General features: G+C 43.9%; 1 protein-coding gene across 4 annotated transcripts; it reads left to right on the forward strand.

The window, feature by feature from the left end:
* The first annotated feature begins 19863 nt into the window (after positions 1–19863).
* On the forward strand, positions 19864–75761 carry LOC139406064 (DNA-binding protein SATB2-like). 4 transcript variants are annotated; one of them, XM_071148526.1, is made up of 13 exons: positions 19864–19914; positions 27834–28058; positions 34003–34218; positions 55142–55268; positions 56535–56658; positions 58160–58262; positions 59252–59302; positions 59495–60069; positions 61411–61623; positions 62654–62791; positions 64249–64401; positions 66125–66319; positions 75078–75761. In XM_071148526.1, the coding sequence occupies exons 1-13, from the start codon at positions 19896–19898 to the stop codon at positions 75750–75752; spliced, it is 2814 nt and encodes a 937-aa protein (XP_071004627.1). In that variant the 5' UTR covers positions 19864–19895; the 3' UTR covers positions 75753–75761. The 4 variants fall into 4 exon arrangements, with proteins under 4 accessions (XP_071004627.1, XP_071004628.1, XP_071004629.1 ...); XM_071148527.1 differs by having other exon boundaries at positions 75099–75761; XM_071148528.1 differs by having other exon boundaries at positions 62705–62791.
* Positions 75762–102500: the final 26739 nt, after the last annotated feature.

Here is a 102500-nt window from a genome sequence, read left to right on the forward strand (position 1 = left end):
CTACCTGATTCCCATATGTGTTATTTCATAGTTTTGATGTCTTCACTATTATTCTACAATGTAGAAGATAATACAAACAAAGAAAAATCTTTGAATGAGTAGGTGTGTCCAAACTTTTGACTGGTACTGTACACCTGGTGAAATAGAAGCAATTATTGGTTCCATGATTGTGTTCTGAAAAAATATGTACATACACGATTATTGACCTTAAAGATCGCCATTTCCCATTCACTATAATGGTAGGATCATGCTTTCTTCAACTTGAAATCCTCAATGCAAGGGGGCAGTCGTTCTCCCCTGACTTACACACACGCACACATATCTCTTTTTCCCCATTACTCCATCCTTTTAGTGAGTACCGTGAGTGATGACATCACTCTCGGTGCCCCTGAAGCCAGGTGATGCTAGAAACATGTCTAGGTTCTACCTTCTACTGGAGGGAGGAGAGGAGGATAGGAGCGGAGGAGGAGATAGTTGGGAAAGCTCCACGACCATTGGAAATAAAGAAGAAGGAGAGAGGAATTAGAAGATGAATTAGAAAAACGTTGCGGATGGACCATAAAGCTTGCAGGTGGTGAATGGTTACTGTAGGGGTGAGAGATGGAGTAAAGAGGTGCTAGAGGAGAAGAAGGAACCATCTAGAGGAGGGATTGGAGTGGATGTGGTGGTTGTGAGGGGCTGAGCTCTGATGAATATATCTGGATGTGATTATTATGACAGCAGTTATAAAACCATAAGGCCTGGCCCCACTTCCTGCTCGTGTTGATTTAAACCTCCCAGGCTCATAAATAATGTCTGATTAAGTGGCTGTGCCGCGCTGCGCCAGGTCTCTTAGCCCAATCTGCGTGTGTATCCCACATGGCACCCTGTTTCCCTACTTTCGACCAGAACCCTATGGGCTTTTGTTAAAAGTAGCGCACTATGTAGGGAATAGGGTACCATTTGGGATGCAGAATGCTTCTGCCTAGCCTGGCCACTACATGGCCCTCAATGTGTTCCATATTAGCAGGACCACGTGGGCTTTTGAAGGATGGATTAATGGGTGGGGGGTGGAGGGGTACTACCAAACCATCAGACTCAAACAGCCCCCACCCTGCTCCATCCTAGAAGGAATGGATACCTCTGACGCACATACAGGTAGACTTATAGACTTATCCTCTGACTGTAATCAGCATACCTCAGCTGGGTTGACATGATATGGTGTCATACACCTGACAGCTACCGCAAGTATGTTAGGAAGCAGGATGCTACCACCGTCCCTTTAGTTTTCATTTTCATCGTTTTGTCACTAAAGCACCTTATACCACCCACCACTGCGACTTGTATGCTCTAGTCGGCTGGCCCTCGCTACATATTCGTCGCCAGACCCACTGGCTCCAGGTCATCTACAAGTCCATGCTAGGTAAAGCTCCGCCTTATCTCAGTTCACTGGTTACGATGGCAACACCCATCCGTAGCACGCGCTCCAGCAGGTGTATCTCACTGATCATCCCTAAAGCCAACACCTCATTTGGCCGCCTTTCGTTCCAGTTCTCTGCTGCCTGTGACTGGAACGAATTGCAAAAATCGCTGAAGTTGGAGACTTTTATCTCCCTCACCAACTTCAAACATCTGCTATCTGAGCAGCTAACCGATCGCTGCAGCTGTACATAGTCTATTGGTAAATAGCCCACCCATTTTCACCTACCTCATCCCCATACTGTTTTTATTTATTTATTTTTCTGCTCTTTTGCACACCAATATCTCTACCTGTACATAACCATCTGATCATTTATCACTCCAGTGTTAATCTGCATAATTGTAATTATTTGCCTACCTTCTCATGCCTTTTGCACACAATGTATATACAGACTCCCCTTTTTTCTACTGTGTTATTGACTTGTTAATTGTTTACTCCATGTGTAACTCTGTGTTGTCTGTTCACACTGCTATGCCTTATCTTGGCCAGGTCGCAGTTGCAAATGAGAACTTGTTCTCAACTAGCCTACCTGGTTAAATAAAGGTGAAATAAAAAATAAATAAAAAAATAAAATAAAAAAAATCAATGTTATTGAAGGATGTCCTCTTATTGACTGTGTGTGTCACCCCATGGCCTTATGTCCCAATGGGGCTAAAGTATACATTGGCCTAATTTCCGTCCAATATCCTCAGGGTCTCTTTTCCCTCCATATTCTAGAATAAAAGGAGCAGCGTGTGGGGAGTATTTGGGCACCTTTCCTCCCTTTAGTGGGATAGTATTCCAGCAGTTTAGATTAGCTGCCATGGGTTCCTTCAACACGTTTGTAAGTGACCCTTTCAGCCCCCTCCTCCTGTCTTCACTCTCCTCCTGTGTGCACAGTGACCGAGGGGTGCGGCGGCGGTGTGTGTGTAATGCTGTGTTAACCTGTCCAAGGGCAGCATAACAATAACAAACAGGAGGTTACAGCTCTTCTCTGACTTCTGACCCTGGCCTCTCCTCACCAAGGGATTGATCAGTATCACACTACCACACAGGGACACAGGATCAGCCACAGCACACACACACATGCTCACGCGCACACATAAACACACAATATGAAATGGTCACTTCACTCCTGTGGAACCGAGTCTTTTCTAAATGGTGGAATCGCCAACCTCCCCGTGTGGGTGCTTCGGAACCAGGTATCTGCTTTCAATGATTCACCCCTTTTTATGCAGCTTTTTGTTCTTTAGCAAATCAAAGGGATTTACCTGGGAGATTTGAAGCTTCCTCATTGGTGTCTATCAATCAATGATTGACATCTTTCACGGCAGCAAGCTCCACCAATGAGGGGATTCACAAACAGAAACTAGACTGCCCGTCACTGCCATTGTCTTACCCACAAGGCAATTCTCATGTCCGTATTTGGAAAGGCACGTCAGATGCATTTGAGACAAAAAAAACTGAGGGACGGCTGAGACAGTGACATGCTGATTGGGACTGGACCATGCAGAGCCAGAAGACCCCAGGGTCTGATCAAACTCATGGTAAGAATACACCAACATCTATTTAGATCAGGTCAACTGGACATCACAACAAAGCCATGTAGAGTGATATATATGCTGAGCCTGACATTTTCCCCCAGAATTCTCATTCATTGTTGAGAGATACTCAGGTGACCTCAGTCAAAGGCCACAATCATTGATGGGTGCGTGCGTGTGTGCATGCGTGCATGCTTGTGAGTGCATTCGTGCATCAGTGTATGTGTTTGATGTTGGACCTGTGTGTTGTTCATTAATTAGAAATGTGTTTGTGGTTCTGTCTCCTGGACTTAGTTAAAGTGGACTTTGATCCCTATTAGTTTGCCTTTGACGACTCAAATGGCTTCAGCATCAGTAGCTATAAACGCCCCCCAGCCCCTCCTCCATTGATGAACAGATAAGATCGCTCTCCCTCTTCCTTATCTCTCTGTTTCTCTCCCCTTTCTTTCTCTCTCTCTTTCCCCCCTCTCCCTCTCTTTTTCTCTCTCCCCTACCTACCTCCTTGCCCACATGAATCCTTATGCCTAGGTTGAAAAATAGGGATATAATTTTCAACGATATCTGTTTCCATGTCCTTTCAACATATACCTGAGCTTGACGTCTCCTTTCGGGCTTTGGGGTCAGAGCTGACATAGCAGGCAGCATTGGCCACAGACAGACTGACAGGGGTAAATGTGTGACAAGGAGAGGGGGTTGGAAGTTGTAATCTCTTGGTGCTTTAACTTGGTGCTTTATGTTCCCAATCCCAACCCAAACACCACATACCCTCAAGAACCAGTAAGCCTATCATTTTGCTGATGTGCCTTTGGTCTGGCAGATACTCACTCGCTCACTCATTAGTGCCTGCCCTTATTGTTAGTAGGCTTACCCATATCGACTGCTAACTCATTTCAGAAAATAAAATATCCAGAAAACACCATTCCATAATATATGCAGTAAACTACCTGTTGAGTCCTTCATTGAGCAATAATATGCCAATGGCCAGTTGAACTTTGGGAGAATTATTGTCTCCCTGGCTATCTAGCACACCGATATTCCATGATTTATCCTCTTAATTTGCAGTAAGGGCTTTTGATATATCCCGTGCAGTAGGAAGCAAGTGATATGAAGAATGTTGTGCAATTATTGACAATAACGCAACTCTGGCATGCTGTTCTTTTGCAGGACTGTTAATGTATGGACAAATGATTCCTGGCCCAAACATTGGGCGCGTGTTCCAACCCTCATTACTCGACCTCCAAGGTTTTGTTGTTAAGTGGGCCGATCAAATTCGTAAAGCTCAGGAGCCCCTCTCCTTCCCCTCCTCCTTTTTCAAACTCGAATTGATTTTCTTGTTTGGTATGTTTATGTTATCATTTGTAAATCTTACCAGAAGTGGACCGTGAGGCACAAGGGGTAACTCATACACAGTTTAATGAAGTATTTACAGATAATTCCAAATGTCAAATACTTCTGCCCAATGACATAGTGCAGAGTGCTGACTCTAACAACTCTCTTTCTCCCTCCAACTTTTCTTCCTCTGCGTCTTTGGTCAGGCGGATTTTATTTCAGGTAAAAACGTATTCGGAGAAAAGAGGCTGCCAGGTTCATTGCACTTAGCGAAAGGAAAACAATCCTCTTTGTTGCATATCATAGCTCTCAAGGACTGAACTTTGAAACAGGCATAAGAAGATTACTGTTATTCGTGATATACCCAATTTCCATGAAAAGTGAAAACTGAAGTTTGCTCAGGGTTAGTACTAGATCGTTTTCATTTTATGCATACTGTAGGGTAAAGTAAAACTGAATCCAGCAGAAGCACAAACCTACCTTTGCTGCTGACGTTTTTTATTGTATCCTATCCAAACAGGTCTGTTATAATGGGCTTTATGTAGCCTACCGTCCTAGAACCTTCTGCACAATTGCTAAACCAAAACGAAATCCACAGCAATCGAATATTCTCAAAATAATACAATATATTTTTTCTGACTTTCATAAAATTATTTTTGAATTGATGATTACATATATATAAATATAAATAAATACATAATAAATACATAAATATATAAATATATATATATAAATATATATATTCAAATATAATTATATATATATATATATAATTATATTTGAATTACAGGAGCTTGCTACTGCTTCTACATTGGTTGATCATGCTCTCTGTAACAGATAGGCCTATTAAGGGCCTAGAGACATTGTCACTGCAGGCTGACAATAAGCTCAGTATTTAAACACATAGATGCCACATGTGGCTATGTGCAGAGTAAACAGTATTTGGGATGTTAACCATATGTATTAAACCACTGTATCTTTCTAGCATACCGTCGCGTGGAGCGAATGTAAATCCTCCTGACAGCAGCGCTATAGCCCAGGAGGCGCTTACTGAGAAATGGTGCTTCCGAGCAATAATGGACTCGGAGTCATGACCTTTGTATGGAAACAATTTGGACTGCGGCTGAAGGTGCGCTCCAACTGCCACTGCGTCTATTAGAATGTTGTTTGAAATATAAATTAATCCTAACCGGCAATGAGATACATCCTTTAAAAACAAGCCATTAGACACGCCTCTAGTTCACTCCCAGAAAGTCCCAGAAAGTCGCGGATCACTTGAAGCAGATTCATTCAAGTGCACTGTAATGTCCACTCATGCGCCAAACGCAAACGTTTGCTTGCATTTGATATTGTCGAGCTGTGCCCTTTATATTTTGGTATATTTCGATAGAAAGTTATCCAAATATACTTTGGTTGAAGACTACATAGGCAACTACTACTGGTCTATAATAATTATGTTTGTGAATGGTGTTTGGTGGGCTATAATCGGTGTAGAACAAGATTGGCAATGGATTTGAAGGTCGTGTTTATGAGTTATGAATTAATTTGACAACAAATCATGTGCAATCATTGGCCCATGTGATGCAAATATTGATGCCAACAATTGAGTGACCTGCCCACTTCCAATTTGAATCGTATGACATGCCTATTCCCAACTTGAATTGTACATGGCCTAATATATCATTATGAATTAAGATAGCCTACATTGCACCATTGACGTGGGTCAAGAATCTGGTTTAAGAAATTGGGGTTCTGTTAAATATGTATTTATTTTTTAAAGATGTTGTTTAATTGTCTGTTTTGTATTGTAACGTCAGCCATTCGTTTTGCATTAGTTTCCTTCGTCACCAATTATAGATGATTTAAGCCATGGTTCATTGAGCAGTTATATTTTCGTTAAAGCGAGGATTTACCATGCTTAGACCATTTATTTACTGAATACTTAGCCTACATTTGACATGCATTAAATTAACTATTCCGATGAATTATTGTATAATTATTAATAGCTGTTGTTGTTGTTATTATTATGATTATGCCTCCTCGTTGTTGTGGTCGATTATTATTATTATTTATATGTTAGTTATATTATTATTATTATTATGAACTTATTTGTTCGAATTTAAATTGACCCCTTTGCTCTCCATATCGCCACTCAGCAGGGATAATATACTCCTTACAATATCACCATGTTAGAGGAATGTGTGGTCCCAGTTGTAGTTTATACTAAATTACCATGTTGGTGTTTGTGACCGCAGCGAGCAGTGGCCCTCCTGCCGATTTTAATTCGCCAATAAACGTTTCACAGACTTCCTTGGCCTGTGGCTTTGTGCACAGCTCGATTGGCACCCCATGGCCTACTTTGGCCAGTCTATGTCCATTCAATTATTTATCCTTCAGGTTCGAAAAAGCCCATTAAAACCATAGGTTTATCCTATTGGTTAAAATGATGGAAGTCCACCAGGCACGGGTTAAGTCAAATGTTGTCTTTGTTTATTGGTTATAACTGTAACCTGTAACCTGTACATATGCATAAACTGTAAATAGCCACATGTTAAATATAATAATTTATAAATATCACAACAGAAATAGTATTATTTTATTAGTTTATATGTTAGACAGAAAATTACTATCAGTAGGCCTATTTATTCTTCCACCTCCAGGAAATAGTCGTGTCAGGTATTGGTTTGTGAATAGACAATATCATGTCTTCAATGCAAAAATGATTTCCATGCGCCCTTTATATTTCAACAACGTGTGCAATCCATTATCTTGCTATTCCATAAACCTCCACACAGTCGTGCTATTTCTACATGAAGTGACAGGTTTAACTATATTGGTGTCTCGCTGTCACTATACACTGAGCAAATGAGATGACCAATGAAAAACATAGGAAGCGTTAGCAGGCTATTTTATAGGAGCATACATTAACTTAATTGCCATTTCGGTTCATTGCAGCGCTATTGTTAACATGTTGCACACACAACACACACATAAACTGCAGTCATAACGGCGGTACTAATTCGGCATCAGGCTGACATATTCCAGATGCATTCTTCTTTAAGTTATTCTGCTGACTTCTTGAAATGAAATGATATTTGTGCCGGAGGTCTACGTCAAATCACCGGATCATTTCTTATCAAATCCTAGCAGGGACTTCAATGGGAAATAAATAAAAGACTGTTATTCTTATTTGGAGGCTGGAGTGACGCAATGGGCTCAGAGGGGCTTAGAATCAGATGACATCCAGTGACTGCTCCGTCTCAGTCAGCTCGTCCAGGAGGCTCATTGGAGCCTGGTCCTTCTGTGCATGCAGACCTCCCAGCAAGGCCTCTCCTCTCTCATCCCAATGTGGGTCTATTTGTATTGGCACCCAAGATAAGGCTTTCATTTTACCCTGGGATGTTGTGTGCTCAATTGCCCTAACTGCTTCATATTTACTATCATATTTTACAAAAGCTTTAGGGATATTTCGTCTTGTAAATGATTGAAATGCTTCTTTCTCATAGTTTTTTTTCTATTGGGGCTATTGTCGATATCAATTTTTCATTGTTTCACGGCATTCTAAAGTTTCCCGCTAGTTTGAGCTCCCTGCTACTACTGCCTCCCTGCCTCTGAGCAGTCTTATACTTTTAGATTCCCAGTTTCCAAGAAATTCAAAATAAATAGAGTGGAGTGAGTGCAGGAGAGACGCAAAGGCAAAGGAGTCCCCAATCAGTGTTCAATTATTTAGAAGAACCAAAACAGCTATGGAATGGCTGCTTTGCACGAGGTGAAATGCACATCAGTGAGCAAAACATTTCGTTGAATAAATACACGGAAGAATATTCACACATAGATCCTATTTCTCCACTTCATCTCTCCCCACATAGGCCTAGTACTGAAATGTGTTAGAGAATTGTATTATCCACAGGTTGAATATGCTATCCATTTTATGTTTTAAATGGCTATGAAAATGAGGGATCTAATCATTAGCGACATAATAATGATGTACTCATACAGGTCACCGCTCAGTCCAATTATTCTGTATAGGCCTATTTATTTTTATTTATGTGATAAGACCTATGAGATTATTTAAATAAATATAGTTTAATTGTTAAAATGCAAAATCCTAATCCTGTTTTAACTATTCACCTGTGCCCAAATGCATGCATTATGTATTGTTTTCGTCTTTCTTGAAAAACGTCTGCGAAACAATTCAAACTGTAGGTATTCAGCAGTTATAAAATATTTAGTTATTTAATTTCATCTGACTTTAGGAAAATCCTTGTGATAAATTCCGGTAAGCACCTTTCTACAAGGAAGCAAAGTTTAATGACAAGCGCCTTTAATGGGGCGGCAGATAGCCTAGAGCGTTGGACTTGTAACCGAAAGGTTGCAAGTTCGAATTCCCGAGCTGACAAGGTAAATATCTGTCGTTCTGCACCTAAACGGGCAGTTAGCCCACTGGTCCTAGGCCGTCATTGAAAATAAGAACTTGTTCTTTTACTGACTTGCCTAGTTAAATAAAGGTAAAAATAATTTAAAAAAAATAACATAGCAATTAAACGTATTGTTTGATAGGCAGCCTAATACAGTTTTAGACATATTTAAATATGTTCTTAAGTAAATGATAAATGAACTCATATTCCGTGTCAGACAAAAATAGGAATTATATTCATAAGAATAGTAGGCTATAAATGATTTATAGGCTCTATATCAATAATAATATTTGATGATGATGAAGATAAAAGATCACATTCTATAGGCTACCAAATAAATTATTTTCGATAACACTTATTTCACTTGTAAGGACATTGCCATTTTGATTGCCTGTTTTTCTAGAGACATTTTAAATGACACGTCTCTGTCGTTTAGTGGTGCGTAAAGAATATTTCTCCTTGTGACAAGAAAATACACACAGATTGCTGCGTAAAGTGACGCTTCGTGCCAAGCCTTCGCTTTTTGTCCATTTAATTAAACGGCTCGTTTTGACATGTAAATGAAGATTACCTCTAATTTTCTATTTGAAAGGGGAACATTTTTAGGTTAAGTTAAAACCATTGGTCTAACAAATGACATATTTTCCGAGGTCACGTCGGCCACAGTGTAGCTTTAGGACTTTTAAAACTCTGCCGGTTCTTTATATAAACTGAGGTCGAGCATTTCGCGCCCCAAAATGTTCTCACTGCTGACAAAAAAGAGTTTAAAGATCACTTCAGAAAATGGAGCAGGGGTTTAGCGCACTGTGTTAAATGTTTTAATTATACCATCCCCTTACCATTTGCAACCCCCAACTCGTTAACACACACACACACACACACACACACATATATACCCACAAACACAAACATATAGGATAAGGAGAGGGAGATGGCATGTGTTCATATGCCTGCCCCCAAAGACACACGTTGATAAATCGGTCTGTAATACTTTTACAAATCAATGATAAAGTTGGCAATTGTCTGGACAAAAGTTATACATTCAAATGTTATTAGTTCCCAGGAGCGTTTTGAGGAAACTTTACGCACAGACCAGACAGTGTTCTCTCGCCCACGCACTGCTACATCATCGTCATTAACATATTTAATATTATTGACGAATGAGCTACGCGCATCGTCTGGTGTTTCACCACTATCCCTCCACGCACCCCAGCGCTCATCTCGTGTATTCTGCACGGAGAACACTGCGATCAGCAGAACGGTTCCAGAACTGCCAACTGTCGACGTTCGTGAGCTGTTAATAAACCTTCATTTGAGTGCTACAAACAAGGTAAGGTTCTGCGGACCCACTCATATCCAGTTTACTTGTAATTATATTGAATTGGACAATTTAGAGTTTTATGGATGTGACTTAGGGAGAGGGGTTGGCAAAGGATGTTAACAATGTGAGTTAGTTGGCAAAGATAACACTGTAACCACAAACGACATGATTCCAAGTTGCCATCTCTGGCACTTTAAATCATTTTTTAGCCCAGCTACCAGTCTCTACCAGTCTCTACCAGCTCTCGGCTGCTGCTGATCAGTCTTGCGTTCATTCGGAGACGATAATTGGATCAGTTTTGTCTGACCTTTACGTCATGATGTTTTGACGTCATTGGGCCGCCACTTAAAAAACGAATGTGACCCAAGCGTTTTCACAATATTTCTAATCTCCAGAGACTGTCTAATCGATTCCTTAAATCAAAACGCCAATTGTTATTTCATGCATTACGAAACACTCCAAAATGTAATAGGATGACCAAAAGTAGCGTTTGGGACTGCATTAAATATTGCTGCATGCGCCACTGTATCTCCTATTGCCCCCTATTGCCCCCCCCCCCTCTCTTTCTTTCTGAGACTGACTGGCTTGCAGGCACGCACGTGGACCCTCCGGGACCCTCTCGAGCCTGTAGACTCGGTTATCAAGTAGGCTAAGCTTTGCATCTCGAAGACATTAGTAGCATCATTGTGGCTGGTCCTCACATGTACTGGCATTCCGAGTTTTTTTGCGACGGTTGCAGCTAAATGGACATTACCCTGGCATCTAGACTCCCTTTAGCATTCACATGCAGTGTGAAATCTTTTGCAAATGTTTCGAAGTTTTGACTGTGTTAATAAAAACAAAAAAATACAGGTATTTTTTTTATTGTGCATGCATACTCCTTCAGCCTACACATTACATCATTCTTTAAAAACATTATTTATAGGCCTAATATCCAATTTAATCCGAGGGATTGGAGTCTTGCAATGACACCGAAAGTAAAGGCGCAGCTAAGTGAGCTCTTCCATATTGCCACCGTGCCAACCATAAACTGATATGCTTACGTTTTCACCTACCATCACACAATGTGGTATCGAAAGTGACCTTAGGCCACAACGAAAGTGGAAACGAGCTCATCAAATATTTAGGACTGACAGTTTTGTGTGGCCCTCTCCTTGTACTGCAGTCACGACGACCTGGGGAGAGCCGTTCATTCGTTAGACCGTTTGGCCTCGTTATTTATTAAAAGCCGGTGACATCTGTCGATAAAGAATGTAGTTTATTATGCAATGATTTCCCATGACAGCGCACTCCTGCTGTATTTACACAAGATATTAATAAAACAGACAGGCAAAGACAGACAGAGACAGGGACGGCTACAATAGTTGCACGTTTATTAGACTACTGATGTCGTTGTTGAGCATGGAATTAAATCTATAGGCCTTTCTGTTTCATCTGCATTCCTGATAGGCTAACTATTTATTGTTAAATAGGCTATTATCAGTAATAACAATTTGTATCTGGCACAACAGCATATGTCCTGATTTAAATAGTAAAATGTATTTTAAAAACTTTTCATATAAAAGTTAACCTACTGACAAAGGCACACATTGTATCCGAAATCAAATATGTGGGAATGGCGATGGCGCACAGTCTCACATCCAAATCAAATATTTGAAAGGGAAAAAAACGAGTCAGTGCAGAATATTAGAGTTTGCAGCGAGACACGAAATGCTCATGCTGAGGAATAGGCCAAATTACTTTTGACGCCCCTCCCCTCTCCCCCGCGCTTGCTTTCTTCTTTCTCCACCCCTCTCGCCTCCCTCTTTTGTGAACCCGCTGTCAGTTAGCGCGCACGTTGGCACGGGAAAGATTGAAAGTGACACGCAGATTGTTTTGCGCGAAATTGTGACTGTTCTATCGAGATTTCTTCAGTTAACACCTTCTCTTTGTCGCAGACATTTTGATTTCGGTCTGTTTTGCTTGAGCGACTTGGTTGTTTTGCCTGTTGTTCACTTGAACATTTTCCTTATGATGCGTTTTGCGTTTTCCTTGTTCCCGCCGGTGAAGAAGCCACGGGTTCAGAAGAGGACCGATTTGTGGCTCGGTCGTGTCTAACCGGGGACGACAGGACACAACGTGCGATCAAACGACTCCAACTGGCCGGTTGACAAGTTTATCTGCGCCGCGAGACGCAGCGGCTCGAGCTCCAGCAAGATCCCCGCGCACTCAGCAAGCAAACCTCGACGCACTGGTCTCGAGCGAAAGAGACACTCTCTCCCTCTCTCTCTCTCTCTCTCTCTCTCTCTCTCTCTCTCTCTCTTTTCTCTCTCTCTCTCTGAGGCGAACACCACTCTCACACAGACAATAAACCAACGCACATTGTCTACCTTTGTCTCCCATCTCTCTCATTTCTCTCGGACTCGCTCACATCCAGCGCTTGGGGCACGAAGTTGTGTCCACCAGCACAGACTCCAGCGGATCTCTGCCGGTCGTGGACCCGACGCAGCCCAGCCCTGGATTCAATAATTTTAATCAATGGACAGAGCCTCCTCAACGGCCAGCAGAGGTACAGACACCCCATAAACAGTGAGTACTAGTCAGAGGTGTTCCGTAATGACTAACCTGACCGTTTCCATCGATTTCCCATTCATTGTAATAAGCCATTAATCTTGTGTTTCTTCTGACAACACAACACATCAGCAGCAGCGGTGTTATGCAGTAATGCAGTCGATTACGAGAAAGAGAAATCACTTGTTGCACCTAGGGGTAAATAGCCTATCTGGGGTTCTAGTTGATTATTTTACCTTCAGGTATTAATTGAAAAGTACAACATAGGCCTAATAACAATTTCGTTTACAGTGACGATTGCTATAATGGCTGATAGGCTGTAGGCTATTGGTTTCAAACTTTATTAATAGACCTGTAGCATATCCTATCTCCAATTCATTGTTTTGGTCATTTAATCCCCATAACAATGTAGGCTATTTGGACACAGCTTTCATCACCAGACAAAACGATGTATTATAATGTATTATTATTAGTATTATCATTATTATGCCTATATTATTAGTCCAATGTGATAATGACAATGATGACAATTATTATTTAATTAGCCTACTGATTAATAATAATAACTAACCATAACTCATGATTATCATTCCATTTCCATAATAATGATTTCACATAGGCTACATGTGGGTTATTTAGGCCTATCATTCTAGTTCACCTGATTGATGGTACCCGTGCGTTAGAAAGGTCAAAGGGAACGTCTTGGGGAAAACATTTCTAGCTATGTATGTGGTTTCTTTTTTTCATGATTATTTGACTACTTTTTGACATTTGGGATTGCACATTTCCAGTTGATGAAACGTTAACGTCTACTTTTTACATTTGGGATTGCACATTTCCTGTTGATGAAACGGTAACGTCTACTTTTTACATTTGGGATTGCACATTTCCAGTTGATGAAACGGTAACGTCTACTTTTTACATTTGGGATTGCACATTTCCTGTTGATGAAACGGTAACGTCTACTTTTTACATTTGGGATTGCACATTTCCAGTTGATGAAACGGTAACGTCTACTTTTTACATTTGGGATTGCACATTTCCAGTTGATGAAACGGTAACGTCTACTTTTTACATTTGGGATTGCACATTTCCAGTTGATGAAACGGTAACGTCTTCATTTTTGAGTAATAAAGTGGAAACAGTTACTTTGATAACTCCATGTGTGTTGTAAAGTGTTATACTTATCGTAGGCCTATCAATCAAAAATAGGTCATGTAGACATAGATTCCATTTTCTTTCTGTGCTGCCGTTGGAATCATTTTTCTAAAGAATATATTCAGTGTTCATAAGAATGTATCAATAGAAATATCTCATTCAGAGTAGAGTTGACCCTATGTCACAACAAGGTTTATCTTTACCCTTTTTATCTATCTTTAATGCAAAAGTTTCCAAACAAATCATGAATGAACTTTCCTGCGTAGGCTGGGTTGCACATGCTATTCCAGCATATCCACTGTTCCATTGTTTGAGAGAATAACCTGTAAATTCACCGATTGTCTAAGAGACCTGCTACTCTCGCCAACGTGCGTGTTTGTCCCAATATGGAACATATTTATTTAAATCTGTCTGTCTGTCTGTCTGTCTGTCTGTCTGTCTGTCTGTCTGTCTGTCTGTCTGTGTCTGTCTGTCTGTCTGTCTGTCTCTGTGTTCATTTATGTTGTCTTTTACTTTTAACATTAGATTCATATTTAACCTAATTGAAGATTTGTATTTAACTGTTGTTATAGGAAAATCACACAATACACTGTGTCATGATTAGCATTTTTTTGCACGTCTCTATAACATTTCAAATAATGAGCGAGCCATTACTTCTTGAAGTTGGAAATTAACAGCCGAGTTTTGAATTTAGAATTACGTTAATTTCCACTCATGAAGTTAAGCCTACTGAAAATATAAATATTAACTCGTTCATTCATTCTTTAAATAATGTAATCAGTTAGCGTGAATTAATTGTATTTTCATTTGATGGATATTAGCCGATATTATTTGAAACCTATTTTAAATATAATCAAATGTATTCTAATTCATCCAATAGGTTAGGCCTACATGTAATACGAGTAATAATTCCGATCTTTGCCTTCTAAGCACCCTTATAACACCTATATGCCAAAATTCGTTGGTATAGATTATTGAATAATAAAGAAGCACTTTCGATTGATCTGCCACTATCCTCATAGGGTTTCTGAATCATTTTCACAGACCCAGTTTGCTTCTCTCACCTTGGTTAGACTGCGAGGTAGCAGCAGAAGCCTGTCGTTTCCTCTGCAGTATTAAACGATTTGGTAACATGTCTAACTAACTGTAGGTCATTGTAGAAGCTCTAAGAAGAAGGCGTGGGTAATAGGCTATTTACTATATTTAAATCGTATAATGTATGAATTGATTAGTGGCATAATAAGCACGTTATGGTATATGGGAATATATATTTCATATCTGTCTAATATTCCATAGCTACTTCGATCTCCTGTAGGTTACTAGGCATAGCTTGCTTTTCGCTAATACAACCTCCACCAATAGCCTACTAACGAGAAAAGCTTGGGCATATAGACTGATAATACTTGATCGTAATGCAGCAAAGTTATAAATGCCACTGGCAGTAGGGACAGTGTATAGGCTAGCCAATCTCATTTTTACAGAGGCGGGTCACCTGATCCTATCCTAAACAGAAGGCCTCTGACTCAAGTCTCTGCACCGTCAGGTCAAGGGCACAGACGAATTATACGAGTTTTTTTTTGTGTGAGACATAGTCAAAAGGCCACGCCACGGGCAGACAAACATGCAATTCTGACAGGAGGCGACCCTTCAACCCAAATGTTGCTTAATTAAGGTCTACATTTTCTCCTGCAATCAATACGTGCAACATGCGATCAGGGATTGAAGTAATGCGTTTTAGCCTAAATGGGAAACGGTCGCTCCCACCATTATGTCAAAAACAATAGTTGTGGCAATAGTTTTAAATGCTACTTAAAGCTATTCTTATTAAGTTCCAAACTCTCAAATAAATACGTAGATTCAAAACCCAGTGATCAGCTCCCGAGATTAAGTTACACAGAGACTGACTGTGCTCGGCCTGGAAAGGCCCACAACCAGTTTACTCAAGTAGTCTACATTTATTTAATTTTGGGGAGTAGCTCTGGCAAATGCATGTAGGCCAATTCTAGTACAGTAAAGAAAGGAATCAGGAATGTTCGTTTTATTGTTGCCAGTTGCCAACAGTAAGTGGGCTAGAAGCATTATTTTCTTACACATGTCATCATCGACTATTTTCCTGTCTATCGTATCTGTTTGAGTAAACAGAGCCCCGAAGCAGTCCAACAAAATTCTATGCCAAGCCCAAAGAAAAATTCATTCGTTTCAGCTCTTAAGATGTAGCCTTTTTGTCAGTCACACCAGATCTCGTTCTGTTTAAAATGTGCCTAGATGTTGCGATTTTGGCACAGTGCTCACATTTTATCGTCATAGGACAGGAATAGACCATATAGCGTGCGCAAATGCGTATCATAACCGAAGGAATAGATGAAATAGAATAGATGGAAAGCCGTGACTTTTCGCAGGGCGTTTTTCTCCAACCATTACTCGTATTTCGCGCTCGAGTTATGGGAATTCATAACTGTAATATGTGTCAATTCATGAAGATAATTTTAAACGGTAAACCCTGAGTTATTATAGCCTACGTGTGTCTACCCAAATGGAAACGATCTCCAGTTAGCTTATTACAAGCGCATCATCTGCAAAGCGCATCTTTGAACATTTGAAGTCAGAGAAACTTCAGAAAAATGATTTCTGCTTAACTTTCTCACTCCAGAAGTATCTGGTATCTACAGTTCTTGAAATAATTTCAAAATATCAGAAGCATATCAGAATCTACTGGATACTGAATGTGGACGTTTTGGGCATACAAGACAGGATTCACTCATTCGTGATGAAATAGGAACATAACCAAATGCGTCAAGATTGCGTCAAAAGCAGCATGCTATTAACGAGTCTTGACACCGCTGCATTTTTGCGCCATCCCTCCCCTCACTCCACCCTGCACTGATGAAGGTTAACTTATAAACAGCAGGAAGCCATTATTTTCAATTATTTTGTTTGTCACAGTTTCTTGCCCTTTTAACTTGGTCTTTGTTGTGTTCCAATCCATCCTTTCTTTTTATGACTAATTTTAAGACAGACGCTGTAAATGTGTTTCACAATGACTGCTCATCTCATCCCCCTTTTCTATGATATCCTGTTCTCTTCCCCTCTTCCCTCTCTCCCTGTTCTCTCCTCTCTCTGTCTATGTTTCCTGTGTGAACCCATGCTATCTGTGTTCACATATCAAGGGTGGGTGTGTCTATGCTATTAAACAGCAGATTAGATATCAGCAGGGATGGTCTATGGGGAAATAGAGGGCACACTAATAATGACTTCGTATTTAGTCTTTGCCACTTCTCAGGGCAAATGATTGTGAGTTCGAATCCCGCTGGGGCCACCCATATAAAAATGTATGCATTCATGACTCTATGTCACTTTGTATGAAAGTGTCTGCTAAATGGCATATATAAATAAAGTACTGGACATACAAGTGCATTTTGGTGTCATAGTTTTAACCAAAGACTTTGACTATATCAACTGTATCTGAGCCACAGCCATTCCTGGTAGTGTGAGTCTGGTGTGAGCTGCCGCTGCGGTGGGACTGAGTTGAGTTAGCTTTGGCATGTAGTGTGAGCCAGGCAGCGGTCCTGTTGATGTAGGTAGCAGGGTTGTTACTGTGTAGTTTATCTAGTGGCCATGGCGTTGGCCCGTCGCTGCAGTCCACACAGCACATGATACACAGCACCTCAGGCTACGGTGTGTGAGACTACTGTCGTCACAGTGAATGTGTGTGTGTGTGTGTGTGTTCCCAGGCTGTATTATTCAGAGGGCTGGCTTGGGGTCCCATGTGTGTGCCTGTGAGTCAGTGTGTGGTCCTTGGAAGTGTCAAAGCCAGCCTGTGTTGTGTGTGTGTGCTGGCTGCAGTTTGTGTGTTTGTGTGTTTGTGTGTAGATGCATTCGCGCATATGTGTGTGTGTCTGTTTACGTGTGTGTGGGTGCGCACAAGGGGTGGGGTTATAAAGTCCTGCTGTTAACTCTTTATCTTTTATTATCAAATGAGATGTTTATGAGAGAGCTAAACATGTTTGCCAGAAGGGCTCTCGCCCTCTCTCCCCCCTCTCTTTCCAACTCTCCCCCTCTCTCCCCCTGCCTCCAACTCCCCCCCCCCTTTTCAACTCTCAACCTTTCTCTCCAACTCTTCCCCTCTCTCCCTTTCTCTCCAACTCTTCCCCTCTCTCCTCTTCTGTCTAACTCTTCCCCTCTCTCTCCTCTTCTCTCCAACTTTTCCCCTCTCTCCCCTTTTCTCCGACTCTTCCCCTCTCTCCCCTTCTGTCTGACACTTCCCCTCTCTCCCCTTCTCTCCAACTTTTCCCCTCTCTCCCCTTCTCTCCAACTCTTCCCCTCTCTCTCCCCTTCTCTCTAACTCTTCAGTCAATTGAAATAAATTCATTAGGCCCTAATCTATGGATTTCTCATGACTGGACAGGAGTGCAGCCACGTATGGGCCTGGGAGGGCATAGGCCCACCCACTTGGAAGCCAGGCCCACCCATTGGGGAACCAGGCCCAGCCAATCAGAATTAGTTTTCCCCCCACAAAAGGGTTTTATTACAGACAGAAATACTCCTCAGTTTCATCAGCTGTCCGGGTGGCTGGCCTCAGACGATCCCGCAGGGGAAGAAGCCAGATGTGGAGGTCCTGGACTGCCATGGTTACATGTGATCTGTGGTTGTGAGGCCCGTTATACATACTGCCAAAGTCTCTAAAATGACCGAGGCGGCTTATGGTAGAGAAATTAACATTCAATTCTCTGGCAACAGCTCTGGTGGACATTCCTGTAGTCAGCATTCCAATTGCACGCTCCCTCAAAGCTTCAGACATCTGTGGCATTGTGTTGTGTGACAAAACTGCACATTTTAAAGTGGCCGCACATGTGTGATGATCATGCTGTTTAATCATCTTCTTGATATGTCACACCTGTCAGGTGGATGGATTATCTTGCCAAAGGAGAAATGTTCACTAACAGGGATGTAAACCAATTTGTGCACAAAATTAAAGAGAAATAAGCTTTTTGTGCTTATTGAACATTTCGGGGATCTTTTATTTCAGCTCAGGAAACATGGGACCAACACTTTACATGTTGTGTTTATATACAGTACCTATTTCAGTCCAAGTCAGGCACTGTATATATATATATATATATATATATATATATATATATATATATATATATATATATATATATATGTGTATATCACATTGTGTTTATTGTTGTTTTTGTGGTGGTGGTGCTACAGTGTTAGTATAGGTTCATGTCAGGCCATATTAATACACAGTCAGGGGCCAGACTCTCCAGTGCTACCATTTTGGTCAAATATTCTCCTAAATATTTTGCTGTGTTACCTGGGATGTTAATTTGGGAGCACCAGTGCCCTCAGACAACATTTAGTGTAACAGAAAGAAAGGAAAAGGGAAGAGCTTCTTCAGGAGATGAGCTTCAAAAGTAGCTAGGATTCATATAGGCCCAATGTAGGCTGCATCTCCATCTTAAAAATACATTTTTCTGGTGCTCCTTAAACCTGTATTTAGTTATTCCTGGCAATTCTTGTCATTAATACTTTGAATTTTTTTTAATGTGCTCCTAAATGTATTCATGTGCTCCTATTTCTTAAACTTAGGAGCACATGTGCTTCTTGTAAGAAAATGGCAGCGTAGAGCCCTGCCAGTGATGAGAAGCATTCTGACAATCCCTCCTCCCCAGTACACACACACACACACACAAACATACAGAAAGAGACTGATTTTAATATCCCTCTATCCATCTTTTATCTCTGTCATAGAGAGCAGCATTAGCCAACAGTTTGATAGCCCTGCTGTAACACAGGGCTTGCATCTCAAATGGCACCCTATTCCATATGTAGTGCACTACTTTTGAGTAGGGCCCATAGAGATCTCATCAAAAGTAGTGCACTATATTTGGAATATGGTGCCATTTTGGACATACCCCAGGTGCTTATTGGAGAATAGAGCTTTGCTGAGTGTACGTTCAGTAATGTGATTATCTAATCGTTCCTGGTAATATGACTAATAATGTGTCATAAGCCCTTCTCCCCTTCTGCTTTGCTTGTCTGTGGTGGAGCCTTTCATGAATACAGTCTATCACACCGTGATAGATAGGCTAGAGTGGTACAGGCGTTGTGGTTTACTGCAGGGGGCTATAGGCATGGCGGCAAAGAGCTACTGTAAGTTTGTCTCTGTGGAGTTTGAGCCTTTCTCTGCTTTTCTTCCTCTGCATCTCCATGGCTTATGTGTTGTCTGTTGTTTCATTTACTTTGTGTTTTGTCTGTTGTTTCATTTACTTTGTGTTTTATCTGTTGTTTCATTTACTTTGTGTTTTGTCTGTTATTTCATTTACTTTGTGTTTTGTCTGTTATTTCATTTACTTTGTGTTTTGTCTTTTATTTCATTTACTTTGTGTTTTATAACTGTTGTTTCATTTACTTTGTGTTTTGTCTGTTATTTCATTTACTTTGTGTTTTGTCTGTTATTTCATTTACTTTGTGTTTTGTCTGTTATTTCATTTACTTTGTGTTTTATAATTGTTGTTTCATTTACTTTGTGTTTTGTCTGTTATTTCATTTACTTTGTGTTTTATAACTGTTGTTTAATTTACTTTGTGTTTTGTCTGTTATTTCATTTACTTTGTGTTTTGTCTGTTATTTCATTTACTTTGTGTTTTATAACTGTTGTTTCATTTACTTTGTGTTTTGTCTGTTATTTCATTTACTTTGTGTTTTGTCTGTTATTTCATTTACTTTGTGTTTTGTCTGTTGTTTCATTTACTTTGTGTTTTGTCTGTTGTTTCATTTACTTTGTGTTTTGTCTGTTATATCATTTACTTTGTGTTTTGTCTGTTATTTCATTTACTTTGTGTTTTATAACTGTTGTTTCATTTACTTTGTGTTTTGTCTGTTATTTCATTTACTTTGTGTTTTGTCTGTTATTTCATTTACTTTGTGTTTTGTCTGTTGTTTCATTTACTTTGTGTTTTGTCTGTTGTTTCATTTACTTTGTGTTTTGTCTGTTATTTCATTTACTTTGTGTTTTGTCTGTTGTTTCATTTACTTAGTGTTTTATAACTGTTGTTTTGTTTTCATTTATATTTGCCTGTGTTCTTAGTTACAATGTTTCTCCTCTACTCTACTTTTTCTTTGTGTGTCTTCCTGTCTGTCCTAATTCTAGCTCTGTTACCCCTCAGGCTCGTGGCCAACCCTTTTTTTACCCTGACCCAAAGTAGAACAAAACACAACCATGTTTTTTTCACATCTCTAATGTCTCCCATTTATGAAAGGGATGATTGTGAAAAAATATTTTACTGCAAAAGTGATTCAATTGATAGATATTGTTTTCCTGTAATGTGGTTATGCTACCATGTGCTTGTGTTGTGAAACACATGAACACACATTGAAGAGCTAGTTGACTTTAGCTATTCAAACACAAGAGGCATGGCAGTGCCACTCAAAGCCCCAGTTATACCAAGAGCCACATGCAACCCTTTTAAAGACCCAGTAACACAATACTAAATGAACCACAACAATTTATATGCAGGAAAAGGTGTTTGAGTGTAATTATGTTGGCCATATTAGATTCAGAATAAAATCGATTTACATGAAAAAAGTCTTCATGGGCGTGAGTGTTGTACACAATTCTGAGAAGAAAAAAAAACACATTTACAAAATTCATATTTACATGTGATGTGACAATGTCTGAGCCCACTTGTTTTCCTTAGAGCCGATTACAATAGCCACAACGTCAAAAGACGTGCAACTGGATGTGTTTAAGTCAGGCAGGACCAGGCCTTGGAAGGTCAGCCACCAGAAAGTAAAGCTTACATTCATCATAAATATTCATAGTTGATCATTCCACCTATTGTATCTCTGTGTTTACAGGCCTACATTTCCTAGATGTGTGAAGATATCCTAATGATGTTTGTTTGTGTATATAGGGCAGACAACTGACTACTTGTATTCCACATTTTAGCAATGTCAGAGCTTGCAATATTGGGTTCAATTAGTTTGTGCCCCCCCCCCAGTCCAGCCAGGCAGTTTTCAGTACTTTTTGAGTTTAGGGGGTGTGTCACAATATCTATCAATGTTGTTACTTTTGCGCAAAACCCTTTTTCCATAACTATCTCACAACTATCTCTCTCTCTCACACACTATCTCTCTAGCATGTGCGCACCTACTCTCAATCTTTCTTTTAGTATCGATTTCTCTCTCTCTGTCTCTCTCTCTCTCGCTCTCTCTCTCTCTCTGTCTCTCTCTCACACTCCATAGAGCTTCTGTTTGTAAGTACACTTACATCAGTTGTACAACATTTACTGCCCTCAGTCTCCTGTGTGGGGCACAACGTGCTCAGAGCACAGCTCTCCTGACAGAATTTGGAGCAGAAAATATGAGAGAGAGAGAGAGAGAGAGAGAGAGAAAGAAAGACGGGGGGGGGGGAGAGAAAGACACAGGAAAAGAGAGGAGGGGGAAGAATGCAGGAGAGAGACAGAGAGGAAAAGATAGGAGGTGGAAGAGAGAAGAGAGGGAGAGACAGAGAGGAAAAGAGAGGAGGGGGAAGAGAGAAGAGAGGGAGAGACAGAGGAAAAGAGAGGAGGTGGAAGAGAGAAGAGAGGGAGAGACAGAGAGGAAAAGAGAGGAGGGGGAAGAGAGAAGAGAGGGAGAGACAGAGAGGAAAAGAGAGGAGGTGGAAGAGAGAAGAGAGGGAGAGACAGAGAGGAAAAGAGAGGAGGGGGAAGAGAGAAGAGAGGGAGAGACAGAGAGGAAAAGAGAGGAGGGGGAAGAATGCAGGAGAGAGACAGAGAGGAAAAGAGAGGAGGTGGAAGAGAGAAGAGAGGGAGAGACAGAGAGGAAAAGAGAGGAGGGGGAAGAATGCAGGAGAGAGACAGAGAGGAAAAGAGAGGAGGGGGAAGAGAGAAGAGAGGGAGAGACAGTCTCCTTTTACTCAGTTTTATACACAGTTCCACCCTGTCATTGGGACTATTATAATAGTTATTATGAGTTGGCTGATGGTAGCAGTATTACAAATGATGATGGAATCATGAAGACTCTGCTCTATGTCCAGTATGTGGCGGGTTTAGAATTACACATGTGTTTGTGTATTTCACGTATTGTTTATAGGTGTGTTTATTGCTATGTAGTATTTTCCAATCAGTACGGGTGTGTCTGTATTTTTCCTTTGCGATCTTACGTCTGCGCGTGTGTATTTGTTTTGTCTGTATGAGAATGTGGAATTTAGGAGTAGCCTATTTTGCAGATTAAACCTCAAGTGTCCAAGATAATCAAAGTAGTGAATTTCAAAGAGTGTTTGTCTAAATAGCTGCTCAGGGATTCAAAAATGCCTCCCTGCCTGCTCTCTATTACCACAAGGCATAACAGTGTGTCCTTCCCTATAGGACAGATATTTACCATCTTATCGACTCAGCATTAACTGCAGATCTCCCAGAACCACACTGTTTGATGTCGGGTGAACTGGATAAGGTCTAGTTATTTTTGAACAGTTATATCTGGTCTGCTAAATAGATCAGTTTATTGGTCATGAAATCCATTGATAAATCGACCTGTTATAAGAACAGCTATTTACTTTCCCCCCCACACACATGTACAATGTGGAAGTGCTTCTAAACTGTCACACAACTCTTTGTGTGTGTGTGTGTGTGTGTGCGTGTGTGCCTGCGTGCACGACTTTGTCTACACACTCATATTTTCCACTGTAAGGCTAGAACACACAGAATTCACCTACACACACCCACAGACCCCCCCCCCCCCCCCCCCCCCCCCCCCCCTATCCCATTGAAGGTGAAACCCCACGTTGTCCTGTGAAGGAGGAAAACAATGACACTATGAGACATGGGCGGCTGTGCTCTGTTCTCTGTACGGTCCACAGGCATTGTCTGGCACCGGGTTTAATATTTAATATACTCCACATTCTTACACCATCCATAATTCAGAAAAAGGAATGTTGCACCGGATCACTGAGTTTGAAGGAAAAGAGAAGGGTTTGTTGTAGATATTCATACTGTAAAGTGAGGCTGCTTCTGTATGTCTGTATGTTTGGTCTGTCTAGTCTTGAGACAGGTTAATGGTCAGGACATTGGAGAGGCAAAGCAACGTCTTCTGGGCTGCATCGGCCTCATCAGTACAAGTTAACGTCGCTGGGTCACATTAAAACAGGTTTCGGTGTAGATGTGTTTGAGGTTGACACCACCTCTAAGGTTGCCACCCAGTATGTGGGCACGAGAAAATGTGAAATGATTTTTTTTTTTATCTCCTCAAATATTTGTGACTATGGTGGAGGAGGTTCTGAAGGAAAGAAGGGCGCTGAGATGCCGGCAGGCGGCAGTGAGGGGGTGATTGGGATCGTCGGCTCCTGAGGGTCAGGTTGGGACTTGTTGGAGGGGAGAGGTTTGTCGCAAATGTACTGAGAGAGAGGTGAGGGGAGCTGAGTACAGGGTGAGTGAGGCATGTGGCCCTTTCAACATACAATGATTAGAGGTTATGCAGAAGATAAAACTACAGAGAATAGATTAAAGCTCCTACTGTGACTGGGGTTAGCCTATTACTCTCCTTGTAGATCCTTTTTTCCTTTCTTGTTCAAATGATATCCTCCCTGGTGGCTAGTAAATAATCATCTAGTTTACAGGAGGTTGGGAGCCAATTTCCCTCCATGCAGTTTATATTGGAGGAGAGAGTTGAATAGCTGTTCCTGAAGCTGTTTACATTAGACGGTGTATTATAGCAATATCATTTATATGTGGCTATTCTATTGTTCTTGAACAGTGCTGCCAGTTTGTTAGCATGTGAATTCTGAGAGAGAGAGAGAGAGAGAGAGAGAGAGAGAGAGAGAGAGAGAGAGAGAGAGAGAGAGAGAGAGAGAGAGAGAGAGAGAGAGAGAGAGAGAGAGAGAGAGAGAGAGAGAGAGAGAGAGACTAACTACTGTACTAGCACTGGAGCACATTTCTTTCCATTCAAAGGTCCTCCATATTTCTTCATGCCGATCTTATTAAACACCAGGGAATTCAGCCACTTGCTTTTTTTGGGCCCACGCAAAGTTTCTTCTTAATCACGCCAAGGCTAATGCGTTTAATTTATTATTCATTTAGACATTTCACCCAAGCTCGTAATTCCTCTCAGATTGGAGGTGTATGTGGGCAGTTTTCTTTGGGTTCCGTGGTCGGTGGTGTTTTTGTCCTCTGTAGTGGAGAAATGAGAGGCGTTGCCCCATGCGGGAGCCGGAGAGGGAGAAGAGAAGAGAAGAGAAGAGGGAGAGGGAGAAGAGAAGAGGGAGAGGGAGAAGATAAGAGGGAGAAGAGAGGAGGGAGAGGGAGAAGAGAAGAGGGAGAGGGAGAAGAGAAGAGGGAGAGGGATAGGGAGAAGAGAAGAGGGAGAAGAGAGGAGGGAGAGGGAGAAGAGGGAGAGGGAGAAAAGGGAGAAGGTAAGAGGGAGAGGGAGAGGGAGAAGAGAAGAGGGAGAAGAGGGAGAAGGTAAGAGGGAGAGGGAGAAGAGAAGAGGGAGAAGAGAAGAGGGAGAGGGAGAATAGAAGAGAAGAGGGAGAAGAGAAGAGGGAGAGGAAGAAGGAGAAGAGGGAGAAGGAGAAGAGGGAGAAGGAGAAGAGGGAGAAGGAGAATAGAAGAGAAGAGGGAGAAGAGAAGAGGAAGAGGGAGAAGGAGAAGAGGGAGAAGGAGAAGAGGGAGAAGGAGAAGAGGGAGAAGGAGAAGGAGAAGAGAGGGAGAGAGACCACAGTGTGAAAACGATGTCTTTGTGGGGACTCATGACAGTGTTAGCAGGGAGAGAGAGACTAGGTCTGTAAAAACGATCAGGAGGGTGGGGGCTTTGGTTGGGAAGAGGATGGAGATCATCCCTCTCTTTCAAACATGTGTTATGATCTTTCTTCACATTTATGTTTTTCTTGGCCATCCCTCTTGCTCCCAAAATAATCATATTTTTATTTTCTTCCCCTACTACTTTTCTCTTTGTTTAACATTGACGCTGTTATCCAGCAACTTGCAGGAGCTATTAGGGTTACCTTGTTCAAGGGCACATCGACCGATTTTTAATGAAGTCGGGCTCGGGGGTTGGAACTAGCAAATTTTCTGTTCCTGCCCCACCGCTAGGCTACCTGCCGCCCACATTTCTTGTAACGTAGGCTGCTAAATAAAAGGTGCTATAAAATAATATACCTTCTTACCATCTCTCTTCAGTGGGTACCCCTTTCCAATTCTCACTCTTTTCTCCTCTCTCTCCCTCTTCACTCTCTGTCCCCCTACTCTTGCTCCCTCACTCAGACATAGTTCACACACATTGTTGGCTGGCAGTGTCCAAAGACTAGTATGCAAATATGACCGGTCCATTTGGCTTGCTTGTGTGTGTGTGTTCTCTCTGCTCTTTGATAATTGGCAGGTGTCCTCTATTGCCTCGCAGCCTCTCTTATGGACAATCCCAATATGAGCGCTTTGGCAGACCAATTATACTGATCCCAGGACACTGCCCCACGCTGATGCATCCAGCGACACATACACACACACACACACACACACACACACACACACACACACACACACACACACACACACACACACACTGTATATTTATACATATCTTCTTCTGTCTCTCTCGGGGACACACCAGACAAAAACGTCACTCCTGACTGACTGCGAGTGCCGAGGCTAGAGTGGGGTCAGAGTTGGAATCCTTTACTGTTAGAGTAGACCTTCCACCACCCAATCCCCTCCACCTTCACCCACACAGCCCAGTTTACATTCCCCACACATGCTGGTGCAGAACCTCTCTCTCTCTCTGTCTTTCTCGCTCTCTCGCTATCTTGCTCTCTGTCTCTGTTGAGCCTGACTGTTTGTTGATAATGCAGATAAGCTACCAGGCTCCTTAAAAACAAGCCTGGCGTTTCAGGGATAGGATAGTAGCCACATGTTTGACTATCTGTTCTGTCTCTGAGGAAGTCTGCGTGGTGTGTGGGGGAGGGATATTCTTTACAGTATGAATGTATAAGTGAAAACTTAGTGATTGTATTTCATATATAATTTTGGTAGTTTTTTGGACTGATCTTTTTGCGTTTTGCTTAACTTTCTTCATTGTCCCTGTCTGTGCCCCTCTAGGCCCTTACCCTCTGCTGTCACTGTCTGTGCCCCTCTAGGCCCTTACCCTCTGCTGTTGCTGTCTGTGCCCCTCTAGGCCCTTACCCTCTGCTGTCGCTGTCTGTGCCCCTCTAGGCCCTTACCCTCTGCTGTCCCTGTCTGTGCCCCTCTAGGCCCTTACTCTCTGCTGTCGCTGTCTGTGCCCCTCTAGGCCCTTACCCTCTGCTGTCCCTGTCTGTGCCCCTCTAGGCCCTTACCCTCTGCTGTCGCTGTCGCTGACTTTGCCCCTCTAGGCCCTTACCCTCTGCTGTCGCTGTCTGTGCCCCTCTAGGCCCTTACCCTCTGCTGTCGCTGTCTGTGCCCCTCTAGGCCCTTACCCTCTGCTGTCCCTGTCTGTGCCCCTCTAGGCCCTTACCCTCTGCTGTCGCTGTCTGTGCCCCTCTAGGCCCTTACCCTCTGCTGTCGCTGTCTGTGCCCCTCTAGGCCCTTACTCTCTGCTGTCACTGTCTGTGCCCCTCTAGGCCCTTACCCTCTGCTGTCGCTGTCTGTGCCCCTCTAGGCCCTTACCCTCTGCTGTCGCTGTCTGTGCCCCTCTAGGCCCTTACCCTCTGCTGTCTGTGCCCCTCTAGGCCCTTACCCTCTGATGTCTGTGCCCCTCTAGGCCCTTACCCTCTGCTGTCGCTGTCTGTGCCCATCTAGGCCCTTACCCTCTGCTGTCGCTGTCTGTGCCCATCTAGGCCCTTACCCTCTGCTGTCTGTGCCCGTCTAGGCCCTTACCCTCTGATGTCTGTGCCCCTCTAGGCCCTTACCCTCTGCTGTCGCTGTCTGTGCCCATCTAGGCCCTTACCATCTGCTGTCGCTGTCTGTGCCCATCTAGGCCCTTACCCTCTGCTGTCTGTGCCCGTCTAGGCCCTTACCCTCTGATGTCTGTGCCCGTCTAGGCCCTTACCCTCTGCTGTCTGTGCCCGTCTAGGCCCTTACCCTCTGCTGTCTGTGCCCCTCTAGGCCCTTACCCTCTGGCAGTAGCCCCCCCTGGTGGTTGGAGGGGGATGGAGCGTGGTGGCGGGGAGAGCCCCCGCATGCAGGACAGTCCTGAGCGGGAGCGACGGGGGAGCAGCCCGGACTTCAGTGGACCCCCGCCAGGGAAGATGGGGCGTTTGGAGCTCAATGGGAGCCCCACTGGGCCACGCCTCCTACGCCACAACGGCCACCCACACAGACCTCTGGGAGGTAAGATGCTCCAAAACACACCCACCGTATGCACTTGTACACATTGATAGAAACTACCTTCCATCCAATGTTTTACACCAATCCAATACTTTTTAAATCTATAATGGGGAGTGAGCAAGTGTGGAGAATCGGGATACAGCCACACTCACAGCCTTGATAGTTAGTCTCTCTTTGTCTTTGCCTTACTCTCTCTCTGTGGCCCTTACCCTCTGGTAACTAGGACCAGAACAAGGGTTTTGGACACACTCCTGGCCCTAGTTACACTCCACATTGCCATGCACGCTAGAGTTCACAAGGCCCATTGCAGTATTTTATAGGACTGTATAATAAGCCTAATCCTTAGCATTGAGTTTGGATCCATTCAATCCCATACCAGGCTGTGCTGTGTAGATCTAGTGCGTTCCATAAGAGTGCCGTGGGAACTATACCGCACCGAGGTTATTGAATAAAGTATGGCTATATAAAGCTGATTTATACTCCTCTCTAGGTTATCGATCACTCTGCATACATAAGATTGTTAATGTATGTGTGAGATTATATAACACACACACACACACACACACACACACACACACACACACACACACACACACACACACACACACACACACACACACACACACACACACACACACACACACACAATAGAGAATATTAGAGGAGACAGGAAACTTGGAGATTAGCGTGATGCTGTAGAGGGGAAAATAGGGAGACGGGGAGATGGTACTTCTCTTCCTTTGCCCTGGCAGCAGCTGGACTGGATGGTTCGTCTTAATGAGGGGTTGTCTTCGAAGGTAGGAAACTCAATGTGTCTCCTCCAAACCACAGCCCAGCCATGAGGACTGGGCCACACACACTGTCACATACAGCATATAGGTTCTATGGAGCACTCTCACATTCAGGTGTGTAATATTGAACGCATTCACACAAACACACTGTAGGCCTATGAACACTCACACAGTATACACACATTCAGCTTTACAGTACATTAATAGATGTCTAGATTCATGCGCTGAACAGAAATATAAATGCAACATGTAGTGTTGGTCCCATGTTTCATGAGCTGACATAAAGGATCCCAGAACATTTCAATACAGATACAAATATTATTTCTCTAAAACATTGTGCACAAATGTGTTTTCATCCCTGTTAGTGAGCATTTCTCCACATCCCTGTTAGTGAGCATTTCTCCACATCCCTGTTAGTGAGCATTTCTCCACATCCCTGTTAGTGAGCATTTCTCCACATCCCTGTTAGTGAGCATTTCTCCACATCCCTGTTAGTGAGCATTTCTCCACATCCCTGTTAGTGAGCATTTCTCCACATCCCTGTTAGTGAGCATCTCTCCACATCCCTGTTAGTGAGCATTTCTCCACATCCCTGTTAGTGAGCATTTCTCCACATCCCTGTTAGTGAGCATTTCTCCACATCTCTCTTAGTGAGCATTTCTCCACATCCCTGTTAGTGAGCATTTCTCCACATCCCTGTTAGTGAGCATCTCTCCACATCCCTGTTAGTGAGCATTTCTCCACATCCCTGTTAGTGAGCATTTCTCCACATCTCTGTTAGTGAGCATTTCTCCACATCCCTGTTAGTGAGCATTTCTCCACATCCCTGTTAGTGAGCATTTCTCCACATCCCTGTTAGTGAGCATTTCTCCACATCCCTGTTAGTGAGCATTTCTCCACATCCCTGTTAGTGAGCATTTCTCCACATCCCTGTTAGTGAGCATTTCTCCACATCCCTGTTAGTGAGCATTTCTCCACATCCCTGTTAGTGAGCATTTCTCCACATCCCTGTTAGTGAGCATTTCTCCACATCTCTGTTAGTGAGCATTTCTCCACATCTCTCTTAGTGAGCATTTCTCCACATCCCTGTTAGTGAGCATTTCTCCACATCCCTGTTAGTGAGCATTTCTCCACATCCCTGTTAGTGAGCATTTCTCCACATCCCTGTTAGTGAGCATTTCTCCACATCCCTGTTAGTGAGCATTTCTCCACATCCCTGTTAGTGAGCATTTCTCCACATCCCTGTTAGTGAGCATTTCTCCACATCCCTGTTAGTGAGCATTTCTCCACATCCCTGTTAGTGAGCATTTCTCCACATCTCTGTTAATGAGCATTTCTCCACATCCCTGTTAGTGAGCATTTCTCCACATCTCTGTTAGTGAGCATTTCTCCACATCCCTGTTAGTGAGCATTTCTCCACATCCCTGTTAGTGAGCATTTCTCCACATCCCTGTTAGTGAGCATTTCTTCACATCCCTGTTAGTGAGCATTTCTCCTTCCAAGATAATCCATCCACCTGACAGGTGTGGTATATCAAGATGCTGATTAAACAGCATGATCATTACACAGGTGCACCTTGTGCTGGGGAACAATAAAAAGCCATTCTAAAATGTGTCGTTTTGTCACACAACACAATGCTACAGGTGTCTGACGTTTAGAGGGAGAGTGCAACTGGCATGCTGACTGCAGGAATGTCAACCAGAGCTGTTGCCAGAGAACTGAATGATCATTTCTCTACCATAAGCCGCCTCCATCATTGTTTTAGAGAATTTGGCAGTACGCCCAACCGGCTTCACTACCGCAGACCTTGTGTATGGCATTGTGTGGGTGAGCGGTTTGCTTATGTCAACATTGTGAACATAGTGCCCCACGGTGGTGGTGGGGTTATGGTGTGGTCAGGCATAAGCTACGGACAACGAACACAAGTACATTTTATCGATTAGCAACTTGAATGCACAAAAATACAGAGGCTCATTGAGGCTCATTGTGAGGCCCCTTCTTTTTAAGGTATCTGTAACCAACAGAGGCATATCTGTATTCCCAGTCATGTGAAATCTATAGATTAGGTCCTAATGAATTTATTTCAATTGACTGATTTCCTCATATGAATATTTTTGTTCAGTATAGATCACACACATGCATATATTTCAGGTATATACAATATTACACATGTCCATTCCCTCACATTCCCACCATTAACAAGATCTGGAGGAAAGGAAGAAGAGGGTGATAGATACAGACTTTAAGACAGAGGGAGAGGGGGAGGGAGGGAGAGGGGGAGGGAGGGAGAGGGGGAGGGAGGGAGAGAGAGAGAGAGAGGGGGGAGGGAGAGAGAGAGGGGGGGAGGGAGGGAGAGAGAGAGGGGGAGGGAGGGAGAGAGAGAGAGAGAGAGGGGGAGGGAGGGAGAGAGAGAGAGGGGGATGGAGGGAGGGAGAGCGAGAGGGGGAGGGAGAGCGAGAGAGAGGGGGAGGGAGGGAGGGAGAGAGGGAGGGGGAGGGAGGGAGGGAGAGAGAGAGGGGGGGGGGGAGGGAGAGAGAGGGGGAGGGAGAGAGAGAGGGAGAGAGAGGGGGGAGGGGGAGGGAGGGAGAGATGGGGAGGGGGAGGGAGTGAGGGAGAGAGAGAGAGGGAGAGAGAGGGGGAGGGAGGGAGAGAGAGAGAGGGGGAGGGAGGGAGGGAGAGAGAGGGGGAGGAGAGAGAGAGGGAGAGAGAGAGAGGGGGGAGGGGGAGGGAGGGAGAGATGGGGAGGGAGGGAGGGAGAGGGCGAGGGAGGGAGAGAGAGAGGGGGAGGGAGGGAGAGAGAGAGAGGGGGAGGGAGAAAGAAAGAGAGGGGGAGGGAGGGAGGGAGAAGAAACGGCGAGAGAGAGAGGGGGGAGGGGGAGGGAGGGAGAGATGGGGAGGGAGGGAGGGAGGGAGAGGGCGAGGGAGGGAGAGAGAGAGGGGGAGGGAGGGAGAGAGAGAGAGGGGGAGGGAGAAAGAAAGAGAGGGGGAGGGAGGGAGGGAGAAAGAGAGGGGGAGGGAGAGAGAGAGAGGGAGGGAGAGAGAGAGAGAGAGAGAGAGAGGGGGGAGGGAGGGGGAGAGAGAGAGAGAGAGAGAGAGAGAGGGGGGGAGGGAGAGAGAGAGAGAGGGAGGAGAGAGAGAGAGGGGGGAGAGAGAGGAGGAGGGAGGGAGAGAGAGAGAGTGGGTGGGAGGGAGAGAGAGAGAGAGGGGGAGGGAGGGAGAGAGAGAGTGGGCAAGGGAGGAGAGAGAGAGAGAGAGAAGGGGTGGGAGAGAGTGGGCAAGGGAGGAGAGAGAGAGAGGGAGAGAGAGAGAGCTGGTTGGAGCTGCTCTGTGTTGACAGTTATATTTCCCTGTTGGGGGAAATTCACTTACTTGAATTGGCACAAAGCTCCAGTGTGTAATTCACTCCATAAGAGCCCATCGAACTGGGAGCCGGGATGATTAATGGAGAGGAAATAGAAATATAGGAATTGACTGATTAAAACAAGGGGGAGAGAGAGAGAGAGGGAGAGGCTCTAATGGCGCTGCTGCGTCGTGTGCGTGTGGTATTGCTCTACTCTTATTATTAGTGCTGGGAGTTTGCCTAATGCTCAGACCCTCATTTCTTGTGAGAGCCTTAATTAATTGCCAGTCGACAGGTGGCCTACAATCAAAAGCCTTTCAGGAAAAAGAGGGATATTGGTGAAGGAGGAATCATGTGGTTGTTGTGATATCTGATAGTGGGGTGGGATTTTGGGAGTGGTACTAAAAATAAGAAATAAAATAATGAAAGATTAAGAATGAGATTATTTTAAATGTTGACTATTGTGTTAACTTGTAAACACTAGCAATCGTCACTGGTTATCATTCTACTGTGCGCTACATGACTATTGTAGTAGGGTGAGGGTCCATAGAAAACCACAGCAGTTGAAACAATATTGAATATGGGGCGAAAAATATCATGCCTGGATGCTGGGAGCGAAAGAGCCCTAGATGTCAGCTGATGTGGCCAGGAAAAACTCCTGACCTCTACTCACTGCAATCTTTGACAGTCTGTGTTACTGCCCAAACAACGTTGGTGACCTGTGGGCAGGTCATGGTGCCAGGTCTGATGTGAAAGAAGGCTCTGGGCAGTTGTTTATTGAAAAAATATATATTTCACATTTATTTAACCAGGTGTGCCAGTTGAGAACAAGTTCTCATTTACAACTGAGACCTGGTCAAGATAAAGCAAAGCAGTGCGACAAAAACAACAACACAGAGTTACACATGGGATAAACAAACATACAGTCAATAACACAGAAAAGTATGTGGGCATTGTGTGGACCATTATCACTCTGGGAACGGTTACCACGCTCCAGCTTAATCCATGAAATAGTTCAATTATAAATAATCTACAAGGCCTTGCGATAAATCGTCCAAAGTAGAGCCGTTGAAACTTGCATAGCAAGTCCACTGAATTCTGTGTAACTTTAAATGATGGAAGAACTGATCATGGACACAATAGCTTGTATTAGTGTTTGATCCAGAAAGCCCCAACTGTACTCTTGTGGCGGTCAATCAATGTAAATAACTTAGATAGTTAAGCAGTCTCAAGCTTATCAATTGATATTGACACTTCGAATGGTGATTCGCTAACTGCTAATTTTTTATGATGTCTTTGCATATCCATTTTTATTTCACCTTTAATCTAAAGAATATCCTTGCCGTTAGATTAGCTGCAGTCTATTACTTAACAGGATTTAAGAGACAAAAGTATACTACAAAACTGAATAAACAGCCATTCAAACGATCCATTGATTGTTTCGTGTAATTTATATCAGCACATTTCAAATGAACTTCTCCTATAATATATATAAAGTATTCCATGCAGACCTAATTAGATATAATATACAATATTTTACCTTCTTAGCATAAGATTGACTAACGTTCTCGTCAATTTCTCTTTACCTTCCCTGTCTCTCTCTCCTCTCCTCTCTCTCTCTCTCCTCTCCTCTCCTCTCTCTCTCTCTCTCTCTCTCTCTCTCCTCTCCTCTCCTATCCTCTCCCCTCTCTCGCTCTCTCCTCTCTCTCTCTCCTCTCCTCTCTCTCTCTCTCTCTCTCTCTCTCTCTCTCTCTCCTCTCCTCTCCTCTCCTCTCCTCTCCTCTCCTCTCCTCTCTCTGTCTCTCCTCTCCTCCAGGTCTGATGATCCCAGTGTTCTGTGTGGTAGAGCAGGCAGGGTCTGATGGAGGGATGCAGCGTGAACGAGAGCGTGAGGAGGTGGAGAGGAAGGAGGGACATAGAGAGGAGCATGCTGAGTTTGTCCTGGTCAGGAAAGATATCCTCTTCAACCAGCTGGTGGAGACAGCCCTGCTGGCCCTGGGGTACTCCCACAGCTCAGCAGCTCAGGCCCATGGTGAGTACTGTAGCCTACACACTGACCCACAGTCAGACTACTGTATCAACGAAGCACCAGCCACAAAGACTCTACCTAGTACTGAGTTAGAGCTATAACTGATCTAGGGCCAGTTAGCAATACAGCTGAAAATGCAAACAGTTCTCCCACATACACACACCTGGTACAGAGTTAGCTCCACTGCAATCTGGCAATGCACAACGTCAGTCCCATACTGTAGGCTTACTTTACACTTAAAGTTATCACCTTGGAACATGGTTTATTTTTAACTGATTTATGACCAGTAAACGCAACAGACCAGCTCTAAACGGATGAACTAGTACTGAGTTCCAGCTTTGGCACTGCTGTATTCCAACTGATCTAGGACCAGTTCACACACCGATCTAGGACAAGGCCAGCTACACAAAGAGTTATAGAGCACACAGCAATAATTGACTGTCAGACGATACACTGACTGTTATGGTGTTTTGTGCTCTCAGGGTAGGACTAAGTAAAGAATGTTTGAAAAACACAACTAAAGAACAGACAGTCTGAGAAACTCATTAAACACAGAACAAAGAGTTGAAAAATAATGAGTCTAGTTCCTCCAAGAGGCAAAAAGACTATGTGTGTGACTAAATGTATCTAAGTACATGCACATGCTTTATTGTGTGCGTTGTGTATGTGTGGGAATGTTTATGTGTGAGAGGTCTAGGGGAGGAACATAATAATGGTGGAATTTATTGTTGCACACATGGTTGTCATCTCCAGGAGGACAGTAATGTTTACTTGTGTTCACTAAAGTATGCAGCACATTCTAACTGCAGGGAGTTGCTTCACGTTGATATATGGTAACAATAGACACAACCAGTCAACTGAGATACATTGACTTAAACTGAAATGGTGTGTGAATAATGGTGTGTGAATAATGGTGTGTGAATAATGGTGTGTGAATAATGGTGTGTGAATAATGGCGTGTGAATAATGGTGTGTGAATAATGGCATGTGAATAATGGCGTGTGATGGTATGTGAATAATGGTGTGTGAATAATGGCATGTGAATAATGGCGTGTGATGGTATGTGAATAATGGTGTGTGAATAATGGTGTGTGAATAATGGCGTGTGAATAATGGCGTGTGATGGTGTGTGAATAATGGTGTGTGAATAATGGCGTGTGAATAATGGCGTGTGATGGTGTGTGAATAATGGCGTGTGAATAATGGCGTGTGAATAATGGCGTGTGAATAATGGCATGTGAATAATGGCGTGTGAATAATGGCGTGTGAATAATGGTGTGTGAATAATGGCGTGTGAATAATGGTGTGTGAATAATGGCGTGTGAATAATGGCGTGTGAATAATGGTGTGTGAATAATGGCGTGTGAATAATGGCGTGTATGAAGACACCCCATATTACTCTACCCTTTTGTTAATTTGATTCTTAGGGGCTATTCATGGCGGTAGGCAATAACTGAACTGCCGCCCCTGTGTGTCAGAAAAATACCAACTTTTTGTTGTGTTGCTGGTATGTAATATTTATTGCAGTATAATTGCTATCCAACAAAATAAGTCATTAAAATGATCACTGTCATGGCGCCAGCTTTTTTCACCAGACAAGTAATGTGTCATCTGGAGAGGCTCTGATTTCAAGTATCATGTCATTTATAGTTTGAACCAACAAATCTCATGTCGTGTAACGCACGTGAGAGACCTCACTTCATACAGTACACCCACACATCATAACAGATAGACTGGCACTGCACAGGTAATCCCTGTTTACTGGCTCAAGGTCAACAACCCTTATCACTGTCTGAATGAACTCCTTTCTTCTCTGCTTTCCGTCACTTTCCTCTCTGCCAAACTACCTGAAACACACTGTACTGCACTGTACTCTGTACCCACCGTACCCGTATGCTCTACATGAACTCTTCTTCTCTTATTTTCTCTTCTCTCTGCTTTATTCTGCCATACCACCTGAACCACAGACTCTGTACTCTGTACCCCTACGTCCTTACTGTCCCCTACATGACTCATCTTGGGCTGAAAATACTACATTCATTATCAGAGGCGTCATGCCCAAGGGGGGCACAGGGGCAAGTGCCCCCTCAGATTTGTCCTTTTTTAATGATAATGTTGTTGTTGTTTCTCATAATACTACTAGCCACCTAGCAATTGTATGAAGTTGGTATTTATCTAGCCCAGATAGGTTCCTAATCGCCTAACCTCATAACTAGCTACCAAAAAGCCATTTCAGGCTATCAATCAAATTAGAATAGCTAGCTACCAGATTAGCTAAATTCCCTTTTATGATCGCTTAGAGGCAAGCAACAATGAAGCATGTATGAGAGCACCAGCTGTTCCGGACGACTGTGTGATCACGCTCTCCGTAGCCGAGGTGAGCGAGACCTTTAAACAGGTCAACATTCACAAAGCCGCAGGGTCAGACGGATTACCAGGACATGTACTCAAAGCATGCGCAGGCCAACTGGCAAGTGTCTTCACTGACATTTTCAATCTCTCCCTGACCGAGTCTGTAATACCTACATGTTTCAAGCAGACCACCATAGTCCCTGTGCCCAAGGAAGCGAAGGTAACCTGCCTAAATTATTACCGCTTTTTAGCACTGATGTTGGTAGCCATGAAATGCTTTGAAAGGCTGGTCATGGCTCACATCAAAACCATCATCCCGGGAACCCTAGACCCACTCCAATTTGAATACCGCCCCAACAGATCCACAGATGACGCAATCTCAATTGCACTCCACACTGCCCTTTCCCACCTGGACAAAATGTAAGAATGCTGTTCATACAGCTCAGCGTTCAATACCATAGTGCCCACAAATCTCATCACTAAGCTAAGGATACTGGGACTAAACACCTCCCTCTGCAACTGGATCCTGGACTTCCTGACGGGCCACCCCCCAGGTGGTAAGGGTGGCAACAACACATGTGCCACGCTGATCCTCAAAACTTGGGCCCCTCAGGGGTGTGTGCTTAGTCCCCTCTTTAACTCCCTGTTCACCCACGACTGCGTGGCCAAGCACGACTCCAACACCATCATTAAGTTTGCTGACGACAAAACAGTGTTAGGCCTGATCACCGACAACGATGAGACAGCGTATAGTGAGGAACATCTCCCTCAATGTGAGCAAGACAAAGGAGCTGATCTTGGAGTACAGGAAAATGCAGGGCGGTAGAACAGGCCCCAATTAACATCGACGGGGCTGTAGTGGGGCCAAGCTTCCCGCCATCCAGGACCTATATACTAGGGGGTAACAGAGGGAGGTCCCAAAAATTGTCAAAGACTCCAGTCATCCAAGTCATAGACTGTTCTCTCTGCTACCGCATGGCAAACGGGATCAAAATGCTCCTTAACAGCTTCTAACCCCAAGCCATAAGACTGCTGAACAATTAATTAAATGGCCAACCGGACTACTTACATTAACCCCCCCATGCTGTTTATGATCTGTGCATAGTCACTTTACCCCTACCTACATGTACAGATTACTATTATTTTTTAAACTAAATGTACTGAATAAGACTCACATTCCTTTCAATCTATTACACAGATTTTAGCAGAGAAGAGTATTTAGTTTATAAAAATAACCACCCATCAGGAGGATACAGACAGGTCAAGAGGTATGCTTAGATATACTGTACATAGGTAAGGTAAGGTAAGCATAAGGATTATGGCTCTAGATTGCAGGAAAAAGCTGTTTCAGGGGTTCCAAATTCTCCAACTTCACCAACCCCCAGCCATACTCACTTATTTTGTGCACTCTCAGATTTTTGGTGCATAACGCCCCTGTTTATTATGACTCTGACAATTCTAAAGACATTGTTCAGATTGTTCAGAGGGTTCCGAGTTGTTCAGCTCTGAATAAGGCCATTTTACTAACAGTAAGCAATTACTTTTATTTTCTATTCAAACTATATTTTTACTGTATTTATTGTCTGAAGGCATTGAGGTGAACGTGAGTACCGTCTCCGCCCAAAGCCACAGTTGGTCAAAGGGAGGTATTTTCCATTTTATGATATTCTTTGAATTGTTTAGATAATAGATACTGTAGGCAAATAGACAGAATTAAACTATTTTATTGGTCTGTTGATATATTTTTGGTGTCGTAGTTTTAACAACAACAATCAATAATCAGACTATTACTGAGAATTACAGCTAAGATTTTACATATACACTGAGTGTACAAAAAGAACACCTTCCTAATATTGAGTTGCACCCTTTCAGCCCTCAGCACAGCCTCAATTTGTCAGGACATGGACTACAAGTTGTCGAAAGCATTCCACAGGGATGCTGGCCCATGTTGACTCCAATGCTTCCCACAGTGGCTGGTGGACCATTTTTGATACACATGGGAAAGTGTTGAGCAGGAAAAACCCAGCAGTGTTGCAGTACACACTCAAACCGGTGCACCTAGCACCTACTACCATACCCTGTTCAAAGGCACTTCAATCGTTTGTCTTGCCAATTCACTCTCTGAATGGCACACATACACAATCCATGTCTCCATTGTCTCATGGCGCTATACTGATTGAAGTGGATTTAACAGGTGACATCAATAAGGGATCATAGCTTTCAGTTGGATTCACCTGGTCAGTCTATGTCATGGAAAGAGCAGGTGTCCTTAATGTTTTGTACACTCAGTGTATATTGTCCCTATTAAATCTCTTAAGAAAAGGGTCTTAACTGTCCTGGGCAGTAAAGCATTTGCCATAGTATGCAGAATGTCATTACCAGCTAGTAGTTGTAGTTGTAGCCTAGCCGTGTATGCCAAGTATCAGGGGAGGTCTGTCTCATCAGTCACAGTGGTCCCCTGTCCACATCAATACAGTCCTCCCAAAAACATCCAGGCTGTTCAAAGCCATGTAGACTAAACCAGACATCACAAATCAAATCAAATTTGATTGGTCACATACACATTTTTCCGATGCTATCACAGGTGCAGCTAAATGCTTATGCGTCTAGCTCCAACAGTGCAGTAATACCTAAAAATACAAAACAATACACATAAATCCACAAAATTAAAAAGTCAGTTCTTAACTGACTTGCCTGGTTAAATAAAAAATAATAAAAAAACAAAAAATGACAGTATATGATGGTGTGTATAGACAGTATGGACAGTATATGATGGTTTGTATAGACAGTATGGACAGTATATGATGGTGTGTATAGACAGTATATGATGGTGTGTATAGACAGTATATGATGGTGTGTATAGACAGTATGGACAGTATATGATGGTGTGTATAGACAGTATGGACAGTATATGATGGTTTGTATAGACAGTATGGACAGTATATGATGGTTTGTATAGCCAGTATGGACAGTATATGATGGTGTGTATAGACAGTATATGATGGTGTGTATAGACAGTATATGATGGTGTGTATAGACAGTATATGATGGTTTGTATAGACAGTATAGACAGTATATGATGGTGTGTATAGACAGTATATGATGGTTTGTATAGACAGTATAGACAGTATATGATGGTGTGTATAGACAGTATATGATGGTTTGTATAGACAGTATAGACAGTATATGGTGGTGTGTATAGACAGTATGGACAGTATATGATGGTGTGTATAGACAGTATATGATGGTGTGTATAGACAGTATGGACAGTATATTATGGTGTGTATAGACAGTATGGACAGTATATGATGGTGTGTATAGACAGTATATGATGGTTTGTATAGACAGTATGGACAGTATATGATGGTGTGTATAGACAGTATATGATGGTTTGTATAGACAGTATGGACAGTATATGATGGTGTGTATAGACAGTATATGATGGTTTGTATAGGCAGTATAGACAGTATATGGTGGTGTGTATAGACAGTATGGACAGTATATGATGGTGTGTATAGACAGTATATGATGGTGTGTATAGACAGTATATGATGGTGTGTATAGACAGTATATGATGGTTTGTATAGACAGTATGGACAGTATATGATGGTGTGTATAGACAGTATATGATGGTTTGTATAGACAGTATAGACAGTATATGGTGGTGTGTATAGACAGTATGGACAGTATATGATGGTGTGTATAGACAGTATATGATGGTGTGTATAGACAGTATAGACAGTATATGATGGTTTGTATAGACAGTATGGACAATATATGATGGTGTGTATAGACAGTATGGACAGTATAGACAGTATTTAATGGTTTGTATAGACAGTATGGACAGTATATGATGGTGTGTATAGACAGTATATGATGGTTTGTATAGACAGTATAGACAGTATATGATGGTTTGTATAGACAGTATGGACAGTATATGATGGTGTGTATAGACAGTATGGACAGTATATGATGGTGTGTATAGACAGTATGGACAGTATAGACAGAATTTGATGGTTTGTATAGACAGTATGGACAGTATATGATGGTGTGTATAGACAGTATGGACAGTATATGATGGTGTGTATAGACAGTATGGACAGTATATGATGGTTTGTATTGACAGTATATGATGGTCTGTATAGACAGTATATGATGTATAGACAGTATGGACAGTATAGACAGTATATGATGGTTTGTATAGACAGTATGGACAGTATATGATGGTGTGTATAGACAGTATATGATGGTGTGGATAGACAGTATGGACAGTATATGATGGTGTGTATAGACAGTATGGACAGTATATGATGGTGTGTATAGACAGTATGGACAGTATAGACAGTATATGATGGTTTGTATAGACAGAATGGACAGTATATGATGGTGTGTATGGACAGTATATGATGGTTTGTATAGACAGTATATGATGGTTTGTATAGACAGTATGGACAGTATATGATGGTGTGTATAGACAGTATGGACAGTATATGATGGTGTGTATAGACAGTATGGACAGTATAGACAGTATATGATGGTTTGTATAGACAGTATGGACAGTATATGATGGTGTGTATAGACAGTATGGACAGTGTATGATGGTGTGTATAGACAGTATGGACAGTATATGATGGTTTGTATTGACAGTATATGATGGTGTGTATAGACAGTATATGATGTATAGACAGTATGGACAGTATAGACAGTATATGATGGTTTGTATAGACAGTATGGACAGTATATGATGGTGTGTATAGACAGTATATGATGGTGTGGATAGACAGTATGGACAGTATATGATGGTGTGTATAGACAGTATGGACAGTATATGATGGTGTGTATAGACAGTATAGACAGTATATGATGGTGTGTATAGACAGTATGGACAGTATATGATGGTGTGTATAGACAGTATGGACAGTATATGATGGTGTGTATAGACAGTATGGACAGTATATGATGGTGTGTATAGACAGTATATGATGGTGTGTATAGACAGTATGGACAGTATATGATGGTGTGTATAGACAGTATGGACAGTATATGATGGTGTGTATAGACAGTATGGACAGTATATGATGGTGTGTATAGACAGTATGGACAGTATATGATGGTGTGTATAGACAGTATGGACAGTATATGATGGTGTGTATAGACAGTATATGATGGTGTGTATAGACAGTATGGACAGTATATGATGGTGTGTATAGACAGTATGGACAGTATATGATGGTGTGTATAGACAGTATGGACAGTATATGATGGTGTGTATAGACAGTATGGACAGTATATGATGGTGTGTATAGACAGTATGGACAGTATATGATGGTGTGTATAGACAGTATATGATGGTGTGTATAGACAGTATGGACAGTATATGATGGTGTGTATAGACAGTATGGGCAGTATATGATGGTGTGTATAGACAGTATGGACAGTATATGATGGTGTGTATAGACAGTATGGACAGTATATGATGGTGTGTATAGACAGTATGGACAGTATATGATGGTGTGTATAGACAGTATATGATGGTGTGTATAGACAGTATGGACAGTATATGATGGTGTGTATAGACAGTATATGATGGTGTGTATAGACAGTATGGACAGTATATGATGGTGCGTATAGACAGTATGGACAGTATATGATGGTGTGTATAGACAGTATGGACAGTATATGATGGTGTGTATAGACAGTATGGACAGTATATGATTGTCACGAATCCGTCGCCGGCCTACTAGCTGCCACCGATCCCCTTTTTTGTTTCATTTAGTTTTGTCTGATTAGTGTCACCTGTTTGTTGTTTAGGGTGTGGTTTTGGTTTATTTAAACCCGGTAGGCCCGCCGGCTTTTGTGCGGGCTTGTTTTCTGTTATTTGATGTGTGTGATTTCTGTGGAAGTATTTTGTTCTCGTACCGTTTTCGTCCTGTTGTTTTGGACTGGGTCTTATTGCGCCCGTGTGTGTGGCGTTGACCAACACTGGTTTTTGGGAATAAATATTCCACATATTACTACCCTGCTCTCTGCGCCTGACTCCTCCACCCACTACTTCTAGAAGTTCGTGACAGTACCCCCCCCTGACGCGCGGCTCCCGCAGCACGCCGACCCCGGCCTCGAGGGCGACCCGGTGGGCGAGGCGCAGGGCGATCCGGGTGGAGGCGGTGGAAGTCCTTCAAGAGGGAAGGATCCAAAATGTCCCCCACCGGTACCCAGCACCTCTCCTCCGGACCGTAGCCCTCCCAGTCCACGAGGTACTGCAGGCCCCTCACCCGGCATCTCGAGTCCAGAATAGCTCGTACCATGTACGCCGGGGACCCCTCGATGTCCAGAGGGGGCGGAGGGACCTCCGGCACCTCATCTTCTTGTAGGGGACCAGCTACCACCGGCCTGAGGAGAGACGCATGAAACGAGGGGTTAATGCGATAGTAAGAGGGAAGTTGTAATCTATAACACACCTCGTTTATCCTCCTCAGGACTTTAAATGGCCCCACACACTGCGGCCCCAGCTTCCGGCAGGTCAGGCGGAGGGGCAGTTTTCGGGTCGAGATCCAGACCCTGTCCCCTGGTGCGAACACAGGGGCCTCACTGCGGTGGCGGTCAGCGCTCTTCTTCTGCCGTCCACCGGCCTGCTTGAGAGCGTCCTGGACTGCCCGCCAGGTCTCCCTAGAGCGCTGTACCCACTCCTCCACCGCAGGAGCTTCGGTCTGACTCTGATGCCACGGAGCCAGGACCGGCTGGTAGCCTAGCACACATTGGAATGGCAACATGTTCGTGGAGGAGTGGCGGAGTGAGTTCTGGACCAACTCCGCCCATGGGACGTACCTCGCCCATTCTCCTGGCCGGTCCTGGCAATACGACCGCAGAAACCTACCCACTTCCTGGTTCACTCTCTCCACCTGCCCATTACTCTCGGGGTGATAACCAGAGGTCAGCCTGACCTCTGTATAGACAGTATAGACAGTATATGATGGTGTGTATAGACAGTATGGACAGTATATGATGGTGTGTATAGACAGTATGGACAATATATGGTGGTTTGTATAGACAGTATGGACAGTATATGATGGTGTATATAGACAGTATATGATGGTTTGTATAGAAAGTATGGACAGTATAGACAGTATATGATGGTTTGTATAGACAGTATGGACAGTATATGATGATTTGTATAGACAGTATGGACAGTATATGATGGTGTGGATAGACAGTATATGATGGTTTGTATAGACAGTATGAACAGTATATGATGGTGTGTATAGACAGTATATGATGGTGTGTATAGACAGTATGGACAGCATATGATGGTGTGTATAGACAGTATGGACCGTATATGATGGTGTGTATAGACAGTATATAATGGTTTGCATAGACAGTATGGACAGTATAGACAGTATATGATGGTTTGTATAGACAGTATGGACAGTATATGATGGTTTGTATAGACAGTATAGACAGTATATGATGGTGTGTATAGACAGTATGGACAGTATATGATGGTGTGTATAGACAGTATAGACAGTACATGATGATTTGTATAGACAGTATGGGCAGTATATGATGGTTTGTATAGACAGTATGGACAGTATATGATGGTTTGTATAGACATTATGGACAGTATATGGTGGTGTGTATAGACAGTATGGACAGTATATGGTGGTGTGTATAGACAGTATGGACAGTATATGATGGTGTGTATAGACAGTATATGATGGTGTGTATAGACAGTATATGATGGTGAGTATAGACAGTTATGATGATGTGCATAGACAGTATGGACAGTATATGATGGTTTGTATAGACAGTATGGACAGTATATGATGGTGTGTATAGACAGTATATGATGGTGTGTATAGACAGTATGGACAGTATATGATGGTGTGTATAGACAGTATATGATGGTTTGTATAGACAGTATGGACAGTATAGACAGTGTATGATGGTTTGTATAGACAGTATGGACAGTATATGATGGTTTGGATAGACAGTATGGACAGTATATGATGGTGTGTATAGACAGTATATGATGGTTTGGATAGACAGTATGGACAGTATATGATGGTGTGTATAGACAGTATATGATGGTTTGTATAGACAGTATGGACAGTATATGATGGTTTGGATAGACAGTATGGACAGTATATGATGGTGTGTATAGACAGTATGGACAGTATATGACGGTTTGTTTAGACAGTATGGACAGTATAGACAATGTATGATGGTTTGTATAGACAGAATGGACAGTATATGATGATTTGTATAGACAGTATGGACAATATATGATGGTGTGTGTAGACAGTATATGATGGTTTGTATAGACAGTATGGACAGTATATGATGGTGTGTATAGACAGTATGGACAGTATATGATGGTATGTGTAGACAGTATATGATGGTTTGTATAGACAGTATGGACAGTATATGATGGTGTGTATAGACAGCATATGATGGTTTGTATAGACAATATCGACAGTATATAATGGTGTGTATAGACAGTATATGATGGTGTGTATAGACAGTATGGACAGTATATGATGGTGTGTATAGACAGTATGGGCCGTATATGATGGTGTGTATAGACAGTATATGATGGTTTGTATGGACAGTATATGATGGTTTTTATAGACAGTATGGACAGTATAGACAGTATATGATGGTTTGTATAGACAGTATGGACAGTATATGATGATGTGTATAGACAGTATATTATGGTGTGTATAGACAGTATATGATGGTGTGTATGGACAGTATATCATGGTTTGTATAGACAGTATGGACAGTATATGGTGGTGTGTATAGACAGTATGGACAGTATATGTTGGTGTGTATAGACAATATGGACAGTATATGTTGGTGTGTATAGACAGTATATGATGGTGAGTATAGACAGTTATGATGGTGTGCATAGACAGTATGGACAGTATATCATGGTGTGTATAGACAGTATGGACAGTATATGATGGTGTGTATAGACAGTATGGACAGTATATTATGGTGTGTATAGACAGTATATGATGGTGTGTATAGACAGTATGGACAGTATATTATGGTGTGTATAGACAGTATGGACAGTATATGATGGTGTGTATAGACAGTAAGGACAATATATGATGGTGTGTATAGACAGTATGGACAGTATATGTTGGTGTGTATAGCCAGTATGGACAGTATATGAATAGAAAAGGTGTGTACAGCAGTAGTTATATAGGATGAACCTTGACTAGAATACAGTATATATATATAAAGTGGGTAAAACAGTATGTTAACATTATTAAAGTGACCAGTGTCACCAGCAGCACCTTACAAACGGCTACAGCAGCAACAACAACATCATCATCAGTAACACTCCTCAGACACACAGTTCAACACATAGTCAGGCTGAATAAGTAGAGGAGGTCAACATCATCATCATCAGTAACAATCCTCAGACACACAGTTCAACACATAGTCAGGCTGAATAAGTAGAGGAGGACAACATCATCATCATCATCATCAGTAACACTCCTCAGACACACAGTTCAACACATAGTCAGGCTGAATAAGTAGAGGAGGTCAACATCATCATCAGTAACACTCCTCAGACACACAGTACAACACATAGTCACGCTGAATAAGTAGAGGAGGACAACATCATCATCATCATCAGTAACACTCCTCAGACACACAGTTCAACACATAGTCAGGCTGAATAAGTAGAGGAGGACAACATCATCATCATCATCATCATCAGTAACAATCCTCAGACACACAGTTCAACACATAGTCAGGCTGAATAAGTAGAGGAGGACAACATCATCATCATCATCATCATCAGTAACAATCCTCAGACACACAGTTCAACACATAGTCAGGCTGAATAAGTAGAGGAGGACAACATCATCATCATCATCAGTAACACTCCTCAGACACACAGTTCAACACATAGTCAGGCTGAATAAGTAGAGGAGGACAACATCATCATCATCATCATCATCAGTAACAATCCTCAGACACACAGTACAACACATAGTCAGGCTGAATAAGTAGAGGAGGACAACATCATCATCATCATCAGTAACACTCCTCAGACACACAGTTCAACACATAGTCAGGCTGAATAAGTAGAGGAGGACAACATCATCATCATCATCATCATCATCAGTAACAATCCTCAGACACACAGTTCAACACATAGTCAGGCTGAATAAGTAGAGGAGGTCAACATCATCATCATCATTTACAATCCTCGGACACACAGTTCAACACATAGTCAGGCTGAATAAGTAGAGGAGGACAACATCATCATCATCATCAGTAACACTCCTCAGACACACAGTTCAACACATAGTCAGGCTGAATAAGTAGAGGAGGACAACATCATCATCATCATCATCATCAGTAACAATCCTCAGACACACAGTACAACACATAGTCAGGCTGAATAAGTAGAGGAGGTCAACATCATCATCATCAGTAACACTCCTCAGACACACAGTTCAACACATAGTCAGGCTGAATAAGTAGAGGAGGACAACGACAACAACATCATCATCATCATCAGTAACACTCCTCGGACACACAGTTCAACACATAGTCAGGCTGAATAAGTAGAGGAGGTCAACATCATCATCATCATCAGTAACAATCCTCAGACACACAGTTCAACACATAGTCAGGCTGAATAAGTAGAGGAGGACAACATCATCATCATCATCATCATCAGTAACACTCCTCAGACACACAGTTCAACACATAGTCAGGCTGAATAAGTAGAGGAGGACAACATCATCATCATCATCAGTAACAATCCTCAGACACACAGTTCAACACATAGTCAGGCTGAATAAGTAGAGGAGGTCAACATCATCATCATCAGTAACACTCCTCAGACACACAGTTCAACACATAGTCAGGCTGAATAAGTAGAGGAGGACAACATCATCATCATCATCAGTAACAATCCTCAGACACACAGTTCAACACATAGTCAGGCTGAATAAGTAGAGGAGGTCAACATCATCATCATCAGTAACACTCCTCAGACACACAGTTCAACACATAGTCAGGCTGAATAAGTAGAGGAGGTCAACATCATCATCATCAGTAATACTCCTCGGACACACAGTTCAACACATAGTCAGGCTGAATAAGTAGAGGAGGACAACGACAACAACATCATCATCATCATCAGTAACACTCCTCGGACACACAGTTCAACACATAGTCAGGCTGAATAAGTAGAGGAGGACAACAAATAATATACCTGCTCTTCATGCCCACACACACACACACACACACACACACACACACACACACACACACACACATACACATAGATACAGTTTAATGAATACATAACCAAAAGATAGTTGCGTGCACGCATAGATGACACATACACACACCCACACAGTTGCATGCTCTGACATAAAAACGCACGCAAATTCCAACTCACACACACACACACACACACACGACCCCCCCCCCCCCCCTTCCCTACTCTTCCTCAAAAATACTTTTGTTTTTTAAAATAAGCGTTTATGTTAAATGAATAATTTCTGGCTTAAATTATACATTTTTTCCTCTGCGGTCACCAACCAAAATTACACAGTCTTGGCTATTTTCTCCCTGTTTGAATTGTGTCCTGCATACTTGTGTCCCAGCGGTGTATTTAAATTCTCTCCCAGCACCACGGCCTTTCTTTAATTAGATCCAGTTAGTAATTAACTGGTGCATATTGTTTATTTCAGTTATAAGGGTCTGAAGGCTTTTATAGAATGGAAGGGACAGACCTGTACTTTAAGGCTTCAGACAGTTAACAGTGGCCGGTTGGCCAGCCACGCTGTAGGCCTCAGAGAGGAGAGTACATTGTTGCTGTGCTGCCACGTTACAGGGTCAGAGAGATATACAGGACAAACGTTTTGAGTTTGGATTTGTTTAGTGGATGTACAGATGACTCTAGACCTATTGTGAAATATGAGTCCTGTCACTCACAATTTTGGTAGACATTGCCCCTAACCACAGATCTAGGATCAGATTACTTTGAATCATTACCTGGCTCCTAACCTCAACCATTCGACGCATAAATAAATATCTGACCTTGTATCAGTGGTTAGGGGTAACTTCTTCCTTCTCTTTCACACATCCCTGTTCCAGTCATATATACAACGTGTTGTGGTGACTTACAGAACATAACAGTATTGGCAGAATGTCTTCCTTCACCCTCACTGATTGTCCACTTTGTGTTTGGACCCCAGGAAGAGTAGCTGCTGCCTTGGCCGCAGCTAATGGGGATCCCTAATAAATACAAATACTTACCAGATAGACAGATGAATATGAGCGCTAGGTTTGGTTATGTAGAACGGCTGTGTGAGTCATGCATGTGGGGTTTCCCCTGGGGGGAGGGGGGTGGGGGTACGAGAACTGGAACCAGCTTGGAATGAGGAGCCCTTCGTGTGTAGCTAGCCTGCTGCATCGCTTAAGCCTTGTTCCATAGGTCAGTGAGTGTCTCTCTCTCTCTGTCTGTCTGTTTGACTGTCGTTGTCTGTCTGTCTGTCTGTCTGTCTGTGTGTGTGTGTGTGTGTGTGTGTGATTCTGTCGCTGTGTGTGTGTCTGTGTGTGTGTGTGATTCTGTCGCTGTGTGTGTGTCTGTGTGTGTGTAATTCTGTCGCTGTGTGTGTGTCTGTGTGTGCGTGTGTAGACACATACGTGTTTCTGTGTGTCTGTGAGAAAGAGCCAATTTATGCTTGATACCAAAATGTGGTCAGAGGCGCGTATGGATGGTGTGACGCAATTGCGAAGCGTCCGGAGGCACGCAGAGGCCAAACTGATCTCAGTACCACATCGCTGGGCGCCTTTCAAATGTTATAACAATGGGGAAGGCTCTGTATACCTCGCATTGACATGATTGGTTGACGGTTGGTGAAAGCGGGAGATCTTGTATAAATGCAAACTCACCTCTTTGACAACTTCCTTCACAACAACTCAACGCTGCTTGGCAAAGTACAAAAAGTATGAATGTCCAGACTTCTGCAGAGGCCATATCACCGTAAATGCTGCACGGCCAATGAAGACTGCGGATTGACCATGCAGCGCCTTTAAGAGAGAGAGAGAGAGAGAAAAGGAGAAGGAAAGAGGACAAGCCTGTGTGTGTTTGTGTGGATGGGCACATATTGGCACAAGCCAAGCCACCAGTTGGCCACATGAAGGGACGTCTTTGGGAGGCGGAATTTTTATGTGGAAACGGGAACAATGATTTCTATTAAAAAAAATATGGACATGAAGCAGGGGCCATATAACAAGGGGCCAAAACTGATTCATTAATAATGAATTCACCACTGCTATGCGTGTGTATGCATACTTGTGCACTTTAAAATGCATGCCAAACAAAAAAACATTGATTTCAAAGTTTAACAAACCATGCAACTCTATACACAAGGACTACTTTTAAGAATTTACACCAAACATTTGACAAAAACAGTGCAGATGCAAAGTTTGGTAACAGAATTTCGGTAAAATATCCCTGTTATTTGTGACCACATTTTCCAAAAACTGTTAAATATCCACTCCGAATTAAGATTCAAAGATGTCTGCAGAGAGAATGGGGTGCCAGCTATGACATGACACCTTGACTTAAAAAAATATATATTTTGGTTGTTGAACTACAGTAAGTGGATTTACACCCGGTAACAGAATTGGGTTAAGGTTAGGGTCATGGGTCCCTGATCTGTCCTATACATAAATGAATAATATTAATGTTATTTTCTTCATGGGGATATATCCTAAATAGGTACCTATACCCTCCACTGTCCTCTGACCCCCTAGCTAGCCGGCCTATACCCTCCACTGTCCTCAGGCCCCCTAGCTAGCTGGCCTATACCCTCCACTGTCCTCAGGCCCCCTAGCTAGCCGGCCTATACCCTCCACTGTCCTCAGGCCCCCTAGCTAGCCGGCCTATACCCTCCACTGTCCTCTGACCCCTTAGCTAGCCGGCCTATACCCTCCACTGTCCTCTGACCCCCTAGCTAGCCGGCCTATACCCTCCACTGTCCTCCGGCCCCCTAGCTAGCCGGCCAATACCCTCCACTGTCCTCAGACCCCCTAGCTAGCCGGCCTATACCCTCCACTGTCCTCCGGCCCCCTAGCTAGCCGGCCTATACCCTCCACTGTCCTCAGGCCCCCTAGCTAGCCGGCCTATACCCTCCACTGTCCTCTGACCCCTTAGCTAGCCGGCCTATACCCTCCACTGTCCTCTGACCCCCTAGCTAGCCGGCCTATACCCTCCACTGTCCTCCGGCCCCCTAGCTAGCCGGCCAATACCCTCCACTGTCCTCAGACCCCCTAGCTAGCCGGCCTATACCCTCCACTGTCCTCCGGCCCCCTAGCTAGCCGGCCTATACCCTCCACTGTCCTCTGACCCCCTAGCTAGCCGGCCTATACCCTCCACTGTCCTCAGACCCCCTAGCTAGCCGGCCTATACCCTCCACTGTCCTCCGGCCCCCTAGCTAGCCGGCCTATACCCTCCACTGTCCTCAGGCCCCCTAGCTAGCCGGCCTATACCCTCCACTGTCCTCTGACCCCTTAGCTAGCCGGCCTATACCCTCCACTGTCCTCTGACCCCCTAGCTAGCTAGCCGGCCTATACCCTCCACTGTCCTCTGACCCCCTAGCTAGCCGGCCTATACCCTCCACTGTCCTCCGGCCCCCTAGCTAGCCGGCCCATACCCTCCACTGTCCTCCGACCCCCTAGCCAGCTGGCCTATACCCTCCACTACACAATGTGACACACAATGAGGAAAGCAGATCAGCTCTCCCAAATCAAAGCTAACCGAGCTATATAAACAGAAAGCACTCAGAGAGAGAAGAGGGAAAATGATCTGAGAGGAGGGGGATGAAGGAGGGCAGTTCTACACAAATTGTCTTCATCTGTCTCCATAGCTTTTCCTCACTAATTCAGTATCTGGGCAAAATATCTATCCACAGATACACAGTTAGTAGTGGAAGAAACAGCAGAGTTCCTTGCTTTCCTCTCTGGGACTGAAGGATTGGATCACTTAACCCATCTTTAGTACAGGGCACAACTGAGACTAACACCTATTGTTGAAAGAATAGGACGTAAATGTGTTTTGCAGTGTTATGGTTGGGCAATGTCCCATTGTCTCCACCACGTCTGTGTTTTTTAAAGCAATACAGTACTGCTTCTTTGGATGCACGACACTGAAGCTGTTTGACTATTAGATTGGGTTGTGTGCACCCACACACACATTTATACAGTGCCTTGCGAAAGTATTCGGCCCCCTTGAACTTTGCGACCTTTTGCCACATTTCAGGCTTCAAACATAAAGATATAAAACTGTATTTTTTTGTGAAGAATCAACAACAAGTGGGACACAATCATGAAGTGGAATGACATTTATTGGATATTTCAAACTTTTTTAACAAATCAAAAACTGAAAAATTGGGCCTGCAAAATTATTCAGCCCCTTTACTTTCAGTGCAGCAAACTCTCCCCAGAAGTTCAGTGAGGATCTCTGAATGATGCAATGTTGACCTAAATGACTAATGATGATAAATACAATCCACCTGTGTGTAATCAAGTCTCCGTATAAATGCACCTGCACTGTGATAGTCTCAGAGGTCCGTCAAAAGCGCAGAGAGCATCATGAAGAACAAGGAACACATCAGGCAGGTCCGAGATACTGTTGTGAAGAAGTTTAAAGCCGGATTTGGATACAAAAAGATTTCCCAAGCTTTAAACATCCCAAGGAGCACTGTGCAAGCGATAATATTGAAATGGAAGGAGTATCAGACCACTGCAAATCTACCAAGACCTGGCCGTCCCTCTAAACTTTCAGCTCATACAAGGAGAAGACTGATCAGAGATGCAGCCAAGAGGCCCATGATCACTCTGGATGAACTGCAGAGATCTACAGCTGAGGTGGGAGACTCTGTCCATAGGACAACAATCAGTCGTATATTGCACAAATCTGGCCTTTATGGAAGAGTGGCAAGAAGAAAGAAATTTCTTAAAGATATCCATAAAAAGTGTTGTTTAAAGTTTGCCACAGGCCACCTGGGAGACACACCAAACATGTGGAAGAAGGTGCTCTGGTCAGATGAAACCAAAATTGAACTTTTTGGCAACAATGCAAAACGTTATGTTTGGCATAAAAGCAACACAGTTCATCACCCTGAACACACCATCCCCACTGTCAGACATGGTGGTGGCAGCATCATGGTTTGGGCCTGCTTTTCTTCAGCAGGGACAGGGAAGATGGTTAAAATTGATGGGAAGATGGATGGAGCAAAATACAGGACCATTCTGGAAGAAAACCTGATGGAGTCTGAAAAAGACCTGAGACTGGGACAGAGATTTGTCTTCCAACAAGACAATGATCCAAAACATAAAGCAAAATCTACAATGGAATAGTTCAAAAATAAACCTATCCAGGTGTTAGAATGGCCAAGTCAAAGTCCAGACCTGAATCCAATCGAGAATCTGTGGAAAGAACTGAAAACTGCTGTTCACAAATGCTCTCCATCCAACCTCACTGAGCTCGAGCTGTTTTGCAAGGAGGAATGGGAAAACATTTCAGTCTCTCGATGTGCAAAACTGATAGAGACATACCCCAAGCGACTTACAGCTGTAATCGCAGCAAAAGGTGGCGCTACAAAGTATTAACTTAAGGGGGCTGAATAATTTTGCACGCCCAATTTTTCAGTTTTTGATTTGTTAAAAAAGTTTGAAATATCCAATAAATGTCGTTCCACTTCATGATTGTGTCCCACTTGTTGTTGATTCTTCACAAAGAAATACAGTTATATATCTTTATGTTTGAAGCCTGAAATGTGGCAAAAGGTCGCAAAGTTCAAGGGGGCCGAATACTTTCGCAAGGCACTGCATATAATATATATATATATGTGTGTGTGTGTGTGTGTGTGTGTGTGTGTGTGTGTGTGTGTGTGTGTGTGTGTGTGTGTGTGAGAGAGAGAGAGAGAGAGAGATATCTATCAGGTCCCGTCTGGCTCTGATTTAGAGGATAGTAATGTGATTAGCATTGTTTAGTTTTCACAGCTCCAGTCAGCAAGTCTCAGGGAAGGCCCTGTGTGTGTTCATGTTTACAGTATTATTGTTCTGTTATTTATATCTAAGAGGTCCAGATCTTACGCAGTTATTCCCCTTTTCCTTTTTCCACACTCATTGGCTCTGTTTGTAGATCATTGGTGTGGGTTGTAGATGGACATTTATTTGTAAGGCTTTCATACAAAGCTAAAGAACACCCACAAACTACAGGGAACCGTAGTGTGATGTGTAGTGGTAAGTGAGGAGAGGAAAACGCATTAGAAATACAGACATAATGTATCTCTTTATTCTCTGCTCCAACTCTCAATATGACTAATGACAGCCATGAGCAACATCAGACACTTTGTCTCTGAGGCAATATAGTGGTGAATTATACAGCAGTTTTTAGTGTTTTAAGGCTGGGCTGTAACAAAAGCCTGCACCACTCAATTAGTGGCAGCAGGGGCTGGGGTATCTCTCCCAACCCTGACAAACCTGTTCTATAGAATAGTTTCCTCGTATTACCCTGCCCAACCCATCCCACCTCTCCCTCATACAATGAGGGCCACTTTTACAGCGTTCAATTTAGGTTGATCAAACAACCATTGACCTGTTTTATTGCAGGTATTACTGAGTGGGTTGACGTGTTGCCCCAGCCTTCTATACACTGTCTTGTCTTGTCTGTCTGCTGTGTTGACGTCTTCTGCCCGGTGTGTGTGTGTGTGGTTAATGGGGCTAGCTCATTGGGTGTCTCTTCCATAGTTGATAAGGTTCTAATAGATAAGGCTCTATCTGCTGTGCAGCCTCAAAGGAACTGGTCCGCTGGGAGAGAGAGACCTTCACACACACAAACATACACACACACTCACACATACACACACACACACACACACACACACACACACACACACACACACACACACACACACACACACACACACACACACACACACACACACACACACCTGGACAGATATCCATTGGCACGTAAACACAAACACAGACAGCAAACCCACATGTTCACACACTCAGACAGACGGACAGATAGGGAGTCATGTGCCAACTGGCACTTTGTTAGCAACCCCCGAAGTGCAAACACTTTGTTCTCCCTGCAAAGCCATATTTTCTGTAGGTGCATACTGCCCACGCACGCACACACGCACACACACGCACATATTCTCTGATCCTCTCTATTTCATGGAGGTTTTATTCTGGGCAGTGTTACCAGGGGTTAAGTACTGTGGTGATGATGTCATGGAACAATATAATGATGTTGGGGGTTAATTAAGTTTACCTCTCCCTATTACTGTGTGTGTTTTTGAGCGGGGGGAGCTGATATTATTTGTGTCTCACTAATCATCTCTCTCGCTCTCTCTCTCTCTCTCTCTCTCTCTCCCTCACTCTCTCTCGCTATCTCTCTCTCTCTCCCTCGCTCTCTCTCGCTATCTCTCTCTCTCTCTCGCTATCTCTCTCTTTCTCTCTCCCTCGCTATCTCTCTCTCTCTCTCTCTCTCGCTATCTCTCGCTCTCTCTTTCAGGCATCATCAAGGTGGGTCGTTGGAACCCTCTGCCCATTCACTTCCTATCAGATGCTCCTGAAGCCACGGTGGCTGATATGTTGCTGGATGTCTATCACATGGTCACCCTCCGCATTCAGCTACAGAGGTGTGTGTGTGTGTGTGTGTGTGTGTGTGTGTGTGTGTGTGTGTGTGTGTGTGTGTGTGTGTGTGCATGTGTTACTTGCTGTTGAGGGGTGAGGAGGAAAATGTGGTGGGCAAATATAGCTTTAGCTACACAGACTATAAACTTACAGTGACAGAATTTATTGAAAGGCTTTGTATTTCCACTGTTTAGATTGATTTTGGAGATACTACAACATTCCAACTGTTGGAATAAAGTTGGAGTATTTCAATGTTATTAAATCAGACAGAGTTCCTTTGGGTGACTGATGTCATCTTGGCATTTTCTACATTTTCACTATAGGCCTCTGTAGTTCAACAGTTTACTGTTGTGGAGTATTAGGTTTAAAATCTAAATTGGGAACGATCCAAGGAGCCAGCTAGCCCAGATCCCAACATCAGAGATTGATTTATTATCTGCATTTTTCTCCAAGAGGGCTTTCATGTCAGTAACTTGCACTTTTCCAAAGAATCAGTGAACATGGCCCTGATAGCCAGATAAACAGAGATGGATAGACTCCAGATAATTGGAATGTGGTCCTTATTGTGTTGTCGCATACCATCCAGCTTTGTTTACATCTGTCTCCATGATGATGGTATTGCCTGACATGTATAGTATTGCCATGGTGATGAGAGGAAGCCCATTGGCCGGCAGTGGGAGAAGATGGATTTTGGCCGACATTCTGCAAAAATTCTCATCAAAGAAACATTTGATCTCAATATAGTCTTCTGTTCCCCAAACCTTGCCAAAGTTTTTTTTTTAAATGGCATTGTTTAGAAGGAGTGCAAGGGCGAATTTAGTTATTGCACACTCTCACTTCACAGAGAAGATGTTCCCTAACATGCTAGAACGTGCCAATAGGATCTCGCTAGCTCGTGCTTGGATCTGCCCACTATGATTAATTTGCTCCCATTGGAAACAACAGGCTGTGGTCTATCTTGGGTTAGTTATAAAAATCTTTGGTATTGCCCTTAGCGACTGATGTGAGTTGAGGCAAATAAATAGGTGGTTTGTGGAATAGTACAATATCTGGATAGGACAGTGTAGACCAATTCCCTAGTTATTGACTAAATAGTTCTGACTTCAAGAATTCAGTCACTATGATGCAGTGATGAACTTACACAAGGCTGGTGCAACCTAACCTTGTTAAACCAGACTGAAAAGAGCATTCAGTATGGATTAGCCAGGCTACGTGCAACCAGCCCCAGGACAGGAAATAGGAAGTGACTGACTTTTTTTATGGTTCTGTAGCTTTGCCAAGCTGGAGGACCTTCCGTCAGAGCAGTGGAACCACGCCACGGTGAGGAACGCCCTTAAGGAGCTTCTCAAGGAGATGAACCAGAGCACACTGGCCAAGGAGTGCCCCCTCTCACAGGTGATACTGCACCCCTATCAAACCTCCACAACACTCCAATACTACCCTGATCTGCTCAATTCTCTCACAATCAGGGATCTAAAAATTTGACAATTTTGGTCGCATATGCTCCTAAATATACACTGAGTGCACAAAACATTAAGAACACCTTCCTAATATTGAGTTGCACCCCCTTTTGCCCCCAGAACAGCCTCAATTCATTGGGGCATGGACTCTACAAGGTGTCGAAAGCGTTCCACAGGGATGCTGGCCCATGTTGACTCCAATGCTTCCCACAGTTGTGTCAAGTTGGCTGGATGTCTTTGGGTGGTGGAGCATTCTTGATGTACATGGGAAATTGTTGAGGGTAAAAAAATCTGGCAGCGTTGCAGTTCTTGACATACTCAAACCGATACGCCTAGTACCTACTACCATATCTGTTGAAAAGCACTTAAATCTTTTGTCTTGCCCATTCATCCTTTGAATGGCACATATACACAATCCATGTCTCAATTGTCTCAAGGCTTAAAAATAGTTCTGTAACCTGTCTCCTCCCTTTCATGAAAACTGATTGAAGTGGATTTAACAAGTGACATCAATAAGGGATCATAGCCTTCACCTGGATTCACCTGGTCAGTCGATGTCATGGAAAGAGCAGGTGTTCCTAATGTTTTGTACACTCAGTGTATTGCTGTGCATAGAAAAAACTCTGCCCTATAGTAATTGTCGTAATGATTAGGCTTCGCGGTACCATTGATTCTCAGATCCCTAGAGAAAAAGTGAGCGCAGATTTGTGGCAGTGATGGTCACACCATAACTAAGAGAACCTACTGTTCAAACGTTGCGACCCATTACCTGCACTACGTTTCTTTCCTTCTAATGCCCATTGGCGCTGCAGCTTTATGCATCTCCATTGGCAGGCCTGCATTTTATATTCATAAACCATGACGCAGGCCATTAACACTTTGTTAAGTCATGTTACCTCGTTAGCTAGCTAGTTAACAACCTGGTAACTTTACCAGTATATCTGAACATTAGGGGGCACAGAAAGAATGGAAAAAACATAGCTTCTTCAGAAGATCAATCATCATAGCCATGAATGAATGACAGATTCACACGCCATCTCTCAGAAGCTCGCTGACACTCTTAAAGAGACAGTGTACAATTTTCAATGTAATTCATCTCAATAGGAGACCATGCTTATTACACAATGTAGAAACCTAAAATTCCCCAAATGACTTTATGTGTGTGTGTTATTTATGTATCTGTGCATGCTGTGTTTAAATGGAGCTCAATGCGTGGGTGTTGATCCCTGCGTCAATTGCATCCATGTGTGCTGCTATGGTGATGGGCTAGATTTCAATGGGTGGCTTCCCCTGGTGATATATGTATATCTTTTTCAATGATAGTTTGTGTATGTGTGTGTTTGTGTGTGCAAGTGAGCGAGCATTCAAATTGATCGCCAATTAAACATCTCTCTCCTTCTCTCTCTCCCCTTCTCTCTCCTTCTCTCTCTCTACAGAGTATGATTTCCTCAATAGTAAACAGCTCCTACTATGCCAATGTCTCCACTGCCAAATGCCAGGAATTTGGACGCTGGTACAAGAAGTACAAGAAAATCAAAGGTGAGAATTGTGACCTCTGGGAACTCCCAACTAGCATGGACCAATTCTCAGTGTCTTGGACCAATTCTCAGTGTCTTAGACCACTGCACCACTTGGGAGCCCGAACCGTCTCACAAGCACTTTACTAACTGTCTGCTGTCCTTCTCTAACCTATACCTTAGCCAATGATTACTATGTACTGGATTGGCCAAGCCACTTGAGTGACAGCCTATTAGCGGCCAATGGCCATTCCCAGTCCTGTCCTGACCCCTGGCTGCCATCTAAAAGAGGGAGGAAGAGAAGATGATAAAGGAAATCTATAGTCGCCTGTTAACTGGCATCTCCTTCACACGGGGAGCACTGACTCTTCTTTATTAGAACCAGCTGATCTGTCCAGTGTAACCACAACCACAGGGGGTTCTACAGTACAACACAGGCCTGCCTCACAGACAGTCACACACAGACCACTGACCCCTCCTCAGCCTGTCTGTCTGTTTGTCTCTCCATCCGCCCATCCAGTACACAACGCCTGCATGGGACAATTTCTCCCCTACTCTCCAGCCCCCTTGTCCCCCATCCCGCACACACATACATGTGTACGCACACATACACACACGCACACACACTCCCCCATAGCTCTATAATTACCCTGCCGGACAGATCAAAGCAAAGCCTAAACCACAAACACAGAGTCACAGAGAGACCAGAGGAGAATAAAGTGATGTGGAGGGAGGCAGCGGTTGTCTGACAGAGTGAGTTGATGCAGTGTTGGGTTACACAGCCACTCCACTATTAGTTCTGGTCTCTGCCTGGCAGGGAAAAACACATGCTGTACGTTCACTAGCCTCCAGATGTGGACACAGTGAGTAATGGGTGATCACCCATTGACTGGCTGTCCTGTCAGTCATAGTCGAGAAGTGCGCATAGGTGTAGAGGAGAGGAATGTGTGTACAGTAGGTGTTTGTGTTGTTAAGTGTTGCATCTCTCACTCTATTTCTCTCGTTTCCTAGGAGATTATCTGGAGAAGATGTGGCCAGGAAGAGATAATTCAGAAATCAAAGGTGAGGAATCCACTGTTTGTACTGTTTCTATGATTGAAGTTAGAATGTGGCCCACTATGTTAGACCAGCATCACACTCATCTCCCCTTCCTTCCTTCCTTCCTTCCTTCCTTCCTTCCTTCCTTCCTTCCTTCCTTCCTTTCTTTCTTTCTTTCTTTCTTTCTTTCTTCCTTCCTTCCTTTTCCTTCCCCAGTGGAGAGAGACAGCCTGGCAGACTTCTGTGTCATGGGCCATCGTCCCCCTCCCCACCTGGCCCAGCTCAGCCACCTTGGAGGGGGTGGAGGTACCCTCCTCAAGGGTGGATCTGGAGACCACCACAACCCCTCCCAACCCCCACAACAACAACCCCAACAACAACACCCCCCCTCGCCCCACGGCCAGCTCCACCACAGCCCCCCTCTGCGTGGCCAGATCCCCCCTCCCGGCCCTCCAGCCTCCCTTCAGCCTCTCCTTGGCCCAGGCGGGCTTCTCTCCCCCCAGCTTAGTCCTCAGCTTGTCCGACAGCAGCTAGCCATGGCTCACCTCATCAACCAGCAGCTCGCTGTTAACCGCCTGCTAGCCCACCAGCACCCACAGGCCCTCAACCAGCAGTTCCTCAACCACCCTCCCATCCCTCGGCCCTCCAAGGCAGGGGGCCCTGGGGACCCCGGGAACAACCCGTCTGCTGCGGAAGTCTCCACTGATATCTACCAGCACGTCAGGGACGAACTGAAGAGAGCTAGCGTCTCACAGGCTGTGTTCGCTCGCGTGGCCTTCAACAGAACACAGGTAACCAGACTAACAGAACACAGTTAACAGAATACAGGGAACCATAGAATGCTGGTGATATACTGTAACAGAACACATGTAAACATAGTACACAGGTGACATAGGTAACAGAACACAGGTAACCATAGAACACAGGTGACATGGGTAACAGAACACAGGTAACCATAGAACACAGGTGACATAGGTAACAGAACACAGGTAACCATAAAACACAGGTGACATGGGTAACAGAACACAGGTAACCATAGAACACAGGTGACATGGGTAACAGAACACAGGTAACCATAAAACACAGGTGACATACAGTAGGTAACAGAACACCGGTAACCATAGAACACAGGTGACATGGGTAACAGAACACAGGTAACCATAAAACACAGGTGACATACAGTAGGTAACAGAACACCGGTAACCATAGAACACAGGTGACATGGGTAACAGAACACCGGTAACCATAGAACACAGGTGACATAGGTAACAGAACACAGGTAACCATAAAACACAGGTGACATGGGTAACAGAAGACAGGTAACCACAGAACACATGTAAACATAGAACACAGGTGACATAGGTAACAGAACACCGGTAACCATAGAACACAGGTGACATAGGTAACAGAACACATGTAAACATAGAACACAGGTGACATAGGTAACAGAACACCGGTAACCATAGAACACAGGTGACATGGGTAACAGAACACAGGTAACCATAGAACACAGGTGACATAGGTAACAGAACACAGGTAATCATAGAACACAGGTGACATAGGTAACAGAACACAGGTAACCATACATGGATGGCCTTCAACAGAATACAGGGCAGGAAACCCACCAAGTATGTAGCCACACATAGTGCAGTGCAGGGCAGGGGTAAAGGACTGAAGACAGGATGAGAGGATAGAATAACGTAATGTCAATGCTGATGTCCCATTTACAAAACGATTTGGAATATTGGGATGACTTTGAGATAAGTCAGCAGTAATATTTCTATGATTTGATTTCTCCTCTGGGGATTCAGCCAGTTTCAATTTAATGAGAGTTATGAGTGAGGTAAGCTGATGCCACAGCTTGCTGTGTTTCCCCGCTCCAGTTCAGTCTCTTTCTCCGCCCTCCCAGCAGTACACACACCTGCTGCATTCACACACAGTCACGCCCCATTAGAGCCAATATGGAGCTCACATGAAGGGTTTAGGGCAGGTGAAGTGTGCATGTGTGTGTTGTGCGTGCATGCATGCACATGGTTGTACGAGCGAGTGCGTACAGTGCGTGTGTGTGCAACCACTCATTCTAAATGTATACGTTTGCGGCGTGTGTGCATGTGTGTGTGTGTGTGCACCAGGGCCTGCTGTCGGAGATCCTGCGGAAGGAGGAGGACCCTCGCTCTGCCTCTCAGTCCCTGCTGGTCAACCTCAAAGCCATGCAGAACTTCCTCAACCTCCCTGAGGGGGAGAGAGACCGTATTTACCAGGAGGAGCGTGAGCGCAGCATGAACCCCCCTGTCGGCCTGCCCCCTACCCCTAGCTCCAGCCCCGGGGGCCCCCGCCTCTCACAGGTACCCCGCCCACCACCCACTGCCCTCCAAAACTACCATAGACATTCTCCACCAAGCTCCTCTACAGCAGGGCCTGTGTGTGTCTGGTTGATTGTGGTGTGTCTTGTCTGTCTTTGTGCCTTGTTGATGGTTTATATTGTCTGTATATTTTAGTTTCTGTCTGGCGGTTGGTTTGGTTGGTGTCTGTGGTTCTGCATCTCAGTGGTCTAAGGTTCTGCATCTCAGTGGTCTAAGGTTCTGCATCTCAGTGGTCTAAGGTTCTGCATCTCAGTGGTCGAAGGCTCTGTATCTCAGTGGTCTAAGGTTCTGCATCTCAGTGGTCTAAGGTTCTGCATCTCAGTGGTCTAAGGTTCTGCATCTTAGTGGTCTAAGGTTCTGCATCTCAGTGGTCTAAGGCTCTGCATCTCAGTGCCAGCTGTGCCACTAGAGATTCTGGGTTCGAGTCCAGGCTCTGTCACAGCCGGCCGCAACCGGGAGACCCATGGGGCGGCGCACAATTGGCCCAGCGTCGTCCAGGTTAGGGGATGATAGTGACTAGTGACTCCTGTGGCGAGCCGGGCGCAGTGCACGGTGACACGGTCGCCAGGTGTACAGTGTTTCCTCCGACACATTGGTGCGGCTGGCTTCCGGGTTAAATGGGCATTATGTCAAGAAGCAGTGCGGCTTGGTTGGGTTGTGTTTCGGAGGACGCACGGCTCTCGACCTTCGCCTCTCCCAAGTCCGTACGGGAGTTGCAGCGATGAGACAAGACTGTAACTACCAATTGGATACCACGAAATTGGGGAGAAAAAGAGGCTACATTATTTCTTTAAGTAACATTATTAAAAAAAAAGATTAGTCTTCCACTCTAGGGGATCTACCAAGTCAGGGTTAAACAATAGACTGGGAAAGGGGATAGTACTAAAGACACCGATCTAACCATATGTAACTGTTGAGAAAAGGCACATAAATACATCTCATTGATTGTGTCTCTATGTTTTGTGCGTGTGATGTTCGATGACGAGATGGTAACAATGGAAATGTTTGACAGGACGTATTTAGACCGACCATCACTAACCATGTCCCATGCCACCTCATGCAGAAGGTGTGGGAGAGAGGTCTGGACGAACAGCTCACTCCTGACGCCTGGGCTTCTATCTGGAAGAATAAGACTAAAATCTCCAACTCGGTGAGCAGTTCACCCATCTACAATACTTTTATGTCTCAGTTCACCCATCTACAATACTTTTATGTCTCAGTTCATTCATCTACAATACTTTTATGTCTCAGTTCACCCATCTACAATACTTTTATGTCTCAGTTCACCCATCTACAATACTTTTATGTCTCAGTTCACCCATCTACAATACTTTTATGTCTCAGTTCACCCATCTACAATATTTTTATGTCTCAGTTCATTTATCTACAATACTTTTATGTCTCAGTTCACCCATCTACAATACTTTTATGTCTCAGTTCACCCATCTACAATACTTTTATGTCTCAGTTCACTCATCTACAATACTTTTATGTCTCAGTTCACCCATCTACAATATTTTTATGTCTCAGTTCATTCATCTACAATACTTTTATGTCTCAGTTCACCCATCTACAATACTTTTATGTCTCAGTTCACCCATCTACAATACTTTTATGTCTCAGTTCACCCATCTACAATACTTTTATGTCTCAGTTCATTCATCTACAATACTTTTATGTCTCAGTTCACTCATCTACAATACTTTTATGTCTCAGTTCACCCATCTACAATACTTTTATGTCTCAGTTCACCCATCTACAATACTTTTATGTCTCGCAATACAGTACTACTTGAGCCTTTGTGAGCCATGTATTCATCAACAATCCCTTTTTGGCTTGTTCACAGAATGTACCTCACACACAGAATTCCTTTTGATCAGACATGGCTGAAATGTTTGTGTACAGTATGTCAAATACTTGCTAAATACTTGATTTAGTTTGCATGGTAATGTGGAACAAATGAAATAGTCCCAAAGTCCAAGAAAATGTCTTGTTTACAATAAAGATACAGCCTGTTGTCATAGGAACAAGCTATAGCAAAGGGACAATTCATTTGGATGTGCTTCCTAACCCCACATGGCCTTTTAGGAACATCACAGATAACAATCTCTCTCTGATGCAAAGGGCAAACACTCATTCTGGGACGAATTTGTGTACTATCATTATTATGTCTGTATAAATTTATCTTGCCATCGTTTACGCTTGGGAATGCCAGATTACTAGTCTGGTCCTGCAAAGATAACCTCAAAGTCTTATAAGAAAACATACTGAGATTCAATACAGAGTCATTCAAACAGAAACTACAAAGAAGAGGAGAGAGAATGGCTTAATGACTTTTAATCTGTAAACATTCTCCATGTCGGAACATGTACGTCTATGAGTCTAATGTTTGTTTAAAAGAAGAAAAAACTTTGACTGATCGTCAACTGATTACCTGTCATTCTTACTTGAAACCTAAACTTTGGTCGTTGGCGCAGGGACAACATGTGAACTAGAGTTGGCAGTGTTACCCATTCAGGCAAACTCTGGTACAACTTCCTGGTTTAATAACTGGTTCTTTCTCTATGGACCGCCTCTCCCTGGTCCCTCCTACCTATCCTCCCTCAGCCCAAGCCGCCATGCCTCAACCCAGACCTGCCCCTGAAGCTGGAGTCTCTGGTCAACATCACGTCAGGTATCTATGATGAGATCCAGCAGGAGATGAAGAGGGCGAAGGTGTCTCAGGCGCTGTTCGCCAAGGTGGCTGCCAACAAGAGCCAGGTGAGATGCCTGTTTCACCCATGACCCATGACATTGTCCCTATCCTGCTACAGCTTTCCTAACCTATTGTGCCCAACTCCCAATCCTAACCTATTGTACCCAACTCCCAATCCTAATCTATTGTACCCAACTCCCAATCCTAACCTATTGTGCCCAACTCCCAATCCTAACCTATTGTACCCAACTCCCAATCCTAACCTATTGTGCCCAACTCCCAATCCTAATCTATTGTACCCAACTCCCAATCCTAATCTATTGTGCCCAACTCCCAATCCTAATCTATTGTGCCCAACTCCCAATCCTAATCTATTGTGCCCAACTCCCAATCCTAATCTATTGTACCCAACTCCCAATCCTAACCTATTGTGCCCAACTCCCAATCCTAATCTATTGTGCCCAACTCCCTATCCTAATCTATTGTGCCCAACTCCCAATCCTAATCTATTGTACCCAACTCCCAATCCTAACCTATTGTGCCCAACTCCCAATCCTAATCTATTGTGCCCAACTCCCAATCCTACACTATTGTGCCCAACTCCCAATCCTAACCTATTGTGCCCAACTCCCAATCCTAACCTATTGTGCCCAACTCCCAATCCTAATCTATTGTACCCAACTCCCAATCCTAACCTATTGTGCCCAACTCCCAATCCTAATCTATTGTGCCCAACTCCCAAACCTAACCTATTGTGCCCAACTCCCAAACCTAACCTATTGTACCCAACTCCCAATCCTAACCTATTGTACCCAACTCCCAATCCTAATCTATTGTACCCAACTCCCAATCCTAATCTATTGTACCCAACTCCCAATCCTAATCTATTGTACCCAACTCCCAATCCTAACCTATTGTGCCCAACTCCCAATCCTAACCTATTGTACCCAACTCCCAATCCTAACCTATTGTACCCAACTCCCAATCCTAACCTATTGTGCCCAACTCCCAATCCTAACCTTAATCATTAAGGGAATGCAAACATATGTGGCCCCTGTCAGTGCTTAGGGGCAGTTTCTCCATTCCTCGCGATGTGGGTGGCGGATGGAGCAGGGTTGATAACCCTCTTCCCCAGGCTGTTATATCAGACAGTCAGTGTGTCTCCACAGTAGTAGATAAACAATACCAGACAGATAAGCCAAATACCAACCTGGGGAAGAACTGATTCAGACATATGATACCCCCCCCACACAGACTCCTTCAACAAACACACAAACTGTTTAGAGCACATGAAGACATGGTGTTGTGGGAATGGATATCTACAGTGAGGACACTGTTTGCGTGCGTGTTTGTGAGAGAATATTACCTGTGTGCGTGTGTGTGTGTGCGCGCGCGTGTGTGTGTGTGTGTGTATTGATCAAGCTGTGTCTCCCAGGTTCAGGGGTCCGGGGGTGGCTGGGCAGAGTTGGGCTGGGGGTCATGGCTCACTGCACCCATCTGCTGCAGCTGGCCCAGAGAGGAGAGGAGAGAGGGATGCTGAGGGAGAGGGGGATGGGGGATGAGAGGGAGGATGCTGAGGGAGAGGGGGATGGGGGATGAGAGGGAGGATGAGAACTGATCAGGTTATTAACACTGCATGCTGGTGGAGGCTGGATGCACACAACAGCTGGTGTAAAAGACTGGCCTAGTCTAGCATAGATAATCAAATCTCCCCCCCACTCCCCATCTCTTTCTCCCCTCCCTTCCTCCCTCCCTTCTCCTGTCTCTGCTCCCATCTACCCCTCTTAGGGCTGGCTGTGTGAGTTGCTGCGGTGGAAGGAGAACCCTAGCCCAGAGAACCGTACTCTGTGGGAGAATCTGTGTACCATCCGGAGGTTCCTGACCCTGCTCCAGACAGACAGAGACCTGGTGTATGAAGAGGAGTCCAGGCACCACCACAGTGAGAGGCTGCATACTGTACTACACCTGCCCCAAGAACCACAGGTGAGAGAGACCAGCTGATGTAGCATCAGATTTCCCTAACCTGAGTCCTAACCTTAGTGGTATGGTCCGCGCGCATGGACATGGGCTCCGTATGCTCGAGGGTAACATGGCTCCTTAGGTGTCTGATGTTTTTGGTATCCATCATTATTTGATGTTGTCTGATATGTCTGTAATATCATTGCTGCTATAATCAAATATTATACAAATAAAAAAAACGTACTGCTATGCTGGATCGAGGGATGGTCATTGCAGACTTGAATGGATAATGGCAAGGATATCACTCTCCTTTAGTTTGATATCAACCTTCTCACATATTGAATGAGTCTTCGGGACTGGCCCCCTACAACCTTTTCACACACACACACACACACACACACACACACACACACACACACACACACACACACACACACACACACACACACACACACACACACACATGTAAGCATGTAGCATCCTACACAGATGTACAGAAGTCAAGCTCTGCTGATTAAATTGACTTTCTCCAGCCAGGGTCATTATTGCACCAAATACACTGAGGATACACATGCAATTATTCATTAAAACTGAAGTCATGCGTGCGCACACTACGGTTGAATATTTTCCCGATATTTTATAAATGTTCCATCCCCAGAATACATCACTTTTCTCCCGGGCAACCCGATATTTCCCGCCAAAACCGGAAGTGTCATTCAAAAGCCTTTCAAAGCATAGAAATAGACCTACAGTAACAGTCAAAAGTTTGGACAAACCAACTCATTCAAGGTTTTTCTCTATTTTTTTTCTTCTCTATTTTCTACATTGTAGAATAATAGTGAAGACATCAAACATATGAAATAACACATATGGAATCATATAGCAACCAAATCAAAATATATTTGAGATTTGAGATTCTTCAAAGTAGCCACCCTTGCCTTGATGATAGCTTTGCACACTCTTGGCATTCTCTCAACCAGCTTCATGAATGCATTTCATTAAACAGGTGTGCCTTTCTTTCCTTCTTAATGCATTTAAGCAAATCAGTTGTGCTGTGACAACGTAGGGGTAGTATACAGAAGATAGCCCTATTTGTTAAGACCAAGTCCATATTATGGCAAGAACAGCTCAAATAAGCAAAGAGAAATGACAGTCCGTTACTTTAAGACATGTCAGTTTAGTCAGTTATGGCGACTAAACCATCAAGCGCTATGATGAAACTGGCTCTCATGAGGACCGCCACAGGAAAGACCCAGAGTTACCTCTGCTACAGGGGATAAGTTCATTGGAGTTACCAGCCTCAGAAACTGCAGCCCAAATAAATGCTTCACAGAGTTCAAGTAACAGACACATCTCAACATCAACTGTTCAGAGGAGACTGCGTGAATCAGGCCTTCATGGTCAAATTGCTGCAAAGAAACCACTACTAAAGGACACCAATAATAAGAAGAGACTTGCTTGGGCCAAGAAACATGTGAGCAATGGACATTAGACCAGTGGAAATCTGTCCTTTGGTCTAATGAGTCAGACTGTGTCAAATGTGCAATTTTTGGTTCCAACCGCCGTGTCTTTGTGAGACACAGAGTAGGTGAACGGATGATCTCCGAATGTGTGGTTCCCACCGTGAAGCATGGAGGAGGTGTGATGGTGGTGGGGTGTTTTGCTGGTGACACTGTCTGTGATTTATTTAGAATTCAAGGCACACTTAACCAACATGGCTACCACAGCATTCTGCAGCAATATGCCATCCCATCCGGTTTGCGCTTAGTGGGATTATCATTCAACAGGACAATGACCCACACACCTCCAGGCTGTGTAAGGGCTAGACCAAGAAGGAGAGTGATGGAGTGCTGCATCAGATGACCTGGCCTCCACAATCACCCGACCTCAACCCAATTGAGATGGTTCGGGGTGAGTTGGACCGCAGAGTGAAGGAAAAGCAGCCAACAAGTGCTCAGCACATGTGGGAACTCCTTCAAGACTGTTGGAAAAGTATTCCAGGTAAAGCTGGTTGAAAGAATGCCAAGAGTGTGCAAAGCTGTCCTCAAGGCAAAGGGTGGCTACTTTGAAGAATCTAGACTTTATTTTGTTTTGTTTTGAAACTTTTTTTGGTTACTACATGATTCTATATGTGTTATTTCATAGTTTGGATGGCCACTATTATTCTAGTAGTAAAAATAAAGAAAAACCCTTGAATGAGTAGGTGTGTCCAAACTTTTGACTGGTACTGTGTAATATAGGCTACTGCACATTACGCACAATAGAAAAACATAAAAGCCCAAATATGTAGCCAGCTATATGCTCTCTTGGTTAAATAAATGAAACTAGCTCCAGTAGGCTAATCTTTTTCAGTGTGAACTGTATTACTGTACTGTATTATTCTGTATTATATGGACTGGAATTACACACATCATTCAGACCATGATAAATTAGTATTAGTAGGCTGATGCATATATACCTTTCATAATATTTCCCCTCATGTTATTAACCTACGTCCTTGTTGCTTTATTCCAGTAAAATGAAACAAGTTTTGTTGTCCTTATCTTCATCATTCTAATGACATCTTGAATAAAATAGGACTAGAATTAGATGCAGTAGGCTTTCACTTTGCTTCATGAAGAATGAATGGTTATGGGTCTGAATAAATAACTGCTATAGCCTGCCACCATCATGCGTTCGCCCTTCTTTCAAACTACCTGTGTTCTATTGGCTGCTGTATTTAACATTTGGCAAACGAGAGCTCCAAGAAATCCAGCAAGCCATTCTAGTCTAACTTTTCCTGCCTGGGACTCCAAGAGCTAAGTAGTGTTTTTCAAGGAGAGAGGCCAGCAGAGCACAGGTTTGTGCGTATTGTGCAAGAGACCGTGGCTATAAGTTAGAAGCTTATTATGCATAACCCATCATGAATTAGATAAATATAAGGCTAATACTGCATTGACTGTATTGCCTGTATGCTAGGACATCTATATATAGGGCCATATATCAGTCTAGAACAGGATTATCTACAGTATTTTGGATGCAATTTCAATGGAATTGATAGAGAGAGAGAGAGACTGCGAGAGAGTGCACACGCATGGACTTATTTAAAGCAACGATATTTGAGTCATAGGCTGTTTTAAAACTCTGCAGCTGCAATAAAATAAAATAATGTTTTCAATAAGAAAATAAGGTGACCCCCGAAGGCCAGATGGAGATGGGTAAATTAGACAGTCAGTCTTTATATTAGTGTAGCATAGACTATGCTGCAGCAAATGTAGGCCTACCTGTCACAAGAAAAACATTTACCATGAGATGATAGGTCTACTGCGCTCCATAATGAGATGGGCTGTCTGTCCCCACCCTGTCTGTCCCCATGCGGATGAATCATGTGTTTTTGTCCGAGGCTACAAAAGCAATGTGTGCTGTTGGGGCACACGAGAAACGGAGTTGGGAAACACTGAACTAAGCAGACCAGACACAGCTGCTGTTGCATTGGTGTCTATGGGAGACACACCAAGTTAAGTAGAACTGACCATTTTTTTTCAAAGCTAAACTGCCGGAGTGAACTATCTTCATTCATCCACTATCTTTGTTAACGGCTCATCATAGAAAGGAAGTGGTTGTTACCACTGTGCCACCATTAACATATTCCTCAGATAGCTCCTCAAACACACGGACCAGACCAGACCAGAGGAGACAAAATATACTCCACAAGTTGTTCATATTAGAGAGGACAGAGAAGGAAGGAGGGACTGAGATGGGCCACACCAGGAGGAGAGGAAGTATAATGAAGTGATAGATCGAAGAAAGAGAGTGATACATGATAAGGAAGGATGATCTTGGAGAGGGTGGGACAATTTATGGGTAAGCCAAGGAGGACGAAAGTCTGTCAGACTGTATTTGTTTCGGTGCATGTGTGTCCCTCTCCTGTTTTTGTTGTCCAAGTTGACACAGTCAGGAGAGGAAAGCCCCTCCCTAAACCCAGATCAAACTCCATGCAGCACATCTACCCGCCACATACACACACAGGCAGACACACACACACACACACGCCACCATGCAAGTCACCACAGCCAGACCACACATGTGTTCCAGCTGCTACTCAACTCAGTCCCTCTCACACATATACTGTACACTAGACACACAACTGTATGTGCTGTTAAATCAAATCAAATCAGATCAATTCAATGTTGGTCTCATACACATATTTAGCGATGTTATTGCAAGTGAAGTGAAATGCTTGTGTTCCTAGCTCCAACAAAAGTGTTAGAAGTGCTTTATGCTATACTGTATGTGCTGTTGGAAGTGCTTTACGCTATACTGTATGTGCTGTTGGAAGTGCTTTATGCTATACTGTATGTGCTGTTGGAAGTGCTTTATGCTATACTGTATCTGCTGTTGGGGGTGCTTTATGCTATACTGTATGTGCTGTTGGAGGTGCTTTATGCTATACTGTATGTGCTGTTAGAAGTGCTTTATGCTATACTGTATGTGCTGTTGGAAGTGCTTTACGCTATACTGTATTAGCTGTTGGAAGTGCTTAACGCTATACTGTATGTGCTGTTGGAGGTGCTTTATGCTATACTGTATGTGCTGTTGGAAGTGCTTTATGCTATACTGTATGTGCTGTTGGAAGTGCTTTATGCTATACTGTATGTGCTGTTGGAGGTGCTTTATGCTATACTGTATGTGCTGTTGGAAGTGCTTTATGCTATACTGTATGTGCTGTTGGAGGTGCTTTATGCTATACTGTATGTGCTGTTGGAAGTGCTTTATGCTATGCTGTATGTGCTGTTGGAAGTGCTTTATGCTATACTGTATGTGCTGTTGGAAGTGCTTTATTCTATACTGTATGTGCTGTTGGAAGTGCTTTATGCTATGCTGTATGTGCTGTTGGAGGTGCTTTATGCTATACTGTATGTGCTGTTGGAAGTGCTTTACGCTATACTGTATGTGCTGTTGGAAGTGCTTTATGCTATACTGTATGTGCTGTTGGAAGTGCTTTATGCTATACTGTATGTGCTGTTGGAAGTGCTTTATGCTATACTGTATGTGCTGTTGGAAGTGCTTTATGCTATACTGTATGTGCTGTTGGAAGTGCTTTATGCTATACTGTATGTGCTGTTGGAGGTGCTTTATGCTATACTGTATGTGCTGTTGGAAGTGCTTTATGCTATACTGTATGTGCTGTTGGAAGTGCTTTATGCAATACTGTATGTGCTGTTGGAAGTGCTTTATTCTATACTGTATGTGCTGTTGGAAGTGCTTTTGTATGGTTTTATGTGAACAATCGGCCAACCCGCCGACCCCACACAACCACTGACCGAAACAAAACGACTCATAATGAATTATGAATCAACGACTGCGCTTTTTGTATATCTACAGTATCATGTGACAAGTACTGTATGTGAGGCTGTGGGATATCACCACGTGTGACTGCGTGTCCATTAGATCCACAGGTGGAATCGTGTGTGTATTGTGTGTGCGTGCGTCTGTGTGTGTCCTGTGCTCCCCTACCTACTCAGCCCCTCTCACACCCGTGGGGACAGCATCACATTTCTCCATGACTGACCCTGCCCTGATGATGCTGGGCTGGCTATCTGGCTCTCCTCTCCAGCAGTACAGTATCTGCTGCTCTGTTTATGCCTCCATGTGTTGAGCAGTAAGTGCATCCCTCTGCTAATTTGGCAGGCCCAGCCCTTATGAATAATTCCTCTATTGTGATTGCTAAATGTAATTCTGCTGCGTGCGTGTGGGCAGTGGGTACTGTGGCCTGGACCCCTGTGCTGACTGCACCGTGGATTGAGACCACAAGAGCGCTGGACTAGAAAGCTGGCAACAAGGGAGCTGGCAACAAGCTCCCTTCTTTCTACAGACAGACACAGACACAGACTGTTCTCTCTGCTGCCCCTCTCTTTATGTCGTTTCATTCGTAGGCTACACGTGCAAACACTTTTATAAACCTATTGGTTGCTCTGATGGGCTAATTGTCAGTTTGAGCAGCTGAGTTCAGCTCTTAGCTCAGTAAACCACAGCCAACTTAATGGTTTAATTACTGATAAGTGGAATGATTGCCACACACACACTTGAACACGCAAAAAGGTCATATGCCAGCCCACCCTCACACACACATAGAGACAGAAACACTTAGAAACAGACAGATATATAGTACTTTCACATGATCTCAGTTACGGTATAAGCACTGTAAACAACTCAGTATTCAAGCCACACACCTATGCAACAAAGACAGGCTCAGTCACACACACACACACACACACACACACACACACACACACACACACACACACACACACACACACACACACACACACACACACACACAGAGTGACTCATTCACTCCCCAGGCCTGGTGACACAGGAGAGAGAAGGAAGAAAAAACACACACCGATTAACAGGAAAGATGAAGTCATGCAGAAAACCAACAGAAAACTGTATTTTCCGTCATTACATATTTATCTGTGTGTTAATGGTGTCTCCGGTGGCAACATACTGTCCCAGGCAGCCCCAACACACACACAGACTCATACAGCAAAACACACACACATACACTCCCCACCACTGGTCTGCCTGTAGCCCCAAGAGAACCGGGCCTCATTAAGGCTTTAGCTGAATATTTCATGTAGTATAATTCTTTCATAGTTCTGCATCTCTGTAATTCGCCTTGATTTGCGTTTAAAAGGAAACTTTTTCTTTAATGCAATGAACTCTGATGTTCCCTGGTCGCAATTGAAAAAAAAAGGGAGAACAGTTTGGATGAATATTGAATTATGCCACGAGAAGAACAACTTCCATCCTCAGTCTACAGTACTTTGTGGATGGAGGGGCGGTAAGGAGGGATGGAGAGATGGAGGAGTGGAGGCTCAGTTGGATGGGTAGAGGGTACAGAAGGATGGAGAAATGGAAGGATTGGAGGGGTAGAGGCTCAATTTAGAGGGGTGAAATGGTTGAGGGGTGATGGGTAGAGGGGACAGAGGGCATGGGGTCAAACAGAGAGGAGGGTTTCATGGCTTTAGCAGGATTGAGGTTGATTTGGAGTTGGAGTCATGTTTGCTTGGCACTGACTCTCTTCATTAGTGTCCCTCTGCATTAGAGAGAGAGAGAGAGAGAGAGAGAGAGAGAGAGAGAGAGAGAGAGAGAGAGAGAGAGAGAGACCGCACTGGATTAAGGAACAACCAGTCAGCCCACTGTGTTTCTGCGTTTGGCTCGGCTCTCTCACGCTGCCACGGAGCCCAGCCCAGCGACCAGGCCTCTGTGTGTGTGGATCCATCCAAGAGTCGCCATCTGTGAAAGGAGTAGAGAAATGACTATCTGGGGTCTGAGTCTATATGAGTGTGTGTGTATTTGTGAGTGTCTGTTTGTTCCTGGTTGTGATAAAGGGAAGTTAAGGGGGGGGTAGTGTGCGTACGTGTGTGTGTGTGTGTGTGGTTGTGAGGAGTGTGTGGTCCACATTAGGTCAAAGGGGAGTGCTATTTTCATCCTGTCTTTTCCCTCTTTCCACCGCTGTCACCAGTCCTTCTCATTCCCTCACTTTGTGTGGCTGCTATTTGTTTCACACAGACATAAAAAAAGATAATAAACGTCAGAAAGCGGAAAAAAACACCCAACCTACACTCTTCCTGTAAATCGCAACCCTCAAACAGCCCCCACAAGTGAAATCGGAGCAATTTGATGGTCTGGCCTGCCCTCAATATTATTTAAGTAATACCCTGTTATTATTGAAGAGGGAGAGAGAAAAGCGAATGACTATTATCTTTGTGGGTCCTTTAATTTTAATGCACCACAGATTTATAGCTTAGCATTCCAGAGCAGAGGCACAGTGGCTGGGCGGGGGCCTGGGGCCGTGGTGCCCCACCCTGGTCATAAAGCCAGTGTGACAGCGGGATAGCAACGCGCCACAGAGCTCTGTGATAGCTAGCTGGCTCTCTGACACTCCTCATGCACCAAACAAGACAACAGGACAACAACACTAGTACCTCACTGACTCCCCTGACTCCCTAGGTCTGGCTTTGATCACTTCTCACCTTTACTTATCTTGAGTCTGTCCCACTAACACTCAAACTCCTTGATCTCTCCTTTGCCCGACTCTTTGCCCTCTCGTTGCCAGACTCTTTGCCCTCTCGTTGCCCGACTCTTTGCCCTCTCGTTGCCCGACTCTTTGCCCTCTCGTTGCCCGACTCTTTGCCCTCTCGTTCTTACTTCTCTCCCTTTGCTTTCTTCTCTCTGTCCTCCTCACTGCTCCTTCCTTCTGCCCTTCTTCTCTCCCCTCCACCCCGCACTCTTCTTCTTCCCCCAGTCTACCACCTATTCTTTAATGACCCACTTCCTCTAGTGCCCCCTTCTCCCCCAGTGTTGTTAATGATCAGTGTGTGTTTGCGTAACACCAACCAGACAGGAGGCGAGACACATGTCCTTCTCCCCCTCAGCTGTTTATCCTCTGGCTCTGTCTGGTTAAACCGTCATGGTGGTAGAGCTGGCAGAGCAGGTGGTTGGAGTTTTACCACGAGCAAATCTTGCATCCAGGTCAGAGGTCAAAGGTCTACGACACAGGTGCTATAGTAGTTAGTCTCTCTGTGATGGTATTTGAGCTATGAAGCTATGTTTGGCTTTAACCTGGGTTCAGCTAATGCATATCGCTGTTGAACTTAGCTCAGGCAATGGGCATTGCTGTTGTTGAACTTGTTAACCTTGTTGAACTTTTTGTTGACCTCTGACCACTGTAGAATGCCTATACTGTTGAGTGGTGCGTAGCTTTGATGGGGGGTCACTGAGCCCCACTAATCAGCTGTACCTGCTTTCTCACCAGGCACTGCACAGACAACCCCCACAACCCCTGAAGGACCACTCCCCGATGCGCGAGGACCCCATGCCCCTCCAGCGTAACGATGAAGAGTCCCCGAATGTTGAAAGAGTCAGTTCAGGAGTCGGTGGTGGCGTGGTCATTAAGAAGCCTCGGTCGCGCACTAAGATCTCTCTAGAGGCCCTGGGCATCCTGCAGAGCTTCATCCAGGACGTGGGTCTTTACCCGGACCAAGAGGCCATCCACACTCTGTCAGCCCAGCTGGACCTGCCCAAGCACACCATCATCAAGTTTTTCCAGAACCAGCGCTACCACGTCAAGCATCACGGCCGGCTGAAGGAGCTGGGGGAGGGGGGCGGTGGTGTGGATGTCAGCGAATACAGAGACGAGGAGCTCCTCTCCAGCTCAGAGGACCCTGAGTCCAGCGAAGACGGTCATGAGGAGATGTACCCCACTACAGAGAGGGAAAGAAGGGGAAGCAACCCAGCAGGGTCAGCCCCTGCCCTGGCACCAGCCCAGCCTTCAGGGACCAGCATGGGGGCCATGGAGGAGGGCAAGGACAAGGGGCATTCTCATGGTCTGAGTGGGGGCCGAGCCAGCTCCCTGCCCCCTGGTAGCTCCTCATCCAGCCCCAGAGAGCAGGCTGACTTCCAGAGATAGAGACCCAGAGACCAGAGGAGATGCAGAAAGAGAGCGAGACCCAGACAGACAGACAGACAGACAGACAGGCAGGCAGGCAGGCAGGCAGGCAGGCAGGCAGGCAGGCAGGCAGGCAGGCAGACAGACAGACAGACAGACAGACAGACAGACAGACAGACAGACAGACAGACAGACAGACAGAAGAACAGACAGACAGACAGACAGACAGACAGACAGACAGGAAGAGAACAGGAACTAAAGACTGGTAGAGGGGAAGAAGGGCATCGATGAGACAATGACACACTGATACATGCACACACACACACACACACACACACACACACACACACACACACACGCACACGCACACGCACACACACACACATATATATACATACACAGAAATGCAGACATATGGGGTCCAACGGAGGCTTCATCAAAGAGTGATTTAAGTGAAAATACAATATGTTACCTCAGCAACATGAAGCAGGGAAATGCCATGAAACAGCTGTCATGTGTTACAGTTAGAATAGCCTGTTCAGTAATGTTGAGCCACTAGACAGAGAGAAAAACAAACATACACACACATCCCACCCCTGGCCACAACAGGAACTTGCCACATCAACACCACTTTTGAATTGAGCCAATTCCAAAACTCAGCTTCACCCAAGAGGGTGGGCTCTCATCTGCTCTGTCCAATGACTGCTCTCTCTAATGTTTCAACCACACCCACATAGAGAACACTTGTCCTTATTTCGATGTTGGGTCTTGGGTCAGGCCCCTAACTGACACTCATAGACTGAATACTGGGGGCCTGCTCAGACCTCTACTATCCCATGGTCCTTTGGTTCCATATGCAGACTCCAGATGTACAGCTCATCACTATCTGGCTAAGGAGTTTTTAGGGCGGCTGTGGCTTTCCATCACCTCCTCCCCCTCTCCACCCCTCCATGACAGGACTCCTCTAGTCTTTGGTCTTTGACAGTGGTGGCAGGTTGTGTGGGTGGGTGGCTGCATGGCAGGTGGGTTTTGGGTGGAGATAAGAACAGTGGTATGGGAGAATTCACCAATGATAAACAAATATGGTTTGTCAAAGTCCACAATTGAGCTTTATGGTCTTTTTAAAGTTGGAATCGCCACTCCCAACCAAACCACTCCTGTCGCCATCCCTCAATGGAGCAACCACACCCTACCTAACTCCCTACATCAAATATGGATTATTCTAATCTCTCCAGCACTTATCCCACACTAACAACGGTTGTATGTCCACCACAGTCTCTCCCTATCTCCTCCAGTCATGCCTCAGCCCAGTCTCCCCCTCTTTACTCCTTTGTGGATACTGTGGTTTACAAGGACACTAGTAGGTAAACCTATCGTGGTTTATGCGGACATAAGAGAGACAGAGGACAGCCTTGTGAGGACATGAAGACCCAGCGGTGTGAAAGGACACTCAAGGCTACAGTTACTCTGGACTGTACCCCTGCCTACCCTCCCTCGACCTATGTGGAGAGAAACAGGGAGGGACACAACAGAACGGAGATTCAGCAACCAAACAATCAGTCACTTTATGTGCGGTAGCCCACCACTTCACCCTTCCTCTCTCGTTCCCCATCCCTCGTCCCTTCCCTCTTTCTCTCTCTCTATAATTGGTGCCTACAGTGTGCCGTTCCACCACACCTACCCGCACTTAACTCCTCCACCCTATTTATTGCTATCTTTATCCATGATTATTATTATCATTATTGTTATTATTGTTGTTATTACGGTTGTTATTGCTGTCATCGCTGTTTATTTTTGGTTCTATTTTCATGGCTTTAATATTGGCTTTCCGAGCACTGTGGTTGTTTTGGTAACGAAAGACGTTTTTGAGACATGAGAAACACACACTGCCAAAAGAAGAAAGTGTCCTGTTATGTAAAAACTTCGATGAATTTTTCCAAAGAAAGAAAGACTTGGGCAGAAACGGGAGTCAAATCCAAAAATGAAACGAAACAACGAATAAACTGTGCTTTTGCTGCAGATGGTGACAATCTAACTTCTTTGAGCTATTGTAAAACATGGCAGGCTTGTTTGTTAAACCCATATCTGAATGTGGGTACTTGTGTCAAAGTATGCATCCCAAAAGGCACCCTATTCCCAATGTACATGAAGTGCACTACTTTTGACCAGACCCTGGAAAAACGTAGTGCACTATATGGAGAATAGGGTGCCATGTGGGACACAGTCAAAGTTACAGAGGAACCATGAGGTATCTGGCTGTCTAGGCAGCTGCTACTAAGATGACATGCCTTGTACTCTTATCAATCATCAATACATTGTGTTTTATCTCTATGATTCTGTCAATCTTTAATTTTCAGCGTTAAATCATGTGTCTGCATATCCAATGTCATGTCATACAGTGAGAGCCACCCCATAGACACAGTCACATCCAGATAGTGGTTAACAACAGCAATCCCTTCCCAGTCATGTGGAGCGCTTCAAACTCAACTTCATACTCAACTCAAACACACACACACACACACACACACACACACGCGCGCGCACACACACACACACACGCGCGCGCGTGCACACACACGCGCGCACACACACACACACACACTCTTAGACCTCCAACACTCACACACACACACACACGCACACACACACACACACACACTCTTACACCTCCAACACACACGCGCGCACACACGCACACACACACACACACACACCTCCCCCCACACACGCACACACACACACCACACACACACATACACACTCACCCCCCCCCACACACACAAACACACTCACAGAGCAACTGTGGCTAGCCCTGCATTTCTCCAAGCCAATCAATTAGAGGCCTCCCTAAACCCTCATGGCTGAGGTTTCTAATAAGAGGCATTGCAGTGACAGTAATTCACATGGAAACGCTGCTGGCTGACTGGCTGGCTGGGTAGCTAGCTGGTTGGCTGTGCTCTCAGACTCAGTGCAGCTCTCTCCCTGTCCCATGAGGGGCTACTATGGCTCAGTGGCCCTGCACACTCAGCCCTGAGTGACTGACTGCTCCCCAGACACCAGTCACACAGACCAGCCTCGGACCAGGGCCATGTTCATTAGGAATGAGAAATATGGAATATAAGCATTCATATTTAGTTTAGTGTCACTGAATACCCAATCCTATCAGTGGAGGCTCCTCAGAGGAGGAAGGGGAGAACCATCCTCAGTGAATTTAATAAAAATAAGAATAGTGAAACATTTAAAAAGTTATCCTTTTTAGATATAACTATACTAAATATATTCATATCACCAAATAATTTATTAAAACACACTGTTTTGGAATGAAGGCCTACAGTAGCCTCACAGCACTCTGTAGGGTAGCACTATGGTGTAGCCAGAGGACAGTTAGCGTCAGTCCTCCTCTGGGTACATCGACTTCAATACAAAAACTAGGAGGCTCATGGCTCTCACCCCCTTCCATAGACTTACACAGTAATTTTGACAACTTCTGGACTACGTCCTCCAACCTATCAGAGCTCTTATAGCATGAACTGACATGTTGTCCACCCAATCAAAGGATCAGAGAATAAATATAGTACTAAAAGCATAAGCTACAGCAAAATGTGGTGAGTAGTTGACTCGAAGAGAGAGAAAGACAATAGTTGAACAGTTTTGAAGGAGGAGAGAGAGAAAGAGGGAGCAAAATACATTTTGTCATTTTTTTCACTTTCAAATACTCAAGCACCCGGCTCAAACAGAGGGATGCTACAGTAGGTTCGCTAGCTGGCTATGACTATCCAACACTGGAACTCAAGGTCAAGGTAAGCTTTTGGTTTTAGAAATGTATTGCCACCACCAGTGTAACTGCTAAACTGCTTACTGACTGTACTGACTGTACTGTGCTGTGCTGTGCTGTACTGTACTGTACTGCATGATTGTAGCGGCATTACTAATGCATTAGTTCTATTAGTTATGTTGACTAAGACATTGGTTTAGCTAATATGATGACAACGATGTAGACTGTGTGTAGCTGTTAGCGGTTATGATATAGTTTGGCTTAGAAAGGGTTTTTCACCTGGTCACAGACAGCTGATGTGTTGTGTTTTGAAGTTCACAAGCGAAGCAAAATGGTCAAATCAAATCAAATGTATTCATAAAGCCCTTTTTACATCAGCAGATTTCACAAAGTGCTTAAACAGAAACCCAGCCTAAAACCCCAAACAGCAAGCAATGCAGATGTAGAAGCTATAAAACAACTCCCTAGAAAGGCAGGAGCCAAGGAAGAAACCTAGAGAGGAACCAGGCTATGAGTGGTGGCCAGTCCTCTTCTGGCTGTGCCGGGTGGAGATTATAAGAGTACATGGCCATCAAGGCCAGATTGTTCTTCAAGATGTTCAAATGTTCATAGATGACCAGCAGGGTCAAATAACAATCACGGTGGTTGTAGACGGTGCAACAGGTCAGTATCTCAGGAGTAAATGTCAGTTGGCTTTTCATAGCTGAGCATTCAGAGGTCGAGACAGCAGGTGTGGTAGCGAGAGAGGGAGAGTCAAAAAACAGCAAGTCCGGGACAAGGTAGCATGTCCGGTGAACAGGTCATAGCAGCAGGCAGAACAGTTGAAACTGGACTAGCAGCACGACCAGGTGGTCTGTGGTCAGCCAGGAGTCATCAGGCCAAGTAGTCCTGAGGCACGGTCCTCTGGGAGGAGAGGGAGAGAGAATTAGAGGAACGAACACTAGTAAGCCAGTGTCTCAGCCCACGTGACTCAATTATAGGACCTACTGAAGAGATTAACCTTTAGTAATAACTTAAAGGTTGAGACTGAGTCTGCAACTCTCACATGGATAGGGAGACCATTCCATAAAAAAATAGCTCTATAGGAGAAAGCCTTGCCTCCAGCTGTTTGTTTAGAAATTCTAGGGACAATAAGGAGGCCTGCGTAAGGTATGTACAGCAGGACCAAATCGGAGAGATAGGTAGGAGCAAGTCCATGTAATGCTTAGTAGGTTAGCACTTAAATCAGCCTTAGCCTTAACAGGAAGCCAGTGTAGAGAGGCTTGTACCGGAGTAATATGCTAACGTTTTTTTGATTCTAGTCAAGATTCTTGCAGCCGTGTTTAACACTAACTGAAGTTTATTTGGTGCTTATCTGGGTAGCTGGAGAGTAGAGCATTGAAGTAGTCTGATTTAGAATTGACAAAAGCATGGATTAGCTTATCTGCAGAATTTTTGGACAAAAAGGTTCAGATTTTTGTAATGTTACGAAGATGGAAAAATTCTTGATAGTTTCATCAAAAGAGAGATCAAGGTCCAGATTAACGCAGAGGTCCTTCACAGTTTTATTTGAGACAACTGTACAACCATCAAGATCAATAGTCAAATCCAAAAGTACATCTCTTTGTTTCTTGGGACCTAGAATTATCATCTCTGTTTAAAAGTTTTAAAAAATCGCCTCCATCTACCTACTTAGGACTGAAACACAGGCAATTTTGGGGCTGTAAAAGTGAAAGTTGACATTGTGTTTCCCAATGACATCACCAGTATACGCAAAACACCAGTACCCGCAAAATACCAGTCTCAACGTCAACAGTGAAGAAGCGACTCCAGGATGCTGGCCTTCTAAGCAGAGTTCCTCTGTCCAGTGTCTGTGTTCTTTTGCCCATCTTAATCTTTTCTTTTTATTGGCCAGTCTGAGATATGGCTTTTTCTTTGCATCTCTTCCTACAAGGACAGCATCCCGGAATCACCTCTTCACTGTTGATGTTGAGACTGGAGTTTTGCGGGTACTATTTAATGAAGCTGCCAGTTGAGGACTTGTGAGGCGTCTGTTTCTTAAACTAGACAATATTATACTTGTCCTCTTTCTCATTTGTGCACCTGGGCCTCCCACTCCTCTTTCTATTCTGGTTAGCCAGTTTCTGCTGTTCTGTGAATGGAGTAGTACACAGCATTGTATGAGATCTTCAGTTTCTTGGCAATTTCTCGCATGGAATAGCATTCATTTCTCAGAACAAGAATAGACTGACTAGATTTTTTGTTTTTTTGTTTCTGGCCATTTTGAGCCTGTAATCGAACCCACAAATGCTGATGCTCCAGATATTCAACTAGTCTAAAGAATGCCAGTTTTATTGCTTCTTTAATCAAGACAACAGTTTTCAACTATGCTAACAGAATTGCAAATAGTCATTTACAACATTAACTATGTCTACACTGTATTTCAATTTGATGTTATTTTAATGGACAAAAACTGTGATTTTCTTTAAAAAACAAGGACATTTCTAAGTGACCCAAAACATTTGAACAGTAGTGTAGGTCCGGAGACATGTTGGACAAAACCCACTGAGTTGATGATGGCTCTGAAAGCCTTTTGGAGTGGGTCTGTGGACTTTTCCATTAATTTTTGTTGTTGAATATTATCTGCCATGACTACAAGTCTGAACTCAGTGAGGAACGCTGTATACGGCCCAGGAGGCCTGTAACAGTAGCTATAAAAAGTGATTGAGTAGTGATTGAGCTGCATAGATTTCATGACTAGAAGCTCAAAAGATAAAAACATGGTATTTTTAAAATTTATATACACTTCATCAACACCTACGTCTTTGCGGGATGCGCGGGGGATATGGTCACTAGTGTAAGCAGGAGGACAGGCCTAATTCAACACAGTAAATTCATCAGGCTTGAGCCATTTTTCAGTCAGGTCAATCACATCAACGTTATGATCAATGATTAATTCATTGACTATGACTGCCTTGGAAGTGAGGGATCTAACATTAAGTATCCCTATTTTGAGATGTGAGATATCACAATGTCTTTCAATAATGACAGGAATGAAGGTCTTTATTCCAGTGAGATTGCTAAGGTGAACACTGCCATGTTTCGTTTTGCCCAACCTAGATCGAGGCACAGGCACAGACAGCCTCACTGGGATAGCTGAAATGACTGTGCAGACTCCACTAATCTGGCATGCTGGCTAACAGCCTGCTGCCTGGCCTGCACCCTAACTGAGAGGAGGAAAGAGCGTAGATGCGAGAAGGAATACAACGTGGCTGTTATGAAAGTGCACTGTGTTTACGTGTGATCAGGGGTGTATTCATTCCGCCGATTCTGTTGAAAAACATTTCGGAAACAGAAGCAAACGGAATGAAGCGCGGATAAACATACCTGAATTTGTTCAAAAGAAACTATCGTTTGCAATTGTTGGACTAATGATTGCACCATAGATCAGTTAGATACAGACAAGAGTGTGCAAGGGGGTATTGAATGTGTCAATGTGTCACTGTCTGTCACCGCAAATCTTTCTCTCGACATGTGTGCACCAACATTGTAAACTTTGAGTATCATGTAGCAGCCTAAACCTATTGATTTTACATTGAACTGGCTGAAGGGAATATGAATGACAGTCATCCAATATGCTGTAATAGATATAAGACCATGCTCCTAAAGAAAATTGTCCTCCCTGCTCTTAAACGGCCCCGACCGCCACTGCAGTCTATGTACATGTTGCCAGTGCGTTACTTGCCCAGCTCTTCCACACACCCTCAGGTTTTGTTAGACCTCTCGCCCATTTGTGTCTTTCAGTCCCATTTTGTCCCGTAAACCAGTGAGAACATTTGGATCTGTGCTGTTTGATTGGAGCTTCAATCAGGAGCTATTAGCAGCTATCCCAGACCCAGGTGGTCTTTGTGTGAGTGAGTAAAGTAAAGTAGATCACCTGCAGGGTTATTGTGATTACTCAGTGGGCTATACCCAACCACACCATACTTATACCTGTCAGTCAAAGCTACTGCCCCACCCCTGTCATTACTGGCAGGCCTGCCATACACACGCACGCACGCAGACACACACACACATACACACGGACTCAGACAAGCAGACACGCGAACACACACACAACGTTACACTAATGAGTCCCGGCTCTGATGAGAGAGGAGGGGGGGTAGCCAGAGTCTTGTGTTTAACCTGCCACAGGGGGTGGGCAAACACATTGTGTGAGTGCATGTGTACGTGTGTATTCCACTCCCTCTCTCCTTCTCCAGCTCCGTCATATAGTCATCAGAGAGACGCTTGACTAACAATAGAAGCCCAATGTTCCTGATGAGCTGAACGGTCAAGGTCATGTTCCAATCTCTCTTTCTTCTTCTCGTTCTTTTTCTCTCTCTTACTGTCCTCCTCCTGACAGAGGACAATAACAACTCACGCTGTGTAATTGGGCCTGATACTGACGCCCATCCTCTATGGCTGGGCAGGCAGGGCTAGAGGGACACTTGTTCTCTGTGTGATGCTGCCATCAGAACACTCAATCAGGAAAAGACAAACACACAATCACTTACTGCACATACAGTACATTCACACTCATGAATAGACCCACTTCCTGATAGCATGCTGTGATGGATCTTCCATTGTGTTGCAGTTTGATTCAGTCAGCTTTGACATCGCCACAACTTTACAGAATTCAGATCGCTGTTGTTGTTGTTATTGTTGTTTTGTGTGGGATGGGGAAAGGGCATTGATTTGAGTTTTGTTTTCTTGCTGTACCTTTTGACTAAGCACAATGTTCTACTTAACCTTTCTGAAATGCATTCAGACGGGTCACTAATAGTTCTCATTCAAATGATCAGTTCTGCAGCTATCATTCTTTTCCTTCATCAACTTCATCATTGCCAACAATGTGAATCAGGATTTCTGTCTGGTACTTTTTGCATTTCCTGTTTAATCATACCAGTCATCACTAAGTGAAAGTTAGAACGTTTAACATATGTGCATTAATGTTAAGGCTCTTATGTTTTCTTTTGTTTGTTCGGTTGATATTTGATTTTTCAAATTGCTGTCGTTGTTTAAATAAAATGCATCCAATGAAAAGAAGACTATTGTTTTGTCGGTTTGTGTTTTGAGCATGTACAACCTCCACAAGTCTGGTTCATCCTTGGGAGAAATTTCCAAACACCTGAAGGTACCACGTTCATATGTACAAGCAATAGCACGCAAGTATAAACACCATGGGACCACGCAGCCGTCATACCGCTCAGGAAGGAGACACGTTCTGTCTCTTAGAGATGAACGCACTTTGGTGCGAAAAGTGCAAATCAATCCCATAACAACAGCTAAGGACCTTCTGAAGATGCTGGAGATAACAGGTACAAAAGTATCTATATCCAGAGTAAAACGAGACCTATATCGACGTAACCTGAAAGGCCGCTCAGCAAGGAAGAAGCCACTGCTCCAAAACCACCATAAAAAAGCCAGACTACGGTTTGCAACTGCACATGGGGACAAAGATCGTACTTTTTGGAGAAATGTCCTGTGGTCTGATGAAACAGAAATAGAACTGTTTGGCCATAATGACCATTGTTATGTTTGGAGAAAAAAGGGGGAGGCTTGCAAGCCGAAGAACACCATCACAACAGTGAAGCATGGGGGTGGCAGCATCATGTTGTGGGGGTGCTTTGCTGCAGGAGGGACAAAATAGATGGCATCATGAAGAGGAAAATTATGTGGATATATTGAAGCAAATGGGTCTTCCAAATGGACAATGACCCTAAGCATACTTCCACAGTTGTGGAAAAATGGCTTAAGGACAACAAAGTCAAGGTATTCGAGTGGCCATCACAAAGCCATAGAAAATGTGTGGGCAGAACTGAAAAAGCGTGTGCGATCAAGGAGGCCTACAAAACCGACTCAGTTAGACCAGCTCTGTCCGGAGGAATGGGCCAAAATTCACCCAACTTATTGTGGGAAGCTTGTGGAAGGCTACCTGAAACGTTTGACCCAAGTTAAACAATTTAAAGGCAATGCTAACAAATACTAATTGAGTGTATGTAAACTTCTGACCCACTGGGAATGTGATGAAAGAAATAAAAGCTGAAATAAATCATTCTCTCTACTATACTTCTGACATTTCACATTCTCAAAATAAAGTGGTGATCCTAAATGACCTAAGACAGGGAATTTTGGAGGATTCACAGGAATTGTGAAAAACTGAGTTTAAATATATTTGGCTAAGGTGTATGTAAACTTCCGAATTCAACTGTATGTATCTGCATGAGGTCCATAGTTTATGTCCATTCTTGGTATTGCATTAAATAATATTATGTCTGATCTTCAAAGCTAGTATTTGAGAGTACTCTGCCTTTATAACTAAACAATGCTATGTTGTCTATAAAAGGCTGGATGAGGTCTGGGGTGGAGAGGAAGTGGGGATGTGAGGAGTTTGGGAAAGCCATGGTATGGCCACAGGAATCAAATACTGTGTTATTTGTACATAACGACAATCAAAGCAAACCAGGATCTGAGAAAAAAACGACCCATGAGACCGTTTTGGGGTGGAATTGACTGGAAACAGTCCGTCGCTGATGACAATGTAACTTTCCTTGTTTATTCTGTACAGAAATGCTTCTTAGAAAACAGTTACGTTTCTTAGGAATACACCATGGGTGTTCCAAAGCCGAATTACAAACAAACTCTGTCGCCAGCTCCCTCTAGATTGGCAGACACTTTATGGTTCAGGCTCAGGCTCTCTTTTTAATAAACCACATTTATCAGAAGATACCCCCCTGACTAGTGGAGACCATAATGACCATTATGTAACATGATAGATATGAGGATTTAAGTAGCCACCAACTTGGACTGAATATGAGCAGTACTGACTAAGGTGATCGCTAGCATTTTCTCCACTAATAACCCTGTTCAGACTGCGTGTTCCAAGTTATCACTCCTGCCCATATTCCAGACCTCCAGCGTTCAGCCACCTCAGGATTCTCGAACCCTAGGACTCTCAACACCTGCAGTACCCCTCCTCCTCTCAGGCAATATCTTCTCCCCCTCTTTCTCTCTTTCTCCTCTTCTCTATTCCCCTCCCTGTCCCTCCCATAGCTGGCCCCTAGCCACCTCCCACCCCTCACCCCTGTGCCTCCTTGTCCTCCCCTGTCCTCTCCTCACCCTCCCCCCTCCCCTCTGTCATTCCTCTCCCAAGCTCTGCAGTGCTGTCTATCTGTCCTCTGGGTTCCTCTGGTTTTCATTCAGCGCCAGCCCCCCAATCTCCTAATTGAACTCATTATTCGCTCAATTGGCAGGCTTTAACCCTTTGTGCCGCAGGTCCTGGAGCTGGTTGTCATTAGCCAGGGGATTTACATCGCAATGGAGGGGATCGGCGATGGCAGTGGGGTAGAGAGCTTTAGGGGTGTCGGAGTGAAACCGTCGCAAGCCTCACAGGATTTGTCAGTGATAAGTATCCCTCAGCCTTTTGGATTAGAGTTAGGGCTGTTTGGGGAATGGGGAGACAGGAGTGTCACAGCATGGTGGTCAGACCACCCAGAGATCTGTGGTTCTATTCTGCTGTATAGTACTCTGCTCTCTCTAAGCTGGCTGCGGGCTGAGGAGGAGGACTGCGTTCTCTCTCCACCTCTCTCCCTACCTCCCCCAAACTAATGAGTTCTGTCTGACTGAGACCCTGGATAGGATGGTGTCCACCTGGTTCCTGGAAGAACAACACTACCGGTCAGCAACAACCAGGTTAGGGTTGAACCGGGGTGTGGAAATTAAGCTAGGGTCTCCTCTAACGCAGTAAATATTTTCTGTTTATAATTAGCCAACCACAGAGAACTGCATGTCAGGAAGCATTAGGGGCCCATGTGGCCGTGGTTTCTAGTGGACACCATAAACAGCATCATTGTTTCAGACTGAGAGGTTTAGATACCACGTTGGGTTGTGTAGAAAAGCCCAAGCGGTCTGTAGGGCTGTATGTGGGGTGTTTAGGATTAGTAGTGACAGGAGGGGGGGAGATATGTCAACTTTGGACTCTAGTAGTCTAATTTTGGCAAACAACACTTTCCATAGCTTTTAAATTTGTTCCACTCCCTTAAAGTTCTACATGTGGAACAAGAACCATAGGCCTAGATCAACCAGCAAGCCTGATAATGAAGTACGAGTGAGAGACACTTGGAGCCAGGGTCTGGGCAGTGAGATTGACAGGCTCTGTGTGCCCAGGGACCCTCAGGCAGCTGTGAGGGCACCGCTGCTCAGTATTAGGGTATTTTGAGGGTGTGATTAGATGCCATTAGAGGTGAGGGGGGCCGGGGGGGATGAGGATGAGAGGGGGCGCAGGTGTTGCGCTAACCGTTATTACCCACAATGCAGCGGCTCTCTGTGGAGATGGCTCACACACCTGTGATCTCCCACTGACATACAGACAGAAACACGCATGTGTGCACAGTATTGCACGCACACACACACACACACACACACACACACACACACACACACACACACACACACACACACACACACACACACACACACACACACACACACACACACACACACACACACACACACACACACACACACAGCATTGATGAGGATTTGGAAGACTTTTGAATTCCACAGAAAGTACATCGATTTCGAGTCCAATCGCTGTCCTGGCTCTAGACTAGGTAGATTCTATTTACCACAGATAGAGCATCTCTCATTCTTGTCAGTGAATCAATCTTCATCATGTCAGTGTGAACAAGTGAGGGACTGAGGGAAATGTTATCCGTCACGGAGGCCTGTCCCATGGGGCCTTGCTCTGCAGCAGCAGGACAGCTGTTAGCGTGCTGTGTGCTGGAGTACATCAGCTCTAATGCACTGTTGAACAAAGACCATGGGTCCCATAGACAGGTGACAGGGGACTAGAGACAGGGATGGGATAGCAATACTACAACAATCATTACATTACTGTACTGTACTGTTCTGTCCGTTTCTGTCCTTGCTGAGAAGAATTTAGAAATGAATGATGTGTTATTGTCTCTGTTTGATGATTGGAGTCTGCTTTCTTGGTCTCGAGTCTAAATGAAGACGGTTTTCAACAGAACCTACATAAGAATACTCAGTGTTGTAAAGTACATACTTTAAAGTACTACTTAAGTAGTTTTTGGGGGTATCTGTACTTTTACTCCACTACATTTATAAAGAAAATAATGTACTTTTCACTCCATCCATTTTCCATGACACCCAAAAGTACTCATCACATTTTGAATCCTTAGTAGGACAGGAATATGGTCCAATTCACACACTTACAGTTATCAAGAGAACATCCCTGCTCATCCCTACTCTGATCCGGCGGACTCACTAAACACAAATGGTTTGTTTGTAAATGATGTCTGAGTGCTGGAGTGTGCCCCTGGCTAATGGTACATTTGAAAAACATGAAAATGGTGCTGTCTGCTTTGCTTAATATGAGGAATTTGAAATGATTTATACTTTTACTTTTGATACTGAAGTATATTTAAAACCAAATACTTTGACTTTTACTCAAGTAGCATTTTACTGGGTGACTTTTACTTTTACTTGAGTCATTTTCAATGAAGGTATCTTTACTTTTACTAAAGTATGACAATTAGGTACTTCTTCCATCACTGAGAACACTTTTATCAAACAGTGTTCAGGGAGAGAACAGGATAAAAAAAAAACGATGTATTTTTAAAATCATTTTTGAAGAATTTATTGGATATGACTCAAATGACTCATGTCAAGTCTGATGAAGAAGGGAAGATTCTTTCTTTAATTGAATTATGTAAGTGTTCAGATGTACTGTCGATTGAAGAAGAAGGCTGTGGTTGAGTTGCCTTTGATTTGTCTAATCCTATCACCATCTTTGCAGCCACAATCTCCAATAGAAGAACACTAACAGATGCTGCAATTAAAAATCTATCACACCCACCACATCTCTTTAAATCCTGGAATAACTCATCTCTACTGTGCTATTAAAGATACATGGGGAGAGGAAATGTAATGACTTTATCCATGACAAGACCTAGCAACCACTTCAGTTGAAATAGTAGCATCTACTGTACACTGAAAAGGATCATTCATTCCAAATAAATCTGAAGAAAGGATCCTAATAATCTAAAGAAAGAGAATGACTTTAGGGTTCAAATACTAATCAATATTTCCACGCTATCAGTGGTATTGTCAAAGTTCTGAATGTACAATATGCCTGACTTAGATTGTGAAAGGGAATTAGTAAGAACTGCAGTGTCGGAATAAAGGAGAGAGTGGTAAATTGTCCTGATTGAAGGTTAACAATTGGCGGAGGGATGGAGGGAGGCTGTGAGATGCCATCAGTGCCCCCCTGGATGTCCGCTCTCACCCCAGGTGATGGGATGTGGTGGGGGTGGTGAGGAGCAGGTGTGTAGGTGAGGGGTGCCTTAGGGTGGTGGTGACCCTCTCTCAGCTTTAGCCCTGCCCTCCTCTGATGTCTCCTGACAGCGTGGCACGATGCTGGGAAAGGGCTGAGGACATCACAGGGCATCCCTTCACACACACGCAACCATGCACGCATGCACACTCATAGAATGCTGAGAACAGGGCTGAGGATGTCAGAGCACCAGAGCAGGTCAGCACCAGAGCAGGTCTGCACCAGAGCAGGTCAGCACCAGAGCAGGTCAGCACCAGAGCAGGTCTGCACCAGAGCAGGTCAGCACCAGAGCAGGTCTGCACCAGAGCAGGTCAGCACCAGAGCAGGTCTGCACCAGAGCAGGTCAGCACCAGAGCAGGTCAGCACCAGAGCAGGTAGTACAAATGACAGATAGCAGTTCAGGGGCTATGTTGTTGAACATTCCTGTACTCTCTTTCTCTTCTTTTCTCTCTACCTGTACTCTCTTTCTCTTCTTTTCTCTCTACCTGTACTCTCTTTCTCTTCTTCTCTCTCTACCTGTACTCTCTTTCTCTTCTTCTCTCTCTACCTGTACTCTCTCTCTCATCTTCTCTCTACCTGTACTCTCTCTCTTCTTTTCTCTCTACCTGTACTCTCTTTCTCTTCTTCTCTCTCTACCTGTACTCTCTTTCTCTTCTTCTCTCTCTACCTGTACTCTCTTTCTCTTCTTCTCTCTCTACCTGTACTCTCTCTCTCATCTTCTCTCTACCTGTACTCTCTCTCTTCTTCTCTCTCTACCTGTACTCTCTCTCTTCTTCTCTCTCTACCTGTACTCTCTTTCTCTTCTTCTCTCTCTACCTGTACTCTCTTTCTCTTATTCTCTCTACCTGTACTCTCTTTCTCTTCTTCTCTCTCTACCTGTACTCTCTCTCTCTCTTCTTCTCTCTCTACCTGTACTCTCTCTCTCTTCTTCTCTCTCTACCTGTACTCTCTTTCTCTTCTCTCTCTACATGTACTCTCTTTCTCATCTTCTCTCTCTACCTGTACTCTCTTTATCTTATTCTCTCTCTCTACCTGTACTCTCTCTCTTCTTCTCTCTCTACCTGTACTCTCTTTCTCTTCTTCTTCTCTCTACCTGTACTCTCTCTCTTCTTCTCTCTCTACCTGTACTCTCTTTCTCTTCTTCTCTCTCTACCTGTACTCTCTTTCTCTTCTTCTCTCTCTACCTGTACTCTCTTTCTCTTCTTCTCTCTCTACCTGTACTCTCTTTCTCTTCTTCTCTCTCTACCTGTACTCTCTTTCTCTTCTTCTCTCTCTACCTGTACTCTCTCTTTCTCTTCTTCTCTCTCTACCTGTACTCTCTTTCTCTTCTTCTCTCTCTACCTGTACTCTCTTTCTCTTCTTCTCTCTCTACCTGTACTCCCTTTCTCTTCTTCTCTCTCTACCTGTACTCTCTTTCTCTTCTTCTCTCTCTACCTGTACTCTCTTTCTCTTCTTCTCTCTCTACCTGTACTCTCACTCTCATCTTCTCTCTCTACCTGTACTCTCTTTATCTTCTTCTCTCTCTCTACCTGTACTCTCTCTCTCTTCTTCTTTCTCTACCTGTACTCTCTCTCTCTTCTTCTCTCTCTACCTGTACTCTCTCTATCTTCTTCTCTCTCTACCTGTACTCTCTTTCTCTTCTTCTCTCTCTACATGTACTCTATTTCTCTTCTTCTGTCTCTACCTGTACTCTCTTTCTCTTCTTCTCTCTCTACCTGTACTCTCTTTCTCTTCTTCTTCTCTCTACCTGTACTCTCTCTCTTCTTCTCTCTCTACCTGTACTCTCTTTCTCTTCTTCTCTCTCTACCTGTACTCTCTTTCTCTTCTTCTCTCTCTACCTGTACTCTCTTTCTCTTCTTCTTCTCTCTACCTGTACTCTCTCTCTTCTTCTCTCTCTACCTGTACTCTCTTTCTCTTCTTCTCTCTCTACCTGTACTCTCTTTCTCTTCTTCTCTCTCTACCTGTACTCTCTTTCTCTTCTTCTTCTCTCTACATGTACTCTCTTTCTCTTCTTCTCTCTCTACCTGTACTCTCTTTCTCTTCTTCTCTCTCTACCTATACTCTCTCTCTGTCAACAAATCAACTCATCAATCAATTAGATGAAGGAGCTTCTGCTGCTTGGCCAAGGCCCGCCAACTCAACACATCAACACCCTTACCCCACCCACCCAGAACACACAGAAATGCATATGCGCATTAACATGGGCATGCAGCATGCACATACTGTATTCAATATTCATCAGCACAATCTGTCACATGATGGGCTTCTATGGATGAAACAGTTTAACAGCTGATGGAGCTGCTGTACAGTACCACACACTCTATACCACACATTCCTAATGCACACACTCCATACCACACACTCCATACGACACACTCCATACCACACACTCCCAACGCACACACTCCATACCACACACTCCCAACGCACACACTCCATACCACACACTCCATACCACACACTCCATACCACTCACTTCATACCACACACTCCTAAAGCATACACTCCATACCACACACTCCCAACGCACACACTCCATACCACACACTCCTAAAGCACACACTCCATACCACACACACCATACCACACACTCCATACCACACACTCCTAAAGCACACACTCCATACCACACACTCCTAAAGCACACACTCCATACCACACACTCCCAATGCACACACTCCATACCACATACTCCATACCACACACTCCTAAAGCACACACTCCATACCACACACTCCCAATGCACACACTCCATACCACATACTCCATACCACACTCCATACCACACACTCCATACCACACATTCCATACCACACATTCCATACCACATACTCCATACCACACACTCCATACCACACATTCCATACCACACACTCCATACCACATACTCCATACCACACACTCCATACCACACACTCCTAACGCACACAATCCATACCACACACTCCTAACGCAGACACTCCATACCACACACTCCATACCACACACTCCTAACGCACACACCCCATACCACACACTCCCAATGCACACACTCCATACCATACACTCCATAACACACACTCCATACCATACACTCCATAACACACACTCCATACCACACACTCCCAACGCACACACTCCATACCATACATACTACACACTCCATACCACACACTCCCAACACACACGCCATACCACATACTCCTAAGAGGAGAGGATATAAGAGGAGGATATGGATATAAGAGGAGGAGAGGATATAAGAGGAGGATATGGATATAAGAGGAGGAGAGGATATAAGAGGCGAGGATATAAGAGGAGAGGAGGATATAAGAGGAGGAGAGGATATAAGAGGAGAGGATATAAGAGGAGAGGAGGATATAAGAGGAGGAGAGGATATAAGAGGAGAGGATATAAGAGGAGGAGAGGATATAAGAGGAGGAGAGGATATAAGAGGAGGAGAGGGATATAAGATGAGGACAGGATAAAAGAGGAGAGGATATAAGAGGAGGAGAGGATATAAGAGGAGAGGATGTAAGAGGAGAGGAGGATATAAGAGGAGGAGAGGATATAAGAGGAGGAGAGGATATAAGAGGAGGAGAGGGATATAAGATGAGGAGAGGATATAAGAGGAGGAGAGGGATATAAGATGAGGAGAAGGATGATAGAGGAGGATAGGGATATAAGAGGAGGAGAGGATATAAGAGGAGAGGATATAAGAGGAATAGAGATGTAGTGTCCAGATTAATGAGTGACCCTTCAGGGTCAACTTCCAGGGAACTCTGCTGTTTAGATAGCATGTGACCTTTGACCTGGTTCCAGTCTGTGTGTCAGTCATTACCAGTCTGTGTGTCATTAGGACAAACAAAGTGACATTATGAACTCTCTACTGTGGCCAAGGTGACTCTGGGGATCAGGGGGTTTGAGGAGAGGAATAAAGAATAGCAAGACTTCAGGGTAATGGTTAGGGTTATGCTGTCTAGTTCATAAACTGAGGAAGTAATACAAATGTAATGATCTTCATAACAGAGATTTGACATTGTTATTGAAATGTATTGATAGGATTTGTCTGGTATATATTCTAAATATATTACTGTGTGTGTGAGAACCATTTTACAGGGACGTGTATGTGTTTGTCACACCGTGTGTACGTGCTCTTCCCCAGCACTGCGTGGGAGGGTGTGTATTAGCTCACCTGTGTACCAGCACAATACCTCCCATCCTGTCTGTCACGCCCAATTAGACCTCACTGAGCGCGTGCAGAGTGACCCCCCCTACCCCCACCCCCTCCTCTCTCTACCCCCTTCTGATTGGCTGATGGCTGCGGAGATATCATTGAGTCTCTGTCTCCCTGGTAGCAGTGGCCGTCTGCAGATGGAGGAGCAGATATCATTCACAGATACGCACATGCACACGCACACTCACGTCCACTGATAGCATTCACAGACTCTTTCATCCACACACACACATCTAGCACATCAGTGGGCTGGTGGCCCATCTTTGGTGAGACGGTGCACACTAACAGTAACAGCCTGTGCCCCCCACCACGCTGGGCAGTTGGCAATGGCACATAACTGCCACACAGACTGGCACACTCTACGACAAGTCTCAATATGAAAATATTTCACATACTTCAAGAGCATGTTTTGGTTGGGCAATGGTCAAGGGCAGGCTGTATCACTGGAGAGATGGAAGGGGGGGGGACGTTATAGGACACATAACTGGCAGACACTGGCACACTGACAGAATTTACAGAGAACTCTGCTTTATGAAAATGGTGAAGTCTGAATATAATTATGATAATGTCCCATACTTTATAAGAAGACCTTTTGTGTCTCACTGTTAATACAGTATGTCACATTGTGGAATGTTCTAGAAGCCAAGACTCCAAGTTCCACTCATCTACAAAAAGTGGAAAAGTAAGGTGAAGGGCCAGATTACATCATAGGTCTGAATGACGTGTTGTGATTAGGGACTATATGGAGCTGTACAGTATGTGACATGGGATAACTGGCTATAGGTGAGAGATAAACATGAAAAGTAACGTCATTGTGGGCAGAGATGGATAGGGAAAGAGTGGCTCAGGGCATAGTTTTAGAATGGAATGGGTGGACCAGTTCAGTTGGTGACCAATGGTGAGTCAGAGCTCCAGTATGAGATTAGTTAGAACATTAACAGTCAACATTACAATAAAAACTAATCAGAGCCAATATATATACATATAGGTATATATATGTATATATACAGTACCAGTCAAAAGTTTGGACACACCTACTCATTCAAGGGTTTTTATTTATTTGTACTATTTTCTACAATGTAGAATAATAGTGAAGACATCAAAACTATGGAATAACACATATGGAATCATGTAGTAACCGAAAAAAAGTGTTAAATAAATCTAAATGTATTTTATATTTGAGATTCTTCAAAGTAGCCACCCTTTGCCTTGATGACAGTTTTGCACACTCTTGGCATTCTCTCAAACAGCTTCAACCTGGAATGCTTTTCCAACAGTCTTGAAGGAGTTCCCACATATGCTGAGGACTTGTTGGCTGCTTTTCCTTCACTCTGCAGTCCAACTGATCCCAAACCATCTCAATTGAGTTGAGGTCGGGTGATTGTGGAGGCCAGGTCATCTGATGCAGCTCTCCATCACTCTCATTCTTGGTCAAATAGCCCTTACACAGCCTGGAGGTATGTTGGATCATTGTCCTGTTGAAAAACAAATGATAGTCCCACTAAGCGCAAACCAGATGGGATGGCATATCGCTGCAGAATGATGTGGTATCCATGCTGGTCAAGTGTGCCTTGAATTCTAACCACACATGAACCACACATGCGGAGATCATCTATTCACCTACTCTGCAGCGGTTCCAACCAAGAATTTCAAATTTGGACTCATCAGACCAAAGAACAGATTTCCGGCCGGTCTAATGTCCATTGCTCCTGTTTCTTGGCCCAAGCAAGTCTCTTCTTATTATTGGTGTTCTTTAGTAGTGGTTTCTTTGCAGCAAATCGACCATGAAAGCCTGATTCACAAGTCTCCTCTGAACAGTTGATGGTTTTTACGACTGAACTTTCAAAGTTCTTGAAATGTTTCGCATTGACTGACCTTCATGTCTTAAAGTAATGATGGACTGTCAATCCTCTTTGCTTATTTGATCTGTTCTTGCCATAATATGGACTTGGTCTATCTTCTGTAGGGCTGTCTTCTGTATACCACCCCTACCTTGTCACAACTGATTGGCTCAAATGCATTAAGAAGGAAATAAATTCCACAAATGATCTTTTAACAAAGGCACATCTGTTAATTGAAATACATTCCAGGTGACTACCTAATGAAGCTGGTTAAGATAATGCCAAGAGTGTGCAAAGCTGTCATCAAGGCAAAGGGTGGCTACTTTGAAGAATCTCAAATCTAAAATATTTTTTGATTTGTTTAAAACTTTTTGGTTACTACATGATTCCATATCTAACACTTTCCACTGTTATGATGTCATAGCCCAAACTCCATACCTCCAAAATCATCTCACACCTTTCCTCACCCCAGTCCCTCTACCCTATGGCTGGGTTTCCATACATTTAGGGCAGCCCCTCTGACCCCACTCTCTGCCCTCACCCTCAGCCTCCTCACCCGCGCCTTGTGCATCCAGATCAGTATTTGTGGTCTAATGGGTATGTTTGAAGCCTCTCTGGTGAGTAAACAGGCAGAGGAAGTCTTTAGTACTCTAATTACCCCCCCCCCCCCCCCACACACACACACACGCACGTACTTATACACACACACAGACACACACACACATGCACACACACACATACCCTCCTTTCCCTCAACACACACACACACACACACACACACACACACACACACACACACACACACACACACACACACACACACACACACACACACACACACACACACACACACACACACACACACACACACACACTCACCCTCTTCTCCCTCAACACACACACAAGCACACACACGCTCCTTCTTCCCTCACAGGGCCGGCCCGATCAGGCCCTGGCCTCCCAGACAACTGCAAACAATTAGGCAAATTAGTGGCTCCACCATCGCCATCAAGAGGCCTGCTTGTTTATAATTTAATCGAAGCGAATGTCAAAACAGTCAAGCCTTGAGAGAAACAAGATGCGTCGACAAGATGAAATTCAAACTGCCAGCCAGCTCAAAATATTAAGACTGTTTGTTTAATAGCGTGCGACCGAATGACTGGGTAAGGAAGGGAAAGGAGAAAGGGATAGAGGGGGGGAGATGGGAACAGGAGAGAAGGAGGAGGGAAGAGAGAAAACAGAAAACAGAAAGAAAATAATATATGTTGAGGAGGGGGAGTGCGTGGGGGGTAAGGAAGGGTTTCTCTCCACATTTGTGTTTTATTGCATTTTATTTATTTAGTCTCTTGCTCCTTTCTGGCTCTCACTCCATCTCTTAGCAGTGCACTGGGAATTTCAGCAGCTTGGATCCGTGCCGCCTTTCAAATTCATTATAAAAGCTTTTTACTAACTAAATAGAGAAAAAACGCCACATTCATCTCAGTGCCTCCCCCTCCTACCGCCCTCCCTTGACAATGTATAAATAAACTGGAGTGACCTGATTGAGATGTAAAAGGCAGGGATTTAGCACTGGGACCCATACGTTACAGTGTTACATTAACGCTAGTAGTCTTTCCACTCACCCAACACATGGCAGTGGCATGGTACTGTAGGTATGGAAGTACGGCCCTGGGATGAGGCGGACCCAGCGCCAGGATAAAGTGGGGGCAGTTGAAATTGGCAAGGGGGAAACATTTTTGGGGGTTCTTACATTGGAATTATATTGAATTCTGCTTATATCACGCTACACCACAATAAACATGAAGTTCAAATGCAGAGACTCCGAGATCATTGAGTGCTTTTGAAGTGACATGTTGTTGTGAAATCTCTAGGCCATCTCCTCTGTGCTGTATCAGTGTAAAATAGGGTCCTTCTAGCAGTCATTAGGACAAAGATTCAACAGGAGGTCGGCAGGTAGAGGAGCAAATTAGTGTTGGATTTATTTACAAAGCGCTGGTGTTTCAAAGATAACGGTAATTCTTACAAATATATATACAAAGCTCTGAAAATGTCAGCATTCTAAAGAAAAAGCCTGTTATCAGGCAAAACCTGTCTCAACCAATAAAGCACACTTGGGGTCTACCAGGCTCAGATACAGCCTCCCCATGCGTTACCCGTACATCCCCAAATGGGCACTTAAATACATTTTGGCCACACCTACAGTGCATTCAGAAATGATTCACACACCTTGACTTTTTCCACATTTTGTTGTGTTACAGCCTGAATTTAAAATGGATTAAATTGAGATGTTGTGTCACTGGCCTAAACACAATAACCCATAATGTCAAAGTGGAATTATGTTTTTAGAACTTTTAACTAATTCATTCATTAAAATGTAAAAAAAATAAATAATGAAATGTCTTAGGTAAATAAGTACTCAACCCTGTTGTTATGGCAAGCCTAAATAAGTTCAGGACTAAGCATTTGCTTAACAAGTCACATATTAAGTTGCATGGACTCACTCTGTGTGCAATAATAGTGTTTAACATGATTTTTGAATGGCTACCTCATCTCTCTACCCCACACATACAATTATCTGTAAGGTTCATCAGTTGAGCAGTGAATTTCTGAACTCAGATTCAACCACAAAGACTGGGGAGGTTTTCCAATGCTTTGCAAAGAAGGGCACCTATAAAAAGCAGGCATTGAATAAACCTTTGAGCTTGGTGAAGTTATTAATTACACTTTGAATGGTGTATCAATACAACCAGTCACTACAACAATACTGGCGTCCTTATTAACTCAGTGGGCGGACAGGAAACCACTCAGGGATTTCGCCATGAGGACAATGGCGACTTTAAAACAGTTACAGAGTTGAATGGCTGTGAAAGGAGAATCAACACAGAGTGAAAGGAAGGAAGCTTGTACAGAATACAAAATATTCCAAAACGATGCATCCTGCTTGCATTAAGGCACTAAATTAAACTACAGAAAATTTGGCAAATAAATGATCTATATGTCCTGAATACAAAGTGTTATGTTTGGGGCAAATCCAACACAACACATGACTATGTACCACTCTTCATATTTTCAAGCATGGGGGTATGCTTTTCATCGGCAAGGACCAGGAAGTCTATTTAGGATAAAAAAGACATGGAATACAGTTAAACATGCAAATTCCTACAGGAAAAACTGGTTCAGTCTGCTTTCCAATAGACACTGGGGGACAAAATCAAATTGGCTTGAAAATCTATGGCAAGACTCTAAAATGGCTGTCTAGCAATGATCAACAACCAACTTGACAGAGCTTGAATAATTATTAAAAGAATAATGAATAATGCAAATATTATACAATCCAGGTGTACAAAGCTCTTAAGAGACTTACCCAGAAAGACTCACAACTGTAATTGCTGCCAAAGGTGATTCTAACATGTATTGACTCGGGTGTGAATTTTTGAGACATTTCTGCATTTCAATTTCAATACATTTGTAAACATTTCTAAAAACATGTTTTCACTTTATGGGGTATTGTGATTATATGGGTGAGAAAAAAATTATTCAGGCTGTAACACAACAAAATGGAATAAGTCAAGGGGTATGAATACTTTCTGAAGGCACTGTAATTCTTGGTGTGCATGCCAAGTATATCTATACACTGTAAAGTGAAAGCGTTCATACCATATTAAACATGACAGAGAAACAGGGCACATGCTCTCCAAACAAAGACAACAAAGAAATTGGCAATAAACTGGTAAATACAATTAAATAAAGCAGAAGTTCTTTATCACAAGTGTTGTGCAGTTTGTGAGCTCTCCCCCCCTAAAAATCTGAAATAGGACTACATACAACATGTAAAGTGTTGGTCCCATGTTTCATGAGTTGAAATAAAAGATCCTAGAAACGTTGAATACGCACCCCAAAAAGTATCTCTCAAACTATGTGTACAAATTGGTTTACATCCTTACTCGGAGCATTTCTCCTTTGCAAAGATAATCCATCCACCTGAAAGGTGTGGCATATCAAGAAGATGATTACAGGTGGCAGGTAGCCTAGTGGTTAGAGTGTTGGGCTAGTAACCGAAAGGTTGCAAGAACGAATCCCTGAGCTGACAAGGTAAAAAATATTTTGCTCTACCCCTGAACAAGACAGTTAATCCACTGGTCCTAGGCCATCTTTGAAAATAAGAATTTATCCTTAACTGACTTGCCTAGTTAAATAAAATCAAATGTGCGCATTGTACTGGGAACAATAAAAGGCCACTCTGTGCAGTTTTGTCACAGAACACAATGCCACAGATGTCTGAAGTTTTGAGGGAGTGTTCAATTGGCATGCTGAGTGCAGGAATGTCCAGAAAATTGAATGTTCATTCTCTACCATAAGCCACCTCCAATGTAATTTTAGAGAATTTGTCCAACCGGCCTCACAACGGTAGACCACGTGTTTTGCGTTGTGTGGGCGAGCGGTTTGCTGATGTCAACGTTGTGAATGGAGTGCCCCATGGTGGCGGTGGGGTTATGGTATGTGCAGGCATAAGCTACAGACAACGAACACCATTACATTTTATCGATGGCAATTTTTATGCACAGAGAAACCGTGACAAGGTCCTGAGGCCCATTGTCATGCCATTCATCCGCCACCATCATCTCATGTTCCAGCATGATAATGCACGGCCCATGTTGCAAGGATCTGTGCACAGCTCCTGGTAACTGAAAATAACCCAGTTTTTCCATGGCCTGCATACTCACCAGACATGTCATCTATTGAGCATGTTGTGGATGCCCTGGATCGACGTGTATGACAGCATGTTCCAGTTCCCGCCAATAACCTGCAACTTCGCACAGCCATTGAAGAGGAGTGGGACAACATTCCACAGGCCACAATCAACAGCCTGATCAACTCTATGTGAATGAGATGTGTCGCCGGTGGAGTTGCCTTACCAGGCTGTGATGCAGCCCGACAGTATCCTCTTGATGGTGCTCCTGTAGAACACTGTGAAGGACCTCGAGGAAGGCCGGATCTCTTCTAATGGGGGAATGCTGGGATTAACAGTAACTTCACTGATGAATATGTATTTCATGGGGCATTGATAAACATTGACAAACAATTGACACAAGGAAACAAATAGAGCACAGGACTTGGCGGGAGTCAATGGCAATAGAGGAGACAGACGTGTCTATAACGTATCTTCACCACATACCTCTCCCCTTATTATGGTCTCCACATTTGAAATGATGCTCGAGACACGTTCCTCACACATTAGCAGTAACCTCAAATATTGTCAGCCGTGGTCATTTCCCTTTTAACTAAAATCATTACGGTTCAGAATTTCAAACCACCCCCCTTAAACGCACACATAATACCTAAACTAATGGACATGTGACAGCAAGCCAGAATGGCACATTCCCAAATGAGACCTGGGCACGTAATACGTATTGACCAACATGGTACTCTATGTCCAGCTGGTGAATGTAGATTGGCAGAGTAAATAAAAGAACATCATAGCAGTTGCACCGAGGCAGATGAACACTTTGCCCTAAACACTGTCCACTAACCTTTTGGCAATGCAGGGGCACAAACTTCCCCACATGGGCCTTTGTTGAAGCAGGCAAGGGAGCAGTGTCTCCCGAGCGATGCACAGTGGACACTGGGGTTGTCTCCAGACCCTCAAGCAGTGACACAACTTCTATGCCACACCCAGGAACATGTTGCAGTGCTGTCATTTTCTCTTCAAGCCTGGGGAAAGGGTCACACCCTCTCCTCTCCAGGCTCCGGAGAGAGCTAGTCATAATCAATTCACTGTCAGTCAATTTCGGGATGAAAACCTCACACACCCCACAATAAGGCAGACACTCCTGCAGAGCGCACCCCTATAGGAACGTCAGAGGAGCAGGAAGGAGACAGTTCAGCCTCCAACATGGCGTCCTCACCGGGGGCCGACTGTTAAACATGATCCCGCCCTTATAAATCAAAATCAAATATTACAGGCTGAGGCGTATCACGTTATTCACTCAGCCTACAAGAGATGAGAAGTGTTTTTTCCCCATTTGTATGGAAACCCAAAGGAGGCACACCTAACCACTCCAATGTCTTTCCATAGCCCCCCTACACCGCGGCACGCTCTGTCCATTGTGCTGACACAGCACAGCGGAGATACAGATTTGTTTTAAAGGGACATAACACTAAAACTGAGGGGGCACAGGTTTCAACTAAGCCCCCATTAGCCCTTTGGTGGAGCCGGGTACAGGATAAGTGGGAGGCTAGAACTAATGTACCTAATGTACAGACTGGCGGCTGATTGGCTGATAGGTTGATAGGTTGATAGGTAGTGCCATCCCCTACCTCGCTCCCTCTCCCCTCCATCTCTGTGTGCCGTCTGTCACCCTGTTCAACCAAGGTGATGTCATGGACAACATTGGCCAACCACAACGTTTCACGTAGGGACATTAGGGTACTTTATTGTGGTTTATCCGAACCTCAACATTCTCTGTGGGGCAACAGAAAATGATTTCAATATAGTGTAGTCCAAGGTTCCTTTTACGAAAGTTAAAAGCTTATAAGCTAACATATTGAGGGAAAAACCTTG

Source organism: Oncorhynchus clarkii, chromosome 3 (assembly GCF_045791955.1).
Source record: "Oncorhynchus clarkii lewisi isolate Uvic-CL-2024 chromosome 3, UVic_Ocla_1.0, whole genome shotgun sequence".
NCBI classification, from domain to species: Eukaryota; Metazoa; Chordata; class Actinopteri; order Salmoniformes; family Salmonidae; genus Oncorhynchus; species Oncorhynchus clarkii.

Bases quoted from the DNA above. Each gene is read 5' to 3' on its own strand.
- LOC139406064 (XM_071148526.1), top strand. The intron at 62,792-64,248 runs GTGAGCAGTTCA...ATCCTCCCTCAG, and splicing joins AGACTAAAATCTCCAACTCG to CCCAAGCCGCCATGCCTCAA. The intron at 66,320-75,077 runs GTGAGAGAGACC...CCCACTAATCAG, and splicing joins ACCTGCCCCAAGAACCACAG to CTGTACCTGCTTTCTCACCA.